This window comes from Polyodon spathula, chromosome 7 (assembly GCF_017654505.1).
Source record: "Polyodon spathula isolate WHYD16114869_AA chromosome 7, ASM1765450v1, whole genome shotgun sequence".
Taxonomy (NCBI): domain Eukaryota; kingdom Metazoa; phylum Chordata; class Actinopteri; order Acipenseriformes; family Polyodontidae; genus Polyodon; species Polyodon spathula.
The window spans coordinates 33,953,166-34,068,722 of NC_054540.1; the positions used below are offsets into that span (position 1 = coordinate 33,953,166).

A 115,557-nucleotide genomic window follows, 5' to 3' on the forward strand; every position below is an offset into this window, starting at 1 on the left:
CACAAAATACAGCCGACAAGTGTGCTACAATATTCATATTAAATCCACGTGTGAGTGTTGCTGCCCACACTACACTCTGCCCAGTACAGAACTTCCACAGGCGCTGAAACAGATTGTCATAAATGGCTTAAGAAATGCCTGTGAAAAAAGTGCCTAAAAATTACTTAAAGGGCAAACCAAAGCTTAAAAACCCTTATTCTTCCCTCTTAATAGTATTGCAACACCCCCACCCTTTATCCAATGCCAGTAGTATTTTGGTTCTTTACTAGCTTTTTTCAGGATGTGTAGATTTAACTTCCTGTGATGTAGGTCACATAGTCCAATTGCAGCCAGACCATGGATTAAACTTGACCTACAACACAGGACGTTCCAGAAAGCTACCACAATCCAGTTATAGGATAAAACAATGGATTGTAGAAGTCTTGATTGGCCATCCTTTAATTGACTGATTCCACTAAACATCAAGTTCACTGCTCTTTAAAAGTATCATAAGTCTTTGGTTAAAACAAAATAAATTAAACAGTATTTGATCACCCTAACAAAGTTAACAAACTGGCATATTATACAAATTAAATAACCGGTAAGCGTGCAGTACAGTGCTTGCCCACGAGATGTCCCCCTTGGGGTGAAACAAACCAAGCCTTTGACAGGTTGGTCTCCCTCGTACAGCATGTTTGCAGATCAGTGCCAGTGCTTGTATTGTGAATCAGTACCAGTCAGAGAATCGTCATACAGTACTAATTGAACGATGTGAAATATGAAAGACTAGAAAGACAGTGGCTTGCATGTGATCAGCAGCCTTAGATTTTAAAGGACCGGGTATTCTAGGCAGGAAATAAGGTGAAAACTGTGACAAAAATACATGCAAGGCTGTGATGAAACAAGTATTTACAACTGTTCAGGCTGCTGTATATCACAATCCTGTGTTCACAGCTTGAAGTGAGATTAAGGGTTCAAGCTTTCTACTATATAAAATTAGGAAGAAACAAAAAAAAAAAAAAAAAAAAAAACAGCAGATTGTGATTTTACAAGGACTGCATGGAGCTGATTGTGATTGTGCATCAATGTAATATTAAGTCAGATTGTTTGTAAAAACCCTTGTTAGGCAATAAAAAAAAATCATAGGGCTTCATCTTGCATACTTTACAGCCCAATGTGTCTTTGGACATCAGGTGGTCAACCGATGAACTGAAATGCTGCTGCCACCTACATGAGGTTTTGCCCTGGGTTTCATTTGATTGTCAAAGGCAGTGCTAAAGTTAAAATGAATGAATTCACCTCCATCCCTTGCCTCCTTTAAATTCTCAGTATAGTCTGTCTTTGCACATCCACACATGGCAGCTTCCTTAAAGAAACTGGTCTTTCTTTGCGTGGTATTGTCAAAACACGTTTACAAATGCTGGTGTTAACCGTCCTCTCTGCATGGTATCAGAACACAGGTTTAAAAAAAGACTGCTTTACCTTCCTCTTCTACTTTCAGATTAAACTCTACCTGCCAGGCTGTGTTTCACTCCTGAGATTAATACCCCCTACTTAAAACATTCTTACTGTAGAGAGTGTCCAAACAAACTGGTTTCTAACTGACCCGATTTCACAAATAATGAAGCAAACGTTTCAAATTGCAGTCGCAGGCTCGCTGCCTTTGCTCACTGCCTAATTCCCGATCCCATGACCTACTTACTTTTCCTTTCGTCCCTAGCCATCTTCCCTCAGACCAGCTTCCCTCACCTGCTCCAATCCTTCAACCCACACTCCCCATCTTCCATTCTTCCACCTTCACATCTCGCCCCACACACTCACCCTGCTCAGACCCATCCTATCAACATCTCTCCAATGCTGCCCTTACTGGAACGCGCAAACACTCATCTCTGACACGTCGGCATTCCAACTGGAACAACCCACAGCTCCGAAAGCTTACGCAGGTCACTTGGACGCAGACAGTTTGTCAAAAGATGTCTTAGTTAAAAATCAAAAAAAAAAAAAAAAAAAAAAAAAAAAAAAAAAACAGTATCTACACATATATATATATATATATATATATATATATATATATATATATATATATATATATATATATATATATATATATATATATATGTGTACACACACACACTTTCTTTTCTCCACTCCTGTCTAATAAATAAAAAGTGACGAAAAAAATTACAATTACAAAATATCATATACAATAAAATACAAATAAAATAAAAACAATTGACTGACCAAATATTGTCTTTCAGATTCACAGGCTGCAGAGGTAACCTGCCGAGACAGGCAGGCAGACTGCTAGATGACAAGTAACATTAACACACTTGCAGACGTCAATAAATATTTGTAGCGTGCAAGCTGTTAAATGCAACCAACTGCTCAGATCCAAAAGTTCCAGTTTATGGTAGCCCGTGCACCAAATAAAAGCACTCCATTTATTTTTCCAAAGCAGCCAGTCCTGCATTCACATGCCAGTCCCTGCTAAATGCATGCTACTGTGGCCTCCAAGCTTTGTTTGGCTCCCTGTTAGCCTGGCTTCCTCTCTCCTTGCATCGCCTCCTCCAGTTTCTGCTTGTAGGTGGCATAACGCCTCGTCAGGGAGCGCAGGTGGTCCCGTTCCTCTTTGTCCAGAATCCGAACGAAGTTCTGGAGCTCTGGAATAGAAAAGGCGTCCCACTGCGGGTGGGAGAGTGCATGTTAGAAAGACAGCAGGAGAGATCAGGGTGTGCAGTGAGCTCATTAAAGTGTGCAGCCAAGGCATTCTTCAGCTTATGTTGCAAGGCTCATGTCCAAAGCAGTTATCTACAAAGAGTCAACACCCACAAACAAATATTATTCCAGAACACAGGACAAAATTAATTACTAAGAATCATGCCAATGTATGTGTGTATCTGTGTAGTGCAGCTCTCTCTATTCAGCACCATGTGACTTTACAGTGTGTGTCGTACTGAAAACTTAATACAAATGGGCTTAGATTTAGATTTTTTTTTCCAGCAGTTTACTGGGCTACTGTTTTGTATGGAGCTCTTTTCTATACTACTAGAGCAGTCTGCTGTTTTGAACGGACAGAAGTCAAAATCTTGACTGGATTCTGCAGTGTTTGAATGAAGGACGATTGTGTCCAACCTTGTTAACTTAAAACTAGTCTTATTTTTTTTTTTTTGCATAACTGCATTCTTCACATGTGCCTAGATTAGATATGCAATTTAGGGACATAGTCTCCAACCTAAACCAGCAAGTCTTATGAATAAGAGAGAGAGAGAGAGAGAGAGAGAGAGAGAGAGAGAGAGAGAGAGAGAGAGGGTCAAAAAAACATGTCCCCTTTATTCTTTCTTTGAGGTTATAATTTGATAAAGTTCTCATTTTATGGTTTTAATTAGGTTTGAGGACTTTGGACTCTCAGTGTAGATTTGTATTCTGTTCTGAACTCCAGGTGGGACTGGGAATCAACACTATACAAGTTCAGACTAAAGTAAATATATCTGTATAGCGTTTTTCTTTAGATGATTTTTGTTGTCAAATAAAAGTTTTAATATCAGGTTCTAGGTGTATCAGGTTAACTACAGTTATGGTCAAATGTTTTGCTTCACCTAAAATTTTAGGATGGAGACAATTTGACAGCTAGTATATGGAAAAACTACAGAGCAGTATGTAATTCAATATGTTAACATATTATTTCAGCAGGTTTCATTAGTTCACTCTACAGGGTGATGCAAAACGTTTGACAATAGCTGTATACCCAACTGTCAGACACAAAGAGACTTCACAATATAATTAAAAGGGATTGCCACGTGTATAATTGTTGTTTTTACACAATTTTCCATTTCATAAGTTTGTTTCCTGGATTTAACCCTAAAACCCCCTACATAAAATATAAAACTCTGTATATATTTACAAGAAGCTCTTTTCACTGTTAAATATGATTTTTCTTCTTGAATTCTCTTGGATCAACTTCTAGGTTTTTGATGCCAAAAGATTCCAGGTGATCCAAAAACGAGAGGAGGAAGAAGCTAATACCCCCAAGTGATATCGTGATAAGAGCACGAAATAAAAACAGGGCATTTGAAATGTCACTGGTTACAGCTGCCGACTGAAAGAGTAAGACAGGGATACCAGTGAAGAGTTCAGAATCACGAGGTAAACAAGAAAAAACAGAGGCAGAGTCGCCTGTACAAGAAATGACTGTGGATGTAATGCAGTGATAATGGTGCAGTGTCTTACCATCACTTCTCCTGTCTGTTGCTCGCGCAGTACAAAGCTCAGAGTGTCTGTGTCAGGTCCCGCCAGCAATCGCAGGTACAGTGGGTGCTCCCCATCCGACAACTTACACACATACACTGAGGGGAGGGGAAAAAAAAAAAAAAACTGAAAACTGCACCTCTGAATACACACTGTGTCACCCTGCTTTAACAGGCCTTGTCTTTAAAAACAAATTAAATATTCAGCAATCAGGAGTTCACATTAAACCATGTACCCCTGCCAAATTCTCTTCCGCAACAAAGCACAGAACTGTTGCAGAGTCCAGCAGGATGTATTCAATGCATTTCAGCGGTCAGTTAATACAGTGGACTTCAAGATGTGTGTCTGCAAAGGTTGCCCAGGTAATTCTAGAAACTTCTCTAAAAGCAGTATACGAAACAGGAGGTATTTCATCGTTGTGGTGAGGGTCAGGCCATAGAGTAACTACACAATAAACATTCACTGCCACCGCAGGACAGCTTTCTTGCAATTAACCTTTTGCTCAGTTTTCTGTAGGGGACACCCAGGGATGAAAATAAGACTTCCATTCCTGGTTTCACTAGAAGTTTAATAAGAGTCTGACCTGAGAGAACCTGAGCTAGTCACCTATACACTGTGGCTAGTCAAGCTCATTTTACAAACTGGAATGGGTGAAACTGTTATGCAATAGGGCTCTTGTTTCCATCCCTGGACACATTTTAAATTGGGAGTCCCAGAAAACAAAACAAAACATGTTTGAGAACCTCAGTTGATACATTAAACAAAGCTTCTGACTGATCTAAATACCGTCGCGCTCCAAAAATACAATAACCCCACTGGTGTTTTCTATCCTAGGAGCATTTAACCTGTTATGACTAAACATTATAAAAAACAAATACAGTGGAATCAGATTAATATAATATTTCAGGTGGCTGTATCAAAGGTATGCTAATGAACAGATTATTAAAATAGACACCAGTGATTCCTGATGAAACCCTCAACAGAACTGCATGTTTACAATCTTATTAACTGCAGTACAGGATGCAAAGCAAACCTAAAAGTAAAACAGTACTGTAACTTGCATTAGAATAGCAAAATGGATTGGTTAAAAGCAAAAAGATGAAACAATGAGGTTTCCAAGGCTGTCCTGGAAGACTATTGTTTTCGTAATTTGAGCTTCCACATGCGCACGCGCGCACACACACCCTTTCGGATGCATCGCTGCTATTGTAATTAAAGACAAATCCCAAAAAGGTTAACAGCCTTCACAGCTCAAGCTGACATTTCACTGCGGGACCAGATTCACAGGGTCACACTGCAAGAAGACAAATCAGATCACATGCCACGGATTGCATTACTGGTCTCGTGCTCACTCGTTGTGAAAAGTCAGCAGAGGCGCTCCTTTCCAGTGCTCTGCTGGTACCAGAGAAGCACACTGAAAGACAAGAGCATGTGACCGTGAACAATGCGTGAATGTGTTCTAAACACAGTCTAGACAGCAACTGAACCAGGAATTTGGGCAATAAAAGGGAGGACGCAAGTCAACAGGAGTTTAAGCATGATGTTTTTCAAATCTCTGATTTAATTCTGCGAGTCTACTCTGTGCGGTATCTGAATCCAGAGTGTCCAGTGGTCCACACGTTTTCTAAACATGCCTAGACCGTGATGTGTTAATCTAGCGATCTGACACAAAACAAAAGTGTCTTTTGTATTTCTTTAGACGTGGGTGTAGCTGCTGATACGAGTCAGTAAATTAAACCACTAGTATATTCAACACTGGGTAATCCAACACACTCTGCTGTCCATTAACCAGGATGATTTACTGTACAGTACAATGTGTTGATTTCATAGCCGGCCTCAAAAGTAGCCTGTCAAACATGCCGGCTAATTCACTATAAAACATCTAATAAATTGTTTCTATATATTTTTAAATACTGGACTGAATGAAGAGGTTCTCCATTTTAATCAAATGAATTAATCTTTCTAAAAATCACTCACAATTGGCCCCCAGTACTTCCCACACCTGGATGGCTAACTGCCTATGACTTCTTAGTATGGCATCACATAAAAAAAAAAAAAAGAACTCTTGAACAAAAGAGAACTTGTTTTATACAAAGTGTGGTGACCAGTATTGCACAGATACTGTAGTTCCTCAATATCTCACAGTCAAAACATACAGCAATGAACTGCGCACAGCTATTTGAAAAGTAATAAAAGATAGTAAGACACTAGGGGCCTTATTTTTAAAGTGTTTCCTTCAGTCTTAAAACTCCTATTTTTTTTGGACTGGAGAAAAAAAAACAACACACACACACACACACACACACACACACACATTCAAAGTTCTCGGGAACTTGAAATGTTATATAAAAACGTGGTTGTTTGGTTTTCGTGCTGTAAGATTACACAGGTGTTTTACCTCTTTCAAAAAATAGGAGTTAATTAAATACTGTGGCCCAAGCTATCTAAAGGTGGCAATCATTTATGTATTAAAACTACATTATTTAAGATTAAAAGAGCAAATGCCACAGCCAATCTTCTGGAATTACAGAACGTGTCAGAATTATCATGTGCGAGGCTGGTGTTGTTTTACATGGGGTGTTGTTTACTACTCATTCTATGGGTTTGTAACTGGTCAAAGAAAGCATAATTCAATTATAAATAAGCATTATCCCAAAACCAATATTACATTTGTATATATGTATACAAAAATAAATAAATAAATCAGCGGTTCATAGAACCCTCAAACTTCATGAGATGACTTCAAAAAGCAGCCCCCAGCACAGTATGGACAAACTCCTTTGGTAACAGCAATACCCTTTGCAATGCAAAGTGTATCAGTTATGAATCCAATGATCTCAAACAAACGGTCCGGTTGGATAAAGTCTTGAAACCACCGTCCCTAAAAATAAAACACACAGGCTCTTCTCAAACCTGCCAGCTATTCCATCATTCAAGTGGGGCTACTGAAACCTGCTTGCTTGTCTTTTGTACTTCATCTAAAATAATGGGCCAATAATCAAACTTGAAGATGGGCAAAGTAAGTGCTACAAGTAAGAGTGCAGTAAAATATCATGGATCACAATGTAGTTAGACATCGCGAGATGCAGCAAGCTGTCAATCTGCAAACCTCTTTCTGAAGTTTTATACACATCCTGAATTCCCTGTCATTCAGAGAGGCAGGTATCGGAAATGGACTGTCCCGGAGGCAAGACAGACTTAAAGTTTAATTTGCCATAGATCACCACAAGGTTCTCCCTTTCCAGGGGGTGGTTTGTAAAAGTAATTTAAGGGTGTGCCTGTGATGCATTATAGTAACCCTGGTATGTTACCACTTTAAAACCGCAAGTGGTCTGCTCATCTGTCACAGTCTATGGTAAAGGGGTTCTCCAACAGCTGTCCCCACAGAGACCTCCAGTGGCTGCTCTCGAGTTAGTGCCGACCAGCCCACTCAGCTCCACACTTCTCTGTGTCCGCTCAGCTTTTCCTGAGCCCCTCATATAGGATCGTTAAAAACACCGCCTCCCTGCAATTCACTGCTGCTAGGTTCTAAATGGGCCAGTTTCAAATCCACGCCCAATCTGCACATCCCAGGGATGTCTTCATATAATCACTTGTAAAGAGTCTGTATATTTGTGCACAGAAGAGTGTTCATACTTGTGCACTAGCTTAAGCTATACAGTTGTAGGTGTGGTAGAGTTGATCATGCACATGTCATAACCTTTTCAGATAAGTGATCCAACACTGTGCAAGCAGTTTGGAACCTTATTTGTTACTGTTACTGCCTAGACACATTATATACTTGACACCATATAAGTCATCTTGTTCTATTGAAGGGTTTAACTACAAATTTTAACACACAGGACTTTGATTTAAAAGACACCAAGAATGGAAACCCGAGCTCATATGTTGTTAGTTTAGGGTAAGGAACTCACAGCCATTCTACTCCCAGTCTTGGGCTAGTGTGTTTCTAACACTTTAGACTGGTTTCACACATCCTGATTAGCACTAACTTCTGGTAATGAGGGACTGTGAAATCAGCCATTTATGTTATACTATTCCTATACAGATACTTCTGCAAAAAATAAATTTTGGTTCTCAAGCCCCACGCTACAGTTACCAATGTATGGATCGAGAACAGGCATAACACAAGAGTGGCATTACTGTGTCCGGTCACGTTCCCCTGAGCACACTGAGTGCAGCCGACTCTTACCTTGGTCTTCCCTGCAGAAGCGCTTGTACAATGCAAACTTGGCGGGGTTGTCCACCACCATGAACTTGCTGAGCAGCGCCCCAATGACCTCCCTCGCGGTATTGCCGCTGCTGATGTGTAGGGTGTTGACGGAGCCCTTGGGCAGGTAGAAGGCGTCCTCGCTGCTGTGTGCTGGGCCCCTGGGGCCACGCACTGTAATGGGTCGCCGTAGCTCCATCTGGACTTTAATGAAACCCGTGTAGGAGCCAACAGGATTCTGCAGGGGGATAAATGCTAAAGATGAGGACTCTGCTAAACAGCATTCTGTAAAGCTGCTTTTAGCTGTTGCATAGTGGCCTTTTAAAAATCAGTGGTTACATCAAGCATGACCTGTGTATTGTTCTGAACAGGTTTTGCTTAGTTTGTGCATGTTATGCTCTTAAGTAAATCATTATTCTGTAATCATTTTCATGTTAAATAGCAAAATGCATGCAAAAAGGATAAGCCCATTTGCAAAGAGCCCTTTGAGAAGGCAAGAGGCCTGCAGATTGTCAAGCAGGAAGACACCACAAGAGTCAGCCTTCTTTCTCATATGTACGTTCACCTGCCTTTGGACAGATCCACTTTATTTCAAAATAATGTAAACATCTCTACAGTGCTGCATTCAACTTTTCTACAAACACGCACACACAAGCACTCACCAGGGTCATTTTCAGGTGGTCTATAACTGAGGAGTTGTAGAGCTCAACCTTCTGTCGGATTTCTTCTTTGCTGAGGTGTGTGCGCAGCTCTCGCTCTTTCTCCACATCCTGTTTAAAAAAACAATTAAAATGAGATAAACATCAAACAAGTATACAGTGATGATCAACAATAAGAACACAGTCTCACAAGCGGTACATGACTTCTAAAGCAACTGTGCTGCCCTGTTCTACTCACTGTAGAAAAGGCTTGGCTCTAGAAGGCTCAGCACAGTGTTCCCACACCAGTGTTCTGCAGAGCGGACACAGTCGAGGGTGGGGTACTGTAGATGGCCAACAGAGAGGATACAATCACAATGCAGGGCAAACATGAACTATTGTTCTCACACTTGTGATGTATATGCATAATAGTTGAGGACAGTCTAGCACTACTGGTGTACAGGATCTCCATTTAGACATCAAGGTATTTAAAAATGTAAGCTTGATGGCACCTGGACAGGCAGATAGTATCCACATAGCCTGGATGATACTATAAATAACGTGTGCTAAAGAACATCCAATAGCAAGTTTCATCAAAATCGGACAAGCGGTTCTCTAGATACATGCTAACCTCTAAAATGACCTGCAGAAAGACAGCCTTAATATGACTATAGATTATCATTCAAGTACAGTACACTAAACAGCTTGTGCTCAAGTCAGTCCTTGGCAAGTTTCACCACAATTAGACGAGCTAGAAAGTTTCTGCAGCACCATGTTACTCAAACAAAGCTCAAGCCCATTTCCTCCCCCTCAAGGTCAAATATTTCCCGACTTCGAATCAGGAGCTGCAGTGCTGCTGGAATATTGCTTATTAAAAATAATGCAGCTAGTGTTCTTTGAGAAGGAAAGAAAACAGGGCTTCTCAGCTCTTCTGTAACTAAATTATTTATTTATTTAAAGTTTCAGAAGCAGTTTTTGCTGGAATAATTAGTATGCATGGCATTCAGTATAACGAGTAGGAACATTCCTTTCTGAAGGTTCTTGTTACAAATATCAGCTACAGTATGTACTGTAGTTTCTTGTAAAATGTCATCAGTGTGATTACCACAGGGGAATGTAAACAAACTGGTCTGCCTTGCACAGAAGGAAGAATGCAGTAAGCTGAAGTACAGCAGGGCTGTTGAACGAACAGCTCTTAAGCTGGATGCTGTATGACTCACTGAGCTCCATGTCGGCCTCTTTTGAAGAATCCCGTGTAAGGTTTTTAACAGGTTTGAAAAGGACAATCTGTAGTCTTGGCTGACGTCAAAATGCAGTGAACTGATGTCGTGTTTTAAAGCATGCAAGCACAGAACTACTGGCAGTGTCTGAAGTTGTGTACTATTTATTCAGCTTTTTAAACCAATATATTTTTGTACCGTACAGCTCTATAGGACCTCCCTGGCAATCGGTACTGTGCTCCCTTTATAACATGACTGTGTAGCCATGCTACTGGTGTTCCTCCTTAAGAAAATGAACGTGCTAGTGGAATGGGATTACACGACAAATGGGAGCCACGACAATGCTGGTACAGTATACTTAAAGGGTCATGTTATGAAGGGGAGCAGTGCACGTGTCTTTTCCCTGTGCAAGTCGTGTTATTGGGGTTTGGGAGTGAGAGATGGAAGGGAGGGGAGCTCACTCTCCTGCATGGTTGGGTTTAAGTTCCTGCCCTCTTGTGCATGGTCTTATTAATGTTGCTGGCACACTGCTCAGCTTCCACATACTGTACAGTAACTTCTGCAAAAGGAAATGGTTTACACAACTCCAAGAGCACGAGGCAGCTACATTTCAGCACCTGGGTTAGTATTCACGCAAACTGTTAGCATTTTATCTTCAGTATGTTTCATAGTTAAACTGATTCACATGGGTACTGAAAACAACAATAAAATCTTAAGTCATGTTTTAACTGGCATTAAATTTAGACTCCCCCCAGTAAATACACATCAATGGAAACGTAATAAATTCAATGACAAACATTTCCACTGGAAGGGTTTTTCAATGTCTTCACAGCACTACCTGAAACGTTTGTCATTTAATTTATTACATTTGTTAGTATTTAATTTATCACACATTCGTGTTTAATAGTTATGGATGACATATGTACTGTATGGAAATTATCAGATACTGACTGGCCAACAAACCGGAGAATGGTCTTAGTAGAACAGGACAACATTGGAGTCTGTTGCTTGATCCAAAATGAGCCACTAGCAACCAGAGCTCTGTTTTACTGGTTGTGTTTCTTCAAACCATTGCAGGAACACCCAAGAGACTTTCTTGATATCAGGCACAATATATTGGTCTTTGTAGCTGCAGATATGTATTGGTTTCCTTTTGTTTCTTTCTGCAAACTGTCTAGTCATACCGCATTGGAAACTATTGAAACTCAACACACACACACACACACACTGACCTCCCAGCTCTACAGTATGTGCAGAGACCCAGGCGTTTGGAATTCCAGCGCAATGCAAATGCAAACAATTTAAAAAGTGTGGCGAGTGAATGTGCTACTGTAGCCCTTTTGAGCATTCTTTAGTTAATTCTACACTACAACAGTAAACACGTACAGCTAATGGGAATACACATTATCTTTCCTTTCCGCCCAATATTGCAATGCAGGACTGCACAGCTGAAGTACTGACAAGCTATTCAATTACTGGAAAGCTAGCTGCTGTTCCTAGTCTCAATGTACAACACTTGACTGCACTGCAGCTTTACATCACTGAAGGCTGCAATAAATATGGCTGCTCAAAGAAACATGTACCGGCAGCTTAAAACACAATACATCACATTACCCCAGAACAGAACTGTGGGTGTCACATCTACCATCTATTTGGGGTGTACAAAAACGTATTGTGCGTGAATTGTCTTTAAGACAAACACAAATAAAAAAAGAGTCAGTGAAATAAATCCATTGATTAATGTTTTAATTTCAAAGCCAGTAAAGCTATCCTTCCCTCGCGTTTACAATTAAGTTCTGCATTGATTGGAAGAAAGCTGACATTAAATAAATATCCGGCTGAGGCCGCGTTTTTGAACACCCCTACTACTGTATCTAAAGTACCTACCCACCCAACTTTACTGCTTCCAAACACAGTATTACACAGTATTTGATGTCTACTTGTTTAAATTTATATCAGCAATTCTAGAGTCTCACTGCCTTGAACAAGCAAGTTATTGAAAAAAACTAAACATATTGTACTTTTTTTCTGCTTTTAAACATTTAATGGTTAATAAACACTATGTCCAATGTGCAGTGGCTTTAAAAGAACAGCACAAAAAGTAAAAGCACCCAGATGACCCTCAGCTTCAGTGGCTGGGACTGAAAGCCGTGTCACGCCTTATATGGTCACCCTCAAAAGCTGGGTTCCAGCCTGTAGTTAAAACAGCACAGTATTAGATTGCAGTTTAAGGCCTGGTATGTTAAAAAAAAAATAACTCAAGAGTATGGCAAAGCAAACAAAGACACAGAGATCAGTGCATGAAAAGAAGCAAAATCTAGAAAATGATGACCTGCAAAATATAAAAGCACATGTCCAGTCAGGATGAAGCCTGTCCAGATCACACAGTGACCGAGTGTGGCCAGAAAGAATCAGGACAGGGGAGGTTTTCTGCTGTTGAAAAGAGCATTTAAAAAGGAGGACTGACTTGATCAAAGTCTTTAAAATCTTAAAAGGAGTTGGCAAAGTTAACTCTATAGCCAGCTTCAGGTACAGAACAAAAACCAGGACCTGACAACACAGCTGAAAAGTGGAGACAGATTTAGGATTGAGAGTAGAAGAGTGTGGTGAGGGAACGGAAATGGGTCCCCTAGCTACATGGATGATCCTGAATCTCCTGGACCCTTTAAAAAGACCCACCCTGACAAAGTTTTGAAATCAATCAGCTACTAGGAACCGGGCAAGCACTGAGGGGTTGAATGGCCTCCTCTTACTTGAATTGCTTTTCTTTTTTTTTTTTTTTTTTTTTTTTTTTTTTAAACTGGAAAGTCAACAAGGTCTGGTTTCTGATCTAGGCCTCAAAATGACAGTTTATCACATGCTTACTGAGGATCTAACCAAACCTTTGGATAAAGAAAAAGGATTGTGGGAGACTATCTTTATACGGATTGTGGGAGATCTTTATACAGTACAGCAGATTCTAAATATACTCATGATACTGACGATAAAATAAGAATTGGGTTGATTAAATTGGAAAGATTCTGTCCATTGTTCTTTTAAATTGGAGCAACGGGTACAGTTAGAAGAAATTACAAGGATTAAAATGTAGATTAAATTGTAAATCAGGATTCGGGCAGAACTCCACAAACAGGCAATTCAGTGACATTGCTAAATGAGAACGGGTTCTGGTCGTGGGTTAAAGGAATTCAAATCTCAGGTCTCCTGCACTAGGTTTCAAACCAATAAATAAAATACATTTTGATTTAAAAACAAATGAATTAAATTAATTAAATTCCCAGAAATCTCTACCAAGTAGAAAGTTATAGACTGGGCCTATTACAGGAGTGTCCTAAGTGGGTCCTTCCACTCTTGGTCTTTGTTCCAACCTTGTTCTAAATGGTTTAATTGAACCAATTAAACCTGCACCCAGACCTTGAAGTAGTCAATTCTCATTTTACTTGTTAAACCTGGAGTGGAATGGCCCTCCAGGACCATGATGGATACCTCTGTGCCATCAACTTTTTAAAAAACTACAGAGTGGTTTTTAAAAGTAAAGACACATGATGTGCATGATCTACAGATTTAGAAACAGAGATGGAATGCTGGATAACACTTTTTCAAAAAGCAAGTCACATGACAAGTTGCCAGGAGGCTTTATGGATGACAACTAAACACTGGAAATACAACTGTTCTCAAATTTCCAACATGGGCTCATAAGGTTAAATATTTGTATTCTATTTTCAAAACATGATGGAGCCCACCTTTTCAACATCACAGAGCTCAAATACAAATATTCAGACTACTATAATAAAATATCTGTGATGCTTGGCACCATGGCAACAGACGGATTCCTAAAAAAGGTATTGCCAAATACCAGTACAGCATAAAATAAGTCAAACTTTTTTTTTTTTTTTTTTTTTTTCTAACACTCCAACGCAGATTGGACGGGTTATCCAAACAAGGACATCTCAATTTAAAAAAAAAAATCAAAGTTCGTATTGTCGAGGTTTACATTTCATTAAATAAAATTCACTTTTCATTTTCATTCTGGCTAGATGGTCTGCTCTAGTAAGTGCATGAATGACGTGCTGGTCAAAGCAAGGGTTAAGAGAGGATGTGGAGTAGCATGTGAGAATCACAAAACAAACAGCAGCGATGAGGTAATGAACCACAAACAGCACAGCTCGCTAAACCTGCCTGTTTTTTCTTGTCTCTTCAAATACTCCAAAGTTACTGTTTAAACTCATACACAGGAACTCGAATGCGAATGCTGATTCCGTTTCACAGTCATTTCTCTCTTGTGCTACATGTGTACATACTGTACAGGTCTTTTTAAAAGGAGAGCTCCTGGTTAGAATTATTGTGGTTTCTGGGCTTAATAAGAAGGCCAAAACCCCTACAAGTCCTTAGTAGCACTATAGTGTGCATGCTTGTTTCAGACTTTACCTAAAACTGAACATTTATAATATCAATTCATTATATATTATTGTGTATTTCACTGGCTGGGAAGCATACACCACATTGCAAGTATCCATCTATTACACCATTTAATATTGGATTTTTTGCTGTCTTAACTAGATGCTGTGTTGCCATACTGTAGTTTACACTTACTATGTGCAGACAAAGCAAACCTTGTTTAAATACCAGTTTGTTTACACTGTCCAAACTAGGTTTTAGGTCTAGATACACTGGCTATTTTGAAAGCTTACAATATGGTCATTCTTAAAGCAAAACTGTTCTCCTCTTTCAGCATTTTGTAATCACACAGGTCCAGTTAAGGATTCCAAACAAGGTATTAACAAATACAGTATATACATTTTTTTTAAACCAGATTGGAAGGGTTATCAAAACAATGGCATCTCTGTTTTTAAAGACAGGTCTTGAAAAATGTGTTTAAAAGGGGGTTCTTCAAAACCAGGCACATAGGACCGGGGAACAGCAGCTGGCAAGGAGACTTTGACCAAGGTCCGGTTTGATACACAATTGTGAGGGAAGGACAACTTTTCTTGTTTCGAAATCACCACATTAATGAATGGATTTATTTAGCACCTGCTGATATATACTTCTCTAAGGCAACTCCAAGTTGGTGTATTAGCACTGCCTGCAATGTGGATACTGTAGCAGGCTTTACAGTACAGGGATTCTTTGGAGACAGCTGCTCTGCTGAACTAAAAGCAGCCCCTGCTCCAGACTCTTCGCACCTGTTCCAGCCTAGCGGTGACAATAAGGAGGGGATACTATTTACTGCTTGCATTACAGTAGTAGGGTTTTCACACTGTAAAAGTTAAATCAAGACACAGATTATAGTCGGAGGGGCAGACTTGTGCTGCCCCCTACTACAGTGTGGTCAGGCCAGTTTTATGCCCAAAAAGGAAACCTCTACAGCAGATCAATGCAGGCTAACCTTTTACGGTGAAAAATGCCACATTTGATAAACACAACTAAAAAAAGGCTGTTTAAAACCAGACTACTGTACAAACCACTTCATAAACCAGGTTTCCTGATACGCTTTTTTTTTCCCCCATTCTGACTGGATTTATAGCAAAAAGCTCTTTTCCAAATTTCACCTCTAAAATCAGTAGTGTCCACATAACGAAAGGCGTTTGTATGTTGAAGTTTGGAGGATCAAGGATCCCCCAAATCACAGGCTCTGGCCAGAGCAAAAGCCACAGAACCCATTCTTATTTTTTCAACAGTGAATTTAATGCATAATTCACATGACAGAGCTTTAGAGGTGAAAGCAGGAAATCCTTTGAACCCACAGCTTTCATTCCTCAGCATGTGCAATTAAACATGTTTTAGAAGTCCCCTTTAACCTTTCACTTAAAAAGAATAAAAAAAAACAAAGCTGACGTTTTTATTGCAGTTTCATAACATTAGGATGCATTTTTGTGATTTCCATGATCTAGCCTACAAAAAGACACAACAGCCTTTCAACAACTTTCCAGAACTGATTACACTAACAGAACACCTCCGCCCTTTCTTCCGCATTTACAAGATATCCATCTTTTGACTGAATGTAATGTACCGCTGAGAGCCAAGTATTGTGAGTGCGACACAGTAACACAGTGAACACAAAGAACATTTCATAAACAATGATCCGTATGCAGAAACGGTTATTTACGCATGGCGTGTATTTTGTTGAAAACAGTTCCTGGGATACAACAAATATCCCAGAAATAAACCAGGGAACAGTTTGTTCCATTCCTGCTTTTACCAAGAGCTTAGTAAGACACACATGTGCTTGTTACCTATATGCAAGCTCGTAGTGAAGCCTGGTCTGAATGAAACTGCTATGCAAGTGTCTTATTTCTATCCCTGTAAACTCCAGGTTCTTGCCGATACATCTCTGTTTCTCAACGCTGCAAGTTCAAACGATCCCTTGCCTGCTACTGTTTCCTTTACAGACACACAGGAAATCCAGAGTCATTAGACAATGTGGCCCCACCTTTCCGAAGCGCACTGCAAACATACTAGAGCAGTAGTCCTCAAAGTCGTGCGTGCGAAGCCAGGCCATCGTGCCTGCGGTAGCCGTTATTAAATTATGGGTCGTGAACTCATTTCTGGTGGGTCGTAGCGTGGGAAAATAAAGAAAGCTTTAAAACACGTTTTCCAACAAAAGCGTCACAGCAGTCTGTTGACGCTGTTGCTCGCTTATGTTGTGCTTGTATGTACAACATTTATTTTTTTTTCCCCCTGAAGGGCTTCTGCGTTACGATCAACCAGCTTAACATCTGCATTGTCTCTGTGGTAGCCCAATCATAAGTTAGCTGGGTGTGACATAAACTGTGTCTGTTTCAGTTAGAGATACCGACAGTAAGTTTAACCAATAGGAGAGTCATATCTGCCAAGTTTTATGCAGCTGGCCAAACATAAGCAAGCAGAGGCCGTTCATGGTATTCTGCATGAAAATTGAAGGCGAGTAAGTAGCCAATGGGAAAGTGACAGATCTGACAGCTGTCCAATCATTCGTGAGCAGAGGCAGGTGTTAATATGCCTGGTAAGCACTGAACTTCGCCGACTTATTGAGAAAAAAAAATACATTTCAATATGTAGAATTTAATTTTCTATCTCTAAATATTTTTTATTTCACCAGACAAGGGAAACACTGTAGTATATTTAGTTACAAATCCACTTTCTGTGAATTATTGCACTGGAGAGTGATCTTTAAATCAGTTGTGTTGACAAATTTGTCAAACTGAAACAAAGCAAGACGCTATCTAGCCTCTTATTTTAGTTTATTCATGGTTATCTGGTTATCACACACACACACACACACACACACACACACTGTGTATGTCTCGAAGGCAGAGCAATAGTCAGCATGCCTGCAAACAGCCAAGTAAGATCAATTTATGCCCGTGCCCAAATTACTTTGAGGACCACTGTACAAGAGGGAGCTTACAGCATGTTTCATCCACCGAGCCACTGTCTTAGCTCAAGGTACCCAGTTTGGATAATTTCTCCAAGAAACCTCGATGTCACCTCCAGGTGGCAAGAACAAGCTTTAATGCCTGTTTAATGACAAATCCAAGAGTCAGGCCATCTGGTTTTGACCTTCCATGCCATCTGTGGGTAAAGCTCAAAAATTGCTTCAGATGTGCTGCAAATATAAGTGATGCCTTTGTGACTCCCCCAACAGAAATGTTTACAGCATGTACTGTACGGCTTCAAAGCAGATGAACTTTGTGTCATAAGCATGCAGAGTCAGCTAAATTGCACAACCAGGCCCAACGTACTTTACACCTGGCAACTTCAAGAGGTTCCTCTCTCAGTTCAAGCTGCACGCAAGAAAGAAGCACAATATCTTAACTAAGTTTCATCACAATTATAAGCAGTTTTCATAGATGTTGGTCCTAATTAATGAAACACCTAATCATAGGGAAGGGTGATTAAAAATGATGTCTAAAAACTGAACTAATCCTGCCAAGGGGGTGTAACACAAAAAGAGATGGAGAAGAAAAGAAAATGAACCATGCATGAATGTGGCACATTGCCATACAAAGAAGCGTTTGTAATGTAATTGGTTTTGAATAATTTAAAGCTATTAAAAGCTAAACAGTTGGCACGTCTACAAGTTGAGACAGCACTCTGCATAAACTAGAAAACAAAAAGGACAGACTATTCCCATACCCAGTGCAAAATTCAGCAACAGGGAGGGCAGGCAGATAGGATCGTCACAGCCGACTAGAGTAAATTCAGGGTAGCCGACCGTCTCCCACTGAAAGCTGAAAGACGTCCTGGTTCAGAAGCAGTTCATTAATGTGAACGCTGTTGTTCAGTCAAACCATCCAGCAACAGCATTACATTGGGTTTTTCTTCTATAGTTAATTCAACTACAGTATGCATTAAAGAGCCTACTACTGTAACTTTTTTGCCCATGCAAGTAAAATGGGCTTTTTTAAAAAAGCCAACAGGTGCAAAGCAGACAAAGAAAAAAAAAAAAGTGTGAGAAAGGAAGAACTACTAACTTGATTAAAGATAATGTGTACAATACAAGGATAGAAATAAGACTCTCATTGCATAACACTTTCACCCATTCCAGGTTTCTCGATTAGCCAGCATATAGACAAGAAGCTCAGGTGTGTCTTAAGCCCCTTTCACACTGGCACTACCCGGCTCAGAGCCCGGTGTCATGCAGGTCGAGTACGTGATTTCACACTGCTTTTGATAAAGCAGGGTTGACCTGGGCGACAGACGCAAGTAAACAATGCACATCAATGCCCCGGAAGCAGCTTGTTACAGACACTTCCATCCAAGCTTCTCTGGATCGAACCGTCGGCCAAATTTGTAATTAGAGCATATGTTTCTACATCCCTGTTGCAATCTGACTCATGCTGTGTCTGAATCAACAAAAATACGGCTAAACAGAATAAACAAACGTTCTCTGCGGAAGTGAAACTTTCACGCAGGCATGGCCGTTTTGTTATTGCGTCGGCTCACGAACGGCAGTCAAGGATTGGTCTCGCTCAACCTGGGTCAAAGCGTGTCAACCCACATCCTGAGGTTAACCTGGATTTGACCCAGGTACGTGCTTTCACACTACGCAGGATCGTGATCCGGATAGCCAGGACCTGGGTAGGAGGCCAGTGTGAAAGGGGCTTTATTAAACCAGGATTGGATCAAACTGCTATATAATGGGAGCCTTATTTCCATTCCTGTCATGATAATTATATTACCCAATTGTTGTCAGTTAAACCTACTGTATCAGACCCCTAAGTGGATGCTAAACAGCCGAAGTTGAGCTAAAAGCTACCATCACAATTAGATAACAGGATGCTCAAGAGTAAAGTCTAACATACTGTACAGTACAACTCTCAATTCCTGCTCAGAGTGATGGTTAAATCAATAAATATTTCCACCTGTAATTGCAAAGGCTAGGAAGCTCAATAAACTGCTTCTTCCCAGCAACCACTTTACTTACAGTGAATAAGCTATACAGTATAATTCTACTTGCAGTAACACATGTACACTGCATGCACTTTAAACTGTAAACACGCATTAAAGGTGATTGTGTGGGCGTTTAAAATGGCAAACGTGTCATGAATACACACTAGACTACGCTGTGCGGAACTCTTTTTACAATTACATCATACAGTGCAAACTTTAACAGGATGAACACAGGTGATATTTATGGGAAATCACGAGGTGGAATCTCTTTGCCATTCACTTGAACTTGCAATCCAAATCATGCTCCATGCAGTAATACAGTACAGCTTGGATAATGCACTGTCACAAAGTCTCTCATTCACAGCACAGAAGCAGCTCACACTGTAACCGACTTATTATATACAATTTAGGACCAAGGCACTTGTCATGTACTGTACAGTGAAAGCATTGAGTTTATTTTGAGATTGCCAACTCCCTGTCTAGTATAAAAACCTTCACCTCTGAACATGGACTCAATCTATTTGAAAGACAGGTCTAGCCTTTTACATTTGATTCCCCCACTAGTTACTGCTTAAACAAACAATCTAAATTCTGTGAGACTACAGTCACAATGGGGATTAATTCAGAGCTCAAGCTAGTGCAGGAGAGCAGTAAAGTACACTGAATTCATATAATAATAACAACAACAACTAGAACTGCCAGGCAGTTTTACGGCTCCCAAGCCCCAGTATCAGTACAAGTCTAAGTGTGTTTAGTTCTCAATGTGCCAAGTTTAAAATCAACAACTTCAACTGTTCCACAGAAGATTTTGAAAGTTTTGTTTATATTTTTTTTTTTCAAAAATGTGTCAGATAACCATCTTGTTTAACATGAGTTTCTTAAAAGTCAGTTTTATTGCTACAGTGTCAAGGATGATGCTTGTGAAGTTGAGTTAGTCAAGTAAACAGTTTGTCAACAGAGGCAGTTTTAAATTTCAGAAGTAAAAATACACCTGGTGACCATCCTGTTTTATAAAACATAAGCATTTTGACATATTTGTATTCCATTGTTACTGGGACAATAACTACCAAGTTTGGAGTTTGTTGGTCAAACGGTGTTCAAACAGCAGCAGTTTGTTGTTAGGGCCACGTTTTGATAAGATTTGTGGCAGCCATTTTGACATGAAAATTTATCACAGCAACTTCTGCTTGATACTGATGATATATGCCAAGTTTCAGATCAATCACTTCACCGGTTCCCAAGAAGAAGATTTCGAAAGGTTTTTTCGAAAAATGCCTAACGCCAATTGCAAGGACGCAGCAGCAAAATTTTTTCAGCATCTCACAGCCAATGTATCCAGCTTGTTATCTGCCAAGTCAGAACCTGATCAGTCACACAGCTTTGAAGCAGCAGCAGTTTAAAGTTTTGGGAAGAAAAAAAATATAAAAAAAAAACTTTAACAATAATAATAGGCTTCCCAGCCCTTGGCTGGGAAGCCTAATAATAATAAATAATCCATTTTTATATAGTGCCTTTCATAGCGGACCGCCATCACAAAGAGCTTTACAAGATACGAGACTAGGCTGTGTGAACAATGCATCAGCTGCAGAGTCACTTACAAGAACGTCTCACCCGAAAGACGGAGCACAAGGAGGTTAAGTGACTTGCTCGGGGTCACACAATGAGTCAGTGGCTGAGCTGGGACTTGATTCGGATCCCTCCTGGTTACAAGCCTGTTTCTTTAACCACTGGACCACACAGCCTCAAATATGGTTGAACAATCTTTCAATAGTAACAAACAACTCGCTGAAGGAGGGCTTCCGTTACAAACAAAAGCAGGGATTTTCTTCCGTTAGATCAATGATGGACTTAGACTCCTGGTTAGCTCAGTGTACTGGTAACAAGTTCAGGGGTGTCTTATTAAACTTGTAATAAAACCAGGAATGGATCAAACTGCTATGCAATAGGAATGTTATATCCATCCCTGTATATGGTTTCAAATTATTGTATCCAGTACTTGAGGATAACAAACTTGAGTGAAGTCTCCAACTGCCTGCACTTCTGACCCACTCCTCTCTCTACCCTCAAATATGTGATAATATACAATGCGTAAAAATGAAATGTTGCATACAAACACTGCCATGTGTCGCCATCGACTGTACTTTGTTCTCGAGCAGAAAGAATGAAAAGGTTTCGTTTAAGAAGAGGGAGATTCCAATGAACTCCAAGATGAAATAACAAACAATTAGAAGGTGTCGGCGGTACATCGTTCATTTCTATTGGTCTTCTTCATACTGACCGACCAGCTCTCAAGTCTATAAAAAAAGAAAAAAAAAAAGAAAAAATCCCATATTTGAACAACCCCTCAGCAGACTTGGCATGAACCACGAGCTATGGGAGATCTTCATCTTTACACGGTTAGGCTTTCATTTTGACATCAAAAGCCCCTTCAGCCCTCACCCTTCCGCCAAGACTCCAGTTCAGTGCTTACAGGAAAGCACCAGGGTTTCAGTTTCTTTTTTTTTCATTATGTTTTATTGTTTTTCTCCGAGGAGTCAACCAAAACAAAACAGCGAGACCTGTGGCCAAAAGAAAAGCGAGTCCAACTGGGTCTTATTTTACTGTCTACTGGCATTGCAGTGCAGCCTGTTGGAATGACGTACCAGACAAACAACAAAGGTTTTAAACTAGGTTTTAAACTGTATTCCGCTGGTCTTTTATTGCGAACTGTGTTTCCTGTAAAGATAAAGAACGTTGGTCAGCCTTGTAAATCAGCGACAGTTCCAACTAGCCTATTTCACAATGTGCTTTTTCTTATGCATCAGTTTTAGATTTTAAAAGACTTCAGTATAAATTAGGATCAGAATTACCACTCAAAAACTGTATTAAAAAAACACACTATACACAAACTCTTCTGAAGGATCGCATCAACAATTTGGAGAAAAAGGAGCCCACCATAAAAGCAATCCCAAGCCTAAACTAAGACGTGTGTCAAATGGCAAACTGTTCAAGGCCGTATAAAACACAACTGATGAGCCTAACAATCCCCGAGAGCTGTTAGGACACTTCCACTTTAGGAGGTACTGTTTTACTGCAAGTGCTCTTCGTAACTTGAATGCCCACCGAATGTGGAAAACACGACTCTGAAGGTCACCGCACACTGACCTTGACTGGTGTGGTATTTATTTATACAAGAACCTGACTTGTTATTTTGCTGCTCAGGCATTCATGCTGAAAAACACAAAAACAATGAACCTATGATTTGGGACAAATCGGAAAACAAACAATTAAACCAATTTCCACAGTTCATTTAACCCTTTAAAAGGTATAAAAAGGGACATGCTGTACTTACTGTAAGTAAGTTACTGCTTTACTGTGCGTTACAGAATCCATAACAAACTGCAGAGTCAATATGTACTGTATGACAGGGGGTGTCATGGCAACAGAACAATCCAGGACAGTGTTGATCTTTAATCAGCTTTAAGGCTGCTGTAAATCTGATAAAGGAGGACGAGCTAAACCCTTTACTACAGTAATACTGTACACCTTTAACAGTAAGAGGGGAATGATTCACTGTATATCAATGCATAGTGCTCCCATCCTTACACAACAGAGTACATCATACAGCGACTCATGACTACCGTACGTGCGTCGTACTACACCGAATCGCTCGAGCGGGGAGTAAAATGCGAATCGCTGTTTGCATCAATACATGCTTCACAAAAGTAGCCAGCACGAAAATTAACTATATTATTTAAAATACAAAGCTAAACTACAAAGTCTGAACTACAACAGATAATATATTACTTTAGGAAGCCCCACTTTACAGCGCCGTCTATAAATTTAAAAGTACAGTACGAGAACCAACAGAAAAAAAGGGGAGGCAGGTGATATAGCCAATCGACTATAGAGCTCTGCTGTAGTGGTTTATCGTATTGTGTCTACAGTGTAAAGTTATTTCTAGAATTATTTTAAGTCTTCTCTAGATAATACATGTTGGTACACATGCAGCCTCATTCACCGTAATGTTGCAGTGCATAATGAAAAAGTAGCACTCCAATGGAGAACTTGTCATAATGTTTATTTTGACTGGTTACAAAAATTCCCAGCTGCAGCTTGGTGATTGCTAAAGTACAACAAGTTCTCTCACCTACATCAGGCTGCGACCCCGGTAAAGGTCAGCCCCACATCCGACAACAGCAAGTGAACACAAAGACAGGAAAGTGTGTTTGACAAAGAATGGGGTAGCAGAGTTCCATGAGTAAATGAGTTTTTAATCTTTCGAATAGAAATCAACTTCTTAATGTGACAGACTGACATACTGTTCTTAAGCAGCTAGACCCCAAAATATAATGAACTAGAAACCAAGATTAATAAGCAAAGTTGAAACTCGATCTTCCGAATCTTAATGGCATGATGAAAAAAGGCATCGGGGTGAAGTGAAACGACTTGAGCAAACATGACCTCTGCATCTGTATCCTTGATTCCTTCGTACTTGACATTAGAAGGATGGCGATATCAAATAAACGTGGAGATAAGACCCTGCAGTTATTCAAACCCAGCAGTGGGATCTTGTTTCAGAGCACATTTGCAGCAGCTGTAGCAGAATTATTTGATCCACGCTGATGTTCTCGTGTGAAGTCGAACATGTACAAACAGTTGCTCCTGATGGGAGCTTACAGTTTCAGCCACGCTACAAGACGCCAACATGCCCATGGCTAGTTTCCAGACAAAGATCACTGGAGAACTTACATACTGGAAAGGAGTGAAACAATTTTTCTTTTTTTTTTTTTTTTTTTTTTTTTTTTAAAAAGAGCACTTAACCAAGAACGACAAGGCAGGCAACGCCATCTCAGATTACTTGCTAGAAGCAGTTAAATTCTAGTTTATGGTAAGAGGTGCAATTAGCAACCAACTACAACATCAGACAGCTGTCAGTAGAAATGTGTTAATTCAAAAGCAAGACACAATAAGGTGTTCTCTCTAAACACAACCAAAACATGTGCTCGTAACATAATACATACACGTGAGACACCAGGGCGATTATTCCATCAATGCATGTTTAATTGAGGCTTGCTCTGCCTCTTGGTGTTTGTAGTGCAATGCACTGGATTCACTTTAAATGCAGTATGCATTATCTGTGCAAGCTTCCAGTGCACATACTGGTTCACCAGAGCCAGCCTGGAGCTGGAGCTGAACACTGAAGCCAGCAATCGGAGAACCCCAGTGTACATGCTTTTTTGGTAGTGGGGGGGAACAAACTACGCAGGATTGCAAAGTGTTCTAACAAATCAACACAAAAACACAGACTACCTACTGATCTTTGGACCATGATCATTTGTGATTGCACATAATTAGCAGCAGTCAACGAACAACCTCTTTTCCATTTATCACTATGGTTAGTTTCACAGACCCTGATAAACATTAGACTTGCATTACTTTACCTAAGGTTACCAGAGGCTAGATGAGGTAAAGTTCTCCAACATTAGACCCTGTCCATGCTATATAACTGATGCTGAGAATTGTACTCAAAACCATTCTAATTAATCCAGGTCAAAGGGTCCACACTGAAGTACCATTTCATGTTTAGTCGGGATTAATGCATACACACACTGTTAAAATAGTTCAGTTACAGTTCCTAGCAACACAATGAACAGCGAAAATTAATATCATAGTATCCTAATATGCACTGTATTTTATTGTAGTATTTTACACAAGTATTTTGGAAAAAGTAAATGCAAACACAGACAAGTAGAGCTTGAAGTTTTCAGGTTTTATTTTTAATCGGGCGGTGTCTCTAAATAAATTGAGCCGACCGTTTCATAATTAAAAACTGCCAATTACAAAACAATCTTTGTTTTTACCTGCATATCTTGTCTGAGCCTAATCCTGAGATGGTCTTGAGTATGGTATTAAACGCTGTGTAGTGTAGACACTAACCATATTTAGCACTTTTAAGCTAGTTTAAAGGCAACTAATACAGTTTAAAAGACATAGTGTGGACAGGGACTCTGTGTTAATCGGGGTCTGTGAAACCAGATGCTAATCATACAGTAAGTGAACACCTTTGATGTGCAAGAGGATCACAGGGAGTAGGTGGCTCTGTTCTGCCTTCCAAAATGCAGGAAGGTAGTTTAAAAATAGAAAAAAAAAAAAAAAAAAAAAAAATCCGCAGAACTAGGGAGTTCCCAAGTGGCGTATCCGGTAAAGGCACTCCATGTGGAGTGCAGGATGCGCACCTATAGCCTGGACGTCGCCGGTTCAAGTCCAGGTTATTCTACCGCTGACCGTGGACGGAAGCTCCCTGGGGGTGGAACACTATCGGCTGAGCACTGCCCAGGGGTGAGGAGGGCTTAGGTTGGCCAGGATGTCCTTAGCTCACCATGCACAAGCGACCCCTGTAATCTGGCTCGGACACTGCACCTCTGAGGTGGCTGCATGTTGTGAAAAAAAGCGTTCGGCTGACGGCACACGCTTCGGAGGACAGAGCGTGTTCGTCTTCATCGCCCCAGAGTCAGTGCGGGGGTGGTAGCGGTGAGCTGGGCCTTAAAATAACTGAATATTTAAATAATTTTCTTCCAATTTAGAAAAGACAAAAAACAAACAATTGGCAACTAAAATTTTAAAAAAAGAAAAAAAAAAAATCAGAACTAGAAGGAAATGCAACATGCAAACTACATTGTATTCCATAAAAAAAATAAAAACTTGTCTGTGCACAATTCTTCACATTAGTTTAGTGTGAACATTTATGAAACTGTCTCTTTTTATAGTAAAGCACCCCAGCTCTGCTCTACAGAACCTTGGTGGTCTATTTTTATACAGATCAAACCATGCTGCCTTGCTGTTAACGTGCTAAAGTACTTTATTAACTTTCTCTACAGTCTCCTCTGGCAATCAAAAGCATGTTTCACTATCGCACAATGCAGATTGCGTGCACATGCAAACAATTAATTGAATGCAGCCTTTGGTATGGTATTAGGGAGGTTTGCAAGTTAGCAAGGCAAGACTCAGGAGGTGGCCCAGGTCTGTGATTGGGAATAAAAGTGTCACACACTGTAGGGTTAAAAAAAAAAAAAAACCCTGAATCACCCGATCATCTAAAAAACATAGCAATAAAATGTTAAACACCAAAAAAATGAATTTATTTAAAATGATCAAGCCACTCTTAAGCTGCAACAACTCCTTTCCAAGAGAGTCCCGGATACATCAAACAAACACTGTGTTGCAACAGTCATCGCTCCATATGATACGCAATACAGAAAACATCTACAGTGGCAGCTGCAATAATTCAATAACAGTGAAAACAAATAGACCAGCTTAGAAAAAGCTTGACCTCAAATGTTGGTAAAGATCATTATCATGCCGTATTCCATAAGTGGAGTGCATGCTATGCAAATCAGAGAGAGCACTAAAATCAGGTTCAGATCGAGGGCCAGTGAAAGTAAAGCTGTCCTCCGATCTTGAGGAATCACAACAAGCAAGAAGCAAGAGCATGCCCATGCGAAATGCAGAATATGGGTTAAAAGGAGCAGGAAGGAAGCCTGGGTCCCAACAGCTAAAACTTGTGAGAACTGCAGGGCTAGCTACAACATTGCACTGAAGCGATGACAGCCACCAGGGGTTTGTACTGCCTTGTGAAGTTGACCATTGTGGCAGGACACTACAGCTCCCCATAGCAGATACTGTACTGGAATAACACCCACCCCAGATGACACCAAGAACTTGAAAAATGGCAAATGCAAGCATATCAAAAGGCAGGCTAAATTACAGGGCTCCTGTTTTGAAAACAGCTGCCTGATGCTTCACAATCTCCCTATGTAACTGAACTGTTTGGTAAATACTGTACTCCACCCCCTTCTTCCTTTACTTGTCATTACTAGTCAAAGCCTATTCAGAACCTGCAATCAGACTGATTGAATGACACCCCCGCCTTCAACAAGAAGTTTCGAGTCTGACTCAATGCTGCACGGACTATTCAACAATCCTATTTATCTGGAAATATCATAATAATAACAAAAACTGTTTTCAATACATGCATGTCGTTTTTCTATTCTAATGATGTTAGGGACTATTTTCCGCAGCGGAAAGTTACCAGGCGAAATATCAGAAGTTCAAGGTAAATATAGGTTTTAATTTTTTTTTTAAAAAGACAATAAAGAAATAAATCGTTTTTCTAATAGCGATAGAGTCCTCTCAATGCATGCTCTACTCTGTGGTAGATGACCTTGACTTTCGATAGTGCCCTCGCCTGCGGCTCAGGACGCATTACTCCAGTCACAGTCATCTAACACACGGTACAGCCCGCATTGACGGGCTCTATCGCTTAACTGTAAACCTGCACCGAACTGATCGTATCATCACAGCATGAACGAATCTAACCCGAATATGAACAGTGCGTGGAATTTCAATATGGATTGTGTTTTAACATTTATGGCAATCTAATAAACTTCAACTGGAGTATAGCAACAAGCCAACACCACATGCTCATAAACACTGGTACCCAGTGAGTTTTTATTTTATTGAAAACCCAGACTTATCGTTCACGTGTTTCTGGCAATTCCCAGGCAGGCTACAAGATGTCTCCAATTTCTCTAACAACCGCATGCAGTTCACAGCTCACCACTGAGACGCCGGGAAGACCGTCAAAATACAAGATGCTGGATAACATGCAAACTCAGGCTGTGCAGCGAAATTGCTATGTGTATTTGTTACACATTAAATTGAAATATCGTGCGGAATTCATATTCTTTCCCCCAGTACACAGCTGATCTGGCGTGCTGGCTGGTACACAGACCCGTTTTGAAGTTCAGTTTACTTACTTAATAACCTTGAACTTGTAACTGCTGAGCCAGCTGCAGTTGCATGAAAGGGGACAAGTTTGTTTGCTTTTGGGAACTGAAGCTAAAAGCAGAGGATCAAACTCAGCATTGCAAAACCACAGAAGATGGCAGGGAAGATTAGGTAATGCTTACTTCATTAGGTTCCCAGGAGTGATTTTCCTAAAGATAATAGTCCCATGCATTAGGAGGGCTGCACTGTGTATGTACTAGGCAGGGGGGCTGCACTGTGTATGCACTGGGCAGGGGGGCTGCACTGTGTATGCACTGGGCAGGGGGGCTGCACTGTGTATGCACTGGGCAGGGGGGCTGCACTGTGTATGCACTGGGCAGGGGGGCTGCACTGTGTATGCACTGGGCAGGGGGGCTGCACTGTGTATGCACTGGGCAGGGGGGCTGCACTGTGTATGCACTGGGCAGGAGGGCTTGGCACTTGCCTTGTTGATGGCTGTGGCTTGCGCTGTAGCTAAGAATAAAAACAAGGCTTTTCCCATGGGAACCGAGACCAAAAAAATAATAATATAGTGTGAAATACTCCATGCCTGGGCAGTGCTTTTATGATTATAAAAAAACACAACAAAACAATGTTACAGTACAGGCCACTCTGAGTCTATCAATACAAACTGTATGGAAGGGTTGAATAAGCTTGTAGTGTGTGAATTCTTTTCTAAATGCACAAAAGTTATTGAATCCATTTGGTCTATTATGTTGTGCGTCCTGTAGTAGTAAAAGTTTTTAGTAAAAGTCCAATGCCAATGTATGTCTGAATTAAACAGAATAAGTTAGGAAAACCATGCTTACAAATTACACTTAACTGTACAGGGATGAAAATAAGACCTCCATTGCACAGCAGTTTGATCCATTGCTGGTTTTACTGGGAGTCTGATAAAAACAAGCTCAGGTTTGTCATCTATACACTGTGGTTGATCAAGCTCGTAGTAAAACCTGCAATGGGTGAAATTGCTATGCAACAGGAGTCTTATTTCCATCCCTGCTGTGCATTTTAAGTCACACAATTGTTTTTGAAACGAAGAAAGACTTTACAGTACTGACCTACAGGTTTACTGTACTGTCGTTATAATAATACATTTTTTCACCATCGTTGTAATACACTTTTTGAGGGGTGTATAAAAACCACAGAACATTAGCTTTTAACAATTGACCAACAGTTTCCATGGCGTGTTTGGAATGTCTGCATCCCCATGAGCTATTGCACACAGAGGCAGGCTGGTTCAGTGAAGAGGGTTCACATGCAAATACTGTCAGCCAAAGAACCTTCAGCCCTTCAAAGTAAATGCTAAATATCTGAATGCACAAAAGGGTGCTGTTTTCTACAGAATGTGTGGCATGTTCAACGTATTAATACAGCTACACTAATATGTCTTTTTATATTGGTTTTTAAACTATTTTCTAAACCTGGTTAGTTGAACCTATTAATGCCAAATACAGTACAGGGACTCCTGTCGCACAGCAGTTTCAACCATTCTAGGTTTTACTCTAGCTTGATTCACCACAGCATATAAGGAACAAGCACAGGTGTGCCTTATTAAATGCATAAAACCAGGAATTGAGTTAAACTGCTACGAAATAGGAGTCTTATTGCCATCCTGGAAACACAGTATACACTTTCAATGTTATTTTTTCATACCAGCTACTGTTTCCTTTAAATAGGGCGCAGAGGGGTTAAAATATGTCAGTACAACCCACCCAACATTAATCAGAAACACCTGCACTGCAATCAGTTCCTGCTTTGGCTCCTCACAAAAGGTCCTTATCTGCATGGTGCCTTTTGAACCAACCAGCCACAGTGCACTGCAAGCCTACTGACAGAAAATAAAACCAGAGAAATTCCCATTATCCTACATCAACTGAGAGTCAAGGGATGCACAGGTCGAGCCTTGAGGAAACTGCACTTAGTACAATCTCATATATGCTGAGACAATGTATGTCTGATGAGCCCACCCCCCTCTTCAATTTTTAGCACCAATAATCCAATTAGGAATTGGCTGCTGACCCAGAAAACAGATCGCCACCTCAGCATTCATGTTCAATAGAAATGATATTATCTGCTTCAAATACACAGTACAGATTGTCAGTATGTTAAAAATAGTCTGAGGTGGAACTCTGATTACCTTATTACTAAAGCCTCACTTTTACCGTTATATTAAAAGTAGAAAACTATTCCAGTTTCCTTGTGCAAAATACCGTAAACAAGATCACCAGGCTGCTACGGCTGGCTAGACAGGGGTGAAAATAAGACTCCCAATGCATAGCAGTTCGATCCATGCCTGGTTTTACTATAAGTAATAAAGAAAAGCCTGAGCTTGTTATCTATACACTGGGACTATTCAAGCTTGTAGTAAAACCTGGAATGGGTGTTACTGCTATGCAATAATAGTCTTGTTTCCATCATTGCAAGACAGGATGGACTGAACTGGGGGAAGTTTGCGGCCCCCCTATTCCCTCACAAATGCCAGCTGTGTCTACTTAATCTGGCTTTGCCTCATAACTACATTAGTGTACGTTTATAATTTTCTACACAAGCATGACCCCTCGTGCAAAAGCCCAATTGGTGGGACAGCAATGCAGTTTACTTGATCACCAAATAAAGTTAAAACTGGCAACAAATCAAAAGAAGAAAAGCATGGCTAATCTGCTGCAAACTATGTACCAACCGTCACTCCCCACCATCTGGAAAGAAACAGACAACATACGGGTGCTGCTTTCAATATACAGTACTGCGGTGATCAATTCACCTGGTTGTAAACACCACCCTCCTGGTAAACCAGTAACGCTCCTGTCGATTTTACCTGCATAACGCTACTGTTTATGAGGGTAATGCCGCCCATTTTTGCTAACATTAACGTTTTTATATCAACATGCTAATTACCAGATACAAAAAATAACCCAGGCAATATGTTGTCTTAATGTGTATCCAAGCACAGACTTAATTAACAGACAACTTTAAAATTTTTGCAAAAAATAAATAAATAAATACTAAATAACTATAATTTTATTTTATTCAGACAAACTTGAGTATTAGTATTTCAGTATATTGTTGCTAGCTAGTTAATTATTGACGCCGTTTACAGCACGAACAGCACCGAATGGCATCTGTATTTTAAAGAGAATATCAAAACGTGCTTAATATTTATAAAAATAGTAACAATACTACTAATAACACTAACAATAAAGGCTACTATTGCTAAACTGATAAGCAACAGTGCAGATACACGCCTCGCTTGCTTAGCCACACTAATCTCAATCAACACAGCAGGAAAATGGTTAGACCCGGTGAGCCTATACTTACTCTGCAAAAGTTCGGTTTGGAAAGTGGTTTCTTGAAAAAGGACGTCCTGGCAGTGAAAAAGAACTCTTCAGAGTCATCTTCTAAACTACTGTAGCCGCTGCTCATCGTGCTAGTCCACGTCATCGGAGATAGAAAATAATAAGGCCTCCCCTCTGAATAAACTCTCCTAAATCCACTCAAAATTAATTAAAACTAAAGTCTTCAAAAACGTGCAGCGATCAGGCGACCCGGGGTAACCTGCTTCCCGTATACCCCTAGTCCCGAGTTCAAAACAGTCCGTATATAAAGTAACCGGCTTCTATGATGTCGTGCTTCGTCCCTTTTTAGTTCAAAGTAAAGTTAACTTAACATTAAAGTACCCCCTTATAAAACACAGCCAAACTGTTCTCAGTTAAAAAGTAGATTCACCAATCTATTACTATTAAATTTAACCATTTCCGCTTGAGCCGTGTAGGTAGGTGGTGCTGTTTCAGAAACTGCAAACTAGTTCAGCAAAGCACTACAAATATGTTTGATTTACACTGGCGAGAGCACACCCACACTAATACAGATGAAGTCACCATCTCTCCGCTCATCCAATCTGCTCTTAGCAGCTGCTCAGACAAGATAAAGTTACTTCCTGAAAAAAGGTGTCAGAACACAACACAGCGGCCGTACAGTAATCAGGTATCACAGCAGAAGATGATAAGGGATTGCTAACAAGCGCACGAGTCTGCGTACTGCTGACAGACGTAATCACTGCAAATATTTAGTCTTGTACGTACATATTAATCTTCAAAAAGAGTGAGGCGATGCACATCGCTTCAGGCAAATGACAAACCAGCTTGCTAGATTTTAATTGGATCATTTTAAAAAAGCCCCCAAACACCAAAGTTATCTTTCTATGTAAAACAAATAAATAAATAAATAAAATGTTTATTATATATATATATATATATATATATATATATATATATATATATATATATATATATATATATATATATATCACAAACTATTTACTGTAGTATTTGCATTGCCTTTCTTTAATAAAGAGAAATTTGATACATTGGCAAGTAGGGATGTTAATATTACAAAAGTGAAACACTGTATAAAACACTGGTTACTGGTTCCAAAAACGAATCTATTACATAATACCAATTATTTGAATAACAAAGATAATAACACATAACTATGTGAAAGCCATAAAACTGTTATACAATGAGTTTTGCTGGGTGATTACCAACTGAAGTAAGGAAAAGCACTCTCCACTACTTCTGGCCCTATATTTTCTTAGAAGTAATATCTCATGGCAATAAGTTACTCAAAAATGTAATCTGATTACAAGTCTTTCTTTACTGTAAGTAGTTACTTTAACAACCCTGTTTCTAACCCTATTCACCAAATTTAGTTATGAAGTGTTAAACTGCAGAAAATGTAAAATAGTTCTTACCTCGATGAATAAGCAGCAGATAAAAGCAAGTTTGCGGAATTTCTTTTTGTCCTGCATACTTTTTATAACACTTTTCTATAAGTAACAGATTGTTCAGCTGAGACAGCAAAAACTTAAGCTGCGTTAACCGAAGATGAAATGAATACAAAACAAATTAAAATCTAGTTTTCAGTCTGCTTCAAATAGGGTGTGCCGAACCCTGTATGACAAAGTCTTAACCAGAATTTCAAAGTGGTGTTTCACTGCAGGACTCTGTAATCCGCCTTTCATGTCAAGGGAATGCCAATACCTCAAGTACCAACTGAAACACCCAGAAAAGGAACACTGTGTCCCTCAAGTAATCAACTAAATGAAGGCTTGTAGCTAGAAAGCATTTCACTGGCAAAAACAAAACAAAAGACGCCATGCTTTTTGGAGTATTCTGGGTAGCATATCACCACGAATCATGAAGTGATAATCGAGAATTTTACATTTTACTGTCTAACAGTGAGCAGAAAATTAAAAGCAAACATAAAACCACACATGTTTTTACAATTCATGTATTACAGTAATAAGAAGCAGTGTTAATAGTCTGCAGAGCAGAAGTTTTTGATTGAATGTCCGGCGATTGAAAGGTTTTTAGGATTTGAATACTGTTTGGAATAAACTGACTTAATTTCATTGGTTTATTTTCTGTTTTAGACGCTCATAAACTTGCTGCTGCAGGTTATCGAAGACATTATCGTGACATACAACTTAAAACTGAAGAAAGTACCCCAATATTATGATACATTCAATAACTTGTGCAAAGAAGGTTCTTCGTAAGTTTCATCACAATCGGACAAGCGGTTTTCTGGAGACATGTAGGTTTGAGTGAGATTATACATACTGATGCTCATCTTTACTATATCCCCAGGTAGGGCTAATAATAACTTTAACTGTATAAAAACTAGCAATAAACTGCTGAGAACAATGCATGCTCCTTCCAACAACTAAGTCTCTTGTCTGTTTTTTACTGTTACAGGTGTTTTTTTTTTTGTTTTTTTTTTACAGTCGTTTTATAGAACTGTTAGGAAAACTTTGCATTTGCACCTCATAAAAGTGCCCTAGGAACTGTAACCAGAATTACCCCTTTAGAAATGCGCCCCTCCCGGGTTCCAAACTGCTTTGAACTGCCTTAATTAAGGGGGAAAACAATATGGTTTTTTTCAGCCCATCCTTTCTAACTCCTGGATGGAATGTACAGTGCTGTGAAACACGCCACTGGTTTTGGTAAGGGTATACCCTGGGGGTAGAGGGGGTCAGGATAGGGCTGTACATCATTATCAATATTTCAGCTCCAGTAGCATTATATGTGGTACTTTCAATAGTAACACTTCCATGTACAATTATCTGCATATACAAAAACTGCAGTATACTAAACTGTGCAGCTTACATTTAGCACAATCTAGGGACCAAGAAGTAAAACTAATATTTACAGGTTGTGTAATGCAACATTTCCTTCTGCGTCATGAGTTGAACTCAATCTCATCTTGTTCCCAGTATCAAACTGGGGCTGCAGCCAGTTCCACCTGCAGTTTGCTATCCAATCTGCAACTGGGCATTGCTCAGCAGTCAAAGATCACCTGTATGTATCACATGTTTGTATAATTGCTATTAAATGAATTCACCAACCTCCAATATTTCCCAGACAGTAGAATATATCCACAGCCTACAGATTTGTTTCCTAGCGTGTTTAAAACCTGCCTCTTTGCATTGCTTCGCTCATTGGGCAACTTCCACCATCAGCGTAAATTGGAGAGATTGAGTCCTGCCAGCCTGTAAATCTTAAACAGGACTGACAGAGTCCCAATTGAAGCAATCTGTCTTGGATACAAAAGCAACTGCCAACCTAGCGCCTACGATCAATTCAATTCAAAGGTGCTTTATTGGCATGACAGACATCAGCAGCATTGCCAAAGCAATTACGTTGCATATCATACATTACGATCAGCTCTCTAACAATCAGAACTGAAAGTGACTTGCAGCAGAGAGGTGCAGCTTTTATATATATATATATATATATATATATATATATATATATAATATATATATATATATATAATATATATTATGGGATTCATACATGTTTTTTAAAAAAGGTTAGGAGAGCCAATTTTAGCACTCGTGGAATTACGATCCGAATTTGATACAGCAGTTCTTTTAAAACTGACACAAGTTATAGCAGGAAACAATTAATGGAGAATGACAACCAGACCTCAGCGGTTCACTTTTAGTGCCATATATCAACTGAAAGGGTCAAAAAGCAGAGTTTCTGGCTTTGTTTTCTGGCTTTTTTTTTGGCAGGGCTTGCATTCCCGTTTCTTCAATCCATATCCTGTTCTATTTATTAAAGATGCTGTTGTCTGCACTGTTTTAAACTATTTAATACTGTACATTTAAGTTCTACCCAGCAAGTGTATTTTTTTTTAAAATTGAGGTTAAACCCCATTTTACTCCAATGATTAAGTTAAATGGAGTGTGAGAGAGTGGGACCAGGGCAAGCAGAGTCCTTCAGGAACAATAGGTGGGTGTTGGGTTTTTGTGGAAACTGTTCCCACTGTACATAGGTGCGTGTAAAAGAGACACTTTTAAAATAAGTGCAATATTTGAGGAAACATCCACACAGTGAGCATATATATATAATATATAGATAATATATATATATATATATATATATATATATATATATATATATATATATATATATTTCATATATATAAACTCCTTTATTAATTTAGGAGTTGCGGATGATGAATATGCATTCCCCAGTTATTATGCATGAAATATGCATGAGTCTTTTGTTAAATATAATATTGTAATAACCACTTTAATATAGGGGGAGAGTCTATAATAGAATAAGCACCAGGGACTAATCAGGCATGGTAATGATAACCGGAGGAGGAAGTCGTGTTGGCATACGTGCTATAGCAGGTTTTTTGTCTGAAGGATAGTAAACTCAAATGTTTACGACTTGTTTTGCATACCCTTGCCTTAGTTATGGTTATTTTGAGAAGGCATCACATTTTCAGAGAGAGCATATGTCTCATTGTCTCCAAGGCCTGTGGTTTATTTAGTTTCTAAATGTATGAATAATTGTGTTTACCATTAAGCTGATGATTTAGTGAGTGAATTGTTACTAGGCTGCATAAAACTGCATGTCGCTCTGTTTTAGCTGTGTGTTCTTTCTAGTGAAGTAATGAAATGTTACACCTTGAAGGATCCTGAATGAAATGTACTTGCAGCAAGACATTGCACAGTGGAGGCACCCATTTATAGGAGGAGCTACAGTACAACACATTAAACAAAGTACAAACATATACGGGGACGCACACCAGCTTTTATACACAGACAGAAAAACATCCAAATAATTATTAAATCAGAACAAAAACAAACATTAAGTCATTTTCCTTTTCTTCAAAACTGGTTCTGCGAGCACACATGCCCTACACCTTAACCACAACTACACAAGCACTCAAAGTAAACATATACCGTTACTGGATGAAGCTGATGGAATAAATATTAGCATTTACTGTATGAACTAGAATATGGAAGCGAATGAAAGACAGGTACTAGTACACAATATATATATTTATACAAAAAACACCAACATAAACACTATTTACATGCGAGGTTGTTGAAACCAACACATCAATGAATGGATTTATTGAATACCTGCTGATAAATGCTTCTTACAAGGTAATTCCGCGTACGAGTACCATCGCCCCTTGTAAAAGCAGATAAAGATTTGAGAACAGTCCGTTCTGTTCTCCACAGTAGCACCTGGGGTTTACCCAGTGGAAGATGTCATCATTAAACCAAAGCGCAATGTGGACGTTCTGTATCAGCGAGTGAAAACACTCCTTCATTGTGGACAGCTTGTTCTTTTGCTAAAGTTGATACACTTGGAACTCAATGCGCTGATCTCATTCTGTAGCAAATCTGCGTTTGAATCATAGAAGGACATATCTTTTGGGTGTTAACACAGTACTTTAGGAGAGGGACACTTTCATCACATTAAGAGGATTCTGTTGATTCATTAATGCGTTTGTATTGCACAGTAAAGGACAATGCAAGTTTTGATTACAATTAGCGGGTGAGTCACTTAACCAGTGATTCTATTAAAGTATAAAACCAAGAAGTAAAAGATCTCTAAGGAGGGAGGGAGGGAGTGGGGTATTACTAATGTTACTATGATGTAAGATTATAAACCTTCAGTTAGCCTTCTTTTTCAACTACCTTTTAGGAATCTATACAAACTGATGTGTAAACGAAGTCTGCCTCCTTTCAGAGTCGGTGCACAGAAGACTATGAAATAAAATAGTACAAAGACACCAAGAGAACTACGGTTTAGTATTAAATAATTAATCAGGTCTGCAGCTTTAAAAAAAACAATGCCAATAATCATGTGACTGTTCAGGTTTTTATAATGGATGATGAGATCATGCGTAATCTTCAACCTAAAAGATTATATCTGTCTTCTGCAACAATAGATCAGTCTGAAAAAACTCTGCTATCCACAGGCATAGAAACTACACACACATAAATCAGACCATTGTAACAAGATTGCTATAGTACACATGCCTACATCTTTAATTTGAGGAATAATAATAAGAAACCAAAAAAACACATAGTAAAACCATTGCAGAGTGCAATAAAGCAAAGTGAAAGCATGGTAAAGCATAGGCTGGGATTCTAAAGCTCAGAGAGGTATGATAAAGCATATTAAAAAACAAACCATGGTAAACTAACCCTTATAAAGTCTCCTATAGTAAAAGCAGTTAAATAATTCAGTGAGAGCATGGTAAAGCATAGGTAAGCATTGTAAAACACAACGAGGTATGGCAAAGTATATTAATAAAAATGGCAAACCAGAGTAAATGGACCAGAAAGGGCTGTGTGACTTTCACTAGATTCAAAATAGCTACTGGCCGTTAACATTTAAAACAAACTGATGCTATCTGTGTCAAGTTTGCATCAACTGACCGCAGCAAGACGGCACTGTAGCTTTGAATGTGAGCAAACAAACTGATACCCAGCAGGAATTGAGTGATCATACGGAATACTTTTGATAAACATGAACTTGTCACATCTACAGTACAGGCAGGTCTAGTCTTGTAGGGAAGCAGGTACATTTTACCTTGGTCTATAGTCTGAAGTCTCCCGGAGAAACTGGGCTTGAATAGACTTGTGAGGAAACAGAGCATAGGGTAATAACACAGACACAAATGTCATTTATTGAAAGCTCATTCCTAATAGAATAAATCAAACCACTAGCTTTGAGCTGATTGTCCCATAGTGTGGTTTGGAAGATATCCATTGAATCACCTTCCTAATGCCATGAGACTCAAACCAACTCAGAAGCGTTTTTAATGTGAACATGTCTTCAGTCATTTAAATACTGTAGAGACGTTTTTGAACTGTGCTTCATGATTCTGTTTTCCTGGTTAAATAAAAGTAAAAAAACAAAATAAAACAAATGTTCAGTTTCCAACTAAACCATAACTCCTGCTAGTCTGTTTATGAACAGTACTGTCATAGTCCTCTTAAACCACAGCTCATCAGAAAGCACACTGTCACTTCAGCTTGCATTTACTAAATTCCCTAAAACATGCTACTGGACACACAGACACACAGACACAGACACACAGACACACACACACACACACACACACACACACACACACACACACACACACACACACACACACACACACACACACACACACACACACACACAAGTGTTTGTGTATAGCGTTTATGATGACTTTTCATTGACTCTCACTATATTTGTATTTACTATTCCTAACTCCAGTCAAACAAAACTCTGCACAGTCAACAACAAACCAAATATTTGGCAACTTTTAGTTTGTTCTAAAAAACAATAAAAAGACTGTTTAATATCTGTTTATACACTGCAATGACTTGGCCTGTTACCTCATAAGGTAGGCTTTGTCAGACTTTCCTTCCTTGTGGAGCCTTTTTGACCCAGCAAGCATTATAAATCTGCCCCAAAACACACAGACACAGAAACACAGACAGACACACACTCAGACAAGAAACACACCACACACACACACACACAGAAACACACACAAACATACACACATGCAGACACAGAAACACACAGACACCTGGAATTAAAACAAAACAATCCCACGATTGCATTGTAACACCTGTTTAAGGCTGCTTAAACTTCCAATAAACAAATCAATAAATATACAAAATAATGCATAACTCATAAGAATAAGCCTCGCCCCTTCCTAGCACAATATTCACCCTGACTAAGAGTGTCTAAATCAATATGACAGAATCAAGCTTTGTTTTAATGTTCCCAGTTCTAGATTCCTCCCTTTCCTATCTTCTGTTCGAAACTGTACTCAGCTTCCATTTCTGCCCTTCCCCTGCTCTCAGTGACAAATCTGGGTTAACTTTATCTTCATCATGTTACTGGATTTGATGTGCTTCATATACTCCCATTAAATGCAATATTCAGGGGAATGCAAACCCAAGGCTTTAAAATACAGTATTATTCTTGTGCTGAAGTTTTTTTTTTTTTTTTTTGCTTGTCTATTTTACTTAAATGCAGTTATGCTGGCTTTTTTTTTTGCAAGGGATAATTATTCTCTAGTTTTCCCCACCCTGTTCTAAAAAAAACTTTATAAACTAACCCTTACAAAGGTTTGCCATAGCAAAAGCATAGCACAGTGTAACAAAGCATAGTGAAAGCATGGTAAAGCATAGGTAGGCATTGTAAAGCCCAGAGAGGTATAGTAAAGCATAATAATAAACACATAATGATAAACTTTTATCAGGGTGCGCAGTTACGTCAAGTGTTGGGTTTTATTGTTGTTGCCAGGCAGCAGCTGTCTGTTGTCAAACAAAACTGGGCGGCTGCACTGAGGTGATGTAGCTGCACCAGCCGCTACGAGACACTGCTTAAGCCATTTTCACACTGGCATGCTCTACCCGGGTTGAACCCTACCTGGGCCATGACCCGGTGTCATACGGGTCAGCAACATGATTTCACATTGCTTTTTGAAGAAGCAGGGCTGACCTGGGTGACAGAAGCAAATACACAGTGCACTTACGCAATGTCCCAAAGCAGCAACGTTCACATGACCACCCTTTCATCGGTTCAGTTTCTCTGGATTGAATCGTTGGCCCAAATGTTGATTAGAGCAAATGCTTATACATCCCTCCTGCAGGCTGGCTCACTGTGTGTCTCAATCAGTAAAATCCTAACGTTCCTTGCGGAAGTGCAGGCAACTTTCACACTACGCAGGATTGGGAAACATCTCAATGCGCTGTACATATCCACTTCGGTCACTACAAATTTTTAAATGGTTTGTGTGAACTATATGGAGTTTGATAAGATGCCCTGCCATAAAAAAAACAAAAAAAACACATATATGTACTATAAAATAGAAACTATTGTGCACACAGTCAAAGAAGTGGATGTAATAAAAATAAATTAAAAAAAAAACACTAAAATGCCTCGTCAAACAAATAGATTTTTAATCTTAATTAAAAAATTGGCACCTGTGCTGAGTCCCTGATGTGTCTCTGCAGAGAATCCCATAAACAGGGAGCGTGTGCCTGAATGTCCTCCCTGCCTCCCACAGATCTGAGCCAAGCCGTCGCGTCCCTGCAGTAGCAGAGTGTAGAGAACAGGCTGGAATGTGTTCAGAAGAAGGGCCATGAAGGGTCTTCTGGTCAACAACAAGATCTTAAAATGAATTAATCTGTTATTCTCCTTATTGTCGATACAAAATTTGGGATAAATATAATGAAACTTGGGACATTGTATCAGTCAAGAACTTCAGTTTTGAATAGAAATAAATATCTAAAAAATGGTTGGGAAACGCATATATGGGACTTTGTCTGAATTCTTCGATTCTCACAGCTGGAGCTAATTGTGTGGGAGGAGGACTGAATGGGCGTCCCTTCAGGGCAGGGTGGGAGGGGTGGGAGGGAAGGGTGGGTAGCCCACCCTGCCAAGCCCCTTGAATTGCTGCTCTAGAGACTGGACTGGGAGCTTGAGAACTAGTTCAGTGGTATTGCCATGATTCTGGGTAGCACCACTTTAAGTGTTTATGTGTTTCAGCTCCGCCCTACACTCAATTAAGAGTGACAGTCTCCGGCTGATGTTATTCATCCACTAGCCGGCCTCTCTGCCCCCCTAGCTGGCCTGCTATCTTCAAGGACCCCGCTCGCAAGTGTGTTGGACCCTCTCCTGCTATCTGCACCTAGGGGAGATTTCATTACAGTGTGTTCACTAACATCTTCACTAGCTGTCTGCGCACTCTACGTGATGGCAAACAGGCTTTGTTGATACACCACTGTGTTTACATTCCTCTGTAATGTGCTGTAAAGACACAAGCACACCTAAGCATAGCCCCCCTTGTAACCTGCTTGACTGCATGCCACTCTGAAAGTCAGGCATGCATGCTAGTGATATACCTTCTGCAGCAGTATACCCGGTTATACAGGACACACGTTCTGTTATAGCACAGGAAACAAAGCAAAGTAAAAAAAAAAATGAAAATAAAGGGGGACTGATTTTCAGACCTGTTTACTCCAAAATCAACCTTTCAAGAAGTTGCTCAAACTGCTTTAACCCTTTAAAGTACCAGTGACATATGTGCCCGCAAAGAAAACTGATGCTAACTTTTTATTTTTGCAATGAGGTGCACAAAACAGGGTTTAAAACAAGGTTTACTGACAGGTTTGATCTGGTCGTCCAAATCGTCCGTTTCCTCCTCGTGATACTTGAGTCGCTTTCAAATGTATTTTAAGAAGAAACCATTCAATTCCTTGTGTCTCTTAAGGGGCTAACCTGTTTATTTCAGGTTATTACAGATGTTTTTCTCCTTTTGAAATTAATAATTTACATTTTGGAGTGAAGAAAAATGGTTTGTATATTACAGTGATGGAAATAAGACTCCTATTGCATAGCAGTTTCATCCATTCCAAGTTTTACTACAAGCTTGATTAGCCACAGTGTATAGGTAACAAGCTCACGTGTGTCTTATTAAACTCAGAGTAAAACCAGGAATGGATCAAACCGCTATACAATGGGAGTCTTATTTCCATCCCTGTAACAGTAACATTTTTTAGGAAACAACTGATAGCTGATATTTTTATTGCAAGCTTATCAGGTAACACATTTATTTTCAAATATAATATGTATTCAAGCATATTTGCATATTTATGCTTTCCTGGAATTCATTTTAAACGTCAAAAGCATTATTTTAACCCCTTAAGGTACACAATGAATTGAGAGCAACTCAAATATCATGAGGAGGAAACTGACCATTAGGATGACCAGATCCAACCTGGCAGTACATTTTAAACCATGTTCTGTGCACCTCATGCAAAAATAAGAAAGTTAGCATCATTTGTGTTTGTGGTTTGGGTTACATATGCCCCTTCAACCTGTATTTGGAATGCCATTTGAATGAGCTATTCATGCATATCTTCAAACTCTTCAAAGATATGCCAGCATCATGACTCTACACAGTTTTTAAAAGAATGGGTCTCAAATTATTATTTATTTATTTATTTATTTATTTACTTGGGAGCAGCTTTAAAGAAATTTTAGAATCCAAACAATAAAATGTTCATGTTTAATAAAAAACAAAAAACATTTCTGAAACAGTACAGTACATTAGTACATTACTCACCGTTAGTCTGGCCAAAACATAATACAAAAGACAAACTAAATATTGAAATGGTGTGTCTCTGTATATAAACTGATTTCTAAATCTTACGGTTTTCTAAATTTTTTGACACCCTTTCCTGAAAACAAGCCTGCTTCTGAAGTTTGTTTTTGTTATGAAGCTCTGCATTTATTTTTGTCTCTTCTGTAGTTTCTAAGGGTTAGGGGCTACGTTGACTTTTGCGTCTCTAATAAAATGCAAACGTTACTGTCCCTGCAACATTCCACGAGGTCACTCCAATCCCAGCCTCTGATAAGGGCTTCATTGTGCCGGTCAGTGGACCCCTAGTTAAACTCCTGACTGAACACCCGACTGTCTGTGTTCTTCAATGGTTCTTTCTGGAGTTCCACTAGCATTTCGATGTTCTGACAGAATGTTAAAATGGAATTGCGTGGTGGCTAGATACTGCAGTGGCCAAATTAACTAAATCATTATGTTTTCACACCTCCGGAGGCTGGGGTTCAAATCCAGCTCAGGTAACGAGTGAAACGAGTTTGGTTGCTTCAAGGTTTCCCTCTCCCATTGAGACGGTGAATAAATTAAAGGAATTGTACTGCCCTCCCATTGTTTTCTATGGCGACCAGCTGTTCTGTTATCACCCAATACTGGAATGGCAAATAAAGAACAGCAGAAAAGATGGCACTCATTAATGGCATCTGTTGCAAAACCACTGCTTTGATGAAACATTTATATATAAATAACTTTTCAAAAGTTATAGTAGAATAGGTATAAAGGCATTGCTGTTCCTCTGTAGAAATAGAACTCCCATGATCAAATAATTGACCTCCCAATTCCATTATCACATCGTAACACATCACAGCAATGCCATTATCCCTTAAGGCAACCCTTAACCTTTGTGTAGTGTCCAGATGCATTTGATACATCTTTCAAAGTACAACATTTTAGTCCATGTTGGTATGCACATATATACCTAGCTGTCTGACAGTTCCCTTAAAACAGTGCCAACATAGAAGGAAAGCAATCAGGGGAAGTCATATAGGTACGGACCAACGCTGGAGAGGGCTGCTATACAGTAACGTACCAGCAGAGAAAAAAGAATATATTTGAAATGAGAAAGTAAACTGCACAATGATCAGGGGAACAGCTGAAGATTTTAAAAGGGCAAAGGGCATTGTAAAACCTAAAGAAACTTCATCTACTTTGAGCTGTTATTGAATGTTGGTCAAGGTTTAAGTTACAAACATGAATATAGCAATTCCCTTCAGACTCATGCAAATAAATCAGTAGCTCACACATGTTGCAGTTTACTTCAGCCATCAATCTCACCATACACAGCAGTCAGCTGCCCTTACAGCCTGGCTCCCAAGTTAAGATGTTACAAGAGCATTGCTTCTCAATTCTAGCGGTCAAAACAGCTTGAGTAACAATTCTGAAGCTCAGGGAAGCAGACTGAAAATGTAACCAAAGGAGGAAAAACTTTTAAAATATGATACTGTCACAAGAAATCCCTACATGGCTTCCTGATACTGTCAGCCTCTAAGGGGAATAAAAAGAATATTTGTAAAACTGTGCTCTTCAAGAGACCTTTAAAAAGCCTCAGATGGCCAAGCTCAGATTCCACCCCTCCTCAGACCCCGCTGATCCTATTGTAGATTGTCTGTTGCTCCTAGACTTTCCTTTAATACACACAGCATTCTGACTGGAAGTGCTGGGGTGCACAGTGCACAGTGCACAGGACCGCAGTCTTTATAACCTGCTGTGGGAGCAGCCCAGCTTGTTATCTGTGTTCCCTACAAGAAGAATGAGAAAGGGAAGTGTGCCATGGATCTGGGAAGTGCTTCACACTGCAGACGGCTGCAAAATCACAAAGACGAGAGCAATCTGTCAGCACGCGGTTCAAGGCCACAGGCCACGGCTACTATAGAGAGCAAGCTCCTACAAAGTAAAGGTCTACATGCACTGTATGTGACTATTTTGCAGTCATTGCACATTTTTCCAGCCACTTCTGAAATTTCAGATTTACCTCTTTCTTTCTTTCTTTCTTTCTTTCTTTCTTTCTTTCTTTCTTTCTTTCTTTCTTTCTTTCTTTCTTTCACTTTGCTATTTTAATTAAGCTCCTTCTTTCTTTTGCCCCCAAATTCAGAATGCCTAACATACTCCCTGACTGCCCCAACCCCCCACAACAGCTTAGGGGAACTAAAGGTCAGGAAGCTTTCTCCGATCCCATGATCCCATGCAGAGACACAAAAAGCTTCACTGACCCTGCAAGTGTCCGAGACATTATTCAAAACCCAGGTCTCCCTGGCTCCTAGTCTTAATCCTAAACTGCTAAACTACATTTCCAATCCCAGGGAACTTCAGGCCCCTGGAGAAAGGCTCTTACAAGCGTATCAACCCACCAGATTAGAAAGAGGCAGATAGGAAACAAGAGATAAGAGACAATACCCAGAGCATTATGAACAGACCACAAGTAACAACCTTTGCTTTGTGATCTGGGTTCTATATATAGTGAGGGCCAGGTTCAGAAAGGACTCAAAAGGAAATCTTTACAACCGGTATTCAAGGAAATATTAATTACTTCAAAACGTAAAATAAATAACATGGTGTGTAAGTGGTGTGTCAAAAAAAATCTTACTTTATCATAACAACATTCCCTTATTGTTTTTATTTTGAGGTAAAGCCATTTTTTTTTCCTGCCACAATGCAGGTTCACTTCCTGTGTCAGAGCTCATCCACAGTAAATAGTTTGGAGCAGTATTCTAGGACCTCTGCTGTAATATGAACCACACTGGATACAGCCAAGGTAAAGCATGGGTTTCTTATAAAAACTGCAGGGGGTTCTGTAACACTAAAGAATGCAAACATACAACTGACAGTAGTTATTACTTATCAATTCTAAAACATAACCTGACTGTTGTGAATGACACAAATCTACTGAAACCTTAAAGGAAAATACCTTGGATTCCACTGTAATCCAAAAGCACTGCACCTCCTGAAGAGCCCCCAGCTAGTATTACCATTACCAGCCCAAAAGGGCAGCACAGTGGATTTGCAATGAATCAGCACTGAAGGGACAGATACACTATCACAGTCTGTCTGGTTATGAGCTACCAGTTCATTGTCTGTAATGTGTGTTCATTGTGATACCGTTGAGAAAATATGGAAATGTACCCGCTGTGTTACCATTCTGTCTACCAATGACATCCTCATCCCACTGCAGCTGCTATTGGCCATGAGTAGAACACAGCAGCATGTCACTGTTGCGTGGCCACAGGAGACTTGGTAAGAGGTTGAAAAATATCGGGGTCCTACCGGCAGGTGGTAATTGTTATTGGCATGATCCCCCACATCGAGCGAGGAGGGGGGCTCCACTGATTTGCCATTCTGGTGACAGTCCAACGTCACCAGGTCTCTGCAATGGGGGTGGCAGGTATACTTGCAATCTGCGAGAGAGACAGAAAAACAGAGAGAGAGCATTTAGGATAACACTTTGCAATACATCTTTCAAACTACTGTGTATTTACATTGCAGTTACATAGTAAATACATGTGTATTTAAACATAATTAAAAGTAATTATGCCTAGTTACAATGTCATTTTTGAATGATATATGTAAGTACACAGTTGTATCAGAAAAGGGTTAAGGGGGTTGGGTTAGGGTTAGAGTTAGGGATAGGGACATGTTTAGGGTTAAGGTTAGGATTAGGGTTATAGCATGCAAACAAATGTAGAATAACATTCTAATGTGTAATGTGTAAGTACACATCTGATGTGTAAGGAAATCAGTGTCGTCTGAACCCATTGTAATCCATTGCAACACTTCTATCCATTTGTTTGTGTTGTTTGCACTTAACAAGAAATATATAAAAAGTAGTTATATACAATATCTGTACAGTAGTCTCTGCGTATAGGAACACCACCTAAGAGAACACTTTACCTAAGGGAACACCCTTCTGGTGAAACTGATTTTTCCCATTGTAAATGCTCCGGCTAAAGGAACAGGAACTTTACTTAAAAGAACACATTCTTGGCCTCGATAGTGATTCGTTCACAATGGATACAGTACTGTTTTGTAAAAAAAGGGACACTGATTGGTTATTAAATCTTTCTAGAACCACCGTCATATCATTAAATTGTTTCGTATTCTGATTTCCACGAAAATAGTTTGAGCTCTTGGAAAAAACAAACCTGAATTACACACAAGTCACCAAGCAATTTGGTGTTTCCCATTCTAGTGAGTTGCTTCACCATTATCTTAAATGATGTGCATGTCTTGCATATTGCTGCTGCTGTGTTCATTTAGTTTGACAGTTAGCTTATTAACATTAAGTTACTCCTAAGTAACAGCCATTGTGATAGCCCGAAACACACCTGCCAACTAATTTCATTGTAAATAGCATTTTAAGCTTTTGACTGTGTGTCACAAAGACGGTTGTAGTGGGTGACGTTAGACCAGAACCAGGAACCAACAAATAAAAAACAGAGAGGTGGAGTTTGGTGAAGCTGAGCGATTGGTTTCACTCAGCATTTAATAATTGAACAAACAGAAAATAAAAAGGTTGTAAAGACAAACAAAACACAGGACGCGGCACTGGCAGCCAAAATAAAGAGACAAACAAAACGGACTACACAGACAAACACATTGAGAAGTTCTTACTTTAACTATTACTACAATTATTACCTCCGTCTCCAATCCCGTTCTCCACTCACCGAACACACAACCCAGAGTGAGTGAAAACATGCTGCTTTTATGCAGCTGTACGGAGACTTGATTGCTAATCAATCATTCAATTGGCGTCTCGATGCAACTGCACGTGAATTAATAAAGTGCAATTCCCCGTGCTCGCATATTATTACATTTTACCTGCATGTGAAGTGCTGTGCAATCCTCGTGCCTTAATACAAATATACATTTTAAACACTTTTGCTTATAACCCATATTTATATCCCATGTATTTTATATATAAACACCAACATTAACACACAACACGCAACATACAACACCAAAATACACACAGGGGCGGGGCAACATTGCCACACTGTGTTATTTTGCTTTTGTTTTATTAAGATGGGTTTATCTGTTACTTTATTATTATAGTTTATTAACATACATTTGCCTATTGTTTTGCTGTTACTTATTCCGTTAATTTCATATGTTGATGCATGTGCGTCACGACAAGTAATACATATGTATTTATTTATGTATTGATTCATATTGTGGCTGGTGGCTAACTCCGTCTTAGAGAACACTTTGTCTATAAGAACATTTCGCTGGCTTCCCGAGGGGTGTTCTCTTAGCCGGAGACTACTGTACTGACTTATTTTTTTCTTAAATTGGACATTTTTAGATAATCCCTTAAGTTAGTCGTGCTTGCAATTTGCAGATGCCCCCTTAATAAGCAGCATGGTGCTGGCATTCTGACCAATAACACAATCAACAGCACTTATAGAACTGCTTGCCAGTCTTCTAAGATGAGGATTGCCATGGGGGTTGGAATTGCATCCTTGAACTACAAACTGTACAAGTGCTGGTATTTTAGATACAAAATACATAAATCAATTTTCCCAGACCCCAATTAGTACTAATCATATACTAGCATAGCTAAGGGAGCATTAGATTGCCCAAGATTAGTGCTAATCTGGGTTTATTAAACCAGTTGTTCATCTTTAAAACACATCAAACTTTCCTTTCAGGTAAACTTGCCGTGTAATTGCAAACGTCCATATCATGAGATTGCAATTATAAAAGGTTATTGATTATTGAGCTGCATTGTTCATTTTCAGGTGGCCTTTTTTAGTATGCAAATAAATAAAGGGCTTTAGCAGGGGCGGTGGTTATAAGATTATAAGATCTGTATCTTCAAAACCGCTATCATACCTGCAATGGAATTCCAGATAAGCGCTACAAAAAACTCTCAGTTTGCATGCCGTGCTTTCACATTGTCTTGTACCTTCTATGTGATTTCACCAGGAGAGTGCAATTCTCTACACTTCCTTTCCCACCGCTAACCAACCAGCTGCTTCCCCTAAAGAGGTTAGATGACCTAGGAAGTGTAACCTGAACTACCTGAGTTTAAAGCTTGCTAACAAAAAGCTTTCTTTCATCTGGTTTGTTACCACCATGGCATGTTTTTTAATAAAAACACATGTTTTGGTTTAACATAAACACAAAAAACTGAACATGTGAGACCTATTATATATAGTGCATGAAAAACAAATATATGGCATTATTGCATAGCTAGAAAGCCTTTAATGAGGACAGGCAGTACTGGGTATGATGGAGCACTTACTAGGGAACCAAAGACTGACCTTGTAGTTGAAATACATGCTTCACAGACAACCACACTAGTATTGCATCCTCAGACTGGTTTCCTTATTTATAATTCATGCACATGTACCCTGGCAATCCTTTTCTAAGCCACAGAGTCTCACAATCATGTTCAGGGTTATTTGTAATAATCTCCATACTCTTCTGTGTAATTTTAAAGAAAGCAGCCCCTGTTGAGGGACCGGTTTGTTAACGTTGCTGAAATGTAACTTTAGATCTGCAAACTTAAAATGGTTCAATAGCTTGATACCCCAAACAAAATACTGCTTTAAAAAATACATGCATATAACATTTACCAATATCATGAACTAGTAGAGCACAACAACCTTTATCCACAGTATGTACACATAACATACAGATAGAAAGGTGTAACTTGTGGTAAAACTTAACAGGACATTCTTTTGAACAACTGGATATTGCTGTTCTCCGGATGCAAGTGTATAGCCTGTTCCACTACACCCCCACCCCCCCTGCCAAGGGTTTGCATCACCTAAAGTGAAAGTGTTGTTAAGGATATTGTCTGTATGTGATCAGAGAATGGAATCTGCTATATTTACAGCACTGCAAGCAGACTAACACACTATCCCTTCCCTAAAGAAGAGGCATTAGAAGTGTGTCTTCAGTACTGTCTTGCAGTTATAAAATCAGCCTGCATTATTAAGCAATTGTATTAATGGAGCCAGTACTAAAATAATTGCATGCTGTTTCATTTTCACCATCAGCAGCATAAAAGTATGAGGTGGGCCATTACTTGCAATGCACACCATTCAGCTGACAAGACAGGAAGTGCTGCCTATTTCAGCTCTGAGGACAGAAGTGACACGTTTGACTGATCGATGTGTCCTTCAAGCAGATTTGAATTTAATTTCAGCCAGGGCCAATTAAAGAGACCCTACTAGGTAAAACGTTCAAAGTAAACATTTGATCGAATAAACAGTATCAAATCAGTTATAAGTTTAAAAAAAAAGTGAAGTAACGACACATTTTGTCCATTTCGTCCAAGCGGAGGTTAAACACAACCCAGCAAATATGAAGTCTGTATCTGAAATGGTGTCCAAACTGTGGCTGGAGGTTAAAACAGATGTGACCGCAGAAATTGTTTTCAACCTGTTACTGCCCAAGAGAGTCATAGAATACACCTGAGACTAAATCAGAGGAATTTCTGAAGACTGTTTCCTTAAAGCTGCTTAAAATCGGTCGATCAGAATCCAAAATGCCAAATGATCGCAAAATATATGGCAGCTGTGTTTGGTCAGATTACTGTAAATATGAAATCCATATCTCAAATAATCTCTGAGATAAGGGGACCATCCTTTAACAAGGACACAGGTAATTAGTTTCATCTTCTTTCTGGTCAAGTTTGAATTGATGTATTATCTTCGGATGGAACTGTAGCACTTTAACCTCAACTGAACCATCTCAGCAGAAAAGGGGAGTTTTTGTTCTCATTCAATATGCTTTTTAGATAACAACATGTTTAGATCTGTTCAGTGGCTATCTCAAATCACATCAACAGTATTGTCTCATGTGCTTGTTTGACTCAACAAAAGTGTGCAAGAAGCCACTCTCAACGAGATTATAGGCAGCCATGGACCATGATACATGTTTAGTGAGCACAAAAACACTGAAGCAGCGTTTAGTTTGGTTAAGCAGCCTTTTTATGGCACTTCAAGGTCTCTCTGATCATTGGTATGGCTCTTATAGCCAACAAGATCTGTTATAAATGAACCGTGTGAAAAAGGAAAATCTGGTCTAGGAACAGTAGTTAGTTCAGAGGACTGGTTGTGTTTTACTGTTGATTTGTATTGTATCTTTCCCTGTAAATTCTTATCAGTAAAACGGAAATTTGAAATAAACAAGTTGATGCCTTTTTACAAAGTAACTTTTATAAAGGCAATTTAAAGGTTCAGTGTTCAATCCTTTTTTTTTCATTCCTGCTTTCTGTAACAGAGTTCCGAGATTATATTTATAACCTCTGCAAGCACTAGTAGGATAATGAATGACTATTGGAGACACACACTGCTGTAGTAACGAGCAGGGTTCAGTATACACAAGCAGAGGAATCGTGTGACTCCATACAGTAGCTGAAACTACATTTGAACAAAATAAACAAACTTAACTGACAACAAGGCCTGCTTTCTGCTAAAAGTGCACAGCAAGATAAACAGTTAAAGAAAGTAGTAAATGCAAAGGAATTATTTTTCAGTGGAAAATTTAATACCTGTGCTTTGGGCAGCTTTGTATTATTATGGTCCTGTGCAAGAAACTGACACGGCAAAGACATTCCGGTTACAAAACCTTAAAATGTTTCTGCTATATTTTACTTCCCAGATATGACCAAATTGGATTTTGCTGATTTGTTTTCCATGCAATGGCTGAAGTCATAAATCGTACAATGCCACGGTATCATGTTTCCTATTATAACACAATAAACACCATATCTATCTATCTATCTATCTATCTATCTATCTATCTATCTATCTATCTATCTATCTATCTATCTATCTATCTATCTATCTATCTATCTATCTATCTATCTCTATCTATCTATCTATCTATCTATCTATCTATCTATCTATCTATCTATCTATCTATCTATCTATCTACCTGCCAGCACAATATAACAGCACATAAATGAATCCATTTTACAGAATTTGTCATGTTACTTCCCTTTAATTCTGGTGAAAGTAAAGCAGAAATAAAATTTAAAAATACATCACTGCTTCTAGATCACATTCTGTATGACCTTCAGTTCAAACATTATATCTCATGTCTATACAGTATGACATTGTTAAATTATATTAGTACTATTAATATTATTATTATGATGGTGGTGTAATCCATGCTGCTAGGAAATAAACCCCCTTCCCTTTCTTACCCGCTTTGGCTCTTTTCTTCACCTGAAATGTGATTTTTCCCGATAGTTTGTAAAAAGCCGTTCCCATTCCAGAAAAACGACGAGGCTTGTTTATAGGAAAACCCAAAATCTGACTCTAACTGATGCTGCAACAGGCTAAAGTTGTTAACTCGCAGACACACTCTTGCACACACGTATACAATGACTGGGATTACTGAAGACGGATTACTGTTTGATCAGAGAGAAACTCCATCCCTCTCTGCCTAGCTCATTTGCATGGATGCTGGCAACTCGCATGCGTTTGTGCTGAGCAGAGAGATTTGACTGTCAAATGAACTGCTTTCTCTGCAGCGCTCAGGACTCGAGCAAAGTGCAGGAGCCGTTGATGTTGTTTTTGTTTTTCATGTAGATATATTACAGACACATACTGCGATTGCCCACATTGTGTGATTGATAAATATTTCATCAAGCACTTTATTGTTACTTAATCATGGGTGCAAAACATACTACAGTTAAACCTTGTTAAACAATTAACAAAATATTGGCATATGTCTTACCTGTTGTGCACCCCCATTGCACAATTGTGCAGTTTTGAAAGAAACACATGCACTGGAAAGCATGTGCTTCCATTCTAAAAACATCTGGCACTACACTAAGTTAACAAACGTTCTCTACATAAGTTGTTCTTGCAAACAGAAATGTATTTAACCTAGTGTTAGCAGATATTCTGTTTGGAAAAAAATACACGTTTCTTTTAAAACTGTACATTTGAGACCTATGAATCCAAGTGCATAAGATTTATGGAATTGCTTTTTTAGATACAATTAGAGACCGACAAAATGCGGTCTACTACTGAAGGTACATAGAATTTCTTGTAACACATTAATTTTGATTATTTAAAAAGTTCTTAATTGAATCAATGTAATTCATAATAAACTTAATTCATATTTAACTGGTTAACACCATATTGAACAGAAGTTATTTATTTTAGTTTCCTTTCATGCAAACTGTTTTAATTAAGAGGGTCAGAGTTTCTCATTAGGGAGGTAATTTAACAGCTTTGTATATCTGTGTTTACATGATTAACAATAGAAAATCTAATTAGAATTCAACTGTAAAAACGGACTGTTGTTTTTGAAAAACGAAAGATATTTTCACATGCAAAGTACTGTAGTAGCCTAAGTACGATTTGAAGACCAGACATTTCTGCAACAGATAGGAGACCAATCCAATAACTCAAGTGCTTTACCGGTGTCAGGTGTTAAATTTAAAGGTTACTGTCCTATACCTCTGTTCAGATTCCCCACAATGTGCAATCAGCTTTTCCAACAGCTCACACTGTTCTATATTACCAGTTTCTTTTCCAGACATTATTTTAAATTATCACGTCATTTTAAAGCTGGAAAACATTTGCTGCTTCAGTATGGGTGTAACAGGGAGAGATCTGTGCTGAATCTGCTGGCGTGTTCACGGGCTGCAGGAAGAGGGTAGCAGTCGTCCAACAACCGCCTGTGAGTCATGGCAGTGACATGGGGAGGTGGGAAAGTGGGTGTGTGGACTTTCCCCCTCTCTAAATGGCTGAGAGGCGTGTCTTGGGAGATTGTTAGCCCTATAAATTAACGCTCTGTTGTTTCCTCAGATCTGCCCTTTTAAACGTGTAGAGTGCGCGGAAACGCTGGTCCACGACTGAACGGAACGGAGGTTCAGAGCGAGACAGTGAGGGAGGGGAACCCTTGGGCAGATCCCTGAATAAGGATAGCTGAGCAGGCTAGGTAGCTGGCAGCACAGGACGGTGATCCGGGTCACACGGGCAGCGGTGACCGGAATATTGCTGTAGAGTGCAGCTCCTTTGTAGTTTTGTTACTGTTTTATTTTTCCTGTTTCTTTGTGCCTTCGATTTTTGTAATATTGTTTTGAAGCACCTGCGAGTGCGCCTGAACTGTTTACCCTTGCTTGGTATTCCCGTGGTTCTGTTTACCATAGTTGGTAAGCAGACCACGGACCAACAGCGCCCTCTGCGAGCTAAAGATACCCAACGCGCCCCTGAAATAAAACTGGGCACCTGTGTGGTGTTTTCAATTACACCTGTCTGTCTCCTAGTCAGTGAATTACCCACACCCCTTCCACAATGGGCTATTAACAAATACATACGGATTTTAACAAATGTATTACTTTATCCATAACTAGACAAATATATGCATGCAGACTGACTGCAGATTATTATTTTCTCTTGTTTTCTAAAACCACGTGCAGGAGAAAAGGGTCAGAGTGAGCACATGTGCAGTGTGCTATTTCAATAAGTTTTCCAAAAAGTGTGTTTACATGATATACATGTTGTTAGTTTTCGGAATTTAATCTGAAATTTCTAGGTGCTGTTTCTGGGTGCCATTTCCGAAAACTGTGTTTACATGACTTTTGATATTAGAATTAGTTTTCTGAAAAATATCGGAATCCTTATGCTCATGTAAACGCACTGACTGTCTTCAATAAGAGCAAATCCAGACTGCGAGAAAGTGGCCATGATTGTTAAATGCTTTTTATACTGAGGTTGATTAACAGGATGTTATATACAGTATGTAGTACAATATTTAGAGATTGTTAATAATATTAAAAAAAAATGTAAATGTTAAATAAAATACAGTATTTTTTGTGGGATCCTTGTAACACCACAACCCTACAATAAATATATACATTCCCATTATATATATATATATATATATATATATATATATATATATATATATATATATATATATATATATAGTGATAAATAGGTGTATAATTATTGGAAGTGAAGTAAGGGAAGCAAAGAATTACTTACTAATGCCTACTGTTTAAACAAAGCAACGGAGTAGTTGCAAAGAGACTACAAAACCTCACTCAAGAGCAAACCAACCAAGTGCATGTCAGGTATACACTGCTGAATGTATACAGTGTAAATAGTGGTCTGTGTGAACTGGATAATAAAAGGTATGGTACGCCAGAGTCTTACACAACTACCATTGTAGGTAAGGGTGCTCTGGTGGAGGTAATGGTGTCAGACTGGCAGTAACAAAATTTCCACACAGACAGTTTAAAGACTGTACAGCAATTACAGTTGTGGACATTGTAATCATTTACATCATCTCATCCATCCTGTCACAAAATATATATATACACACTAAAAGTATTGGGACACCAGTCTTAAAATGGAGGGGTGTGACTTTTATCATCCCTTGTACCTCACCTAAACCCTTTACTTCTAAATATCTTGATATCTCTGAATACATAATCCTCCTCTGTAAATCAATATAAGCAAACTATTTTACTGAGAAGGCCATCTCACGAGTGCAGCCGTTCCCCAAAATGTTATCCATTTTCTAGGAGACAGAGAAAAGGTTAGTAAAAAATCCTAATAAAAGGTTACAGCCCCGCACTTCAACTCGTCTGCTTTTCAAATTGGCAATCTGAGAACTTTATAAATCTGCTCTCGAGTTCCTGGTTGTAAAAGAGGAATCTGGCTTGGTCGTGGGATCGGAGGACACCCAGTGACCCTTCAGTTCTGTTGAGCTGGGTGGAAAATTGCTGCAATGTGGGGACATGTGGCAAAGTGGTGAGTGCAGTACCGTGCAGGTACAAAACACACAGACAATTACTTTCAGGTGCATGGGTGTTTATTGACAATAATAACAATGTCCAGAGCCCTAAGGCAATCACATGTAAATAATAAATGCTGGAGTGATACAGCGGCGTGTATCACTCGTAACTGTAATCCCCGGGTTTGACCCGCAAACAAAAGTCCAGGTTTTATACACACCCACACTAAACTCGAAACACAAACACAAGACAGTGAGTGAATTTAAGTGCTAGTGGTGATTACAGTAAATGTAAATGCTGGGGTGAAAAGTGATGTCCGGGTTAACGCTAGCTTGTACTCCAGCTCCGGATCGTGTTACTGATAGTCTAGACAAACCACAGTTACAGCCGACACTTTACAAACACAAAACAAACACTCACGGTTTTCAGCAATACGTTTACTCCTTTTAGATTAACTCCAACCATTTACAAAGGAGCAGATTACTTTGCTACGCCCTATTTTATACCCTCGCTCATGACCCCTTGGTTAACGAGTGCATCCGCTCCTCCAATGCGCTGATGCCACGCCGTTTCCTGTTCGGGTACCGTAGCTTAGTCCCTTTTCTAGTCGACCGACTTCCACCTACCCATGGGAATAAAGTGTCATGCCTTTTAGTCCAGGGTACTCTGCTTCCTTTATCTAGTACCCTCTCAGGTCGGGAGGGAGATCTAACACCAAGCGGCATTCGATCTCTGTCACAGGACATCATTGGACATTTTAAATTGGGGAGAAAAAGAAGCCCAGAGTCAGAAGTCCACATGCAATCTGCAAAACCAAGACATTCATTTAATTGGTTTCTTTTTGTCAACTGGGGCGCCAGGAGGACCACCGAATACACGAGCAGAAGATATCATCAATCACTGGCTTCTTCCTGAACTTCCAGCGATAATTAATAAAACATCTAAACAAGGAAGATGGTAGTTTGGGATTTACTTTCAAATCAGATAACAGACAATAAAGAAACTCTGCCTAACTGCCTAACTGTCTATTTAATGTGCATTTTAAATCACATAGAAAAAATCAACCAAACACCGTTAAAGATTTGTTAAACTCCCAGCACATCCTGCACAGGTGTCATCAAGTTTCACTACACCTCTCTGCTTTATACTGCTGCCTATGCTTTACCATGCATTCACTAAGATTTAATACACTTTGCTATGCTCTTACCAGGGGACAAGGGATGTTTTATTTTTATGATGTGACAAACACATTGTGACCATTGCATTACAAAACAAAAGCAGCAGCACGCAATCACACTCAGATACAAAGAAAGGGCAACTAGGAAATCAAGAAAACAGCCATGGGCTTAATGTAAGAAGAATAGCTTCTGTGATCCAATTATTTGTGAAGTGAAAGAGATATGCCTGGGGTCTATATGCCAGGAAGCAAAACAAAGTTTTAGTGAAACGGTTATTTATTGCTGTACAATACAGTAGTGGAACCTCCGAGAGAATCATAGAATACATCAATATACCAAGTATAAAGATTCATATTGAGCATGCAGTGTTTATAAAACCTTGCAAACATGAAGTTGATACCTTAAATAGAGGATTTGGCAGCGAGTCGCCTGCAGACTTGGAACACAGGGGTTAAATTCTCTCATACAAAAGCCTCAATCGAACTTGACCAGATTCAATGATTCTACGAGGTGTAGTGAATATGAAACACTAAACACTCAATCATGGGATAAAACTTCTCTCTGACAGTATACAGGCACACATTTTGTCTGCTTTCATCAGTGTGATTCCTTAAGTCCCTGGGGATCCAGCACTTTGAGTTACAATGTTATTGTGACCCATAAAAGAGACTCCCAGGACACCAACCCTTATACAAGCGAGTCATAGTATCACTCTAACAATAGGATGAAACTGAAGGAGACACTGACACTTCCCAGAAACAGTGCAGTTCAATCAACAGGAAAACCTCAGTTCCACCACTGTTCAGCAGTCCTGCCTTCTCTTCTCAATCCATATATCCCAGTTCAAAAAGGATTTCTCTTTCAAACAATGATTTCCTGAAGTGAAGTGGGGGAGGTATATTAGTGTGGCACTGTACATTGAAGCCCATAGCTAAAGCACTGTGTAATGAAGCCTGTGAAGCGCTGATATGTTTCTCTTCCTCACTTCCCACAATCTGCCTTTTCAGAAGAAGTTTCTCTGACTAGCAGGCACAAGGAATTGTACAGAACACACCAAATAGGATGAGAAACAGGAGACATTAAATGTCTGGGAAATGCAGGTAATATAAAAGTATATCTTTTAGGGGTGTAACGATTAATTGCAAGATGGTTCATCATTAAATGATCATTTGATCTTTAAATGCATCATACAAGCACATGTATCGTGACACGTATCGTATCATGACCTGCATATAGGGATATGTATCGTATCGTGACATTAGTGTACCGTTACTCCCCTAACACCTTTATTATAGTGTATAATCCTTTTCCATTCAGTATTTATGAAGAATGTTTAAATCCTTCCTACGCAAAAGAACAAGTCTATCTTTGCATCACAGAGTGTGACATCAATGTAATCCACATCACGATACTATAACATGTTTGATCACATTAGTCAGTCTGTGCTTGAGGCTCCTTATGGCAGGGCTGTGATAAAAACATCTCTTGGCACCTGCCTGTCATCACCATGCCTGACTGCAGGGGGTGCTATTCTCCCTCCCGTTTCATGAGCAGTAAAAACAGGCGCACTAAAAACGCACATTTTTACAGTCTTCGTTCACAAAATGGTGAGCCCCATGCACTGGCCGTTTCCATCTCCTTACATGGTAAGCAGGATACCTACCTTGTATTTGCACTTTTGCACTTTTAGCACAAATTCCTATTGATAAACTCTGGCTTTTATACAAATATTTGGAACCTTTCAGGTAATGTGTGATTATTACACAATTACATAGCTGATTAATCTGACCTCAAATTATTAAAATTACATTTCAAATCAATAAAAGAAAAAGAAAACAACAACATTGGTTCATTTAAAATGATATCATTCGCAACTTGAATTAATGAAACCAATGAATGGAGTGTACATACAATCATATGTTGATCATGACAAACTTCAGTTTTTTACATCACTTGAGCAGTGATCTTACATAGAAGTTTTATTTTGCGGGTTGTACAATGACTGTCACGGGCCTGTGGATTTCATGTGGGTGACTCAAGTGTTCTGGATTACAAGGAGCCTCTGTGTGCGTGAGAACCCATGACTTCAGTCCAATATTGATTTAATGCAATGGAAATGAGGCCTTTTGAAAAGGAAGTCAATGAATTCATAATCAGTTTACAAAAGAGATTACGTCCGCCTTGCAAACAATGTTAATAACAGTTGCTAGGCTACAGTCATAAAGGCTATAGCAGAGGGGCTTTAAATAATAATTAATCTCTTTTTTTTTCTTTCTAAGAGCTCTTTCCTCACAGGCTCTATGCCACTTCCCCTTGGTGACACACCGAATCCAAGTACTGCCTGACTGGTGCTTGTGAACTTACGATGAATCGCCGCTCGGGGGGGTTTCTGCCAGGGGTCCTTGGTGGGAGGTTCGGCTGCAGGTTGGAAGCGAGGCCCCACGCACACAGACACACAGTGTTTCAGGGAATTAAACTTAAGACCTGTATTATACCTCATGAGTTATATATAACTCGGCTCCCTTCTGCAGCAGTATCAATCCTACACACATAGGTGTTGGGTATACTATCTCTACACCAATAACTATACCAAATTCTCTCCCCTCTCTCACTCTCATTAGAGATTCACGTGGTCTTTAAGCTGAGGGAACACGGAGCCTCTTTGTGGCTTGGAACTTGGTTTCAGGAGACTAGGTTTGATACAGTAAAGTTGCCTGAAACTAGGTATCCCGGTCTCCTGGAACCAGGTGTTAAGACACTGTTACTGAAAAAGTGGCTCTGTGTTTCTGTGGCTGAGATGAAGCAATCCTCTGGCACGCTTGAGGTGCAGGTGGGATAAATATGCTTAAAGACACATGACCACTGTAGGAGAGTCGCACTAGGTCAGAGGTCAAGGTGAAAGGTTGAGAGCAATATATAAACATCATCGGTTTATACAACCCCGCTGATATATCTGGATCGCAAACAGTTTTATGATGAAAGCAAATGAATTACTAAGAGGATTGATTATTCTATTACTTTATTTATACTGTATACTACATGATACTAATGTACCCCCTGTATAAGGAACTCTTTGGTGACCATTTAGAGTATACTGAATGAGGCGCTAGCCAAAGCATTTTTTTCTTCTTGACTCATAGCCATCTTGGTAAGGTTGGCAAACTTGACTGTTAGACCCTGAAACAACCCAGCCTGGGCATGCAATGGTGGAGAACACAGGAGGACACCGAAGGCTGTTATTATTATTATTATTATTATTATTATTATTATTATTATTATTATTATTACTGTAAAATTAACCTGTGTTTTTGTTTTGTATTTTGCCTGGAAAGGAGATTAGCTCTCCCATTTGAGTCTTCTGTTTGGTTTGTGCCTTAAAGGACCACAGCCCTAATTTAACAAAAATGCACCATACAGTACTTCACCACCAACACAGTCTCCACCTTCCCTCTTACCAACCCCTATAAAAAACATGACGCGGTCCGAGTAGAGCTCTCTCCACTGTCTACCACTAGGGGCGCTCTGCCACTGAAGCATCAACAAAGACCTTGCTCCGATTCTGAGAGATTGCGTACCAGGACAAAGTAGCACTTGTATTAATGTAGCATTGTACGTGAAATACCTGCACATCCTGAATTAAAGATAAAAAAAACAAGGAGGGATCTTCAACACATGGCACTGGGAACCATTAATTCAGTCTGTCTTTAGATACAAATGGAGCAAAAAAGAGCAGGTTTAGCATTCTTTCAAAATAGGTTAAAGAATGCAACTACACTCAGACTTTATTTAATTCGTCCAAAGGTAAAATAAATAGACAGCAGAAACCTTGCAGACACGTTGTTGAATGCTTGTAATTTTAGTAGTCAGCTCAAACATCTATACATAGGAGTGGGTGTAAAGGAGGGTGCCCAATCCCAGTCCTGGAGGGCTGTTCCACACCAGGTTTAACAGGTAAACAGAGATCATGAACTGCTGTACTTCACTGTCTGGGTGGAGGTTTAATTGGTTCAATTAAACGATACAGAACAGGGTTGGAGCAAAGACCAGGAGTGGAAAAGCCAGCTTTGGCCATCCCCTGATGGAAATTTAAAACCATGGAGTGAACTAAAACCAAGCACCTGAAACATATACTCTTGCGCCATCTTGTGGTTACAAACATTCACAGCAGCCCCTTCGGGAAGACAGGAAGAAAATGATCCACCCTTGAGCAAAATAAAAAATATTCCCTGCTTTAACCAAAGCATGTCTGTAATCACAGCATCCTTGCCATTCCTGCTTTGTTTGAAAACAACAATGTCAATCCACAGTGATGCTACATTCATGTCCAGTTCTATTTTATGTTTTACATAAGTGTTCAGTGAGTACCTCTAAATCAAGTTGAGAGTGTACTTCTTCGCTCTGTCATACAAAGAGTACCAGAGAAAGTGCACTTTCAACTGGATTAGAGGCAGCCACTGAACATTTAGAAACATACTATAAGTCAATAAATCCAAATAACATACTCAGTCTGTTTCTATAGAGCATGTTGTGGTTTAAATGTTTGAATGCTTTGCTGTTGACATTCTGAGTGTGAGATCTACACTCTCTGTGAAATTGTAAGCGTAGCTGCTAATAGGTTCCAATGGGGACGTGGCTTATAATTCAAATAGAACTTTGTTGGGTTATTTTGTCCACTGCTTCTGTGCAAAGCAAAGATATTGTGTTTACAGTAAATACACATTTATAGTACAACATATTACATTATAACACAGTACAATCACCCAACATCTTTATGAAATGCTGTACGTCAAAAGTCATTTTAAAAATATGGTTTAACTCTCCACACTTAACTTGATCTCTCATTTAAAGTTGGGGATGGTAAGCCATGCTAAAAGCAGAGCAAAGTGTTGTACAGCACGCATGGGTAAGCATGGTAAAGCACACGTAAATGGTAAATGGAACAGCAGGTCCTTAATACTGAATGTACAAAGAGGTTCTGGCGAATAATCAACCAAGGTCACAATCTGGTAAATTCATAATAAATTCCGGATTCCCACAGGAATAACATCTGAATATCTTCTGCACTTGCTGTGAGTTCTGATGTCATTCATTTTGAATTCCGCCCCTGTAATTCATCATGATTTCAAAACATTACGGTTCCCCTTCTCTCTCCATCCGTTCCTACTGAATTCCCTGTTTATTCTTCACTAATTCATACTCTCTTACTCGCCCACCAGGGGATTGGGAGAAGTGTTGATTCATGCATGACTGCAGGCCATATGCTTGTATATTCAAATGAAATTCATTATGAATTTGCAGCCATTATTTTGAAGTGTTACCCACAATCTTATACAGTATATCTTCACAAGAATCTTGAATTATGCCTTCTCCTACACAGTCCCACAGGACAACCTTGTCCATTGTGCATGAGAAGAGCATGGTGCTCTGAGAGCCATGTTAACATTGCGTTTATTTGAGAATAGGGTTAAAGCACTTTGACACATGGCTCTCAGATCTCACTCTGAAGAGATCGAAATGAGAACATGGCAGATGTATTATACCTAATGATTAAAACAAACACTAAAGAATCTACTGTAGGCTGCGGCTATGGGGGAACTGTAAGTAGGATTTTAACGATGTTGCACACCTCAATCCATACTTATGTAGACTACAGAATCCATAAACTGAATATTCTGGATCTGAGTATGATGCATTCACTAGGTGGAGGGATAGAAATAAGAATCCTATTGCATAACATTTTCTCCCATTCCAGGTTTTGCTATGAGCTTGATTAGCCACAGTGTGTAGGCAACAAGCTCAGGTGTGTCTTATTAAACTTGTAGTAAAACCAGGAATGGATCAAACTGCCATGCAATGGGAGTCTCATTTCCATCCTCGTACATGGCAGTAGTGTGTAGAATACTAAAGTTTCCTTTCCAGCATGCAGTGTACTGGTGGAATAGTCTCAGAAGACAGACATGCACACTCAGACTCATTTGTTTACATAGGATTTCTGCCCATGCACGCTAATGACCAGTAATGATAAGGCATGACTTCTTTAATTTAACAAGTTCATAAAAAAAGCTATAATCACACTGTCTAAGTACAACCTTTGCATATTTTCCTTTTAATATAAATAACATTTATTATCATATTGCATGTTCCTTATACTTGAATATCTAACTTAAAAGGAATGTGCATTTTACACACAGCTGTGTCAGCCCTTATTAAAAAGTGTACCACAGTAAATGTTCACACCATTTTGCAGTTTCCACATGGTTATACTATGCGTTTACCATAGATTACCACAGGTTGCCGTGTTTTTGAATATGCTTTTGCATACCTCTCTGTGCTTTACAATGCTTCTCTAGGCTTTACTATGCTTTCATTGTACTTTATTACGAGCTTTTACTGTGGGGAGTTTTTATAAGGGAAGCCACAGTTTCTCAGCTATTAGTTCTGTGTTTAATGTTTATTTTAAACTGTAAAACAAACAGCTCCGCTCACGACATGAAACATACTTCTCATATGCAGTTTTCTATGCTGAGATGAAAGCAAGTAGTTGAAACATTGGTCTGCTTGACTTTCTCCCCGAGTTACTGATTAACAATAACCAATTTTCTCTGCTTCCCTGTACAATGAGAAGCACCATCTCTCATGAAACAGAAAAAACCATCTCTCATGCACAACAGCCTGGTGTGTGTACATGTTGTGCTGGCTGTGGTGTACAATTCAGGTGCTCTGTTCCAAGGTCAGACTCCTGCAAATCTGTAATGGACATTTTATGCAATGGCCTTCCCCGATAAAAAATTACCACAGTAAAAGCATAGCAAAGTGTGATAAAGCATAGTGAAAGCATGCTAAAGCATAGGTAAGCATTGTAAAGGATAGGGAGGTATGGTAAAGCTTGACAAAATTATATGGTCACAACCAAGGTTTATAATCCCAGTACCCTGAAGAATCCTTAACAAAATCATTAGCAGACCACAGCATTACCAGCAATGGAACACTATGGATCTGCCCAGTGGTACTGATGCTGTCACACTGTCTGCAGGTGACAAATGAAGAGATAAAGTTTAACCAAACTACACAAATGTGTGTGATCACTAAACATGTTTAAATATAACAGCAGTTTCACCTGTTCTGGGTTTTAATACACGCTTGATTAGCCCAAGTGTGTATGTAACAAGCTCAGGGGTGTCTTGATAAACTCATAATAAAACCAGGAGTGCATCAAAGTGCTATGTAAAGAGAGTATCATTTCCATTCCTGTATAACATCAATTTTGCTGCATTTTGACTGTGTGCTTCTGCCAAAGGCTCCTGAATGCCCTGTTTAATGTGGTTTTCAAACCTATTAAGAGCATTGAATGGGATACTACCTCAATCAAGAGAGCCACATTGGCTGCTGGGCAGCCCAGTTCAACTGTACGACTGCAGCCTTCCTGCTTACCTGCAGTGAGAAGTGTTACCACCTCTTGTATCTTTGTTGCAGTACACAGTATTTATATTGTCTATTACCAATGCATCCCTGAAACTGGCTTAAACAGAGCTGTACAGATTATTCAACTGACACCAATGAGTTTAGTAAGCACAATGGGCAAGGTTATCAAAGCAATTTACTGCATTTTATTTCTGAAAGGGAAAACAATCATTACAATAACTAAAACATCACCAAATACATAAATAACAGTATCACACCACCAACAGTGTCACACCACCACCTACAGTTATAACAGCATCACACCACCAGCTACATCAATAACAGCATCACACCACCATCTACATAAATAACAGCATCACACCACCAACTACATCAATAACAGCATCACACCACCAACTACATCAATAACAGCATCACACCACCAGCTACATCAATAACAGCATCACACCACCAACTACATCAATAACAGCATCACACCACCAACTACATCAATAACAGCATCACACCACCAACTACATCAATAACAGCATCACACCACCAGCTACATCAATAACAGCATCACACCACCAACTACATCAATCAATAACATCAATAACAGCATCACACCACCAGCTACATCAATAACAGCATCACACCACCAACTACATCAATAACAGCATCACCACCACAATAACAGCTACATCAATAACAGCATCACAACACCAGCTACATCAATAACAGCATCACACCACCAGCTACATCAATAACAGCATCACACCACCACTACATCAATAACAGCATCACACCACCAATAACAGCTACACATCAATAACAGCATCACACCACCAACTACATCAATAACAGCATCACACCACCAGCTACATCAATAACAGCATCACACCACCAGCTACATCAATAACAGCATCACACCACCAACTACATCAATAACAACTACATCAATCACACCACCAGCTACATCAATAACAGCATCACACCACCAACAGCATCACACCACCAACTACATCAATAACAGCATCACACCACCAGCTACATCAATAACAGCATCACACCACCAGCTACATCAATAACAGCATCACACCACCAGCTACATCAATACCACCAGCTACATCAATAACAGCATCACACCACCAACTACATCAATAACAGCATCACACCACCAGCTACATCAATAACAGCATCACACCACCAGCTACATCAATAACAGCATCACACCACCAACTACATCAATAACACATCACACCACCAGCTACATCAATAACAACAGCAATAACACACACACCACCAGCTACATCAATAACAGCATCACACCACCAACTACATCAACAACAATAACAGCATCACACCACCAGCTACATCAATAACAGCATCACACCACCAGCTACATCAATAACAGCATCACACCACCAGCTACATCAATAACAGCATCACACCACCAGCTACATCAATAACAGCATCACACACCACCAGCTACATCAATAACAGCATCACACCACCAGCTACATCAATAACAGCATCACACCACCAGCTACATCAATAACAGCATCACACCACCAACTACATCAATAACAGCATCACACCACCAGCTACATCAATAACAGCATCACCACTACATCAATAACACTACATCAATAACAGCATCACACCACCAGCTACATCAATAACAGCATCACACCACCACATCAATAACAGCATCACACCACCAACATCACACCACCAACTACATCAATAACAGCATCACACCACCAACTACATCAATAACAGCATCACACCACCAGCTACATCAATAACAGCATCACACCACCAGCTACATCAATAACAGCATCACACCACCAACAGTATCACACCACCAACTACATCAATAACAGCATCACACCACCACCAGCTACATCAATAACAGCATCACAGCATCACAACACCAACTACACCAGCTACATCAATAACAGCATCACACCACCAGCTACATCAATAACAGCATCATCACCACCACCAGCTACATCAATAACAGCATCACACTACACCAGCTACATCAATAACAGCATCACACCACCAGCTACATCAATAACAACTACATCATCATCACACCACCAGCTACATCAATAACAGCATCACACCACCAACTACATCAATAACAGCATCACACCACCAGCTACATCAATAACAGCATCACACCACCAACACATCAATAACCACCAGCTACATCAATAACAGCATCACACCACCAGCTACATCAATAACAGCTACATCAATAACAGCATCACACTACACCAGCTACATCAATAACAGCTACATCAATAACAGCATCACACCACCAGCTACATCAATAACAGCATCACACCACCAGCTACATCAATAACAGCATCACACCACCAGCTACATCAATAACAGCATCACACCACCAGCTACATCAATCAGCTACATCATCACAACAGCTACATCAATAACAGCATCACACCACCAGCTACATCAATAACAGCATCACACCACCAGCTACATCAATAACAGCATCACACCACCAGCTACATCAATAACAGCTACATCAATAACACATCCACCAGCTACATCAATAACAGCATCACACCAGCTACATCAATAACAGCATCACACCACCAGCTACATCAATAACAGCATCACACATCACCAGCTACATCAATAACAGCATCACACCACCAGCTACATCAATAACAGCATCACATCACACCAGCTACATCAATAACAGCATCACCAGCTACATCAATAACAGCATCACAACACCAGCTACATCAATAACAGCATCACAACACCAGCGACATCAATAACAGTATGATACCACCAACTACATCAATAACAGTGCTATCTTTATTTTGGTATTTGTTCACTTTATTTGTGGTGTAAATGTTCAATAGTTTTGGTTGAGTGTGTGTCATAAACCCAGGAAATGGTTACATTTGTGCCTTGTTTAAAATACTTAATTTCCAAGTCAGAATGTGGATACAATGGCAAAAACTATGGGTCATGACTGGTGGTCCAATGAATTCATGATTCTATTTAGTTTAAATGATGCAGGTGTGTATAAAAGGCTGTGTGTTCAGTCACTTTAACACCAGTTCAGTAACGGTTTCTAAACTTTCAAAATGGAATGTAATACAAAATGCATGGTACAAGAGCAATGCGCTAACTGTAAAATCAAAACTGTTTCTAGCTGGCTCTGTTATTGAGCGTGTTAAAAGTGACAGTAGGAAGACACTTCTGTGAACAATGGGTACTGTGAACATTCCCCAAAACAGACAACTGAGACATACAACAAGCAGCTGTGAGAAATCAGCTTCCTTCAGACCTGATCCGGCCAGACATTCCCCAGCTATTTCAACAATGAACCTGCTTTTTTTTCTCACTGACACAGACAATGCAATTACAGACTCTGTTCTGATAGACGAACGGGAGTTTGCAGGTCAGGTGTATGACTGCAGATGCAACAGGCTAAGAGGTGGTCATTTCGAGATTTATTAAATTATTCATGTACTGGGAAATTAAAGATTCAGCATCAGCAGGTGTTTAAGCAACCTATAAACTGGGGGATAGTTATGCAAATCCAAAATCTGTTTTAGCAGAACAGAAAAAGCATCTCCTATTAATGAATCGTAACAGTGGAGGCAGCCATGAGACTCATGGGTATTTAGGCTGCCCAATTCTTTTACCCCACACTCACTGCAGCAATTCCCATAACAGCTCAGGGAGAATTGTCAGTAGGGTCCTCCGATCCCAAGACCAAGCCAAACCTTTGTACCCATGAGTTCTACTACAGATGTTGGTGAGCTACTGGTCCCTGAAAGACAAAGGCAAGCCCTACATGTGTCTGCTTTGTGCTCCCCCAGCACATCACGCGGCTGCGCCTTTACCAAGGCAGACAATGTGTGACTCCCATGGCACACCACGCGGCCTCACCTTTACCAGGGCAGACACTCTGGGATCCCTGCGCTCCCCTGAGTGTATGACTCCCCCTGGCACCCCATGTGGTTGTGCCTTTACCACGGAGGTAGTGTTTTTAACAATTGTTGGTATAAAAAAGGCTGTTCCTTGCCACAGGACCCAACTGTAAAGAGATGTTACCAATCCCACGCAAAGATATTGCAATGAAGTATTCTAAAGCACAGCACCCTGAAATATGTGGCTGTTCCAATGCAGGAGATTCTGTAGCACAGAAAAATGCTTTAGAAACATGAAACCCAAACCCCAATGCATTCTGGTAAGTGTAATCCTTCTGTGAAGGGCACCCGAGACAGGTAAAACGTACCTGAATGCATTGCAATGTGAGTTGAAAAGCCTGATCTGTCCCAAACTGTCCTAGTGTACATAGATTTGTATGGTAACCCTACCAATGCACAGATACAAATACAACCAGCTGGAGATTTTCTCAGCCTGACCTGTGTCTTGACCTGGGGCTACTGACACCATGTGGCTGCCTCAGACTGCAGGGCACACAATATATACATGTATGTTGTCCACACAGTCACCACTGCACAACTATTGCTTAAGCTTTTCAATTGCTTTGACGAGACGTCTCTGTGTTCTACTGCCTCTCTTAATGCACCAGTGACAAGGTACAGCCTGCAGCCAGGTACAGCCTGCATTAGCAAGATCCAGCCAGGTACAGCCTGCATTAGAATTTTATTTCTAGGGCTGGCTTTAAAGACTCTCTATACAAACTTAGTATTATCAAAAAAATGTATTACACACATTTAATATAACAGTTTACTATGAATATATTTAATCTACCTTATTTAATTGAATGAACTCTAAAGTAAATACTGAAATAAACTTAATTATTAAATACATTTAATGACAAACCTACCGGCAGAAAGTTTATTTCATTGTCTTCCATGTTGAATTGTCACTGAACGTATTAAGTTTAATTTAGTAATTCTAAATTTAGCACCAGCTTTATAGTTATGTATTACATTTCTCACAATGAGATTTCATTTTAATTCCTTTTGTAAAACAAATACAACTCTGTGTTTTTGTGTCAAGTTCTTCTACTTGCTTTTATGTAAAAACTACATAGGGTTAACATGAATTAATTGCACACAGCTATCAAAAACAACACTTATGACAAGGCTCTCTCATTCACTATAATGCATTGTTTTATTCGCAAATGTACTGTAAATATGCAAATGCAAGTCACTGTTTTAGAACGTTTTTTAAAGAGAAATTGAATTGCTATAAAAAATACTGATTTCAAAATTGAAAAAGAAATGCTTGTAAAACCTTTTTCATATCAAATGCCTTAAGCATGTATTGGCACCATCATCTGAAAAACAAAAACAGGCAAAAAAAAAAAAAAAAAAAACATTCACTATGAAAACGTTACGTAATGCTAAATCTCTCAACATGTCTTGTTTACATAAATAAAAAAATACTTTGAGGTACCTTTTATTCCCTCAAATTCAGTTTTTTGTGTCCTGATAACATTTTACATGAAACACATATCGCGCTAACATCTGAACAAGTGTTTAGAAAATAACAAGGTCCAGACTATTTTTAACCAGGACACAGAGTACCTGCCAGAGGGCAATAAAGTAGAAGGTGGCAGCGTTACTTGTTCTTTCTCCCAGTCTTGTGAAGCTAAGAGGAGGTGCAGGCAGTTGTGTCAGTCTGGAAATGCTCCTGTGTTATTTATTTATTCAGAGGGATTGTACTTCGTCCACTAAATTATAAACAGGACATCGAACTGTGATGCCTGACCCATGGTTAAATAGCTCTTAGGGGCCCTGGAGAAGTGTGTGTTCTCTGACACATTAATACATTAAAGCCTATTACACAATATGCCAGTTACATGCATAACTTCACTCCTGTTGTCAATATCCATTCATAGCTATCAGTTAAACAGAAAGTAGATTAACACCACCTCTGTAAATGCTAAGTACATGTTAAATGTATGCATGACATCCACTGTAATGAATTGGAATTGAAAGCACGGGCTAGGCATGAACCGCTAACAGATCAACAACAAACAGCAAAGAATAAGCAAGCTCTGCAGTGGAGAGGTAAGAGTGAGCCAGTCCAAAAACACACCGCCAAATGAACAGTAAATCAAATCCCACGCCTCCTTAGGTCAGGAATAAGTCAAAATAGAAAATAGTGTAAGTGGAAATGTCATATGCACAGTGCTTCCTGCTATTTCACACAATCTGATACTCTCAATAACTGATGCGAAGGAATGTCCTCACCAAGTTAAATCACATTTGGAAAGAGTGCAGTAGCTTAGTGTTAATAGGGGTCTGTGAAAACTACAGGATACGATTTCCACTATACTGTACAAGCACTGACTGTGACTGCATCCTGCTTCTTTAATTCAAAAAGCTAAACTATGGAGGTGTTCAAATGGGGACAGTTTTGGGATACAAACTGCACCCTACAGTTACATACAGGGTCAGGTCAGTTCCTGCTTTTCAATTCTAATTCCGTTTCTATTTTAAAATCAATTACCACTCCCTTTCTATTAATTCAAATTCATTACACAGGCTTTAACGAGCAAACATATAAACAACTTGTCAACAACAGCTGCAGTTACACAATTACAACACAAATCAAATCAAATCAAATCAATTCAACTTGCTTGTTACAACAAATCATCGTGATTTAGAGTCTGTCAGGTTACATCTTTGTAGGGCTTGGAATTGGAATTGGGAATTGATTTTAAAAAGGAAGTGGAACTGAAATACAAGAATGGACCCTACCCTGGTTATTTAACCCCAAACTGTGTTATAACAGCTATAAACACATTTGTAGGAGCTAATTACGGAAGACCAAAACCCAGACTTAAGTTAAGGAAAAACAAAGCCACTTTTTCAGGAACAGTGGCTCGAAACCTGGTTCCAGGAGACCGGGAGACCTAGTTTGAGGCAACTTTGCTATTTCAAACCACAACTCTTCCCTGGTGTGCCGTGCAGTCTCCTGAAACCAAGTTCCAACCCACAAAGAGACTTTGCATTCCCTCAGCTTTAGAATAGTTTCTTTAAGCTTACACACCTAGATACACTGTTGTTCCAGTATCTCTGGCAAAAACCAAAACATAAATAAATAAATAAATAAATAAATAAATAAATAAATAAATAAGACAATATAGAATTCCCATGGTTGAGGTACAATATACTTTTCTAATTTTAATTATGTCTTAGAGATTCTTCCATTACAACAGCAGGCCCTGTGAAGCAGTGGTTTGTTTTGGGTCTTTATATTTACAGGAAATGGTCCCTTATGCTCCTAGTCGTTCCTTGAGATCATTGAATGCTGAACTTTTGGTAATTCCAAGAAATCATCTAAAATCAGGAGGGCCTTTAGCTGCTCTGCTCCCTGCCTTTGGATCTCAGGAATGCTGGCACAGTTGAGTCTTTTAAATCACATTTAAAAACAGATTTGTTTGCGTTGGCTTATTCTTGAGCTGGATTAACTGGTCTTTCTTGTAAAGCGCCATGGGACTCTACACATGAAGAGCGCTATATAAAAGCACAGTTTATTGTATTGTATTGGATATTCTGTCTGCTCTGGATAAGCCTGGACGCTCTCTAGTTAGCGCTTGTGCCTGGGTGGCCTCAGCCTCTGTGCTATAAATGGAAGAGCACTGCAGTCTCCTTACAGACGTGAAGAGATCAGGATCAGCTTTCAGGAAGCAAAATAAAAAACTAACAAAAGAAACAAGCTGTGCTTCGGGGAGGAACCTACCGGAAGATTTCCAAAGGAGCTGGAGCTTCAGACGTCGGGAGCTGCTCACCATTTTGGGGAAGCGGTAAAAGAAGTGGGTCACCCTTCTGAAGGTCCTGCTGAAATCCTCCGCCAGGCCCATGGCTAAATCTGGAATAGCAGGTACTGCACTAGGAGGCCAGTTTTAAGTACATTGAGGAATGCTGCTTGAACAGGGTGTTGGGTCCAGTGACACAGACGTGTGGCATCTTTGAAGTGAACTGATCCTTGGCTTGGTTGGTCTCAGGACAACCTGCTTTTACCCCCTACCCCTCACCCACACCCCTTCCTTGTAGACAGCCCCCCTTCCTTCAACCCCTCCTCTTTTCCTCCAGACAGTATTAATAGCCTCCAGGAGATCCCTGTGACAGATTCTTGACCTGACCGTGTCATCTGAGGAGTTATGCTTTGAATGATGAGGTTTGTCACAGGGTGCTGTGTTTTCTGATGTGTGTCTGTGAGTTTTGCTTATTTGACAATAGCCACAGACACCGAGACAGCAAGCCACTCTGTGGCCATGATTGCTATTAAATCATTGTCAGCTTGAAACTGACCGTTCTTCCATAGTTTGCCCATTCTGAGTGTTCCAGACTTTACTGGCTTTCCAGTCGGTTTGTTTGAGCTACAGAAAAAAAAACCTCAGTCCTACTTGAAATCTTCTAGGGTCTAGGATTGCTTTACTCTACATTTAACTGTGTTTATGCTATTCTTGTAACAGCTGTAAAAATCTGCCAAATCACAAAAACCACCCAGTGTTTTGATGAAAATGTGTCACATCATAAACGGTCAAAAACTTTACCTTTATGACATTTTGTCCATTTTGTACTTTTTAAATCTATAATTCCAGGATCAGTTACTATGAACTAAACAGCAGCAGGGGGTTATCAATGTTATCTACAAGCATAGAAGTATTGATGATCAATTTCAATACAACATATTTACCTTCTATAGTATATTAAGGAGGCTTTGTGGTCCAGTGGTTAAAGGGGCTTGTTACTAAGAGTTTCCTGGTTTAATTCCACCTAGTCTTTGTAAGTCGCTTTGGATAAAAGCATCTGTTAAATGAGTAATTAATAACACTATGTAACACAATTTTTGTTCCTGGGTAGTAAGTGTTATTTCCTAATTGCTTATGCCTCAAAAGTATAGAAAATGGCTATTATTCCCCACAAACTTTGCTTTTGTGACCAGGACAGTGATATTTCAAAATAGCACTATTTCCAATGGGAAAATGCACAAATGTGTGTCTTTACGTTCACATAAAGTCAGTAAAAAACAACATATGAATCCAAATTAACATGTATTTATACTAAAGTAATACAAAAATGACCACAAAAGATTTAGAAGTGAGTAGTTTTTCGAGATTTACGATTATACTGTAAATACATACACACATTTGCCCGTTTTCCCACTGGAAATAGTGATATTTTGAAATATCACTATCCTGGTCACAAAAGCAAAGTTTGAGGGGAATAATAGCCATTTTCTATACTTATGAGGCATAAGCAATTAGTAAATAACACTTACTACCCAGGAACAAAAAAAAAAAAAAAATTGTTACAAGGTGTAATAACAGTACAGTGTAGTGCTACATAGTTTATTATACAACACTACACTGTACTTTAAATATGAGAGATTGAGGCCTTCACATTTACTAAGGTAACGGGGCAGAGGACACACAACAGCAAGGGTTACCAGAGGGTTGTTTGTGTTACTTTGGATAACAGAGTTTGTACTGAAATTGTCACTTTGCTATGTCTTTCGTCCAATCTCATTTAAAAGCCTTCCATCCCACTACCCCTGATTGTGCGGTCAGGTCACTGTGCAAGCCAGGATTCATTAGATTCACAGGGTCAATGCACAGGGTGCCCAGGGCCATCAAGCCTTCAGAAGTAGCTCCTAAATCAGAATAACTGGAAAAACATTCAATAGCTAGCATGTTTGTCTGTAGAACAAAGTGCTCTAATTTGCTGTGTCTGAGATGTAAGAGTTTCCTGTAATTTTGCAGTAGCTAAGGTGATATGCAATATTTCAGCTGGGAGGTCAAATTCTCTTCCTGCTCTCATGTTACAAGATTTTTCTATTGTTTATAAAATCCTTATCCTTGTAGAACATAAAAAAAAAAAAACATAAAAAAAACTTAAACAAACAACAGCAGCGATACAATTTGATATTTTATGCAGAGACCAGAGCTGTATATAGATGGACTGTAGTGAATTACAAGTTTATAATTGCATTGAGGGGTTCTGATGAAACCATAAACCAAGAGAACAAAACTCAATTGACTTATGATGATTTTACCAGAACCCTGACATGCAATGATATCCTAAGGTTCACTGCAGCCACATTTGTTACTGTTTATAATATATAACCCCACGACTATAATCTTTGCTGTGTTTTTGTTTTCTTGTTCACCAATGAATGATTCTCTGGCTTCTGCTGTGGGAATTTCCACTTTCAGTGCTTGGGATTATGACAAGTAACATTGATCAAGTGTTACTTATTTTTCATATGGGTTGAGATGCAGTTATATTAATGATCCATATATTGACTATATAAATACTGAACAGTATCAACCTTATATGTAGATTCTTTTTTTCAAGCAAAATATTGACTAACAATAATAATAAACAGAGTGGCACACACCAACTTAAATATAATGATGAATTTGTATTGGTGAGCATACAATTGGATAAGACATGCTGGTCCTTATTAAAGAAGCACAACAATGTTTTTCAGCTTTGACATTTTAAAAAGAGCTTTCTTCACCTCATCCAGTGTATATATAGACATGTTCAGCTGATTCTATTAAAATGAACAAGGAGTTCTGAATCTCTTGTTTCAGATTAGGCTATACCTTCCCAGGAATTCCTTATAGCATCCAATGGTTGAAAGAGATCATATAATTTCTGATCTTGTATATCTTCCTCTTTCTCAGCATGACAAGAATCACAAGCCGACTGAGAGACGTCCAGAGCAATAATTAAACAATAAAGACATTTCTTATTTAGCTTTCAAATTCAACTTTCACATTTTCTTTCACCTTAAATTTGTTGAAAACGAGCACCGTATTTCAGTCTATCAGGAGTCAAATAAAATTTCAGATGTCATATATGCATTGACTTCCTCTGCATTTGAAAGTTATTTAGAAATTCGGTTTTAGGAACCAATATGAACATGGTCATTTTTGCCTCTCAATACATTTCAAGCAGAGTTTGTTTGTTAGCATATTCAAATATGTATTCCAACACGATACTGTACTATTTGTATACCATAGTAGGCGTTACCATGATTTCACTGTGCTTTATTACCCCTCGCTGTGCTTTTACAACAAGGAACTTATATAACATTTTTATAATACTATACCATCCCTCTCTGTGCTTTACAGTGCTTCCCTATGCTTTACTATACCTCTGTGCTTTACAGTGCTTCCCTATGCTTTACTATACCTCTGTGCTTTCACAGTGCTTACCCAGGCTTCACCATGATTTCACTGTGCTTTATTACACTTTGCTGTGCTTTTACTATGGGAAGCTTTTATAAGGGTTAGTTTACCATGGTTTGTTTTTAATATACTATACCATACCTCTATGTGCTTTACAGTACTTATCTACACTTCACCATGCTTTCCCTGTGCTTTATTACAGTTTGCTATGGATTTACTGTGGGAACTTTCAGATGGGTTGTTCTGGCTACAGCATTTATTACGAGCATTCCCTTTATAGAGGTTACAGCAGGTTTTTTTTTTTTTTTTTTTTTTTTTAAAGCTCATGTTATAGCAAGCATGCATTTTCAATTACAAAACAACAAATACTTGGTCCCAGCACTAAGTACTATAAAGCTGTTCCTTCAGGTCAATACAGTAGTATTATGACTGCAACTAAAGAGTAATTCAATCTTTTCAAAGTTTTATTTCAAATTCAGTCAAACCTTTAAATATCACTTCATAATGGCAAGCGGAGTTGGCTTTATCAGGAATTCACCAGTAACCTGGCGACACTAGTGCTGGTACAACACACTGTTTAGCTGTGGAGCTCTTAATAAAATACAAGGTATTACATACGAGTTCATTTATAAAATGTATTTCAGTCAGTACAGTCTACTATACTCTACATGTACAAAACACTATTAATTAAAAACAAACAACTTAGGATGTACAACCTTGTACTGTATGTCAGTACATTTCAACGTACAACAACTTAAGTTTTTGTAAGAAGTTAAAGTAAGTCAGCCGCTGATATTATATTATATATATATATATATATATATATATATATATATATATATATATATATATATATATATATATATATATATATATCATTTAGCATGGTAATTCTGTATTTTTCACATGGTTATAGTATGCATTTAATAGACCTTTACCATACCTCTCTGGATTGTACAATGCTGACCTATGCTTTACCACACTGTATTTGTAATCTAGCCCTGAGGCGACGTAAGGACAATGGAGGTTGCCCTGGATGAGAGAGAGCAGTGTGGACACTGCCATGCATTCCAGTTCTGTCACATCACTGAAGTCAGTAAAGAATAGATGCTGCTGCCCTGAGCTCTGTCTCCGAGACAGAAGCTGGTGCAGCTAAACAGAGGCTGCCCAGGATGCAGAACAGACAGGCAAAAATCCATTAATATCAATCTGATGTTAGACAAAGAAGTCTGTCACTTTCATTCCTTTTTTATATTTCCATCCATTATCATTAACTGCTGACTGGGTTGTTTTGAGCCAGAGCCTAACCTGGCAGACACAGGGTGCAAGGCAGGACTACACCCTTGATGGGATGCCAATCCATTTCAGGGCACCACACACACCTTTTAAAGTTTGCCACAATATTTTTTCCACTATTTTTGCACTTTTACTATGCTTTTCCCATGGTTATATTATGCATTTAGCAGAGTTTACCCTGGTTTGCCATTTTTTTTTTTTTTTTTAATATGCTTTACCATTCCCTGCTACTGTTTACAATGCTTGCCTACACTTTAGCATGCTTTCACTTTGCTTTATTATACCTTGCCATTTTACTATGGGAAACGTTTAAAAGGGTGGGATGTGTCGCTCCAATATTTTATAATCAGATTTTTCTCTAAATAAGCCTTTATCAGCCTTTATCTTACTTAGAGCTTGTCTGGAGACTCCTAACTGCCAGGACACACTTGTACCAGTATATTAGCTCTTATCTAGATTTCCCTATTCATGTTTGTGAATTTAGTGTTCATAGTAGGGGAGGGTGTTTCTTACATACAAACGCTGTTGCAGGGGGACAGGTTAATGGTTACCCCCGGCTGGGCGTGTATTTGTACACTGTAGAGGCAGCCTGAAGCCTGTGTGTCAGTACAGCGTCTAATAAAGCATATGCATGCTTCCTTTACTAATGCCTTTAAAGTGTTTACCTCTGTATCCTCAAGGGAAAGCCCTGAAACTAAAAACACATTTGCAAATGAATCACATGCAATTTCAGGAGGAATTTATCTAAGGGCGTGCTCAGAAATTTATTTTTAGCTGTTTTCTTTTCCATACAGCATCAAAAAGAACTTCATGTATTTCCTGTAAATACCTGCTAGGGAAACTTTAGCACTCCATTTAGCAAAAGAGTCAAACCAATTACCAGGGAGTACTTAGAGCCTTAGAAAAAGAAAGGTTCAGCTGACTCAACAGAAGCAGCTAGACCAAGACAATGTTTCAGTAGATCTCTGCTTATTAAAACACATAAATCTGCTGCATTTTCACTGCACTTGCTTCAACCTAGCCCTTTCAGACCCAACAGAACCACCAGAAGAGCTGTAAAGAGAAGCCCAGCAAGCCACGTATGGCTCCAGACAGCCCTGCGCTACTTCATTCTTTGAAAAAGGCAGCCTGTGATCTCTCCAGTTCAATACAAACTCAGAAAGACAACTGTTTTTTTGTGATCAAATGTTTTATTAGGAATTTAAAAGAACCATACAAACAGTACAACATAAATAACAATTCCCCAAGAGTTTAATTTGATAACGTCTATGAGGAGTTAAATATCTCCTATACAAACTACAATGAATCAGCTGATAATTTGGATTTTTGGAGGCAGAGCTTAAATTATCCGAAACAGTTTCCTAAAAAATTTCTTCATTTTCAGAAGATAAATCCCTTTTCCCAATAGTGTTGACCACCAAAGGTTAAAAGATCTAACACCATGAATGCAAACGGGCCAGGCTTTTTTGCACAGTGGTTAAGACGCTTCCTTCTCCCGGTTACATTAGCACTGAAGTAAAGATAGTGTCTACATGCCTTACAGTTTGTCACCCTCAACCAGGACCAGCCAGAATTCTATTTTGTTACTGGCAATTAACTTCTGCACTGAGTGTTTTAAAAGCCCATTGGAAGCAAATTTTCCTCTCACCCTGGGCGCTGACACTGTTACTGCCATACTGCGGCTGTACACTCACAATATCAGTTATAGGCCTCAGTTGTTTTTTGGCCAATGTGCCGTTTTCTTTTGAAAAGTGTTTTCTTTTGTTTAAATCTTTTATTTATAATTTAATAAACACGTGCATTAGCGCTTCATATCCCATAGTACTGTGTGCGTCTCTTCCTGGTCTGACGTCACCACCAAGCCTATGCTTAAGCCACATTCTTCACATTCCACTTGGTGTTTCTTTATAAAAACACTTTATTACTGCACCTGATACACCTCCCCAGTCGTCACATGAGCCAGAGAGAAACCAGGAAGCAACAGCTAATGCCAAAAGTTTTACATCACCCTATAGAATTAACTAATTTAGCTTCATAAAGTCAAGTTAAACCTGCTGAATAGTGTTCTGTTAACAATTTGAATTACATGCTGCTTTGTAGTTTTCCTTATACTTATACGTGACATTTCGAAATCTAACATTTAATACTGTACTACTATTACAGCTTCCAGTAGACTTTTGCAATATAATTTTGTAATGTATTTGATTACATGATGATGATGATATATATATATATATATATATATATATATATATATATATATATATATATATATATATATATATATATATATATATATATATATGTCTCAATCCTAAAATTATAGGTGATGCAAAATTTTTGACCATAGCTGTGCTAGACAGATGTCCCCAAACCTTCATGACATTAGACATTCTAGGTGAGGGGAAACTTGTCCTCTCTAGGACCACCCTGTTATAATGGTACATACAGTGTGCAATGTGCAATGTATGGAAAGGAAAGTATGTTAAAACCTAACATAACCGGCTGAATTCAGAGAATTCCTTAGATCAAACTCTGCATCTGCTTAGCAATATGGCACAATTTGGTACAGTGTGATTCACCTGGGCATTCTGTAATTGGAGTTGAATAAGTGAATAAAGGAAAGATAGATTCCAAAATGATATCCGATAAAAAATAAATAAATAAATAAATAACTTTGGCAGCCATGTATACAAAAAAGTTATTCAACACTCTAAATGTACTACTCTGTCTTTCACAGCAGCCTAAACTATGCATCCAACTATATAGATGAGATATGACAGATCCTGGACTGCCTACTGTTAATGTAGGTAAGGTAAAGTCACCCAGTAATTGAACTTGACTGTGGGAAGCTGTATCTTTAAACTCTCCCCCACATAGCAGGAGTTATTCTCCAGTAAGCGAGAGATGCTGTTATTATTTAAAATGAAGCTTGGTTGTGTACGGATTTGTAAGGTTAGCAGGGAAGAGTTAATTGCCTTTCCCTGCCTAATCAATTCACACGCAGAATGTGCCTGGGCCTGATTAACAAGCAATCGAGCCTAGGCACAGCTGCATAAAAGAGGCAGGGCCCTCTCACTCTGAGTTGGGTTTTGTTCAGAGGAGGAACGTAATTGAAAGATACAAATAATAACAATTGCTACTCGTGCTGGCTTTAAACCAGCACGTTACTTGCTTGTGTTTGTTCACACTGAGGATATTGGTTCACACTGAGGATAAAGGGAACATTGATTGATTTTGCCAGAAAAAGCCACGACAAAGGTCCCACGTTGCAAATACATCAGCAAAAGAGAGAGTAAAAGGTGTCCTTTGATTTGCTTTGTACATGGTGAAGGTGGCACCCAATGCGATCCAGAGCGCTCTACTATCAGGGGAAATTGACATCGACTTGTTTAAGTCATCCTAGTTTGAAAACATTAACTTTCAGATGCATAAATGCAGTAACAAATACAGCTGATGCTGAGCGCGTTCTCTTTCAGAAAACAAATTGAAAGAGTTGGAGTTCCTTTATTTCAAACTTGGAATTTAGAAAGACTTGACGTTAAACAAAATTCCACTGTTTTCTACTTTACTTTTATTTATTTTTTTTTTTTTTTACTTATGCTAGTATTTTGATATCCAGTATGTGAGAAGAACCCAATACAACTGCACAATTATTTTGTTACTTTGCACATACTTAGCATAATTTAGATTTTTTCTTGGTTTGCTTGCGTTACCTCAGCAAGCAACAGCAGCCCCTACTGGCCGAGTGCCAGGTGAACTCAGGCAGACACTTACAGGGCTGGCCTTCATCCTCCAGGGGCCAGTAACTCACAGACATCTGCAGTCAAGCTCCTGGGTAGCGATTGGCTTACTGGTGGAATTTGAGGATGACCACTGGGTCTTTAGAAATGTCATCACATAGTTTAACAACAACAACAATAATAATACATTGTAACAGGGGTGGCCAAAGTCTGCCCTTCCACTCCTGGTCTTTGTTCCATCCTTGTTCTAAATTGTTTAACTGAATGAATTAAACCTGCACCCAGACCCTGAAGTAGTTAATGCTCTCGTTTTACCTGTTAAACCTGGAGTGGAATAGCCCTCTAGGACCGTGATTGGATACCCCTGAATTATAACTATACAAATGTAATTTCCACCCACAACACTGATTTTGTTATGACAACCTTTGTTACCCACCCGTTGGTGCTTTTTGCTTTGCACAATCATCTAACAAATATTACACAGTACTGTGTGTATTTTTGCAGAATGATGAGCTGGGAACAGCTTGAACCAGGGCCATCGCCAGAATGCTGGTTTGTGGAAACTCAGTTAATAAGTATCCCAGAGATTACTGAAGCAAAACTAACCCTGCATATTCCCTCGACGTGAAATACAAAGCTAGAGGAGTACAGAGTGCAGTTTAAGGTGTACTGTTATATTTCCTGAAGGGCAACTGTGCTGTTTGTGAAAACAACAGAAGAAACTTGTTTAGAATTGCATGGTTGAAACAATATTTCACATCTTAAAAACACTAGCACGTTTTAGGCACATGCATCCAATGCTATTGCAATGTGTCTGTCCCTGTCCGATTACTGTAGTAAAATGCAATACATTTAATACCTAGTGCATTGTCCTGTTTGAAAGGCATGACATCATAGTGTAGTATTACTGGTAAGAATATAGGGGCCCTTGGAATCGAGATTTTCATTTGGGCCACTGCAGGACAAATGTCGCTGATGCATAACAGGAAGGACCGTTTAACGTAGTCACGTGAACTCAACCTTGAGTAGGTCAATGTCTAGTAACCAATACATTCCCCCGCCACTGAGACTTCAGTGATTCAGTGGCTTTGACAGTGCAGTCGGGTAACTGAGTAAAATGATTGCATGTAAAAATTAAGTATATTAAGTTTAACATACCCATTATAAAAGCATACTGTGGTTTATCATGAAAAACGCATAGCAAACTTTAGTGACGCGTGGCGCATGTGAAAGGATGAGGACCAGCAAGCAGAAATGCTGCAGGCCAGACACAGGGTGCCTTCACGGAGAGCATTCTGCGCAGATTCCGCGCACAATCTGACCAATTTAGCCAATTGCCTTCTGAGAATGACCTCCGTGAACACACCCACGGTAAGAACACAAAATGTGCGTCTCTAGTCTCATTGTGAGTTAAACTCCGTCGGTTCCTCTGCACATACTGCTTACAAGGAACATCCGACCGGGTTTGCATGCCTGTCCCCGCTATTAATGAGACTCGCTACTACCGATCACGGGAGATAGGATAAATAATTCACAAATTGTTGGTAAATAATGTACTGCGCCCTGCTATACGCTTGTGGCTGACTGAGAACAAACGGGACGCACTAACACATTTCATAACTGTGTTGAAAATGCTGGAAAGTTCCATTTGCAAAATATGAAGTGACAGAAAGCACAAGATCAATATAAATAAACGCAGCGTTTTAAATAAAAGCCTGGTAAAACTGCAAAATAAACTTCTATAAAGGTTTCATCATTACACATCATCTAACTCGACAGGTGACAGAAACAGACCAGCCCACATTCAGTGTGTTTGGAGGTACGCACCGTACTATTTGTAAACAGACCAGTTTTCGCATACCTGAACATACAAGGCTGCTTTGCAGGATGTAGTGGCAGCAGTGGTCACACCAAGCCCCGGCGGTGCCCGCACAGAAACTGTGCCCCTCTCCTCTCTCTTCTCTCACTCGGGGATCTTTCCCTGGCGGCTCAAAGATGGTTCTCACATCGGGGGGGCGGTATCCTCTCTTCCTGCAGCGGGGGGCTCCAGCGACCACCCCTGCGGGACTCTGTTCCGCTGAATCCCCCGGCGCTTCCCAGTCGCAAACATCTTGAGCCGGAAAGACTGGGCTCTTTGTCAGCTTGAGCACCTTAACCGGGTTCTTTTGGAGCCGCGTCTTTGTTTGAGGAGATACCTTGCTGACGTTCTCCTTCCCCGCTGCTATGATCGAATTGGGCATTTGTTTAACAGCAGTCTTAGTCGCCGCCATGGCTGGATATATCACCGTCAACTGGAATTCAGCGCAGTACTTCTATATTGATTCATATCACCGCTTTCGAGTCATGTATGTACCTAATCCATTCAACAGGTATAGCTGGTTTGTCCGGTCCGCATCTCAGCTACAACAGCAAAACACTCCAGTGTCAAGAACAGAAGATACAGTATGCACCCCTCCCTCTTCGCGCACCTTCGCTGATTTCCCCCGGAGCCTCTACTTACAGTGGCAGGCTAAGCAAGCGAGCAGGTGGAGGATATATCGGGTTTCATTGAAATTAACTCAGTAGATACTGTCTGTAGGCATTTCTCATTTGATTAAAGTGGACAATATGAGCGGTGTTCATTTAGGCTGTGTGGTCAAAGCTGTGAAGAAAAATGATTGAAAAGGGTCGGGTTCAAAGTGTGTGTATATATAAGAAACACAATAATTGAAGGCTACGAGTTGTGTTAACATTGCGCATACTAAAAACATTGCATCAGGATTCTGTAAAACGTTATCAGTATAAGAAAAACACTATCTGGAAAAACTATTGTTTTTTTCTGTTTTGCTTCATGAGGAAGAGACTAGCCTGTTTCGAATCTATGGCCAGGTACTTGCTTGTCGCTGTCTCGACCTTTATGCACCCTCCTACCTCCAGACTATTATTTCTTCTACACCTCCTCTCGCCCACTCCGCTCCTCTGCCATCGGCAGATTGGCTGTACACCCCCCACTCCAGAGCTCTCTCCTTCTCCACTCTTGCCTCTCAGTGGTGGAACAACCTATCCACGGATATCAGGACTGCTCAGTCCCTGACCACCTTCCAGCACCTCCTCAACACACACCTGGTCAGACAGCATCTGTAAACATCACAACTCTCGGCTATACTGGACTATATGGCAACCAACTGTATCAGTACTTGTATTTACTTGCACTTACACTCAACCCTCTGCACTTCACTGTATTTTACTAATGCTCTCAATCATATAGTTGCTGTGTCGTATACTTGATTTTACTCTTAAAGGTAACCGTATTCACATTTATTTTTGCAATTGCTCTTATTTGACATCGTTCTTATCCATTATTGTATATTACTACTTGCTCTTAATCGACTTTACTCTTATAACCAAATATATTTAAGTTTAACTGCTTAGTTGTAATCACTCTGAAAGTAATTATTTACTGTATTTCTCATTTTCTGTCATTTGAATTTGCCCTTACTACTGATTTTTATTGTTTTCTATAATTGCTATTATCTGCATTTTGATACTTTGTAATAACTGTAAAGCCCCCTGGATAAGGGTGTCTGCTACGAAATAAATAATAACAATCAAGGCCGGATTAACCCATCACTGGGTTCTAGGCAAGCATACACTTGTGGGCCCCCTACCCCTGAACAAGCAGCCACACACACACACATATACATTATATAAACACATAATGTCAATCAAATCACTTGTGTGTGACAATGGGGCACAGGTAGACATAATGTGCACGTTTCACATATCTAGCAGCCCCACTGCCTGAAATGCATAGATAGCAAGTGACACAGCCACTCTATGCTATTGTCAGCTGTCTAAATTTGGTATCCCCTCAGTGTAAATACACCCAATATAAATCAAACCATTTTTAACAAAGACAAAACTAAACAAGTTGCTCAAGTAAGGTCATTGCGATAAGTTGCGTATAAAAGATCACATCAAAGGCTTTTTTTTTTTTTTTTTTTTTTTAATGAAAACAGACCATAGCTATCTGTACACATCACAAAGAAATAATGTCGTCTTGTCGAGAACGTTAGTAAATGATTACAAAATGCAGCCGACAACTGCTGCGTGTGCACATCACTTGTATTTTACCTCAGGCACGAGCAAAAGAATCAGTCGTGCCAATTGGGCGCTACCCACATTTTTAATATATTACATACACACAGACACACACACAAACTGCTAGAACTGAAGAGCACGCCAACAGACTTACTAAATGCACAAACAAAACACAGCATGCAAGTAATTGCAATGATTTCAAACATAAAAAGGCAATGGGGACAATTAAATGACAATTGATGTTACTTACTCTTCAGTAGAATGTGTGATTTCAGAGAATCGTGCTGTAATGATTGGAAAGAATGTGCTAAGGGGATGATCGCTTCACCGTGTCCCTGTCTCTCAAGTGCTCTTTTGGTTAATGTAAGACTATGGAAGCATGTTATTTGTAAACATGATTGTAGGAACTGAAGCCTGTAATATTACCAATGTTCATTACCATGTATCATAGCATTTCCTGTTCAAATTAACAAACACCCCAATGCAGGAACAAGCTGTGGTCATATACATTAATTTTACACCCACACATACCCCACCTCCCATTTTTGCAATAAAAACAAACAAAAAAAAACACATGTATGCAATACATTTTGAATGATGTTTCTGAAATTTCACAGGTGTAAATCTTTAACCAATACAATATTATAATTTCAACTAAGTCACACATACATCAAGAGAACAGCATATTCAGCTGTGGTAAAATTTGTGGTTGGAGCATCTTTAGCAAATCCGGTTAAAGATTATGTATGTGCAAGATGTCAGATAGATAATATCAATATCTACACATACACACATGAGAACAATAATTGATAAACTGTTAATTCACTATTTTATTATTTCAAATAAATAATTTTAGCCAATTAAAGTAATGACAATTGCTTCTCTTATGTATTTCTAGTGTGATGGGTATCCTGTTAAATCTCGATTGTCCTTAGAGACATTTGCTGTTTTTAATTCTCATATGAAGCATAAAAACACACACGCACACACACACACACACACACACACACACACACACACACACACACACACACACACACAAATAGTATAGCAAATCGCCACATGATGTCATTTCCATCTGATACAAACATCAATATTAGGGTCGATATTCCCCAAAGAGAACACCTTTATACAAACCATTATAAAATATCACAAAAAAAATAGGATTTGCTATTAAACAAAACATGTATTTGTGCTGTCCTGTTCTACACATTGGATAATATCTATAACTGTGATTGGCTGATACTTTGTAGGCAACTGATACAATGCGATAACTAGGAAGCTACGGAGACAATAGCAGTAGCAGAAGCACATGTAGGTGCAGAGTGGGGGGCCCTACGAGCATCCTGTCTGCAAGGTGTTTAAATAGTTCTGGAACGCCTTGAATCCCTTCTGGGAAGCTGCATTTAGGGCAATCTCTCCTTCAGAGTAACCGGTCAAGACTGTTCCTCTGGGACACTGACGCACCTGCCACCTGAGCACCAGGAATAAACCCTTCATCAAACTTTATTACATCTTATGTGTCTTGTCCAACAGAATGTAAAACAGGCTTGCAACAGGGAGACGCAGCTTATATATTATCCAGAAGAGGAGAGTCTCTACCATGACAAATGTAACAGCCATATGAGAGAGACAAAGAGAGAGAGACCCTTAACCATGAAGCGTGTGCTTCAGCTAGCAGGCACTTCTACTGGCTTCCCACCCATGTCTCCATTACTTTTTTTTTTTTTTTAGTGGTCGCTAATTATTTTTATTGTTTTCTCCCCAATTTAGTAATGTCCAATTATTTTTAGACTCAGCCCACCGCTACCACCCCTGCGCTGACTCGGGAGGGGTGAAAACGATCAAACTATGTCCTCCGAAGTATGGGCCATCAGCCTTCCACTTCTTTACACACTCCAGACTCACCATGCAGCCACCCAGAGCTACAGCGTCAGAGGACAATGCAGCCCTGGGCAGCTTAAAAGGCAAGCCTGCAGGCACCCTGCCAGACCACAGGGGTCACTGGTGCACGGCGAGCCAAGGACACTGTGGCCGACCCAGCCCTCCCTCCCCTTGGGTGGCGCTCAGCCAAGTGTAGAGTGCCTTTACTGGATGTGTCACTCGGTAGTCTTTCAATTACATTTTATACATTGGCCCTTCAGTTAGGGACAGAGATGCAAGTTGAAATTAGTGGTTTACAGCAGCTCATTTTGGCATTTTAAATGGTTCTCTTCTAAAGAACTGGCTCAAAGCAATTAGACACGTGTAAAATCCAGACAGACTTTGGCAGCATTTTGTTCTAGCAGCCACTATTCTACTTCCTCCTCTTCAGCATTGTTCAGTGCCTTTTGCTGTAACAAATAAAAATATAATTACTGTAATTTGGTATAAAAGGCGGCCCTAAATTATTATTACATTAGAATAATGAAAAAAATGTTTAGGCATTTTCTTTTTTAAAAATGGCAATTAATCACCTAACATACATATTCAGACAGGTACATATTTAGCATGGTTTACACAGACACACTTTTCCAGTTTCTATAAACTAGGCCTGAAGACCATGCATGGAGGCTGGACAACAGAGATAAGGAAGGGAGACCCCCTCCCTTCCACAAGACAAACTATCATTTGTCATTTAATTATTTTAGTTAATTAGTTATAACATATCGTGTGAAAAGTGTCTCGTCTTTCTGAATATCCCTGGATTTTTCGGTGCACTCATTTTGCAGTGAAGCTTTCAGGCCACTGCACGGCACACCAGGGAAGACAGCCAAGTTGCCTCAAAACTAGGTCTACTGGAACTGGGTTTCAAGCCACTGTTCCTGGAAAAGCTGCTTCGTGTTCCCTCAGCTTTATAGATCAGAATGTGGGGGTATATAAGGAAGCTTTTGTTTATTTTTTTTGTAAATTCCGATAAAAAAAAAGTTTAACAAGAGAAACCCGAGCATGTTCCCTCTATACTGTGGCTAATGAAGCTCGTAGTAAAACCTCGATTGGGCGAAACTGCTATGCATTAAGAGTCTTTAACAGACATCTAGCTAGACGCTTACCCAGCCCCCGTGACTCTCAGCCCAGATGCTGAAGTGCTCTCTCAGGTACTTGACTCCGAAGCCCATGCTCTGGTTCATGGGGTGATTATCGACGGTGGTGAGCTTGGCGGTGATGTCGGCAGTGAAAGCAATCCTGTCCGGTTCCTGCGCTGCAGAGGAACAGACTCTCTCCAGGAACATGTCCGTCACCTTCTTGAAGAATGAGTAACTGTACGCCTCTTTGAAGCATTTGGAAAGGTACTTGTCGGTCTTTATCTAAAAAGACAATTTTTTAAAAATATTATATATAATATACACACCTTCAAGTTAAAGATCACGTGCAACCAGGCTCCTCAATATAGACTCTGATGCCCTACTGATCTAAAGAATGTCTGTACCAAGTCTCATCACAAATCAGGCAAGTGTTACTAAAACCAAAATCAACATCTTGGTATCCTAACATAGAATCCCCTCCCTCTTCAAACACATACAAAATAATTTAACAAACCATCCACAAGTGCTTTTTAAATGTATGATTATTGACTTATGAATGAATAAATGTAAATAAAAATTTAAATACCCCAATTTTTCACCACAATATACAATGTCCAGTTTTGTTCCTCAACACAGCAATACCTACAGCAGTTTAGTAGCACTGCTGCCACCTAGAGTACATAGTTTGAGCTCACCAGGCACCTGATCAATAGGGTCTGCTGAGGATTAATGCAAACCTGCGCTCCCCTGACTGTATGATTCACACGGCACACCACGCAGCCAAGCCTTTAGCTAGGAAGACACTCAGGGACCCCATACCAATAGCCTAGTTCAGCGACGCAGTCCCCACTGTTTGAATCCTCCTCTTACCTCTTGGTTCAGCTCGTCTCCGGATTCTTTTAACAGCTCCACCAGCCTCTGAATAGTGTATTGCTCTTCATCTGCCATGCAAAGGAAATACGTCATTTTCTCATTTCAGTTTGACCTTTTCAGTTGCCAGTTTGCGATGAATGTGCCAAGGGAATCCAGGGATGGAAATAAACTTCTATTGCCTATCAGTTTCACCCATTCCAGGTTTTAATATGTGCTTGATTAGCCACAGTGTGTAGGTAACAAGCTCAGGCATGCCTTAAACTCAGTAATACCAGAAATGGATCAAACTGCTATGCAACAGGAGTCTTATTACCATCCCTGATTTTACCCTATCCACACTACCTAAATCTTGTGTGATCAACAACCATTGAAACCATGCGATTGCCATTCCCTTCAGTACATAGGTAGTGTAAACAGGGTATAACTGAACTTGCTGAATTAGGATTGAAGATTACCATCAATGCCATCGGGTTCAATGCTGTCTGACCGGCGGAACAGCCCTGGCAGGTTCTGATTTGAATCCACAATCTCCTGTAGTTTCTCTGCTATTTCCTCGACATCCTTTTCTTTAGCTAAAACCAATTACAAATCCAACTATTATTATTAAACTCTCGAATATGAAAAAGCAGTACCCATACACCAGTGTATTTAAAGAGCTTTAAATATAAAAGCATTACTGGTTTGGCAGCCGTTTGAAGACAGTGGGACAGAAACTTTTGCTCCTGTGAAACATTTATTCCACTACTTTCCAGAATGCAAGTCCTCGTTAAAGGACTGCAAACTAATGCAATTAAAACACATCACTTTTATTAACATTATTACTGGTTCCCTATTTATATTCTGCAGAATCTTTTGGTTCTTCAAAAGGTTTCTGTTTATTTATCTATTTTGTTATGTTAAATTAAAGGATATGCAATTATTCAAAATACACAAAAGCATCACCCTTATATAGCATCTTTCAAGACCAGGGCCTCTCAAAGCGCTGAACACATTTCAGCAAAGCAAAATAAAAGTAATACAGATAAACTGTAGGCCACATGGTGTCATTTTAGCGATTTTGAACAGCACAGGTGATCAGGTAGGAGGAAGCAGCTGCAGGGTTTAATTTCTAGTGTTATATTTGAAATCTCCACATACATTACAAGACTGAAGTTGACAATACAAGCGAAGAACCGAAAGATCTTGAATAGAAGAGAAAGGGGGGCCAGCGATATTACTGCAGGTGTGCATAAGAGGCAAAACTATACAACCCTGGTTAGCAAGCTTTTCATTAGCAGTTTGATATCGGCACAACAGCACACTCCAGTTCAAATAATGTCTGAGACTTTGCTCTGCTTGCTGCTGAAGAATACTACTACACAGATTGTATTTGAACACCCTGGGCTGTGTTCTTGCTTTCCTATCAGCGTCACCACAGTATTTGTTGCAGATCCATTCTGTTGCTGGTTCTGCTGGGGTTTCTTCAGAGGACTACACTGAGATCACAAAGGGAGTTTCCAAAGCCCACGTTGGTGTTCCATTACCTTGGTCCCTTGTAGGTGGCTGCTCCGAGAGCTCTTCTTCCTGAGGACGCACACACTTCGGAATCAGCTTCTTCCAGCCACGCCTCTTCTTCGTCTTGCTCGTCTCACTGGCCTTGTGTTCCCGAGCTGCAGGGCTGGGTCTCTCCTTCTCAGGGCTGCGCTGTGCTTTGAGCTCAGGCCTCCTGCGCTGCGCATAGGCCATCAAGATCCGGAACTCTATGCAGTCAGTCTCTGTGCCGTTCATCTCCGAGGCACCGGTAGGACACATCTTAAAAATATATATAAAATGATGCATCAATATAAAGCATACTGGACACTGCACATACCCTACTAAATGAACACCACAGTTGACCACTAGCAAAGACATGCAAGTCTTTGTTAGCTTATTGACTTTGTGCCCACAGGCAAGTCCAGCACAGGTACATCTCAGCACAAACACAAAGAGAGGCTTTGAACAATAATTATAAACAATTACTATTATACATCCAGAAATACATATATGCTAAACAAAATCTTCAGCTACAGGACACATGACTTTGCTGCCAATGGCCTGGCTATAAAAACTTTCACCAAGTTTTTGTTGCAAATAAAACAGCTAACTTCTCAGAGTCGCCAGTCAGCAGCATGCAGACATCGACTCAGTTTAGGAGGCATTTTAACCAGTGGGGGCATTTTTTGTTATTTATGGGTTGTGTTAACATGAAAAGCACAGAGAACATTGCGCAACTACAATGAGTGAGTGTTTTTATTTTATCTTAGAGGAGAAATGCTTTTTTTTGTGTGGCAGGGAGTTTCCACAAGATATTTGACTTATCATGGTTTGAATTTCAGAGTGGGATTGAAGGAATCACACATTTTCCCAAGTTGCTTCTGCATATCCCGCAAACAAACCAAAGGTTACGCACATATTACTCAGGCATCGTGTATGCAGTACTGCTAGCCGGAACTACGAGCGCCTGAAGTTAAGTGACATCATGTGACAGAGTAAGTCAGTAAGTAGCCAGTCTGTTTGAGGCTGCTGTGTAAAGAGCCCGTCTAGGTAAGTGTGTGCGCCCAGGTAAAGGGCTTAGCCTGCGTGTTAGTCAGGATTTTAACCCCCTCCCTGCCGTATTTCTGTCTGTCATAGATATATATCTGTAAAAAATATCTATAAAAATGACCAAACATGATTATTTTGGAAAAACAAGAGGAAATAGGGCCGAGTGTAAAAAGTGAAAAAAAATAAATAAATAGAGCGCTGGTTGAAAAGAAAAGCACCTTTTTCTTCTGCTGCATGCAAAAACATCAGGCAATGGCAAAAGCAATGCATTGCTCTGTCTCAGTGATGAACAGCTGTTAGGTCTCCTGAAAGCAGCTTGTTTTTATTGATGAGGCAGTAAAATAGTTTTTTATATGCAAAAATACCTTTTCTTTTGCCATTCCCCCTAAAATTTTTGAATCCTCCCACTGATTGGCTGCAGCATGGGGGGGGGGAATCCCCCCCCCCCCCCCCAGCACACAAAATGAAATTCAAGCCTGCTTATTGTAGGGTTGGTGTTTAAAACATATTGCAGTTGACACCACTTAGAACAGGCACATATGTGTTAACGTGGTTCACCCCCAGCAAGCGATGGATGGTATAAACACCCACACAAAAACCTGACCTTCAAAATGTCCCTCAATCACCAGCACAGTAATCAAAACAAACAAGCGTGCACACGGTTAAAAATCTTTAAGATACTCTACACTAGATTACACTACCAAAAAAAATATGTATTAAAACTTATGAATGTAATAAAAAGTACAGTAATCTGTCATGGGAACAGAGCAAGGGTGGATACGTAAAACGGCAGATAAATGAATCCTGTTGAAATATCATTATACACAGCTGCAAATTACTATACTATATTATTGATTTGAGATTCATCTTGTATTAGGGATCTCCCCTAAATTCCTTGTTTAGAAAGATACAGGATATTAATGCTTGTGACAGAGTAGCCGTCTACCGTGTGGGTGCGTACATTCGCTGCTGAGCGACAGGCAGGAGATCGAGATGGAGGTTGAAGCTGATACGCCCCACAGGTAAGCAGGACTTATTTACATATTGCAGCGCAGAGCTGCGTTTTTTCCAGGATATAAAGAGACAGACAACAGTTGTAGTTTAAACAGCAGTAGGAAAATGCCGTCTCTTATTTATTTTTAGCTTTTAGTGAACAATGGCTCTCACTGCTCTCACTCACAAACTCAACCTCCTCAACTCTCAATTTTCCAACCACCAGATCCCCTTGTCTCATTGAAACTCATCTCCTCACACAACCCAGTGCCTCCTCCTTCCTTCTCCACTAGCTTAGACTAAAGTTAGTACACTTGTTAATCCTGATTGCAGAGTACCAGACGATAATCACCACAGGTGGATCATCCGCTAAAATCAGACTACACAAGATCCTGATTGCATACCAAATAGGACGTGAGATGATCCTGTTCAGGTGTACAAACTTAATACTATGAAGTAGAAGACTAACTTAGTATGCTTGCTTGTCCTACGTTTATACAGCACATTTTAACACAAAGACAGCGCCATTATTCTCTGAAATGCTGTCTAAAAACTAGAAGTCTTTTGAACTTCAGTCTGAACCCTTTGAAGCACTTGGTTCAGCAAGGTTCGCTCGCCGAGTCACTGAAATATCCTTAATAAAATTGACAATCGCACTATGTAATGATATAATGTACCTTAATATGTTGTTGATACACTATATTAAGCAATTATTCATTCTTAGGTAGACAGCGAATGTATATGGTAGTTTAAATAAACTACTATAGCAATGTGGCACCCTTTTCCTTTTTTATAATTTATTATGGTTGAGGAACAAAGTATTCTGAAGAGATTGGTTTCGTTCTTCATTAAAATGAAGTACAAACTTTATTAACGTGCTGCAAAATAAGATACTGTGTATTTAAATAATAAAAAGCAGCACTGTAGTAATGTGAATGTGTATGTATACAATGCAGTTCAAGTTATGCCACTAGAGATCAGTAGCGCCCTACATACTTACCCTCTACCTAGGATACCGTGGGGTCGAGAAAGTCCTTAGAAAACACTAATGTGTAGGTTTCAACAGAGATTGTTCTAATAAAGACACTGTGATTAAAGTTATACTCTTGCATCTTGGATCTCGGGTTATTACATATCAAATCGGATTAACATATTACAAATCGGACAACTTGTCTTAGGTCGTTGAAAACGGAGACAACGAAGGAGAAAAGACAAGTGTAGCTGCATAGCTTCAGCCCAACCTGCTAACGTTAGCGAGAGCGCTCACAGACAACGAAACATGGCTGCCACGGTAGGAACAACCGCGCCGTTTGATAGTCAACTACAGACATGGGAGGAATATTACGAAGTGCTGTCGCATTTTTTTGAAGCAAATGAGATTGACAACGGCAATAAAAAAAGGGCGATTCTCTTAAGTTCGGTAGGAAGCCAAACATATAGTCTGATGAGAAATTTGTTAAGCCCAGATAAGCCAGGGGACAAATCGTTTGACGATTTAGTTGAACTGTTGAAAACGCACTACAACCCAAAGCCCAGCAAAATAGTTCAACGCTTTAAATTTAACTCGAGAAACAAACAAGCGAATGAGAGTGTGACTGAATATGTGGCAGTGCTACGAGAACTGGCTCAACATTGCAACTATGGAGACAGGCTAAAGGAAATGTTACGGGACAGGCTAGTCTGTGGTATAGACGATGATCGTATTCAGCGCAGGCTGTTAGCAGAAACCGAGTTAACATTTGAAAAAGCACTGAAACTTGCTAAGGCATTGGAGACAGCGAATAAAGATGTTCAGGATTTACAATGGCAAAGCAAAGGAAGCAATGGTGCTAACTGGAAACATGCTAGCCAGGCTACAGTGCAAAAGCTAAAAACGTGGAGGGAACCACGAACTGGCGGAACTATGAGGACATGTTATAGATGCGGTGGTGAGCACATGGCGAATGACTGTCGTTTTCTTAAGGAAATGTGTCAAAGATGCAGAAAAAAGGGGCACATCAGGAAAGCGTGCAGGGCGAACTCACCTGTGGAGAAAACCAAACCTAGAGGGGGAGGAAAACAAAAGCAGGGAAAAGTGAAAAAAAAAAACATGGGGCTCATCACATTAGCGAAAATCCTGAAACAGATGCAAGTGATGGTGAAGACGTGTTCATTATGAATAACGTAACAGAGACAAGCATTCCCAAGGTAGCGCCTATCACGTTACAGTTAAAAGTGAACAAGTCGGATGTGCAATTTGAGGTTGACATGGGGTCCAGTGTTACAATTATGAATGAAACAGAGTACTCCAAACTAAGGAATGGGGCAAAAGTACCTGAGCTAAAGACATGTTCCCTGCATCTCAGAACCTATACAGGCGAAAGAGTGAAAACATTGGGTACTGCAAACTTAACTGTACAGTACAGAGAGACTGTTAAACAGCTGCCAGTAGTAGTAGTGTCTGGCAAAGGACCAAACCTACTGGGCCGCGGTTGGATTAAGGAGTTGGAATTAAACTGGGGCACTGTAAACCAGATAGGTAGAGACAAAACAACACTCCAGGATGTGTTGAAGAAACATGAGAATGTATTCAAAGAGGAATTGGGGACATTGCGAGGCCCACCAGCTAAAATATGTTGACAAAGAGGCAACACCAAGGTTCTTTAAGCCAAGACCTGTGCCTTATGCTATGAAACCGAAGGTGGAGGCTGAGCTGGACCGCCTCTTGAGAGACAAAATAATTGAACCAGTGAAATTCTCTGAGTGGGCAGCTCCCATAGTCCCAGTGCTAAAGCCTGATAACTCTGTGAGGATTTGCGGAGATTACAAACTTACTGTAAATCGGGTGTCCAAACTGGAACAGTATCCCATTCCCAGAATTGAAGATCTTTTTGCAAAGCTCTCAGGAGGGGCAAAATTCAGCAAATTGGACATGAGTCATGCCTATCAACAGGTAATATTGGATGAGGAATCAAAAAAGTATGTAACTATAAACACACACAAAGGGTTATTTACTGTAAACCGTCTTCCATTCGGGGTTTCATCCAGTCCAGCTATCTTTCAGAGAATTATGGAGGGTTTGCTGCAGGGAATTCCCCATGTAGCCATTTACCTGGACGACATCATGGTGACGGGCAAGAATGATCAGGAGCACCTGCAGATGCTAAGCGAGGTACTTCGGAGAGTGGAGGAGGCAGGCCTACGGCTAAAGAGAAGGAAGTGTACCTTTCTGGGAAGTGAGGCTGAGTTTCTGGGTCACAAAGTGGATGCCACAGGACTACACCCACTTAAGAACAAGGTACAAGCTATCCAAAATGCACCTGCACCTACCAACATAACAGAGCTTAAGGCTTATTTAGGACTATTGAACTATTATAACAGGTTTTTACCTAACCTGTCAACACTGTTGGCTCCACTGCACAAATTGTTGAGAAAAGACACAAAATGGCAATGGAAAAAAGAGCAGGAGGCTGCTTTTGAGAAATCTAAAAAGCTCATGCAATCCACAGATATACTTGTGCATTACGACAGTGAGAAAGAGCTGATTCTGTCCTGTGACGCCTCCCCCTACGGGATAGGCGCAGTACTTTCACACCTCATGCCAGATGGGTGGGAGAGACCCATAGGTTTTATGTCAAGAACACTCACATCAGCTGAACGAAACTACTCTCAGCTTGATAAAGAGGGACTGGCTGTGATTTTCGGGGTGCAACGGTTTCACAAGTATCTCTATGGTAGAAAGTTCACCATATGCACAGATCATAAACCGCTTCTTTCACTCTTCAACGAAACGAAGGCTGTTCCACAGATGGTGTCACTGAGGATCCAGAGGTGGGCTGTGACACTGCGGGCGTATGAGTACGTGATAGTCTACAAGGCGGGTAAGGACCACGGCAACGCAGACGCCTTGAGTCGTGTGCCACTGCCGGACACTTCCCAATCCACAGGTCTGGAAGACAGGGTGCTGATGATGGAAGACATAGCGATGGTGACCGCAGAGGAGGTGAGAGTGTGGACAGGGAAAGATTCCATACTGTCTAGAGTGAGAGAGTACGTTTTAAGGGGGTGGCCACAGCAGGGGGAAGGAACAGATTTTATACCTTATTCTGCTAGGAAGACAGAATTGAGTGTGCAAGATGGTTGTGTCTTGTGGGGGGCACGTGTCATCATCCCACAGCGAGGACGACAGGCTGTGTTGGAACAGCTGCATCAGTGCCATCCAGGGGTTTCGCGCATGAAGGCTCTGGCCAGAAGTTATTTCTGGTGGCCCAAACTAGATGAGGAGATAGAGACACGGGTAAAGGCATGTAGCAAGTGTCAGGAACACCGGAAAGCACCAGCCACAGCCCCGCTACATCCCTGGGAGTGGCCAGACAGACCCTGGAAGCGATTACACCTAGATTATGCAGGACCATTTATGGGGCAGATGTTTTTGATACTCATAGATGCTCATTCCAAATGGATGGATGTTTACCCGGTAACTTCAGCAACATCAGCTGTTACAATTGACTGTTTGCGAAAAAGTTTTAGCAATCAGGGATTACCAGAAATGGTAGTTTCTGATAACGGCACCTGTTTTGTCAGCTCAGAGTTCAAGGAATTCATGAACAAAAATGGCATTGTCCATGTTTTATCAACCCCGTTTCATGCGTCTTCCAACGGTCTCACAGAACGAGCCGTTCAAATATTCAAGACGATGATGAAGAAAGCGGGAGAAGGAAGTATGTCAACTAAAGTGTCAAGGGTACTATTCAGTTATAGGTTAACACCTCAAACTACCACAGGACTCTCCCCAGCAGAGATGTTACTAGGGAGGAAACTTCGGTCTACAATTGATTTAGTGCATCCCGATTTAAAGAGAAAAGTGGAAATTAAGCAGAATAAACAAAAGGAACACCACGACAAGCACACAAAGGGGAGGAGTTTTGGAGATGGAGACTCTGATGACAAGAAACATCAGTTACGGTCCCAAGTGGATACCAGGAGTCATTGCAACAGTGACTGGTCCTGCATCTTTCAAGGTAATGCTGGGAGATGGCAGGATAGTACGCAGACACATAGATCAGATCCTGTCTAGACAACAGGACAACACCACTGGGCCAGAGGATATTGTGCAGGACACACCTGCAGAGGTTCTACAACCACCAGCTAGAGTAACCATGCCAGATGAACTTGTTCCAAACAATGCGGACACTGTCTCAGAGCAGCTTGCTTTGAAACCAGAGGAACAAACTGGGAGTTCCCCAAAGGTGGGCAGGGACAATCAAAGCATGGCACAAGCTGTGCGTCGTTCCCAAAGAACTGTCAAAAAGCCTGGTTACCTGAAGGACTTTGACTTGTAAATAAAAAAAATTTAAAAAGTTTGAAATTAAATGTTTATGTACAGTTAAGGATGGACTATTGTGTGTAGTTGTTGTTACAGCAATAGTTCAGAGACATCTAGTGTATTAGTGTTACATTTTGTTTATAACTGTGTTTAAACTGTTTCCAAATTTTAGAGAAGCTGAAATCTTAAGGGGGGGAGAATGTAGTAATGTGAATGTGTATGTATATAATGCAGTTCAAGTTATGCCACTAGAGGTCAGTAGCGCCCTACATACTTACCCTCTACCTAGGATACCGTGGGGTCAAGGAAGTCCTTAGAAAACATTAATGTGTAGGTTTCAACAGAGATTGTTCTAATAAAGACACTGTGATTAAAGTTATGCTCTTGCATCTTGGATCTCGGGTTATTACAAGCACAACTGATGTATTCAATTTAACCAGAAATGTCAGTGTAATGTGTATTAAATAAACACATTTAGAACTTAACGTCAAGCAGCAATAGGCTGCCGGCAAGTTAAAATGCAGGTATGATCCGTGTGCAGAATGTGCATTAAAAGGCATGTAGTAGCTACAATTACATTATGAATATAGGTGTACTTTTACTTAAATGTGTTTATTAAGTGTTAGTAATGACAACGTACACAAATGTCCGAGTTCCTCTTAACACTTTAATGTGTGAATTTCCATCCGCACCTGTAATGGCTTATTATGGGTTAGTCCTCATTACCGGTCTAAATTATTCAATTCAGCTAAACCAGATTTTCAGGATTAGCTGTTTGGTACACTGCAATCAGGATTAATTTAGTACCGATCTGCTAGACTAATTTCAGTGCACTTGATGCGGATCAAGTCACTCGTACGCTGCAATCGACCCCAACAGACCTGAACAAGAATAACACAGTTTACAAACACACATTTACAGAGAACAACCATCCCCTTCCCACATTGTCCCTTGCTTTTTGAAGTAACCTTGCATTATTTACTGACAGAGTTCCAAGCATGCTTTAGCAAGTACACAGCGTCTAAGACATTTTATTTACACTGAATTTTCGTGCTGATGCTCATCGCTTTTCTCTTTCCAGCCATGCTTGCTGTTGCAGTCAGTGCTGTTTTTTCAAACTGTAAACCCGACACTGAGTACAGGGATTAAATAGCCAAGGTACAGTACAGAGCTAATCACTCAATAACGAGGGGCAAACAGCTGATTGATTGATCTTTCAAGATTTTTTTACTACAGTAATGTGCTACTTTTTTCTATTAATCTGTGAATGGCAAGGTAACAAGATGAAAACAGCTAATTTGTGAATTAGTAAGAGCGATTACTAGAGTATAAAGCAGCAAGTTTGTTATTTAAACCTATGTGAATGGCACACAAGATCCAAAAACAGCTGAGTTTGCCCAAAATATACGGCATGTTTAACGCGGTATAAACTATGCCTTTGTTACTGAAATCAATGGGAATGGCAAACAGCAAATGCTATTTGTCCGATATAAACGGCTGCCTGAAATAACCCTGCATTGTGCAAGTGGTGGCGACTTTACTGCATTATTTGAAGCCCATGCAAAATATTGCGCAACTCCCAAATAGATGTACTGTTTCTAACAGTGAACAGAAAATATTATATATTCTGTTGAAACAGGGAAGGTAACAGCTGTACTTCAGTTATGACTCATGTCTCACGCCCACTTCCAGCCTGTCACTGTTGCTGTGCAGTATTTACCAATTGAAACTGTACATGGTTTCAGTTTCGTCAAACTCATCTACCCAGAAAATGGTTTACTGGAAATATTGTCAATTCGTGTCAGTGCGGTGCGTTTTTCAAGGCATTATTCACAACACCTATACCCAGAAAATGGTTTACCACCCCCCCCCCCCGGAAAAAATAAAAAAACAAAAAAAAAAAAAAAAAAGAGTTTTTATCCTAGCCTTATTATTTATCGCAGGAGTTTTAACAGCCTTAAGGCATATATTATTTAAAGAAACTTTTCAGCTTTTAAAGTATTCCATGTAGGAAAGGGTTAATTCAAGCTGAAACGCTTATCAACTGTTTGAGATAGGGTTTACTTTTAAGAGCACCGTTTAACCTATATGAATGTTAATAAATTATCTTAAAAAAAAGTTAAAGTATTTAACTTCGTATTGCTACAACATACAAAATATTAATAACAGTGGATTTCTCGTGCCAACACATTTAGTTTCAATATACAAGCGTGCTTTGTCGTCACCGCTGATATACTGTACTTCTGGTCTAGCTCAGCTGATCTTTTTGATTAGTTGGCAAAATTGGTGACGCTGCTTTCACGCATTGATTGAGGCGGATTATCAGAAGTTGCTATGGTTGCTGAAAATTGAAAGGCGCAAATATTTTTTTTGTTTTGTTTTCTTCCCTGAAATACACTTTATTCACAGGGCGGGTTTGAAAATAAGTATCTATGAATGATTTAACTTTAAAAATTACCCGACTGCTTGCTTATTAAATTACAATATGGCCGTTCTATTTAAATTGTCAACATTTTTTTATATATATATATATATATATATATATATATATATATATATATATATATATATATATATATATATATATATATATATATATATATATATATATATCTCCAAGGCTGTCAATCACACTTATTACACAGAGGAGAAAAGAATACGTTTGAAGTGCTTTCGTAGTTCTGTTAATGGAGTGTGTTAATACCAATAGAAAGACACCAACAACTGAGGATAGGCCACTTACGTGTCTTTAGGTTTAGTAACAGGCACGTTGTAATCGTATGGAATATGTATACTAATACGAACGAGTTAAACGACTCTGGGTATTACTATTCGAGACGACACAGGTTGTGGAATAAAACAACACTGTCATAAAAAGTTGTTACAATTGTGAAATTGCCATTGGTTTACTGAGCCGTAACAGTTTCAGTACTGTTTAAATAACTGTTATCGTGACACGTCTCTTAATACCTAACCCAACTAACAAACATAAAAAATTCAACATACCTTTTCTTAAATTACTAAGAACAGCACTGTATGCAGTGAAAGTCCTCCGTGTCTCGCTTAGCTTTTTCTGGAAGTGTAAAGAATGCTTTTGCAGCGCGTCAAAAACCTCAGCATAATAGTTTCACCTTCTGATTCAGTTTTTGTTTTAAATACTTAAGCCACCGCCCGCTTTATAGGTCTACGAGAAACTCCCTCACACGTGGTTTATATATTTGCTATGTAGACGCGAGAGAGGACCATACTATGATATTAAATTTAATTTAAGCTACATGTAATCGTATTGTCTTTTGAATGCAAACTAAATCATTTCCTCTATGCTCGGTAAATACAAAAAAAATATTAAAAATAATGCACCGTAAATAGCAGCGTCGTACAAATAAATAAAAAAAAAAAAAATTATATATATATATATATATATATATATATATATATATATATATATATATATATATATATATATGGACATAAAGTACAGTTCTGCACACAGCAAACAAACCTCACATCTTTTCTATATTAGTGCTTACTTTCCTTGGCTATTGGTGAACTCCTGATTGTGAATTTCACTTATTGTAACAATTTGAGATGACATTGAAAGAGTTAAGGACACCACCACTAGTGTTTTGAATTATACAGCAGCCTACACATTTATTAGAACACCTCATTGCTTCTGTAGTTTTGATTTGTTGTGCATATGAAATCAAACCACTGTAACTGAACATTGTAAAAATAGACAAATTAGGGATTGTCTAATTTAATTGGTGACTTGAATAAGCCACAGATGCAATTCATTTAATGTAGTAAGAGAAAAGGAACACATAGGCACAAATGGTAAAATGCATGAGACTTTTTAGAAGTTGTTGAGATGCCTAATTAAAGCATAAAGTGATCTAAAATATTCACATACAAGTGCCTATTGTTTCTTTAGCAGTGATTCCTGACCGAAAATTTAAATTCTATATTTAACTAATATATATACACACCACATTTAGTTTTATCTATCCTGTTATGAGTGATGCACAGTCATACTAAATGACTAATTGTGATATACTGAGAATTGACTAGCTTATTATAAACACTGTATAACCTGCATCAACAGGTTCTGCCTGGTTGTAGATTTTTAAAATGATCTACTGCACAAAGTATTGTCTTCTTGAACTCTTGATTGTTCTTGCAATATTAATCAAGGATCTAGAATGTTTGTCAGCATGACTCATTTTCTTCACTGTTGTTCTCACTTCAACCTTAACTCTTTCAGTCCTGAATTATTTTTGTCAAGCTGAAGAATGCAAAGTGAAGTTATGTAATTCAAAAAGGAACTCCTTTATTGAGTATACATGAGAACAGGGCAGCCATATGTTTTACATATATTTTGGTAAATGAAACTTCCAAGTCCCCTCAGTACTTTAAGAACTAAATGGCGCTAAGATAAGGACGAACCTTGAGGTCTTGCCAGGACTGAAAGGGTAAAAGAGACACTTGCTCCAATATCATTTTATTGGATGCTGTTTGTCGTCATTGATTCAGAGCTCCGATGCTTCAATACTGAGTTATTATCATGTGTCTCTATATCTGTCTTGCTTTGAGCTCATTTGAACTCAGCTCACACCAAGATAAGCACCAACTAGACAGTAAACTAATGTGATCCATCCATTTCCTGTACTCATATGGAGAGCAGGTGTCACAATAAATGACTCTCTTTTTATTCTTATTTCTTCTGGCAAGATTACATTAGAAAGGGGTTGTCTATCTTTTTAAAGAAGATGTTTTCTAGAAATACATCCAGGTAGTGGGGTGTTCTGTGACAAACTTGGATGGGCTTTAGCCAACAATTCACACACACACAACACAACATCATTTGTGTGCACTCTTCTTGTAAATCTAATCCCTATGGATATTTTGCTGAGAAGTAATTTGAGAGTGATGCCATCTACAGTAAGATTTTGTTAATGAATCTTATTTTAACATTGAAAAATTACATTGTAGAGTCTGGTAGTAAGCATACATCAAACCTGCTTATTCCTGTCTATAATATGGGTTGCAGTATTGCTATTCATTGAAAATATATTTTTTACAAAGTTGCCTATTTAATAATTGCCTTTTCAAAGGCATGGACAAAAAATACTGGAACACTTATTTCTATAAATGTTTATGTAACATTTGGTGTATTTTTGTTATGGGTTTAATGTTTCCTTTTAAAGGCGCAAAGCAATAGCAAGTTGGCTGAACTGCCCAATAAAAGCAAACGAAAATGGCTGCATACATGGACTCAGCAAAGTGAGGGAGATGTGAGCACCGAATGAGCATGTGATAATGTAGCCTTGATTTAATTAAAGAGTAAGTAGCAGAGTTCCAAAAAATATAGCGTTACACGTCCCCAAGTGTTGCTACAACTTTTTAAATAACATACCTTTCTTTTTTTTCACTGTTAAGATTCTGACTTTTACACTTTTTTCAAAGCACTTTCTAAAATATCAGCTCTACTGCACTGATAGGATTAATCATTGTCAAACAGATAACAGAGCAATAAAAAGCCAGAACACATGTATAAATAAAATATATATAATATATATATATATATATATATATATATATATATATATATATATATATATATATATATATATACACACACATACATTTTAATCGCTCTTCCTACATTCTTGTCATGATGCTAATGTAACAGAGAAGGCAACACAGAGTGGTCGTCTGATTAAGGCCCCCCCAGTTATTTCAAAGACTTTGTCAAGCATTAATAAGGACTTGAACTTGGACTTTAAATAATAATCAAAATAAACAATTACCTGCGACTTTACTGAATCAACCGGTCACAAGTTAAAACTGTACTTCATGTGGTGTGTTGTTTTTTTCACTTGATTGTGGAACAAGGACGTTCCTTGTTCAAAGAGGGGTGGGGGGCGGGGCTAAATGTAACACTTATGTCATATTTAAACGGTTAATCAAAGGGTAGAAGTGATCATTACAAAGTTGAAACACAATTTATTGTTAACTGAAAGTAAAACCAAGTACAGTATAATATTTAAAAGTAAATCAACAACAGTTGGTGATCGTTTTTCCCAGAGGAATATTTTGACGGTAGGGCAGTAATGCAGCGAGGGAATGCCTGCAATGCTGGACCCTGATTAAAAATCATCCTGTTGAAGACAATAACTGGGATGGTCTTGATTTCTAAACCCACATGAAGTCTCTGCAAAGTCTTACATTGACAATTAAAATAGTTAATTATTTAAACAGTTGTAGCAACACTGGACCACAACTCACAGCTTTCTTCATGTTAACTGTCTTACATCAACTCGGCAAATAAAGGCAACAATCTGCACAAATAGCAAAGACACCAAGACAGACATTTCAGACTGAATTTTTCTAATACGTGATGCTCAGCGTAGGACTGCTAAGGCACAGCAGGGAAACCTTGCAGAACTGTATACTGCCAATGATCTGGTGAAGACATGATAAAACCTCACAGAACTACAGCAACCAATGTGTGTGTGTGTGTGTGTGTGTGTGTGTGTGTGTGTATATATATATATATATATATATATATATATTTTTTAATCATATATATATATATATATATAATCTGTCACAATTCTGGAAATACTGCATTGATGGGTTCTTAATTCAAGTTGCAAATTATATCATCTTAAATGAACCAATGTTGTTGTTTCCTTTTTCTTTTATTGAGTCAAAATGTAATTTTAATCATTTTGGTCAGATTAATCATTGTCCCAAATGTTCTCAAGGCCGGGGGATACCCTGACCCCACTCTCAATCCAATCTGTTCAACGTAGGGTTAACAATATCATATATCAGCCAGAATCAAACCCAGTTTAGTTCAAATGGGGGCACATACCTCGTGGGCCAATATTAATGTATACATTGCTTAGCCTGCATGAAAGAAACAAATAAAAGATTCCTTTATCTGTTTAGTAGAGCCTCTCCAGCTGTAATACATACAGAATTAGATGTTTCCATTCTGTGAAAATGTCCATTCTCTGAAAGACATTTATCCCTTTTCCAGTATTTAAGGATTCACTTTTTTTAGTATCAAAGAACAATAGCTTTAACATTAACATTATTTCTATTCAATGGCCTCCCACAATATGTTACACCCAACCATTTATAAATGAATTAGAAAAATAGATCCTATATATATATATATATATATATATATATATATATATATATATATATATATATATATATATATATATATATATATTATGCTCTCTTTTGAAAGAATATTTATAACATTAGTATGATCAGGACTAATCCATTGTTAACAATTGTTATTGAAGGCCATCGGTGTGGGTTGTGGATTTGCATTTATATATTTGAGAATATGCTTTGTATTATAAGATTGCATGTATGTTATTTAAAAATATAATTAATAAAAAAATTAATTAAAAATGAAACATTGATTCCATTCTGGGTTCTTTCAGATGGGAATTCCCAATACAGGTTTTCTGACCTGAACAACATGCTTTATGACTAATTTCAAAGTGCTGCTCCCAACAACATGTATCAAGCCATGTAAAAACTTGTTTCTGAATGCCTTGGCATACACATGCCTTTGTGTTCTTAGTCATCCTATTTTCTGTTTCTGTGTTCATGGATATTTGTCATGTTTAATGAAGTCACCAGCACATTTTACCATTGGTCTGAGCAAGCCAGTAAAAACATGATCACTAGGGGCGTGCACCAGTCATTTCTACCCGCCCCGAAACAGTGTTTCATGGGGGAATAATTTACTGGCACACACACCCCTAATAGTTATTATACTGGCCTGATTACTGAAATTCCCCTTTGCGTAGTCTTGCTCACAGATTCAATATTCAGGTGAATATTTATGTTTATGAGTGCAGAAACAGTAAGCAATTATGACAAACAACACATATCACAGGGTAATAAATAGATGAAACATTAATCAGAGTATTGCCAGCAATACAATAGGAAATTTGGTACAATAAAGCTGATTGCTAGATGGCTTTGAGTCTTACTTCTAAAAACACACCTTATCTAAACCTTTGTCATGAATAGACCAGGATACAAATAGCAGCTGTCACGACCCCTTTTGCATCTCAAGGGTTCTATCCTGGTTAAATAAATACACACCAATGTTAAATCCTGTATGAGATGATCAGGACTCACCTGAGAACACTGCAGGGGAAGTTTATTGTAACACTCAATAGAAGTCACATGTTAGTTTGTTTTCTGTATGAAATCCCCATTCTATAAAGCTGACAATAAACCTATTTAGCATTTATTTTCCTGGAAAGTCAGCAATAGGTCAATGAAGTGTATTAGTTTACATGCAGGCAAGGTACCAGTAGATCTGCACAGCCTGCCACAATGTAACAAAACAAGTTCCCTGTTTCAATCACAGCTGTGCCATGCTGGAGCTGGCAGGTCCCTTATAGAAGACTCCCATAGTAAATGCACATCAAAATGGAATAAAGCACAGTGAAAGCATCATAAAGCATAGGGACGCATTGCCCTTATAGAAGTTTCCAACATTAAAAGCATAGCAAAGTGAAAACATAGGCAAGCATTGTAAAGACAGAGAGGTATGGTAAAGCATAGGCAAGCAGTGTAAAGACAGAGAGGTATGGTAAAGCATAGGCAAGCATTGTAAAGCACAGAGAGGTGTGGTAAAGCATATTTAAAACCATGAATTCCCATGATAAACTTGTATAAGGGGGGTTACAAAGCAATTAGCATTATGAGCTCCTACAAAGATTTAGCGCCAAATAGTCTCAAAGTGTTTAAACTAAGCACGGGTGACCTGCTTCAGAACCAGTGCAATGGGCAGTTTTGAGATGCACGCCATTCCCATTCCCATGTCCTGCCAGTGAGATGAGTTTAAAAGCTCTATAACCACGAATGCAGACAAGCCTGGCTCTTTTGCATAGTTGTTAAAATGCTCGCTTGCGGTGTGCCGGGTCTGAATCCATTTTTTTAAATAAGACCTGGATTAAAACAAAAATATGGCACTGCCATAGCATTGATGAAGTATAGCTACTGTATGACGGGGCCTTATACAATAGAACTCCAGAGTTATGAACTGACCGCTCTACCGAACCCTCCCCCATTTTGAGATGGAAGTATGCAATCACCTAACCATGAATGCAACCAGATAAACAGTCCTGTAAGCGACATGGTGGCCATGCAGAAGGCAAACTTACTGTACCAACAAATGTATCCAGACAGAGATGAGGCAGATTATAAATCAATTACGGGCAATTTTACTAGGAACATTTTAGTTGTAAACAAAGCTTTTTTTTTTTGGGGGGGGGGGGGGGGGTTGTTTTTCCACCAAGCCAAAGGAGGCTGGATGACTGAGCAAGCTGCATGAATGCATTTCGTTTAAAGTAAAATTAAAATTAAATAAAAACAAGCCAGTTTTCCTGGACTTTTAAATCTGTGTTTTTTGTTACAGCTACAATTTCAATGGTAATTTACATGTAGCCTTTTCCCATTTATAGTACCGTTTTGAAGACTTTAGAACCATAACAATAGGAGTATTGCATTACTGTGCTGTATTCATACACTTCAGACTTATGCACCACATCCATTCCCTGAGGTTCTACTGTACTTTGACTGATGTCAGTTACATCTTCGTTGGGCCCTTCTGGGAGTAATTCGATTTCGAGGTGTGATTGTTTTAAAGCGGCAAACACCACAGCTGGTGCTAGATAGGAATTGCTTATTGTCAGGTGCTGTGAAGTTATGGGAATTACACTAAACAACATGTGATCGCTGAGTATTGCACAATGCGGCAGTGGTTTGTCACACACACACCACACACTCGTGATCTTCCACTCTGAATAACAGTCACATGCTTTCACTCTATTTGGCTGGGGAATAGGATTTTGTTCTGTTTTGGGATTTAATCTTAAAAAACAGTTCTTCTCTGTAAAAACAAAGGGGGTGGGGGAGACAGCTGGAACCCTATTGTACTGCTGTGATATATCATCATATTCCTGGTCAACAATGACACTGTGCAGACCGACTTTGCAATAAAATCTTTTGCTTGTATATGTTTACTTATCTATAAATAGACTAACTCAGGGGTGCCCAACCTATGGCCCGCGGGACTGATATGGCCCACCACAGCATTCAATAAGACCCACGACCTGCTTGCTGGCACAGCATAATTTACAGCGATTCACAGGTTTTATATTATAATTTTCACGTTTTGCATACGGTACTTGCAATGTTTTTAGTGTTCCATGCAAGCCACATAAACTGCTCAGTAATGAAAGCACACCAAGCTGCCCCCACGAGTAGAAACAAAATGAGGCAGGTTACCTGTGGTGACCATGGTGATAACTCTCATCACAGAGTGGTCAAGGTGGAGTTTTTAAGTTTATTTTAGCAATGGGTTTCAACTCTACTACACAAAACTAATAACAAGCTAAACACAAATAAACAAATATGGATGACTTAAATTGGCAGACATTGAAAACTCGAACCTATATTTAAGGTTCTTTTAAAATCTTATGAAAATATCTTATTTGTTTGGCCCATGCAAGGTTGCCCTTAGGTCTATGTGGCCCACCCATGCAAAAAGGTTGGGCACCCCTGGTCTAACTTGTTGCTTCTTAAGAGACTGGTATTGATTTACAGCCATTTTATCCCTCTCCAAGAATACATAGTACATACCTCACACTTCCATTTTCTACACACATTCTGGAGATATACGTGAAGTCAGTCTGTTTGTTCATCCACTTCACATTTTCCATACATCTGGAGAATTGCTTAATTGTTATGAAACTGAGTATTGACATTATTTAAGTTATGGACAATATCAGATTCTGGGGGGATAGGGACCTACCTGTCTGTCTGTCTGTCGTCCTCATCTCGTTTATGTTACACGTTTTTCATCATGACGAGTCTAACTATTGCAGTCGTGGCAAAAAAAATGTGTTACTGAAGATATTATTATTATTATTATTATTATTATTATTATTATTATTATTATTATACATGGTGAATGATAATTTTCCTATAAACGAAGGTGTTTTACTGTCTTATTACACACTGCGGTGGTGCGAGACCCGTGTAAAATAAGATTGTCTGCGGACAATAAGGTTGATGATAAAACTGCTAATCTCCATTTTTAAAAATAAACTACTGCATGAGCACAACAGAACATTGTATACATTATTCCTTATATTAGTATCATCATCATTACTGGAATTATGAGGCGGCACGGTGGCCTGGTGATTAGCACTGCTGCCTCACAGCGCCTGGCTCCAGATTCGATTCTTAGCATGTTCTCCCCGTGTCTGCGTGGGTTTTCTCCGGGTAGTCCTGTTTCCTCCCACAGTCCAAAAATACATATTGTTCAGGTTAATTGGTCATTATAAATGTCCTGTGTGTGTGGTACCCTGCAATGGACTGGCGTCCCGTCCAGGGTGTAGTCCTGTGTCTCCCCAGTTCGCCTCCGTTTCACTGTGACCCTGCAAAGGATTAAGCAGCCAATGATAATGGATGGATTATCGTGATTATTAACACAAAGAATATAATTAAGATGCATAGCTTTTTTATATCGGGGGGGGGGGGGGGGGGGGGGGGGTATCTTGATAAAGTCTGAATGCATTTATTATTATAAAATATCGTCCGTTGGAGAAGACTAACTGTATCACAATTTCAGAGCGCTGCCTGATCGTGCAAATCACAATCACACCTACCCTTTAAGAATATTCCGTGGGTTTCAAACCACTACCTGTGTTTGCCAGCAGATGGCACCACAGGTATATCTGCACTTCATGCAATCTCCTTTAGGGAAACAGAAAATCAACAGCAACATTGAACCAATCACAAAAAATACAGTATCCTCATTATGCCAAAAAAGTAATGGAAAAATATGAACCCTTTCATGCATGGCGACCTCATATGGGGACGGATTAAAAAAAACAAAAATCTCTCCTACTCTTTATATGAGGACATAGTGAAGACATACATGCATGATATCCTTTGTTCAGCTATTTGAAAAAAATATATTTAACCACGAATGGTTAAGACAACACTTGATTGTTTTGTAAATGTGTACACTGTACATGACCTGGAGTAACCTGAACTGTGCTGCCTACATTTAGAGCATTCTCAAAGTGTTTTGCATTTCCGTTAGCTACATATTTCTCAAATGTGCAGTTCTGAAAGAAACACGTTTTATAGCAACCACGTGTTTTCATTTTGAAACACAATATCTGGTGCTCCATGAGGTGAAAGGAAGTTCTCTGTTTCCATCCCTTACTCTCAGGACATCGTGTTACTGGTTGAAAGAGTGTCAGCTGACTGTCGAATGAAAGAAATCATTGAAAGGGTGGGGACAATTTTACCCTTCAGGTGAAATGACCTGAGAAGTGCAACACTATCTGAGAGCTTTTGTTTGTTAATCCAATGCCAGGTATTAGGTTTTAAAGTAGCAATACGTTTACTATAACATGTGGTTCTTTCAAAACTGCACATTTGCTGCCTATACAAGTAACAGTTCAATAACTTAAATGCCTTGGAGTCTAATAACAGCAAAAACATTGACAATGTTATGGTGGGTGTCTCTTGTTGCCTCTACGGTCAGTTAGTCATGTTATCCTTAATTCTCTTTAAAAGACTAAAAGCCAGTTCCGTCCATCATGATATTTTATTGGCTAAGCTACAAATACTTAGAGCTGGTGGGGCTCACGTCAAAAAAGCAATTCATTAATTCAGCAATGTGACTTCCTGTACAGTCATTTCCACCCAGCGGAAACAGCTTGGGAACTTGCAGTTAAGTAAAGATGTCTGAACAGCCAAAGGAAGCAATTATGCAATCTGTGTTGTTCTTGGCAATGGCCTGGCCTGCAGCCACATGTTTTTCGCTGATCATTATTTGATCATAGAAATCGAGTTTGATCAAGATTATTAGACAAGGTGGGTGTATTTAAAGAACTACAAGGGCAGATAAAAATAATGAAATCTCTTCAGCCTAGAACAAACAAAGTGAAGAGGAGACTTGATTGAAGTTTAAAATCATAAATGGCACATAGGTTTTTATAATACATTTTTTCTCTTAAGGATTTGGACTGTTTCTCTTGTTCTGCAGTTCAGCTTTTCCTTCGGGTATGCTTGTTCTTCACTTGATTCACAGAAGTAACACACTATCCTGGTTATAATTGATATAGTGCTCTGGCTATGTTGCAGTAAGATTTTGAGGGGGCATCGTTAACCCAGAATAGTTTACACAGGGTTTCATTTGCACTGGATCACAGATCAGGTAACGTTTTGAGAATTATACAGTTTGCAAATGATAAACTGTATGAAAAAATAATCAAAATCTCTCTCTCTCTCTCTCTAAATTAAAGTTTTTACTCAAAGAGCCTACTTTTAGTTTAACATACCATTGCCACAGGGAAGTGGAGGTACTTATTTCTATTTAAATCTATTAATATGTTTGTGATGTCATAGTTCACAATTTACTATTCCTTTCTATTTACACCTTCAGACATCGTGCTATTGAATCTACCCATTCATTTCCTTTGTTCTTCTGTATTGTACATTATCTAATTTTATTTCTTCTAAAACTACAAACTGTAGGTCATTCATGTTATACTAATTTATTGCAATGTATTCAACTATTGGTTCATTTACTTTTTTATTCATGCTTGATAGGTGATTCTGTATTCTTTTATATAATGTTGTACCTGTCTCTCCTACATACACATAAACAAGGTACATATTATCAAAAAAAAAACCCACAAAAAAAACCCTGTACAATAAAAAAAACACTTCCCTGTCCCATGAATTGAATACAGAAATTCTACTGTAATGATATATTTTAAGATGTAACATCTATGAGTTATTTGTTTGTTTTACAACCTAAATGGTGAAACGTCAAAATACTAGAGCTTGCCATTCCTGTTATCAGTACCGCTGCTGGTATTGTTCAAACCTGAAGATTAAAACACTGCTGGCAAACGTGGGCATGCAGCTACCAACACCAACAATAAGGCACAAAACCCGCAAGCAGGTGAGAACTTGAAGGATATATGGGAGCTGCTGTAAATCAAGGGCAGTACATTAGGTCTGGAAACAAAAATGCTATCCCCCATTCCTTACTGAGAAGATTCGGTGCCTTTGTGTTTACAAATGAAGCTCTGAGTATACATATTCTATCTATGACCTCATTTTTTTGTACTTTTTTTCAAACAAACAGTTAACACCCCCCCCCCCCTGTTGCTTCACAGCACACCCTGGGTTACCTGGTTCATGCGATACTGGCTGAGTTTAATCAGACTGAGCCGTGCCTAACACCCCTCCCTCTATTCAGGTACAGTGCGAGACTCGCACAGCAGAGCACAACTCCAGGCCATGAGGTCCAGAGTCCTCCAGGTTTTGCAGGTAACATTAAATAAATACCTGATTAAAAGGTGGTTAAACTGGTTCAATTAAGTCATTTAAGACACAGGTGGAGCAAAGATCAATATCGCACCTCGAGGACTGGAATGGGTGAACCACTTCTGTAGAGAAAATTATGGTCGACACAAAAAACTTGCCAAAAATGTATGGAAGTGTGGCAGAGCAAAGCTCTGCCCTTTATAGGTTGGAAGGGATGGGGTTAAATTCCCCTACCTGCCTGGGTAAATCCTCATTAATTAATTGTCAGTTTAGTCGAGGTCATCACATCCTGTATTTTCCTCCGAGTCGTCGGATAATCCCCTCTCCTCCTTCGTTGTTGGGGTTGGGGGTTGGGGGTTGGGGGTTGGGGGTTGGGGGTTGAATTTTAAATTTCTTCTGATCCAGTGAAGGCATCGCCCAGCCTGAAAAGTGTTGCTCTTGTTTTGCTTTTTGTGTATAAATACCTTTGTTTTGGCCCTTGTGCCCTTTTATTTTGTGTTTATTTATAATAAAAGTATTATTTTTTTGAATTGCAGTCTGTCTCTGGGCCTCTATCCACTCGCCAGCCTGTCACAGGAAGGTTGTTTTAAAATAATAGTAATAATAAAATAATAAACATTATATGGGTATCTTGCAATGCATTGCTGAAAACAGAGGTGTCATGTCCAGTGTTGAAGCTTTCAGTGATTCAGGTTTGTTGCTTGTCACATTATGTTGCATATGTCTACATGAGCCGCCATGATCCTCTTGTAACCGGAACACCAAGGAGACTGTGTTCATGGACAGGTTGCTCACTGCAGTCACTGTGTTGAGGGTCGAGCTGGTTGCACTGACACTCGCAGTCACGGCCCATGATTGTTGCTGAATAGTTGCACACATATCTCAAAGCACTTATACAGGTCCTGTGGCATTTGGCATTCTCAAAACCGTTCTTGACAGAAACCAGCAGTGATCCAATACTCAGAATAGGCTTTAAAAAAAATAGACATTTTTAAATTGTGCATTGTTACCAATACCATCAGGTAACAAAGCTGGTCCATACACACATCCTGGTAGTTTTGCCCACCCAAAGCCTGTTTCCAATTATTTCCACATTGTAAAAGTACTTCAGGTGAGATTTTAGAGACATTCTCTCATACCTCACAATCACATTGCTAAATTTAGTCTTTCTCTCCCTCTGCATGTTTATGCCAAAGATAATACATGGCATAAACAAAACTATATATATATATATATATATATATATATATATATATATATATATATACATACACATACACACACACACACACACACACACACACACACACACACACACACACACAGAGAAAACATATCAATATGAATCATATCTAAAGTATCAGGCATTCTCAGACCGTGACTCTCAAAGACAGAACTCAAGCTGTAGTCCTTTCACTCAGAGCTCACAATTAGGACAAACTTCCATTAATTGAGGAGTGTCCTGGAAATACCTGACAACTCACAAGTTCAGATCCATTAATAGAAGAAATCAAACTAATTTCCAGAAAGCACAAAGGCATGGAAAAACATGCAAATGCTAAATTCATTTTTTAATATGTTTTTCCAGGAAGCCATCAACTGGGGGAGTTTCTTCTTTCATCTGTGTCAAAATGCTTCCCGTCTCTCGGAAGGCGCATTCTTTCAAAGAACTAAATTCAGGTCCTCCAGTGGACAGCAGTGTAAAACCAGCACTCATAAATACACATTTTAAACCTGGCCAGGGTTGCAAATCCTGTAGGCACTGACTATGACCAGGATCATGTCAATCAGGAATTTTTTTTTTATTTTGTATTACTGTTTGTATCATTTTTTAAAGGTTTTTTGTCATGTTTGACAAAATTGGGCTCCTTTGATTTTATGATGTTATTTCTTGTCGCCTTCTCCTGCCAGGACCTCCTTGTAAATGAGATGTATGTCTCAAGGCTTCTATCCTGGTAAAATAAATACATTTGAAATTTGACAACTAGAAGTCTCTGTTGAGAGAGATCCCGTCCTTAATGATTAAAACAAAACAAAAAAGTTTCTATTAAAAAAACCTAATTAGTAGCTTCAAATTATATGACATTTAGGTAACATGACTTGCTTTACAGTCACGCAATACAGTAAATTACATTTAAACAATACCTTGTAAAAGTTTACTACTATATTTTTAATGGTAATTTTGCACTTTTTCCATTATTATACAAAGCATTTACCATAGTTTATCCTGGTTTCCATGTTTATTAATAGCTTTATCATACCTTGCTATACTTTACAATACTTTCACTATACTTTATTACACTTTGCTATGCTTTTACTATGGTAAATATTTATAAAGGTATTTAAAAGAAATTGATCCATTAGGTACAACACAAATTATAATAGTGATCCACTGTTGTACTCAATGTGCAATTATTTCCAGTTTAAAAAAAAAAAAATGGAGTGTTAAATGTTGTAAACTTCTCTATGCACTAAGTTGTACTTTTAAAACCTGCATGCTGCCACTATTCATGATGGGTTCAGGAAATGGGAAAAAAATACACAAAGCAAGCAGACCCTTACTCGTATTGGCCAATTCCATAAAATAAAAAAAAAAAACCCTACAACATATCAGGCCCCTCCGGTTCAGTGCTTAAGTCTCATAATCATTTACAGACATTGTTAACGTTTTGTAATAAGGTGCACGCAACAGGGTTTAAAATTTACAGACAAACTGGTCATCCATATGATCTGTTTCCTCCTCGAGTCATTCGCAAATGTATTTTAAGAAACCATTTAAACAAGGGCTCAGTTCCTTCTGTACCTCAAGGCGTTAAAGTCATTGAGTGACAGATCTCAAGGACAGTGTACAGGAGATCAGAATGACTAGAGCTTATGCAAAATCTCCTGACAGCTGCCTGTTTGGGATTTCCTATTAGTACAAATTCTACTGCCAGAAAAAAAGCCCCAAAAGACTGCTGCCAGGAGTTTAATATTAGGGACAAAGATAAATATTTAGATTTAATTGGCCTTAATAGAAAAGGAAATGGGTAGTTATATTAAGAGATTTGTTTTGTGTGCAGCTACCTTAGTGCTAGTAAAAACCCTATTGGAAGTAATGTTTGCCTTGTAGATATTGTATAGGCTAGAACTTGTTATCCAGTTGTGATCCAACTTGGTGTGGTCTCTTTGTGATATCAATTTCAAGGGGACTAAGTGACCCCGTCCAAAATATAACCTCAAAACACATTTTTTAAAAATGTCTTTAGCGATAACCGACCTTCATAAAGACTTGGAACACCTAACTACAGGTAACGAAGCTACAGGTAATGACCACTACGATTTCGTTCAAGGATTAGACTACTGTCCTTTTTGTTTGTAGGGACCGTAACTGGATACAGTATCCAAATTATGTTTTAATAACACAAATTGGTCTATGTAACCTCACCATTCTTTTTTCCTTGAAGAAAAGGTCCCATACCTCCAACACAGAAGCTAGTTGCCTGTGTGGTCTATCTGGAAGCCGTGCTTGTGGGATGTTTCCTGATGTTCTTCCTTCAACAAGTCAGAACCTGCAGCGCTCCTGGGTCACTTACAGGTCAAGTGTTCCCCGGTGTATGATAAATGATTACTACATTGCATAAGACCCTTTCACTGGTACGCCTACCCAGGTTACAATCTCACGTAGTGTGAAACCACATACCTGGGCTGTACACAGGGTGAACCTTCCCATCTTAGGATGTGGATCGACATGCTTTGACCCAGGTCGAGCGATACAAAATGCACGACGACTGTTTGTAAGCAGACAAAGTAACAAACAGCCACACCTGCGTAAAGGTTTCACTCCTGCAAGGAACATTTCTGTTTACTCTGT

The 115,557-nt window shown here is 39.2% G+C and overlaps 2 protein-coding genes across 6 annotated transcripts; both read right to left on the minus strand.

The window, feature by feature from the left end:
- Positions 1-2,141: 2,141 nt before the first annotated feature.
- Positions 2,142-85,574, minus strand: LOC121318569 (ras association domain-containing protein 3-like). Of its 4 annotated transcripts, none has more exons than XM_041255382.1 (6): positions 82,342-85,574; positions 46,233-46,363; positions 9,097-9,204; positions 8,417-8,672; positions 4,207-4,322; positions 2,142-2,661 (listed from the first exon to the last, which is right to left on the minus strand). In XM_041255382.1, exons 1-6 carry the CDS (start codon positions 82,748-82,750, stop codon positions 2,512-2,514), a joined length of 1,170 nt encoding a protein of 389 aa, XP_041111316.1. In that variant the 5' UTR covers positions 82,751-85,574; the 3' UTR covers positions 2,142-2,511. The 4 variants fall into 4 exon arrangements, with proteins under 4 accessions (XP_041111316.1, XP_041111317.1, XP_041111319.1 ...); XM_041255383.1 differs by lacking the exon at positions 82,342-85,574 and adding an exon at positions 71,979-72,377; XM_041255385.1 differs by lacking the exons at positions 46,233-46,363; positions 82,342-85,574 and adding an exon at positions 33,220-33,365.
- On the minus strand, positions 85,573-100,450 carry LOC121318571 (apoptosis facilitator Bcl-2-like protein 14). Of its 2 annotated transcripts, XM_041255387.1 has the most exons (6): positions 100,305-100,449; positions 89,962-90,229; positions 88,894-89,010; positions 88,436-88,506; positions 87,593-87,847; positions 85,573-86,893 (listed from the first exon to the last, which is right to left on the minus strand). In XM_041255387.1, the coding sequence occupies exons 2-6, from the start codon at positions 90,227-90,229 to the stop codon at positions 86,852-86,854; spliced, it is 753 nt and encodes a 250-aa protein (XP_041111321.1). In that variant the 5' UTR covers positions 100,305-100,449; the 3' UTR covers positions 85,573-86,851. The 2 variants fall into 2 exon arrangements, with proteins under 2 accessions (XP_041111321.1, XP_041111322.1); XM_041255388.1 differs by lacking the exon at positions 88,894-89,010 and having other exon boundaries at positions 100,305-100,450.
- Positions 100,451-115,557: the final 15,107 nt, after the last annotated feature.

Coding starts and splice junctions, on each gene's coding strand:
- LOC121318569 (XM_041255382.1), bottom strand. CDS start 82,750: ATGGCGGCGACTAAGACTGCTGTTAAACAAATGCCCAATTCGATCATA. Junction 46,364..82,341: donor AAGCAGCCTTGTATGTTCAG/GTATGCGAAAAC, acceptor TCTCTCTCGCAG/ATTGCAAGTATACCTGCCAC. Junction 2,662..4,206: donor AACAGACAGGAGAAGTGATG/GTAAGACACTGC, acceptor TCCCACCCGCAG/TGGGACGCCTTTTCTATTCC.
- LOC121318571 (XM_041255387.1), bottom strand. CDS start 90,229: ATGTGTCCTACCGGTGCCTCGGAGATGAACGGCACAGAGACTGACTGC. Junction 88,507..88,893: donor TGAACCCGATGGCATTGATG/GTAATCTTCAAT, acceptor TTTGCATGGCAG/ATGAAGAGCAATACACTATT. Junction 86,894..87,592: donor CTGAGAGTCACGGGGGCTGG/GTAAGCGTCTAG, acceptor TATTTGTTACAG/CAAAAGGCACTGAACAATGC.